This window comes from Lacerta agilis, chromosome 18 (assembly GCF_009819535.1).
Source record: "Lacerta agilis isolate rLacAgi1 chromosome 18, rLacAgi1.pri, whole genome shotgun sequence".
Taxonomy (NCBI): Eukaryota; Metazoa; Chordata; class Lepidosauria; order Squamata; family Lacertidae; genus Lacerta; species Lacerta agilis.
This window is the reverse complement of record NC_046329.1, coordinates 10,816,622-10,956,320: the sequence shown is the minus strand read 5'-3', so window position 1 is coordinate 10,956,320 and position 139,699 is coordinate 10,816,622. Positions and strand designations below refer to the sequence as shown.

At 48.7% G+C, this 139,699-nt stretch overlaps 8 protein-coding genes across 9 annotated transcripts; 4 read left to right on the top strand and 4 right to left on the bottom strand.

Annotated features, from left to right (window-relative positions):
* Positions 1-4,949: 4,949 nt before the first annotated feature.
* Positions 4,950-8,358, bottom strand: KLF2 (Kruppel like factor 2). Its single transcript, XM_033136934.1, is given in 4 exon segments — positions 4,950-5,556; positions 7,144-7,390; positions 7,393-8,053; positions 8,302-8,358. Coding segments are annotated over 4 exon segments (1,188 nt in total). The 3' UTR covers positions 4,950-5,333.
* Positions 8,359-33,412: 25,054 nt separating this feature from the next.
* On the top strand, positions 33,413-48,731 carry TPM4 (tropomyosin 4). The gene is given in 10 exon segments (XM_033136705.1): positions 33,413-33,597; positions 37,744-37,869; positions 40,803-40,936; positions 41,887-41,911; positions 41,913-42,005; positions 44,247-44,317; positions 46,705-46,780; positions 47,219-47,281; positions 47,379-47,448; positions 48,518-48,731. Coding segments are annotated over 10 exon segments (855 nt in total). The 5' UTR covers positions 33,413-33,483; the 3' UTR covers positions 48,601-48,731.
* A 4,934-nt stretch (positions 48,732-53,665) lies between these two features.
* On the bottom strand, positions 53,666-58,695 carry FAM32A (family with sequence similarity 32 member A). The gene is made up of 4 exons (XM_033136821.1): positions 58,570-58,695; positions 57,128-57,272; positions 55,839-55,892; positions 53,666-54,044 (listed from the first exon to the last, which is right to left on the bottom strand). Exons 1-4 carry the CDS (start codon positions 58,644-58,646, stop codon positions 53,976-53,978), a joined length of 345 nt encoding a protein of 114 aa, XP_032992712.1. The 5' UTR covers positions 58,647-58,695; the 3' UTR covers positions 53,666-53,975.
* A 280-nt stretch (positions 58,696-58,975) lies between these two features.
* TIMM13 (translocase of inner mitochondrial membrane 13) lies at positions 58,976-60,997 on the top strand. Its single transcript, XM_033136601.1, has 3 exons — positions 58,976-59,126; positions 60,121-60,189; positions 60,754-60,997. Exons 1-3 carry the CDS (start codon positions 59,016-59,018, stop codon positions 60,850-60,852), a joined length of 279 nt encoding a protein of 92 aa, XP_032992492.1. The 5' UTR covers positions 58,976-59,015; the 3' UTR covers positions 60,853-60,997.
* A 1,612-nt stretch (positions 60,998-62,609) lies between these two features.
* RAB8A (RAB8A, member RAS oncogene family) lies at positions 62,610-68,914 on the bottom strand. The gene is made up of 8 exons (XM_033136752.1): positions 68,750-68,914; positions 66,487-66,547; positions 66,097-66,157; positions 65,649-65,726; positions 64,490-64,579; positions 64,031-64,096; positions 63,867-63,917; positions 62,610-62,782 (listed from the first exon to the last, which is right to left on the bottom strand). Exons 1-8 carry the CDS (start codon positions 68,871-68,873, stop codon positions 62,690-62,692), a joined length of 624 nt encoding a protein of 207 aa, XP_032992643.1. The 5' UTR covers positions 68,874-68,914; the 3' UTR covers positions 62,610-62,689.
* A 459-nt stretch (positions 68,915-69,373) lies between these two features.
* On the top strand, positions 69,374-85,385 carry AP1M1 (adaptor related protein complex 1 subunit mu 1). The gene is made up of 12 exons (XM_033136685.1): positions 69,374-69,477; positions 70,596-70,752; positions 71,532-71,599; positions 72,726-72,856; positions 73,187-73,334; positions 73,980-74,106; positions 75,473-75,615; positions 76,898-76,969; positions 77,273-77,431; positions 78,250-78,375; positions 79,047-79,122; positions 83,938-85,385. Exons 1-12 carry the CDS (start codon positions 69,436-69,438, stop codon positions 83,958-83,960), a joined length of 1,272 nt encoding a protein of 423 aa, XP_032992576.1. The 5' UTR covers positions 69,374-69,435; the 3' UTR covers positions 83,961-85,385.
* A 2,102-nt stretch (positions 85,386-87,487) lies between these two features.
* ELAVL1 (ELAV like RNA binding protein 1) lies at positions 87,488-111,258 on the top strand. Of its 2 annotated transcripts, none has more exons than XM_033136492.1 (6): positions 87,488-87,551; positions 98,179-98,368; positions 99,480-99,583; positions 102,324-102,477; positions 103,337-103,562; positions 110,612-111,258. In XM_033136492.1, exons 2-6 carry the CDS (start codon positions 98,197-98,199, stop codon positions 110,934-110,936), a joined length of 981 nt encoding a protein of 326 aa, XP_032992383.1. In that variant the 5' UTR covers positions 87,488-87,551; positions 98,179-98,196; the 3' UTR covers positions 110,937-111,258. The 2 variants fall into 2 exon arrangements, with proteins under 2 accessions (XP_032992383.1, XP_032992384.1); XM_033136493.1 differs by lacking the exon at positions 87,488-87,551 and adding an exon at positions 92,974-93,037.
* A 9,497-nt stretch (positions 111,259-120,755) lies between these two features.
* Positions 120,756-129,445, bottom strand: LOC117039669 (cathepsin L1-like). The gene is given in 9 exon segments (XM_033136849.1): positions 120,756-120,950; positions 122,415-122,517; positions 123,187-123,346; positions 123,828-124,052; positions 124,817-124,972; positions 126,241-126,287; positions 126,290-126,365; positions 128,405-128,565; positions 129,379-129,445. Coding segments are annotated over 8 exon segments (990 nt in total). The 5' UTR covers positions 128,534-128,565; positions 129,379-129,445; the 3' UTR covers positions 120,756-120,856.
* Positions 129,446-139,699: the final 10,254 nt, after the last annotated feature.

Below are 139,699 nucleotides of genomic sequence, written 5' to 3'. Positions count from 1 at the left end.
TTCCTTTTAGGGGACAATGGCTCTTTATATTTGGGGGGGGGATAATTCTCTTTCATTTCCTCTCCTCCTTCACTGCTTCTTCTTTAAATATTTTTTTTGGGGGGGGGTGAGCAGCTGTGCCCCCTCCGGACCTCGGGCACCAGAAAAGTCAGTCCTGTGAATCCAATGAGCTTAGGGGGCAGAGGGATTAGGATCAGTGGGGGGAGGTTTTTTGGGGGGGTGTTTGCTGCTGCTGCTGCAAGGGGAACCAAGAAGCCTGGTGCCCCCCGTGCACATCCTTTGGACCCCGCTCATGCTGCCCCCCTTCCCCACCCCCCAGGAGATTGGCTGATGATGTATATATCCAGATATGTACATGACTGTATCTATGCTGTTGGAATTACCCTATAGCGGTGGGGGGGACGACAGTGGGGAGGAAGGAAGGTTTGCAGGGAGGGAGGGGGGGCGTTTGAATTTTAACCCATGCTCTGTGTTTTATTGTTTAATATAAGAGAAATGTTATTGTTTAATATAATAAATGAAAAGTTACTTATTTTGGAGCATCCGAGACTCTGGGATGGCTCTCTCTCTCCCCCCTTCTTTTTTTTGGGGGGGGGTAGCGGGTGAGGAGCTGCGTGGGTCAGACCCGCTCGTATTTCTGCCCTCATATGTTTGGGGTCTTATTCCCAGTGGTTCCGGGGTCCTCTGTGGCCACGGACAGTCTCCCCTCTCCTGTCTCTCCTCCTCTGTTACAGGGAAGGGGGCATGGAAGAGGCACACACACACACACACACACCCTGCGAGCTCCTCCTCTGGGGGTGACCCAGACCCCTTGACTTCTGCCCCACTGGCTTTCCTGGCTCTTTCCAGTTGCCCGCAAGTGGGGCTGGCTTTGGAGGAGCTCCCTGTTCCCCATCTCCAGCTACGCAAGATCTGGGGGGAAGAGGCGGGTGAGAACTTCGGGAAGCATTGGGGGCTCCCACCCCCACCCCACCCCACTTGACTCCACCCCCCTTGGGCATTGTACCTCAGCGGCCCACTGCGTTTTCCAGACACCTTAATGGCAAAGTTTGGACAGCCGTTGGGGAACCCCTGGGGTTGTAAACAGTCAAGTATGTGGGCCTTATAGAATCACCAAACATGCATAGTTGGAAGGGACCCCCAGGGGTCATCCATCCAACCCCCTGCAACGCAGGAATGTTGTGCGGAGGCCTGATCGTCGTCTCCCAAAGCAGCTCCACTCTTCCGAACTTAAAAATGGATATGCTGATGGACAACAAAAGAGGTTTAAAGACCGTCTCGAGGCAAATCTTTAAAGATTAGTATAAACCCCGACACCTGGGAAACACTGGCCTGCGAGCGCTCCAATTGGAGAACAGCCTCTACCAAAGGCTTTGAAGACACTCGAACTCAGGACGCAACGTGCCAAGAGGAAGCCACGCTTGGCAAACCCTCACCGGGACACCAGGGAACCTGTGTCCCCACTGTGGAAGGACGTGTGGATCCAGAATTGGCCTCCGCGGTCACTTACGGCCTCACTGTTAAGACCAAGACCATCGGTTAGAGGGATAGAAGAAGGAGGAGGAGGAGAAGGAGAAGAAGAAGAAGGGGGGAAGAGAAGGAGGAGGAGGAGGAGGAGGAGGAGGAGAAGAAGAAGAAGAGGAGGAGGAGGATGCAGGAATCACAAGCAGTTGGTTGGAGGTCTGGTGCTGAGAACCAGCCATGGTTGCAGGTTCAGTCCCCATATAGGGGGCAGCTGTATTGCAGGGGGTTCGACTAGATGCTATGGGGTGCCTTCCAACTCTACAATTCTGCCCCTGAGTGGTGACTGTCCAACCTCAGTCAAGGAAGGGAGGAGAGGACACCCTCCGAGAGAGTCCGATCCACCTTGCAGGAGGTCGAGGGCGCATCAAAACCAGTGGCATTTGAAGAAGGCGGGGAGGACAACTGATTTTGTGTGTGTGTATGTGTCCCCCAAGTCTCCCGGTCCCTGAGGCCGCCGCCCCCCCCTAAAACCTCCCCATTTTGGGGTTTGGTCTCTCCGCTTGCTGGTGAACTTGTGCGCTTGTGGTCGGGGACGAGAGCCGGAAAACGGCTGAAGCCATTGCAGCAGCAATCGGAGGAGCCCATCACCGCCGCCGAGCTTCCTGCGCCCGCTCTCGATCTGCAACGCGAGGTTGTGCAACGCGGCTTCTGCCGAATCTGGGCTTGCTTTCCTCCAACAGGCTCTCCAAACAGCCATTCTTCCTCTTCTTTTCTTCCTCCTCCTGGCCAACTTTGCAGGACTATCTCTTTGCCCTCCTGCGCCCCCCCTTTCCAGAAATGACAGCGTTTCGCTTTTCGTTGCTTATTTCGGCAACGGGCTTAAATACTTCTCCCAGTCATTTTCTGCAAAGCGGTCTCTCATTGCGGGGAGAGCTAATTCGGGCAAACTTTTTTTTTGGTGAACAACAACCGACCCCCCCCCACCACCACCACCCTCCATGCAAATAGCGAGAGCCTGTTTTCCTTTCTCTGCGCTGCCCGGTTAACCCTTGAATGGCTCGCCTTCCTGGGCTCACCAGGGAAGAATTTGTGGGGCGCTGTGCTGGCCGTGCGCAATGCGCGTCACTGCGCTTCCAGGACGGGGACCCTTTGCGGAGCTGGAAGAGGTCTAGAAATCTCGAGGGTCCGGAGGGACTCCCTGAGTGCTGGGGGGGGGGGGTGGAGGGATAGATTTGGAAGCCCTCCAGCGTTTTGGGACTACAACTCCCATCATCCCTAGAGAACAGGACCAGTGGTCAGGGATGATGGGAATTGTAGTCCCAAAACAGCTTTAGGGCTGAGTTTGGGGGTGCCGGGTTTGGAAGAGCAACGTGCGTAAAGGCGCGAGTTTAGAAGTTTTATTCCTCCTGAGAATAGGCTACTTATCGAGACGCTCCGGCCATTCAAAGGCAGGCGCAACGAAGGGGGGGGGGGTGCCCTGTAGCATTTACTGCCCCAAACTGAAAAGGAGACTCGGATAAATTCAATGGCTGCGACCCTCTTCGGAGAGCCAGTGTGGTGTGGTGGTTAAGAGCGGTAGGCTCGTAATCTGGTGAACCGGATTCGAGTCTCCGCTCCTCCACATGCAGCTGCTGGGTGACCTTGGGCTAGTCACACTTCTCTGAAGTCTCTCAGCCCCACTCACCTCACAGAGGGTTTGTTGTGGGGGGGGGGGAGGAAAGGAGATTGTGAGCCGCTTTGAGACTCCTTTGTGTAGTGATAAAGCGGATATCAAATCCAAACTCTTCCTCCTCCTCTTCTTCAACCCGCAGCCCGTGATGCTCCGTGCACTTGCAAGAGGAGCCCGTTCCAGTTTGCAGCAGGATCAATTTTATTCCACCTCCCACAACCTGCGGCGCGTCAGGTGGTTTTAAACCAGGGGTCAGCAAACTTTTTCAGCAGGGGGCTGGTCCACTGTCCCTCAGACCTTGTAGGGGGTCGGACTATATTGGGGGGGGGGGGGGTTGAACGAATTCCTATGCCCCATAAATAACCCAGAGATGCATTTTAAATAAAATCACACATTCTACTCATGTAAAAACACGCTGATTCCCGGACTGTCCGCGGGCCGGAATTAGAAGGCGATTGGGCCAGATCCGGCCCCCGGGCCTTAGTTTGGGGACCCCTGTTTTAAACTATAACTCATTTCCTAAACCAGAGCCTGCGCTTTCTGTTAATAGTCGAAACAACCCAGAGACAACCAGGTGGTGTTTGTGTGTGTTTTGGCGGCGGAGGGAGCTGAATTCTCTCTCCAAACTGCCGTAGTTTGCTGACACTCTCAATAAGCTATACTGTATTGGGTAAGCGGTTTGGTGAGCACCTCCAAGGGCACAATCCTGCGCTGGGCCGGCCTTTTGCACACACCCATTTCCCCTCTCCTCCTCCCCCCCACCCATGAGAAACAGCAACCAACTGCAACCTCGCTCTGCTTCTGCGCGGTTTGCTTTGCGGGAGGAGACGTTGGTTTCTTGCAAAGAAGAGTTTGGTGGCGGTGGCTGTTTTTGCAAAAATCTGTGCAGCCCCGCCGCGTCACCCCGTGTTTTCCCCCCCTTTTTTAAATGGCGCCGTGGAAATTTGCGAGCCCAGCAACTGCAAAGTGTTCGGGTACCCTCCCCTGGAAGGGAAATGGCGGGGGTTAATTTGCCGGAGGTGCGATGAAGAGGGTCAGAAAAAAAACGACCCTCCGGAGATGCGCCTCTCTCACGCAGTTTTGTGGCGGACCCGTTTAAGGATCTAGTTAGCGAAGAAACTAACTTGCTCTGTTCCAACGTCTCCATCATCCACCCACCCCCACCTTTTGGGGAACAGCAGCAGTCCTGCATTCCCCCCCCCTTCAAAGAAGGACCCTGCATTTACTGACATGCCGTGTTTACGTTTCACATTAAAATGCGCAAAAACCAGCCTGCCCACAGAGCCCGGCCGCGGGCACATCTGCCGCAGCATCTGGAAGAGATTTCAGAGCGCTCCCGAAATAGCTGTGGAGTAAACTAAAAACGAGACTCAAGATTATAGCCTTGGGTTGCTTTTGAACTGGAGAGCCGTTTCTGGTGCAAAGCGTTGGCCCTGCTGCGGTCCGCGCCTGGGTCTATTTCTTGCGCCCTGAGGCGGAGCGGGGGGGTGGGGAATGCCTAGGATTGTGGGGAAGCTGGGAGGGGGTAGGTTATGGGCACCTATAGGGCCAAGAAATAACAAAACAGCAACAATCATCTTTTTGCGCCGGGGGTTGCACCCGCCCTCCATCCCCTCCAGGCCAAAGGATTTCTAGATGAAAGAATCAGGCTTATTTTAGAAAAAAAAAATCTTTAATATATATATTTATAAAAAGTTTTCATTTTTATAAAAAGTGGAATATGGGCAAGAAACGTGCCCATTTCGTCTTTCGCTTGTATCCTCCCAACACTTGTGTATAAAACTATTTACACATATATTTCTTTTTTTCTTTTTTTAAAAAAGTCGTTTCTTCACAAGACCTCAAGCCTTGTTAGGAGCTCTAGTGTAGGTTAAGGCAGCTGGGAGCGTTTTGCGCGAGGCGTCCCCCCTGCCTCCGCGCGATCCTCAAGCCAAGCCTTCCGTTCCAGCTGATCTCCTGGGCTGTCGCAGATCCGCTATTTACACCCGGACGGCCCTTTCGTCTCCGCTCCAGAGCCGTATAAATTAAGTCCCCATCTTCTCCCTCCCGGGGTTGGGGGCAGAAAGCAGCCCGTCAGGTTTTCGCGCAGCCTCCTGGAGAGGCGCTGGCCGCAGCCCCCCCGTCTCCCTCTTGCTACTACAGGGGCCGGCTCACGCCTTCCCTCCCCCGTCATCCCAGGCGCAGGCGGACGTAGTACCAGCTACAAGATCCCGACTAAGTCCTGGAGAGTCCCCCCCCCCTCGCTCTCTACATGTGCCTCTTCATGTGCAGCGCCAGGTGGTCGGAGCGAGAGAAGGCGCGGTCGCAGAGGTGGCACTGGAAGGGCCGGTGCCCGGTGTGTTTGCGGTAGTGGCGCGTGAGCTCGTCGGAACGCGCAAACTTCCAGCCGCAGCCGTCCCAGTTGCAATGGTAGGGCTTTTCGCCTGTGGAGGAAAGGAAGCGGGTAAGTATCGATCGATCGATTGCATTTCTATCCCAGGTATTCCTCCAAAGAGCTCAAGAGGCTATGTGCATGCTTCCCCCCTCTTCCTGCAGCGCAGGGGGTTGGGCTGGATGACCTTTGGGGATCCCTCGCAACACTACGATTCTAGCATTTGATTCCCCACAACAACCCTTCGAGGCAGGTTAGGTAGAGAGGCAGTGGCTAAGGTCACCCAGTGAGCTTCGAAGCTGAGTTGGGAGGGGGGATTTGAACCCAGTGCTCCCCAAACTTGGGTTTTTTCTCCCGGACTACAATTTCCATCATCCCTGACCGCTGGCCTGCTAGCTATGGATGATGGGAGTTGTAGTCCGGAAAAAAATCAGCCGGCGATTCAAGTTGGGGTAACGCGGCTCTAACACAGCTGAATTTGGAGGCCCCTTTGTGTGCGGATAAAATAATAATAATAATATAATAATAATAATAATAATAATAATAATAATAATAGCAATAATAATAATGTTTATACCCGCCTAAGACACAGGTTGCCTCTGTCACTTGGCAGCACCTCTTGGGAACAGCTGCGCCCCCTCAGCCCAGATGTGCGCAATTTCACGCCTGGGTTTCCTACTGGGCAACTGGATATTGCTGCGCTCTCCCAACGCCCATCAGCCAGCATGACCAATGGTCACATACCTAGAGGACCAGCAGCAGCACTAGGGCACCGATGTCCCTCCCCACTCCGATGCACAAGGCGAGGTGGGTCGGCCAGCCAATTTGGAGAGCCCACGGCTCTCGGGTTAGAGAATTTCAGTGGTTTAGCAACACAACGCCCGCCTGCCAGATTTTCAGAGAACTGGGGCTAAACTACAGGAATCCTCTTTCTCTGTTTTGGAAGACTTAACGGACGCAGATTTATTTATTTTTGCTCCCCCCCCCATGAACCTCAGCTTCGTCTCCACCAGGGGCTCCCGAACTGCGGCGGTCCACAAACTCCACCCTGCTCCTCCCTCAATATTTGCACTGGATTTCAATTGTATTATTAATTGCTTGCTCAACTTCGCGTTTTTTTTAAAATGATTCTGCGGAGTTCGCATCGGAATGCAATAGGTTAGAAGCAAAAGCAGCGAATAACGGGATGCAATTGAAAAGTATCCAGCGCGTAGGGGCCCAGGCGTCTCCCCCCCCCCCAAAAAAACATTAGAGCCCCTTCCCCCCCCCCCAAATATAATGGGCATTGCCATTCGTGTGTGGGTATGTGGGTGTGGTGATGGATTATGTGAGGCGGGGCTTACCTGGAACCCACCCCCCTTTTAAAATTCAAATTGGCACCCCGCTCCAGCGCATGCCAGTTGTTGTCACAGCAGGCGGGGGGGGGAGAAATCGCATGTTAAATTTGTTTGAATTTGTTTCACTGATTTGTAAAAAATAATAATTGAAAACCCATAAAGAATATTTTTTTGGGGGGGGAGTTGCTAGGTGGCCTGTCCAGACCCTCAGGTGGGGGCGAGGGGGCAGTTGGTCTCTCTGGGCTACAATCAGTGGCTGCGGGGTCCCCAGCGCCACCTGGCGCGCGCAAGCCTGCGCTTACCTGTGTGGGGTGCGCAGGTGAGCCTTCAGGTGGGAGCTTTTGGTGTAAGTCTTTCCGCAGCCGGCGTAGGTGCAGGTATGAGTAGCAGTCCGTTTGCGCGGCCAGGATCGTCGGCCGCGCTTGGGTTTGGCTTCCAGCAGCTCCAGCGGCGACGAGGGAGGTGTGAGGAGCCCCCTCGGGGCAGAGACCGGGCAAGGCAGGCTGTCGTCGAAGAAGCCGAAGGCGGGCGGCGCGCTCTGCTGCTGCGAGGGTGTTGGCGGTAGTGGAGAGGGTGAGCGAAGGGCGCCGGGTAGGTGGGCTGCGCGTGGCGCCCGAGAGGGGCTTGGCACTCGACGGCGGCTGCTGCCAAGAGGTCGTCGGGGCTGAGCGGAGGGGTCTCTGCCCCCGGGAGCGGCGGAGAGGCTGTCAGCATGCAGGGCGTGGGGCTAGCGCCCTCCTGCTTGATCTGCGCGCAGGGTTGTGGCCACGACATCTCCGGCTTGGGCCCCTCCGCGAACGCCGACGTGACGAAGAAGCGGCCCTGGATGAAGCCGGCGGTGGCTCCCGGGAAAGGCACGTAGGGGGAAGCTTCCAGTTCGGGCAGGAGGGCAGCGGCCGTGGCGCCGTAGGGCGGAGGGCTGCCCCGCTCCATCGGCTCGTAGCCGCCGCCGCCGCCACCGTCGGGAGAGGGGCTTAGCTCGTAGAAGGGCTCCCGTCCGGCGCCGTAATCCCCGCGGGGCGCGCCGCTGTCAGGGCCAAAGGGCCCTCCGTCTGCGCCGCTTCCCATGGAGAGAATCAAATCCAGGACGTGATTGAGGTCGTCGTCCTCCTTCGACGGCGGGCACAGCCCGTCCAGGCGGCCGGCGGGAGGGCAGCAGAGGTCTCCGCCGCCGCAGGGGAACTTCTCCGCTGGCAGCCCAAAGCTCCACCGCTGCAAGAAGAGGAGAAACGGGCCCGTGAGCGAAGCGCACGAGGGTCCCAGAGCCCGGACGCCCCGTCGAGAAAAGCAGCCCTGGGCGCGCCCACCCCCTTCCTGGCCCCTGGAGAAGCCCCCGCAGCATCCCCAAAGTCTAGACCCCGTCCCCAATTAAGCCCCTCTTTCAGTGCCAAGTGCTCAGCGCGGTGCCCCCGAGCATGTGCAGAGGGCCGGGTGGGCGAGCGAGCGAGCGAGCTACTTACTTGGTGGGCCGGGCGGCTGTCCCTGCAGAAGGAGGCGAAGGAGGGCAGGAGCGCCATGATCTCGGACGCTTTTGGATGTGGCTGCCCGGCGCGGCCGGCGCCTTCCTTTTAAGCCGCGCCGTCGAGCGCGCAGGCCAATGGCAGAGGCGCAGGAAGCGCGTCCCGGGAAGGCAGGCGGCGGAGGGACCCGGCGATGCCGCTGCTGCTGCTGCTTGGGGGGGCTGGAACTGCCGCTTGGCCCGGCCCCGGGCCGGCCTAAATTTAGCCCCGCTATAAAAGGAAGGCCGGCAGCCCAGGAGAAGAAGCAGCGGTGGCGCGCAGAGAGAGAGGGAGGCTGAACCTTCTCCGGCTTCGGACCTTCCCTGCTCGGCAGGGCCCACAGCCCCCCCGGGCGCTCTGCACATGCTCGGGAACCCCTCGCTTAGCCAGCTGGCTCCTTGCGCGCTCCTCTGCGCGTAAAAAAACTCGCGGGTCGTCCTGCGCGCCTGAGTCCCGGCACCACTTTGAGCGGCTCCCCCCTCGCCAATAGTCTGGGTGGCAGGCAGCACCTCCCCCCCCCGGTGGGTGCTCTTGAATTGGATGGGCGCAGCTCTGGCCCTTTTGTTCTGGATCGGTGGATGCGGAGCGGCAAAGATCGCGCGGACCCACTGCTAACCCGGTTCCCCGCTGACCGCGCGGATTGCCTCTGAGCATGTACAGGGTGCCTTTCCGGGTGTACAGAACAAAGAAAACAGCGTGGTGTTTTGTTTTGTTTTGTTTTGTTTTGAGCAGAGGGCGGTTATTATGGGATGAATGCTCCTCATGCAAGGCCTCCCCCCCCCCGCCACAGCCATTGACATGAAAATCTCTACCCTCACACAACCTATTTATTTGCACATTTATTGATTTCCTTCCATTTCCTACAAAACATCGCTCAGCAGTTAAACAACAGAAAAAACAAACCCACTTCAACAGGAATGGCAAGCCTTATAGAAAACAATTTCATAAATGAAAACAATTCAAAACCATCCGGATTTACTCCTTTCCAGGGGGCGGCGGGAGGGAGCCCAATGACCCATCAGTGCTAATCTAGTTTACAGTCCTCATCTGGAAGAGCTGCTATTGGACTTTCCATGGAAAAGGTCCTCCCAGGTTCCATGGGGGAAATAATATGGGCCCCAGGGGACGTGCTGAATGAGAGGGGGGAGCCCCCATCCCCACACAAACCCTGTCTGGGAGCACCCCCAGGTTCAGAAGGGCCTGTGGCTGGGAGGCGACGGCTTGTAACAACAGCCCTGCAGTGCAGTTCACACTTTTGAGTAGTTAACAACAGCCCTGCAGTGTTGTCCAGAGGTATTAGACTCCATTTACAGCAGGCGTCCCCAAACTTGGCCCTCTAGCTTTTTTGGGACTACAATTCCCATCATCCCTGACCGCTGGTCCTGTCAGCTAGGGATGATGGGAGTTGTAGTAGTCCAAAAACAGCTGGAGGGCCGAGTTTGGGGACGCCTGATTTACAGGCTGGAGCTGAGAGCAAACCTAGCAAGGAGCTTGTATGATCAACAACAACAACAACAATTTATTTATCTGCCCCCCCCATCTGTCTCTGTTGCCCCAGCCACACTGGGCAGTTCCCAACAGAATATTAAAAACACGATAAAGGCCAAAGAGTCTTACAGGGCTTTAACGAACAGCCCTGTTAACGAACTATTCAGTTTACGAACTCCGCAAAACCGGAATTAGTGTTCCGGTTTGCAAACTTTACCTCGGTCTACGAACGGTGGAAGGGCACCGGCGGGGGAGGCCTCGTTAGGGAAAGCGCGCCTCGGTTTCAGAACGGATTTGGTTTAAGAACAGACTTCAGGAACGGATTAAGTTCGTAAGCCGAGGTACCACTGTAGTGTTATCTCCTTGACATCTGCCAGGAGGTCGTTTCACAGGGACGGCACCACCACCGAGAAGGCCCTCTGCCTGGTGCCCTGTAACCTCGCTTCTCGCAGGGAGGGAACCGCCAGAAGGCCCTCGGGAGATGGACTTCCGCATCTGGGCTGGATGATGAGGGGTGGAGACGCTCCTTCAGGGATACAAGGCCAAGGCCGTTTAGGGCTTTCAAGGTCAACACCAACACTCTCTCCTTCACTCTGTTTTTTATTAATGCTTTATACGTTTAGTATGTTTCTGAGCACAATTCAAAGGGTTGGTGCTGACCTTGAAAGCCCTAAACGGCCCAGTAGACCTGAAGGAGCATCTCCACCCGGACGCCGGGGTCCATCTCCCGAGGGCCTTCTGGTGACTCCCTCCCTGCAAGAAGCGAGGTTACAAGGAACCAGGCAGAGGGCCTTCTCGGTGGTGGCACCCGCCTTGTGAAACGCCCCCCCATCAGATGTCAAGGAAATACCGGTAAACAACTACCTGACTTTTAGAAGACAACTGAGGGCAGCCCTGTTTAGGGAAGTTTTTAATGTTTGATGTTTTATCGTGTTTTAATATTTTATCGGGAGCCCCCCAGAGTTCCAGTAGCACCTTAGAGACCAACGAAGTTAGTCTTGGTAGGAGCTTTTGTGTGCATGCACACTTCTTCAGATTAATAATAATAAAAAATAATAATAATAATAATAATAATAATAAGTACAGGTAGGTAGCTGTGTTGTTCTGCCATAGTCGAAACAAAATAAAAAAAAACCCTTCCAGTAGCACCTTAGAGACCAACTAAGTTTGTTCTTGGTATGAGCTTCGTGTGCATGCACACTTCTTCAGATAATAATAATAATATAATAATAATAATAATAAGAAGAAGAAGAAGAAGAAGAAGAAAGAAGAAGAAGAAGAAGAAGAAGAAGTTGTTACAGGTGAGGTAGCTGTGTGTTGCTATAGTCGAAACAAAATAAAAGAAATTCCTTCCAGTAGCACCTTAGAGACCAACTAAGTTTGTTCTTGGTATGAGCTTTTGTGCACATGCATGCTATCTGAAGAAGTGTGCATGGTGCACACGAAAGTTCATACCAATAACAAACTTCGTTGATGATTAATTATTCAGAGTCATGCTGGGGACACAGCGCAGCCCCACCAAGTCTGGGAGTGACGGGTCGTTCCCCTAGATTGCACACGCCGAGGAGGATGACAATATTTGCCCGGCCGCCGTAGTAGCCACACTCTCCTCTACCCAAAGAAGGGCTGGTGCGTCACGCCAAGGACATCCACAGACGCTCGCCTTCTTGCGCCCAGGAGGGGCGTCAACTCGGTTTCCTTGGTGAAGGGAAGTTTTTCACCGACAGCAGCGACTGAGGGATTGCACAAGGGCGACATCGCAAAGGCATGACTCATGTGGGGGTTGCGGGTAAGGAGGGAGCCCCCCCCCTGCTCCTCCTCCTCTCTCTGAACTCTGGAAGACAAAAACTTCTGAACGGTGCGCATCGCTGCTTTTAAGCGCTTTGCAGCAGCGGGGAAACCCGGCTCTTCAGTGGCTGGGGGAGGAATACCTCCTCCTTCTCCTCTCGGAGTACAAATGCGCCGCCGATTCTCCATGTCCCTGAGAGGTGAACATGCACTCTCGCAGGGGGTGCGCCCAGAGACAAAACTAGCACATGCGTAGCAAAACAAACAAACAAACAAAACCCACACCGGAATAATATTGCAACAGCCCAAAAACAGAAGGGGAGAACTGGTCAGATTCATCGCCAGCCCCTATCCGCCCCCTCCAATGTAGAGATAGAGATAGAGATATAGAGAGCAGGGGTCCCCAAACAAAGGCCTGTGGGCCGAATCCGGCCCAATCACCTTCTATCCGGCCCGCAGACGGTCCAGGAATCAGCATGTTTTTACATGAGTATAATGTGTCCCTCTGCCTGGTTCCCTGAAACCTCGCTTCTCGCAGGGAGGGAACCGCCAGAAGGCCCTCGGGAGATGGACCCCGGTGTCCGGGGTGGAGACGCTCCTTCAGGTATTCTGGGCCGTTGGGGCTTTCAAGGTGAGCACCAACATTTTGAATTGTGCTTGGAAACACCTTGGGAGCCAATGGTGGTCTTTCAGGACCAGAGTTATATCGTCTCGGCGGCCGCTCCCAGTCCCCAGTCTGGCTGCCGCATTCTGGATTAGTTGTAGTTTCCGGGTCACCTTCAAAGGTAGCCCCACGGAGAGCGCATTGCGGTAGTCCAAGCGGGAGAGAATAACCAGAGCATGCACCACTCTGGCCAGAGTCTGCGGGCGGTAGGGTCTCATCTGCGTACCAGATGGAGCTGCCTGAACACAGAATTGAACTTGCGCCTCCATGGACAGCTGCGAGTCCAAATGACCCCCAGGCTGCACACCTGGTCCTTCAGGGGCACAGTTGCCCCATTCAGGACCAAGGAGTCCCCACACCTGCCCGTCCCCTGTCCCCCAAGAACAGTACTTCTGTATTGTCAGGATTCAGCCTCAATTGTTAGCCGCCATCCTCCAACCCAGCCTGTGCCGTGTCCCTGGCATGACTCTGAATGATGCCACTTTCTGGCAGCCAGTCCCAAAGAACCACAGAACCGAATCATTGTAGAATTGAAAGGGATCCAGAGATGCAGTGAAGTAGAGGGAAAGAATTGATGCCTTTGAATTATGGTGCTGGAGGAGACTCTTGAGAGTCCCATGGACTGCAAGAAGATCAAACCTGTCCATTCTGAAGGAAATCAGCCCTGAGTGCTCACTAGAAGGACAGATCCTGAAGTTGAGGCTCCAGTACTTTGGCCACCTCATGAGAAGAGAAGCTCCCTGGAAAAGACCCTGATGTTGGGAAAGATGGAGGGCACAAGGAGAAGGGGGCGACAGAGGACGAGATGGGGACAGTGTTCTCGAAGCTGCTAACATGAGTTTGGCCAAACTGCGAGAGGCAGTAGGATAGGCGTGCCTGGCGTGCTCTGGTCCATGGGGTCACAAGAGTCGGACACGACTGAATGACTGAATAACAACAACAAGAGGGAACGTTCTTTCGTAGGTGGTGGACCTGTAAAAGGCTAAAAGGGTATTGGGGAATAATCCATCGCGAATTGAAAAAAACGCTGAAAAAGCATTCCCCGGCCCTCCAAAAAACAAAACAAAAACAACAACCAAACAGAGTCCTTTTTGTTGGGCAGAATTCAGACGGAAAATCCCAGGTGTTATAAAAGGCTATTTATGTATGCTGCCCTTGTTTCGTTAGCCCAAAAATGGAAAACGAGCGAGGTCCAACCAAAGAAGAATGGTGGCAATTTAGCGTATTTATCCAAGTATAACACACACCCTGTGTATAAGACACACCCAAATTACAAAAATGGGGGGAGATTGACCAGAGTTGTGGAGCTTTTTTTGGGGGGTGCAGGATTGCCGGAAACAGATTTGCATGCATTGAATTGCATAATAAGCCAGCTAACAACTGTCCCACCGCCAGAATATAAAACAAGTTTCTTTCGAATCTTAGGACTTCCCTCTTCCCTTTCATGGCTTCTTCAAATACGTACGTCAGCTGCATATTTTAGTCTGTCCAAATTATAGCCCTCCCTTTTTTCCAAAAGCTTCGTAACATTCTTTCAGTTTTAAGTATTATAATAATCTGAATCGTTGGTTATTTTAATTGATTTTAATTAATTTATTCCTTTAAAGCAATGATTGTTAATTTTAATGCACTTTGATTTCAAGACGGTCAACCCCTTTTAGATCAAATCTCAGATCAATTTTATATTGCATTTATTATTGATTCTGTATGTGTCTTTTTGTGTGTGTGTGTGCTGGTCGTCAACCATAATAAATAACTACTAACACTGCAAGAGTTATTCAAAGCCTGAAGTTCCCCCTCCCCTTTTAAATAATGCGCACAGCCCCTTTTCGTTGTTTTTCTGTTTTGTTTTCTACGTGGGGTGGGGACTGTTTACTGCTCCCCCTCCTTCTTTTTGCGTGTCTTATTCTGTGCGCTTGTAATTTTGTACTTTTTAAAAAATTTCTGTAACGGGTATAAAAAGAAGGAAACCGCAAAGTTCCAGATTCGATGTAGCGATTTATAGGAGATACTTTACACGCCACAAAAAAGGGCGAAAAGCGAAAAACTCAGAAAAACAAAGAAGGGCTACATTCAGACTGCTGGTGTAAAGCAGGAACCCCATCCAAGGAAAGGAAAGATGTGCCTAGCCCCACTCATTCAGGACATTTAGCCGAGATTTTTTTTAAAGTCAAATTTAAAACTAATTTCATTTAACCGTGGCTATTGAATCTTTTCTACGTCTGGATATGTTTAACGTTTTTTAATTATTTCTTTCCCTTTTGTGATTTCATTGTCTAAATTATGCCAATAAAGGCTGAATGAATGACAGGTAAAGGTTTGCTCTCTCGTGCTCAGATCCTAAACCCACTGCCTGCCCGAGAGCCTAGTATTATGGGATGCCCTGGAAAGCTCGGTTATCCAAAATGGCAGGCCGGCGTCGTTAATCCGAGGAACTAAATCCCCAAAGGAAGGAGTCGGTCCTATGCCAAGCCCGTGCCAAGGTGATGGGGGTGCTCCCTGCTGCCGAAACCAGCGTCGGAGCCGGTTTTTTGGAGGGCAGCGTCCGAAAAGCGGGCCCCTCTGAGCACGTGCAGAATGCTCTCTGCGTCGAGGGAGAAGGTGCCCCGAGGGCTTGCCCAATTCGCCCTTGCGGTGCTGGGATCGTTCCGTGCGGAAAAGCTTCCATGGCAGCTGAGTCAGGGACCCATTTTTCCCCCGGCGGCACCTGCTGTGGCTGTCCTGTTCCCGACTTGAATTCGTGGAAGTGTGATTCAGAGGCTGGCTGGGGGCAGTAGGAGGAAGGAGGCCGATGACCACATCGCATGGCCTCCGACATTTCTCCCATGAATATAGGGACGTCCCATTCCATAACGATAACTTTTTACTATTGATATACCATCTGATTGGGTTGCTCCGGCCCACTGTGGGTGGCTTCCAACATATAGAAAAACAGAATAAAACATTAAACATTTTTTTAAAAAACTTCCCTATAGAGGATTGCCTTCAGACGGCTCGGGGGGTCAGATAACTCCATCCCCTCCAATGTTTCTCCTGTGGAAATAGGACTTTCTATTCCATCCCCTCCAACATTTCTCCCCTGGCAATTTGTTGTTGTTTAGTCATTTAATCGTGTCCGCCTCTTCGTGACTCCATGGACCAGAGCACGGCAGGCACCCTATCCTCCACTGCCTCCCGCAGTTTGGCCAAACTCATGCCAGTCGCTTCGAGAACACTCTCCAACCATCTCGTCCTCTGTCGTCCCCTTCTCCTTGTGCCCTCCATCTTTCCCAACATCAGGGTCTTTTCCAGGGAGTCTTCTCTTCTCATAAGGTGGCCAAAGTACTGGAGCCTCAAGTTCAGGATCTGTCCTTCCAGGGAGCACTCAGGGCTGATTTCCTTCAGAATGGAGAGGTTGGATCTTCTTGCAGTCCATGGGACTCTCAAGAGTCTCCTCCAGCACCAGAATTGAAAATCATTAATGACTTACATCACAAAAAAAACACAAAACACGGTGGCTGGATGTAGGTTTTTATTCTATTAGTTTTTTATCTTATATTTTGGATACGTTCATGCAGTTGTTTTCCCCCCTTTAATTTTTTTTTGGGGGGGGGCAAGAGAGAAGGGCCCTAAGCTAGAGCTTGTTTAAAGGTAAAGGGACCCTGACCGTTGGGTCCAGCTGCGTCCGACTCTGGGGTTGCGGCGCTCATCTCGCTTTACTGGCCGAGGGATCCGGCGTCCAGCTTCCGGGTCACGTGGCCGGCAGGACTGAGCCGCTTCTGGCGAACCAGAGCAGCGCACGGAAAAGCTGTTTACCTTCCCGCCGGAGCGGTACCTATTTATCTCCTTGCACTTTGACGTGCTTTCGAACTGCTAGGTGGGCAGGAGCAGGGACCGAGCAACGGGAGCTCACCCCATCATTGCGGGGATTCGAACCGCCGACCTTCCGATCGGCAAGCCCAATAGGCTCTTTGGATTTGACCACAGCGCCACCCGCGTCCCAGATAGGTAGGTAGGTAGGTAGGTAGGTAGGTAGATAGATAGATAGATAGATAGATAGATAGATAGATAGATGATAGATATTATATTTGGGAAATATACATCCATGTTTCCTTTACATTTTGGGGGGGCCCGAAGAGAGGGTTTTTTTTTTAACCTAGAGCTTGTTGAGCTTCTACGTAAATTTGGTACTGGTCGGGGGACGCCTCTCTCCCAATGGACAGGAGGCGGCGAAATTGGGTGAAGGGTTCTGGGGTGTCTGTATGTCTTCAGGGCCGGAGGGAGTATTTTGCTGCCCTTCCCCGGAGGGGAAACTGAGGCAGGCCGGCCTGGGCTGCCCAAAAGGCCCCCGCCAGGAGTCCGCAGCAGCCGGGAAGCTGTTGCTGCTACAGCAAAGACCGGCTGGGAGAGAGAGAGAGAGAGAGATTGAGATGGGATCCTCGGCAGCCTTTATATACCCAAGTTATTTTTAACTGCCTGCCTCCCCTTTTGCTGATGATGCCTTCATTTCTCCCAGGCGTTCGTTCAGGAAGCCCTGCTTGGCTCCCCTTCCTGCGAACACGCGGCCCGAAGCACAACAACTGGGGGTGTGTGTGTGTGTGGTGGAAAGAAACCTGGCACCCTCCTCCAAACCCCAAACAGAAATCCTTTGAAAGCTTTGGAGGGCGGCCAGGGAGCCAGGCAAAGGCAGGCCCCAGCGCTCCAGCGAGAGGCTCTGGACCGCAGCAAAGGCTTGCAGGATCCCGGACCCACAGGCTGTTGCTTGCGGGGGGAAAAAAGGCCCTATTGAAGCCGAGGGGGAAGGGGGTAGCCGGCTGCTCCCCGAGCCTTTTGACCCAGATTCCTTTCGTTCTCGCGAGGGCCGGGTGCATACCTTCCAGCCTTTCTCCGATGAAAATAGGGACGTCCCATTCCATAATAATATAATAATAATAATAATAATAATAATTTATACCCCGCCCATCAGGCTGGGTTTCCCCAGCAACTCTGGGCGGCTTCCAACAAAATGTTAAAAATAAACATTTAATTAAACATTAAAAGCTTCCCTAAACAGGGCTGCATTCAGATGTCTCCTAAAAGTCAGACAGTTGTTTATCTCTTGACATCTGACAGGAGGGCGTTCCACAGGGGGTGCCACCACCGAGAAGGCCCTCTGCCTGGTTCCTGTAACCTCGCTTCTCGCAGGGAGGGAAACCCTTGGAGATGGACCCCGGTGTCCGGGGTGGAGACGCTCCTTCAGGTATACTGGACCGAGGCCGTATACTGCTGCTTCGGTTTCCAGCCCACATATCTTCCTTGGAAGAGCAGGTGCAGTCGGGCAGCCGAATCCTGCCTCTCCAGGAATTCCAAGCAATGCTGGTGAGTCAAGCCACCCCACATTGCTCCATCCATCCATCCCCTCCAACGTTTCTCCCATTAAAACAGGGGCATCCTATTCCATCTCCTCCAACGTTTCTCCCATTAAAATAGGGGCATCCTATTCCATCCCCTCCAACGTTTCTCCCATTAAAATAGGGGCGTCCTAAGGAAAAGTGGGACGTTCCAGAATCAAATCAGAAACTGAGGCACCTTGGACTAGACGACCCTTTTGGTCCCTTCCAACTTTCTAATCCTAGGATTTTAATTTCTTTTGCCGATAAGCCAAGATCTCTGTGCAGAGATCCGATTCTGAGGAGGCTGCGTTGTGGACAAACTACGGCCGAGTCCGAGACGGCGGCAACGATTCCTCCTCTCTTTCCACCCTCGAGGTTCAGCCGACATCAAAGCCTTTGGGTGGGGAAACGGGCCAAGTCAAATCGTTGCACCGTCAGCCCGGAGCTTGCAAAAACAAGAGCCGGCGGCCTGTGCTGCTCCCCACATGCCGTTTCAGCCCAACCTGTGCCCGACCACCTCTGGCCAAAACTAAGTGCTTGCAGGTGCTCTTGCGAGAAGGCCGAGAAGGGGCACATAATGACAGACTCCAGCTTACAAACCGCAAGAACCGGGCTGGGGAAAAGATGAAGATGGAGACCGCGTTCCAAGGGCCTCGCCAGAAATAGTTTCTCCTTTTATTTGGAAGGAGAATTACAGAGGGACTTGTGGGGGCAGGAGGCTCTATTTTGGAACGTGGGCACGGGCAGTGCCAGCTGGGTCAATGGCCGGTTCCCTAAAGGGTCCCTCGTTTTCCTCCAGGGGGGCTTCTGCAACCAAAACGCACAGAGGAGGAGGAGGGCCAGGGCAAGGGGAAGAGACATTTTTTTGGCTGTGCCGGGAGAGGGAGGGCCATGTTCGCCGTCCCAGACTTAATGGGCATAATATTTTGCTTTGCTGTGTGCAGTGATTATTTAACATTGCGGCGCAAAGGCTGCTTTTGCTTTCCTTGGCACGGGGTCTTTACGAGTGGAATCTGGCAGCCTGGGCTCTTGTTGTGATCCGAGTGCGAGGCAGAGGCACGCAGAGGGCTGGGATCTCGCTCCCTCCAGCCCCTACCATGCTTAGGCCAGAGCTTCTGACTCGGGCTGGCAGCAGCAGACGCTCCAACGTTTCTCCCCTGGAAATAGGGACGTCCTATTCCATCCCCTCCAATGTTTCTACCCTGAAAATAGGGGTGCCCTAAGGAGAAGCGGGACATTCTGGGATCAAATCAGAAACCGGGACAGCTTCTGCGAATCTCTGGAAAACAGGGACGCTCGGAGGGTGTGGGCTTTATGGGCCCAGCAATGCCATCGAGAGACTAAAGGTTTCCCTCCCCAAAACGGAAGCAAAGCCCCTCTCGGTTTCTCTTACTCCCCTCCCCTCAACCGCGGCGGCTGGTATGTGGGCCCACCGCCCTGCATATTTTGGAAAACGAAAGAGCGCTGAGCTGGGAGCAGATTTGGGGCGTTCCTGTTGATTTGTGCAGCAGGAGGAACCTCTTGTTTTTTGCAAGATTCCCTGGCGCAGCCGGGAAGCCGTTCTCGAAAAACCTGGTGGAAAAGAGGCAGCTCTGGGCAGCCGAAAGAACAAGCGCCTTTTAATTTGAGCGGTTTCAGGAGCCGATTGGCAAAGCCACGGCCTGATTGCAGGGCAGAAGAGGCACCGGCTCAAGTTTTTGTTCACCGGGTTTCTGCATCTGCAAAGGCAAAAAATAAGGAGAGGAATGAGTGCAAGGAATGCTTGCGATACTCTCCTTGTTGGAGAATCCAAAAAAAACCAATCTGCTGAAAGACCAGCAACAGTCGATCCTTCTCTTTCAGGATCACCAGACTTGTAGGGGGGGAAGGGGGGTACAGCCAGGATCTGTGCTAGGGTTTCTTGCGCCCTAGGCGAGACCACCTTCTGGCGCCCCCCGCCAAAACCTGCTTTAGCGGGAGCCGGTGGTGGTGTAGGGGGCAAGCAGCACCTCTCCGCTACAGCGGAGAAGCTGCTGCTAGTCCGTCCCGCACAAGCCTGGCCAGCGCCCCCTCCATTTTGGCGCCCTAGGCAATTGCCTAGTTCGCCTTAATGGACGCGCCGGCCCTGGGTACAGCAGGGCCACTCCAAAGCCTAGCAAATTTTGGCTCTTCCTTCCCCAAATCTTTCCGTTCCGGTTAAGAGACGGGGCACGAGAGGAAAAGGGTTTGGGGAGGGAGGAGGAAAAACAAGCACGCGCCTAGTTACATAGCTGTCAAGTTCTCCCTTTTTTTAAGGGAAATTCCATTATGCCGAATAGGATTCCTTACAAGAAAAGGAAAACTTGACAGCTATGCCTAGTTACATTGTAAAGTGCCCTGCATAGGGGCTGTATAGAAATTCGGTTGATTAATTGATTGATAATTTGTTCTTGAAGAGACCCTTCCCTGAATCACTGCTGCTCATCTGTGTCGACAGCCTGACTTGATATGCAGAAGTTTCTTGTGTTCCCAGCATAGTATCGGCCCAGTATAGCTGAAGGAGTGTCTCCACCCCCATCTGAGGTTTGGCTCCCAAAGGCCTTCTGGCGGCTCCCTCCCTGCGAGAAGCGAGGATACAGGGAAGCAGGCAGAGGGCCTTCTTGGTGGTGGCGCCTGCCCTGTGGAACGCCTCCCATCAGATGTCAAGCAGATAACAACTATCTGACTTTTAGAAGACATCTGAAGACAGCCCTTGTTTAGGGAAGTTTTAATGTTTGAAGTTTTTAAGGGGGCTGGGGGAACCCAGTCAGATGCTGTTGTTGTTGTTTAGTGGTTTAGTCGTGTCCGCTTCGTGACCCCATGGACCAGACACCAGGCCCTCCTGTCTTCCACTGCCTCCCGCAGTTTGGTCAGACTCATGTTGGCAGCTTCAAGAACACTGTCCCACCATCGTCCTCTGTCGCCCCCTTCTCCATGCGCCCTCCATCTTTCCCAACATCAGGTTCTTTTCCAGGGAGACTTCTTCTCATGAGGTGGCCAAAGTACTGGAGCCTCAGCTTCAGGATCTGTCCTTCCAGTGAGCACTCAGGGCTGATTTCCTTCAGAATGGAGAGGTTTGATCTCCTTGCAGTCCATGGGACTCTCAAGAGTCTCCTCCAGCACCAGAATTCGGTCAGATGAGTGGGGTATAAATGAGGAATGATGGTATCTTTCCCTGGTGTAGCATGGAAACCAAGGGGCTGGGGGAAGAGACAGGGAAGAAAGAAGAAGAAGAAGAAGAAGAAGAAGAAGAAGTGTTGGATGGATATCCCGCTTTATCACTACCCGAAGGAGTCTCAAAGCGGCTCACATTCTCCTTTCCCTTCCTCCTCCATAACAATCACTCTGTGAGGTGAGTGGGGCTGAGAGACTTCAGAGAAGGGGGGCTAGCCCAAGGTCACCCAGCAGCTGCATGTGGAGGAGTGGAGACGCGAACCCGGTTCACCACATTACAAGACTACTGCTCTTAACCACTACACCACACTGGCTCTCAAAGAAAGAAAATAAGTGATGGAAGGAGGCAAGTGATGGCAGAAGGAAGGAAGGAAGGAAGGAAGGAAGGAAGAAGCAGAAGCAGAAGGAGTTTGGATTTGACATCCCACTTTATCACTATCCGAAGGAGTCTCAAAGTGGGTAACATTCTCCTTTCCCTTCCTCTGTGATGTGAGTGGGGCTGGGAGACTTCAGAGAAGCGTGACTACAAGGTCACTCAGCAGCTGCATGCGGAAGAGCGGAGACGCAAACCCGGTTCACCAGATTACGCGCCTGGGTTTCGGTGCCTTGCAAGCGCCCCGGATCCGGGGCAGGCCTCACAGCTACGAGGCCCCCTTGCCGCGCCTTTGCAGGGAGGAAATGCCAGCCTTGTACCCCCCCCCCCGTGCGCCACGGAAAGAGAGAGGGCGCGAGAATCGGTGAGCTGGCATCGCGCGTGGGAAAGCCCTGCACGGGGCAGCTCTGTGTTGTTTGTGTGTTTGAAAGGGGACGCTGTGGCCGGCTTGAATTTGCTCGTCTGCAAGAGGCGAGGGTTTGCCCGGAGCATCTTCTGGCAAGGCCGCCTCACAGGGTGAGCGCAAATGAAGCTGCCCTTTCCATGCCCGGGTTCAGAAACCGGCGGCCTTGCATGCAAGTTTTCACAGTTGGCTGCTGCCAAACCGAGCTCTGGCAGAGCTTGGAGGTGTATCTCCTCTCCTCCTCTCTCTCTCTCTATCATTCTCGGTGGTTTATCTTTCTAAAGGCTTGTTATTAGCATAACAGTCGATCAGTAAACCTCAGATGGCTGTGGAGAGCCGCAGGTTTCGTAGCCAATCTCTTGAGTGGTTTTGAAACTGCAGCCACGTGCCAAAGAAGACGCAGAGAGCTGGGCTCTTTCCACCTTGTTTTCTTTGGTCGGGTCTTTCTGGGGGGTGTTTTTTTTTTCGTTTTTCTGCGGCCGGAGGGAGGAGGAAATCTCGTTCCAGAGCAGAATTGTTTCCTCTCGGGTTCAGCTGCACGTTTTGGATCCTTTAAAGAATAAATAAAAATAAATTATTTTTTAAAAACAACAACAACAACTTTTCTTAGCAGTGCTCAACAGCTCAACATCTCGAACTCACCCTAAAAGGTGCATTTTGTCATTGTCTCCCGAGACAGATGGATGCCATCATAATTTCATGCCCTCCAACGCTTCTCCGATGAAAACAGGGACGTCCCGTTCCATGATGCCAGTTACTGCAGATGGTGACAGCAGTCACGAAATTAGAAGACGCCTGCTTCTTGGGAGAAAAGCAATGACAAACCTAGACAGCATCTTAAAAAGCAAAGACATCACCTTGCTGACAAAAGTCTGTATAGTTAAAGCTATGGTTTTCCCAGTAGTAATGTACGGAAGTGAGAGCTGGACCATAAAGAAGGCTGATCGCCGAAGAATGGATGCTTTTGAATTATGGTGCTGGAGAAGACTCTTGAGAGTCCCATGGACTGCAAGAAGATCAAACCTATCCATTCTCAAAGAAATCAGCCCTGAGTGCTCACTAGAAGGACAGATCCTGAAGTTGAGGCTCCAGTATTTTGGCCACCTCATGAGAAGAGAAGACTCCCTGGGAAAGACCCTGTGGGGAAAGATGGAGGGCGCAAGGAGAAGGGGACGACAGAGGATGAGATGGTGGGACAGTGTTCTCGAAGCGACTGGCATGAGTTTGGCCAAACTGCGGGAGGCAGTGAAGGATAGGCGTGCCTGGCGTGCTCTGGTCCAGGGGTCACCAGAGTCGGACACGACTGAACGACTGAACAACAACAAGCCGTGTTGGTCTGCCATTGTCAAAACAAAACAAAATAAAAAATTCCTTCCAGTAGCACCTTAGAGACCAACTAAGTATTGTTCTTGGTATGAGCTTTCGTGTGCATGCACACTTCTTCAGATACACATGGTAATTTTACTATTGACACCCCACCGATCTGACTAGGGTGCCCCAGCCACTCTGGGCGGCTCCCAACAGAATATTAAAAACACGATAAAACATTAAAAACTTCCCTAAACAGGGCTGCCTTCAGATGTTAAAAGTCAGATAGTTTTTATCTCCTTGACATCTGACAGGAGGGCGCCACCACCGAGAAGGCCCTCTGCCTGGTTCCCTGTAACTTCACTTCTCGCAGGGAGGGAACCGCCAGAAGGCCTCGGGAGATGGACCCCGGCGTCCGGGGTGGAGACGCTCCTTCAGGTCTACTGGGCCTTTGAGGCCCCGAAAACAAGCCTTCCCTTCGTCTTTCCTCTTAACCCGTTGCCAATCAGTTCCGCTGGCCTGAAAAACACGAGACTTCTCCTCCACCTCCATCTCCCTGTCTGCAAAATCTGGAAGAGCTGTCCAGCCACCCCATCCCCTTTGATTTGTCTCAGAAGCAGAAGAACCAGGGCTTGATTTTATCCACCTCCCCAGCAATGGTTGTCGGGCGTTGTGTTTTGTTTTGTCCGTTTCTTAAACACGCATGTAGTTCGGTTTTTTTTTTAAAGATGCACAAAACCAGCGCAACTTTTCGGGCGGTGCAGCCGTGCTGAAAATGCAACACACTCTCTGTGTGTGAGAGTGCATGTTTGTGTGCGGAGAGGCCTTGCTTAAAATGCAAAAAAAAAAAACCCTGTGTGTGTAAATGTCTTGCTGCACGCAGCAACTGTAAAGAAATAGCTGAGCTTGGGGAGTTTGGGTGGCACCACTCGTTTACCGTAACTTGCAACGGACGAGACTCTCGGGGCCTCTTATCCATCCCATCTAGATAGCAGGGCGAGATAAAGAAGCGGTGGTTGTTGTTTTTTGGTTCTTTATAAAAAACGAGTAACAGCCCCTAGGTCTCCCAGCGAAACACACACACACAAAACCCAGCAAGGTGTTTGCAGCAAGAGGCACATGTTGGTGGCAGTCTGAGAATCGGCAGAGAGGCTGCTCACTGTAACCACAGAGAAGAATTCTCACCCCGATGGGAGAGACAACAACTGGGTGTGACCTTCTGCAGACCGAGGCTGGGGCTCGATCCCCTGGCCTGCTGCTTACCGAGGTCAAAGGGCTTTTCAGGAAATGTGCCCAGGTGGGCAGTTTGGACAGGGGTGCAGCAGTGCAGCTCAGGAAGTGCCCCCCCCCCGCGAGGGCGAGGGAAACAAACCAGGTTGTGCCAAAGAGACCCCCCCCCAGGATCTGTGCATGAATGCAGAAGCCCCTGTTGACAGCCCCCCTCCCCCAATTTCGCAGCACACCGATAGACCCTTGTGCAAAATCAGGTGCTGGGGGGAACCACACAAAGTTTTGCGCTCTGAAATTTCTCTCTTTGAAAGCCAGCCGGTTTTTGATGTGGGACTTGAATGCTTCTGCGCAAAACTCTTGGAGGACAGATTTTGCAGCGCTAGCTGAGATCCCCCAGTTTGCAAGTTTGCCTCTTTTTGCGTCCTAACCCCGTGCAAATAAAAAAAATAAAATAAAATAAAATAAAATCTTCACTTGCTGTTCAGCCTGCAGCTTTTCTGAGCGGAGGGACATGATTTCGCTCTCCACTGCAAGAATGGGTGCAGCTCTGATGGAAGGGGTTAAAGGGTAAAGGGACCCCTGACCGTTAGGTCCAGTCGCCGACGACTCTGGGGTTGCGGCGCTCATCTCGCTTTACTGGCCGAGGGAGCCGGCGTCCAGCTTCCGGGTCATGTGGCCAGCAGGACTAAGCCGCTTCTGGCGAACCAGAGCAGTGCATGGAAACGCCGTTTACCTTCCCGCCGGAGTGGTACCTATTTATCTACTTGCACTTTGACGTGCTTTCGAACTGCTAGGTTGGCAGGAGCAGGGACCGAGCAACGGGAGCTCACCCCGTCATTGCGGGGATTCGAGCCGCCGACCTTCTGATTGGCAAGCCCATAGGCTCCGTGGTTTAACCACAGCGCCACCCGCGTCCTGATGGAAGGGGAGGCAAGAAATAAAGCTACGCAGATTCAGCCTTTCGCTCCTAAAGGGAGAGCTGAGATTGTTCCTGCTTGGAGCCAGTATGAAGCCCCTCTGCATTTCCTTGTGGGACCCTGGCTAGGCGCAAGAGAGGCCTCAATGTTTCTCCTGCACAGGAGCAAAAGTTTGCAGGCTACAGGATTGCGGGACGAAGTGGCAAATCGGTGGCGCAGTTGTCCTCCCTGACTGTCCTGTTTTCGCATCTTCGGCAAGGGCGGCCGGGAGGAAGAACCGCCACCCCAGAAGAGCTTCTTACAGTGGTTGCACAATCTGGGCCTCTCTTCTTCATTTATTTTTAAGCTCAGAGGAAATTCGGCACAAAGGAAGCGCGCTCGGCGTCAGGGGCATCAACAGAGGCAGGTGATTCTTAGCAGCTGATTTGCATTGCTGTCTTCATTTCTGCATGGCTGCTTGATTTCAAACACTTCGCTTTTCCTTTTTTCAGAGCACCTGCGATTTCTTGGTGTGTGTGTTTTCTTTCAGGAGTGGGAAGGAGGGAGGGAGACACACAGAGAGACAGAAAATTCGAGCCAAATTGAGGCCCCTCCATCTATTCCGGCATCCTTGTTCTCGCAGCGGCCAGAAAGATGCCCCAAAAAGTTCACAACCATCTCCTGTGCCTTCCAGCAACTGGCAGTCAGAAGCATTTACGTTCCTGACCTGGAGACGAAAGGACAGCCCTTGTGGTTAGTAGCCACAAATTTGTCTAATAATTTAAAAGACATCGAAACCGGCGAGTGTCACTGCGAGTCCTGCAGCTTGACTATTGCGCATTGCGAAGGTGACTTTCCTTTCATCTGATCTGAATCGTCCAACATTCAGCTTGTAGAATCGTAGAGTTGGAAGGGACCCCCGAAGGCCATCCAGTCTGACCCCGCCTAGTAATCAGGAATCACACCAAAGCATCCATGGCAGGGGGCCAGCCATCCTCTGCGTAAAACCCTCCGATGAAGGACATTCCACTGTCCTACGGCTCTTGTCATCAGAAAGTTATTCCTGGTGTGTTCCCCCCTCCAGAATCTTATTTCTTGTAACTTGAAGCCATGGGTTCGAGTCCTACCCTCCAGAACAGGAGGAGATATAACATACACATAACTCCGGTCCTGAAAGACCTCCATTGGCTCCCAGGACGTTTCCGGGCACAATTCAAAGGGTTGGTGCTGACCTTGAAAGCCCTAAATGGCCTCAGCCCAGTAGACCTGAAGGAGCATCTCCCACCCCGGACACCAGGGTCCATCTCCCGAGGATCTTCTGGCGGTTCCCCCTGCGAGAAGCGAGGTTGCAGGGAACCAGGCAGAGGGCCTTCTCAGTGGTGGCGCCCACCCTCCCATCAGATGTCAAGGAAATAAACAACTATCTGACTTTTAGGAGACATCTGAAGGCAGCAATGTTGAGGGAAGTTTTAATGTTTGATGTTTTATCATGTTTTTAATATTTTATTGGGAGCCGCCAATAAATAATAATAATAATAATAATAATAATAATAATAATAATAATAATAAATTCCTGCATAACAAGGGGGTTGGGCTAGATGACTCTCAGGGTCCCTTCCAACTTGGCCAATCTACGATCAACCCATCTGTCCAGAAACTAGACAGGTTTGAGGCCTCTTCGTGTGGCAGAGGCTCTTGAAGCTGAGCCCGTTCAAGGTGAACAGAGCTGCCTTACACCACCTCCCCGGAGAAAACCAAGCAGTGCTTAGAGCCCTTTACAGGAAAGCTAAAGGTAAAGAGACCCTGACCGTTAGGTCCAGTTTGCGGACGACTCAGGGTTGTGGTGCTCATCTCGACTAAGCCACTTCTGGCGAACCAGAGCAGCGCACGGAAACGCCATTTACCTTCCCGCCAGAGCGGTACCTATTTATCTACTTGCACTTTGACGTGCTTTCGAACTGCTAGGTGGGCAGGAGCTGGGACCGAGCAACGGGAGCTCACCCCGTCATGGCGGGGATTCGAACTGCCGACCTTCCGATCGGCAAGCCCCAGGCTCGGTGGTTCAACCCACAGCTTGGAGCCCTTTACAGAGGGACCTCCAAATCCATAGCTCCTTCTGCTTGCAATTCTCTCTCTTTGCTGCTGCTGGTTTATATACGGCTCCTAAAAATATCCCCGCCTGATAGGCTGCCCGAATCCCGTCATGTCCTCGTCCGAAGCCAATGACAAAGGGCCACTTCCTGCCCCGAGAAAGATGTTTCCTGTTGATAGTGCAGAGGGCATCTGCATGGGGCATGGGGGTGCTGCCAGGCGCGCACACACACACACACACACACACACACACCGCAGCGCAAACAATTGCGTGGCCTGCGGCACTCTCTGCCACAAACAGCTCGGCTCCCCTTGTCTTTGGCAAGGGTTTGGGGAGGAAGGGAATAACTGGAATGTGCCGTCTTGGGATTGGGGGAACCCCTCTCCTGCCACCCCCCCTAGAGCAACATCACAGCTATGCTCAGGGTTTGAAAGGGGACCAGGGCAATAGGCTCCATTCTTTGGGTCCTCCTCCTCTGTTTATTATTAAAACAAAATGCAAAATCAAAAAATCAAAAATTCTTTCCAGTAGCACCTTAGAGACCAACTAAGTCTGTTCTTGGTATGAGCTTTCGTGTGCATGCACACTTCTTCAGATACACTGAAACAGAATATACGGTATAAGGGTCTGGTGACTTCTGCTTCAGATACATGCACACGAAAGCTCATACCAAGAACAAACTTAGTTGGTCTCTAAGTTGCTACTGGAAGGAATTTTTGATTTTTTGATTTTACATTTTGTTTTGACTATGCCAGACAAACACAGCTACCTACCTGTATCTGTTTATTATTATTATTATTATTATTATTATTATTATTATATTATTATTAGGTTTTCACTGAAACAGCATAATAAATGTGTGTGTGTGTGTGTGTGTGTGTGTGTGAAACTCTACAACAGGGGTGGCCAACTCCCAAGAGACTGTGATCTACTTACAGAATTAAAAACTGGCAGTGATCTACCCCCTTTTTAGGAGTTCAAGTCAAAGTTGTTGAGCTTTTTTGGGAGGAGGAAAGCCCCATTTTTGGATGTGCAGGACAAAAATTGAGCTTTTTTTTAGGAGTGCCAAAGTTGTTGAGCTTCTTTGGTGGAGCCAGTGATTGACCAGTGATCTACTAGATCATGATCTACCTGTTGGACGTGCCTGCTCTACAACATACAGCCGTACCTCGGTTCTCAAACGCCTTGGGACTCAAACAACTTGGAACCCAAATATTGCAAACCTGGAAGGTGTGTTCCGGTTTGCAAACTTTTTTCGGACGTCGAACTTGCTCCTTTTTGAGTGCCACGCTTCCGATCTGAGTGTTGCTGAGGTCTGTCTGTTTTTTCTCCCTATTTGCTTTGCATTTTTGTTTTTGCGGTAGTTTATCTCCTTGACGTCTGATATGAGGGTGCCACCACTGAGAAGGCCCTGCTTGGTTCCCTGTAACCTCACTTCTCGCAGGGAGGGAACCGCCAGAAGGCCCTCGGAGCTGGACCTCAGTGTCTGGGCTGGATGATGGGGATGGAGACGCTCCTTCAGGTACACTGGGCCGAGGTCATTTGGGGTTTCCAAGGTGAGCACCAACACTTTGAATGTGCTCAGAAAAGTACTGGGAGCCAATGCAGGTCTTTCAAGACCGGTGTTATATGGTCTCCAGTCCAGTCCCGTCTGGCTGCCGCATTTTGGATTAGTTGCAGTTTCTGGGTCACTTTCAAAGGGAGCCCCACGGAGAGCGCATGGCAGTAGTCCAAGCAGGAGACAACCAGAGCATTTAACATAGTAAAAAAAACCTCCAAGGATAATATATTCTTCCGGCTGCAGATCGGACCTGGCTTCGGTTTGTTGCGTTGTGTCTGCTGCCCCCTGGTGGCCCGTTGGGGATTTGCGCCACTTTTGCGCCCACCTTTGCGCGCGGTTCTGCTTGCGCGTTTTCCTCGCCACGTTATTTTATCCGCAGGGAACCAGCCTGGCGCCGATCGGCAATGGAAGATGTCAGGGAGAGCCTCGGCCCGAGGAGACGAAACCTCCTCGATAGCTCGAGCATGGGACGCTTAATGCCGCAGGGTCGTGGGTTCGAGTCCCGCGTAAGAGCCTTGCCTTGCAGCGGGTTGGTCTAGATGACCCATGGCGTCCCTCTACAGTTCAACGGTTGGATTTCTCAATCAAGGAAGTTGATTGCGGTGCTGTGATTGGCTGGCCAGCTTTTCTCCCGGTGGACTTTATGAATGGATGGAGGGAGATGCAAATAATTCGGCACGGATTGGATAACTGTTTTCCCGAGCCTGGACCGGTGAGTTGTGATTGGCCGGATGAAGCCAAGCTCGTGTGCATCATTTGCCTGCGAATCTGCTGGGAATGGGGCCCCTTCAAGGGGTAGGGTACCAGCTTGAATGAAATTTTGGGGAGGGCATATAAGGCTGCCTAATAGATCACAAGAACAACCCCCACACCCTTTGAATGGAATGCCCATAAACTTAGGGGGGGAGGTGGAGTCAGGATTTATCCCCTCCAACATTTCTCCCATGAAATAGGTAAAGGTAGCTGACGTGATGGAGGGGAGTCGTAGCTCGGCAGAGCACTGGTTATTGTATTTTATATTAGATGTTGAATTGGCTGTAATTTGATGTATTTTGAAAATAATAAAAATTTTATAAAAAAAAAAGAAATAAAAAGAAAATAGGTAAAGGTAAAGGGACCCCTGACCATTAGGTCCAGTCGCTCTCCACTGCAAGAATGGTCTGCAGGTCTGATGGAAGGGGTAAAGGTAAAGGGACCCCTGACCGTTAGGTCCAGTCGCGGACGACTCTGGGGTTGCGGCTCTCATCTCGCTTTACTGGCCGAGGGAGCCGGCGTCCAGCTTCCGGTCATGTGGCCGGCATGACTAAGCCGCTTCTGGCGAACCAGAGCAGCGCACGGAAACGCCATTTACCTTCCCGCCACAGCGGTACCTATTTACTTGCACTTTGACGTGCTTTCGAACTGCTAGGTGGGCAGGAGCAGGGACCGAGCAACGGGAGCTCACCCTGTCATGGCGGGGATTCGAACCGCCGACCCTCTGATCAGCAAGCCCTAGGCTCTGTGGTTTAGACCGCAGTGCCACCCACATCCCAACTGTGAAAATAGGGACGTCCTATTCCATCCCCTTCCAACGTTTCTCCCCTGAAAATAGAGACGTCCTATTCAATAATAACAAGGAGGAAAGTAACTATACAACCATTAGAAGACATCTGAAGGCTGCCCTATAACGAGAAGTTTCTTCATGTTTAATTTTGTTTTTATTCACTGTGTGTGGCTGGGTCAACCCGGTTAGATGGGTGGGGTATAAATAAAAAACAGGAACACGCTATTCCACTATTATGGAATAGCGTGTTCCTGTTTTCATGGGAGAAATGTTGGAGGGTATGCCCTGAAGTCTTGGGGTGAAGGGCAAGTGGTGAATAATAATAATAATAATAATAATAATATAATAATAATGTTGTTGTTCAGTCGTTCAGTCGTGTCCGACTCTTCGTGACCCCACGGACCAGAGCACGCCAGGCACCCTATCCTTCACTGCCTCTCGCAGTTTGGCCAAACTCATGTTAGTAGCTTCGAGAACACTGTCCAACCATCTCGCCTCTGTCGTCCCCTTCTCCTTGTGCCCTCCATCTTTCCCAACATCAGGGTCTTTTCTAGGGAGTCTTCTCTTCTCATGAGGTGGCCAAAGTCTTGGAGCCTCAGCTTCAGATCTGTCTTTCCAGTGAGCACTCAGGGCTGATTCTTCAGAATGGAGAGTTTGATCTTCTTGGTAATAATAATAATAATAATAATAATAATAATAATATTCTATCATCATAATTAAGAACATATTCTGTTGTACACAAACTAAAGGAAACATCCCTTTTTCTTCTCCTCTTCCCCTCTGCATTCAGACCTAACACCCTGGAATGGGAAACCTACGGCTGAATCTACACAGATATTTAAAAAAAAAACGCTGTGAAAATGCTTTTTTTAAAAAAACCAAAACCGTTGGAAAATATATATGGAATTTGCCATTAGCTCACCGGCGCCATCTAGTGCCCCATTTGTAGAATGCACTGGAAACGCACTTAAAATGTTATATCTGCAGCTCTGTAGCCGAGTCTTAATCGAAAGTGACCACGTGCAAAAGTATTTTGCAGCCCAGATGGGCTCGAAAACTCGTCTCTGCTTTTATTTCTACCGGTTGGCAGCCTGTTCTCCTGCTTCCCTGCTTTGCCTTTCTGCTACGAAAGCTGCCCCTTTCAATTCCCTTGATGTTTGTTCGAAGTTCTCCATAAAAGGCCTCGGACCGGCTGCCTGGCCAGTTCCTGGGAGACGGATCCCGTTTCGGCTGGGCTCCGAACCAGAGCTCCTCTCCAGCGGCCCGTGCCTGGTGGCGGAGAAACAGCTGTCCTCCAAAGAGGGGCTTCTCCCAGGACCAGCGCCTGCTCCAAGCATCTGGGAAATGTGCCATTTCCTCCGGGGCAGCCCCAGTGCCAAGCAATTCTCGGCTTGCGACCAAGAGTTCTTCCCAGAGCCTCAACTCTTCCCCCGCAGTTGGATTTGCAAGAGGCCGTTTCGAAAAGGTGAGCCCAGGTTTTTCCCTGCTTCCTCCCTGGCCACGAGGAAAGGAGGGAACTTTGCACATGCTCGGAAGGCGCCCTTTGCACGGCCCTCCGCCGGATCTCGGCTCAGCTTCCGCAAGCGATTTTGCAGATGATTTCCCCCTTTTCGAGATGTCAAAGAGAACAACCACTACCAGACTTTTAGAAGACATCTGAAGGCAGCCCTGTTTTGGGAAGCTTTTATTTTTTTTCATAATCTTTTTATTCAAGATTTACAAACATACATTATATTACAATTCTTTCTTATTAAACATTTCTATATTCTGACCTCTCAAGGTCTGGACTTCCCTCAACCCTTCGTTCTGGTTTTCACAATATCGTTTCTTTGTTTTTATATTTATTCCATATATTATTGCTTTAATTTTCATAATTAAAATAATCTCTGTTATTTCATCACACAATAATATTCATTTTTTGCTACAAAGCTTCCTGTAATCCTACTAACGTATTCAATTGTGTATATTTTTCAAATAGTTAACAATTTTTTCCAATCATCAATAAATTTCTGATCTCGCTGTTCTCTGACTCTCCCTGTCATTTTGTCTAACTCCGCATAGTCCACCATTTTCAAAGTCCATTCCTCTTTCGTTGGTAATATATCCTGTTTCCATTTTTGAGCCATTAATGTTCTGGCTGCTGTAGCCATGTATTGGAAAAGTTTTATATCCTCTTTTTTAATGTCTGGTGAATTATTGTATTTTTATTATTATTATTATTATTATTATTATTATTATTATTATTATTGCAGAGCTGGGCTCAGCCAGGCAACCGCAAGGAAGAACAAAGCGGAGATGTGTTTGTGACAAGTTATGATTTAATCGGGCCTAAAACCGCTTGCAGCCGGGAGGACCTGTTTTTACCAGGCTTTTATCTGGAATGAAAGTATGCGGAGAAACTGGAACGCAAAGGCCTGTGCTGGGTAGCAGCCTCCAAAATACTCCGTAACCCAGTATTCTGTTTCCAACCTTCTGCCACGCACCTTGCTTGCTGCTTGGGCTGCAGTCGCCACCCTCTTTCCGATTACGGATCGCAAAACCGTAGAGTTGGAAAGGGGACCCCCAGAGGTCATCCAGCCCAACCCCCCTGCAATGCGGTAATCTCGGCTAAAGCATCCCTGGCGGATGGCCCACCCGACCTCTCCGAGGAAGGAGACTCCGCCACCTTCCATCCCACGCCAGACAGAAAGTTCTTCCTGATGTTTAGCCGGGATCTCTCCTTTCTCGGAAACGGGAGCCGTGGGTTCGAGTCCTGCCCTGCTACTGCTGCTGCAACCTTGGGAACTCGCTGCATTCGAGCGGAGTTTGCTATTTCGCCCGTGTTTTGGCCGAGGCCCTCGCAAGACTCCTTGCTTCATTCCCACCTACGGGGGTTTGGCAGGCTCCTCGCGACCGGCCGGATCCTTTCCTAGGGGTCGGGCCGACTCTTGGCTGGCCTGCCCCAGACGCCAGCCGAGGGAGCTTCGTGTCCCTGGCCCAGGACTTTCTGCCAGAAAGTTAAAAATGGAAACAAGTGCTTTTTTCTTTCTTTAAAGACGCCGAGCTCCAAATAAGGTGCCGGGGCCAGCACTGGAGAGATTCCCTTCCAACTTATCAGCGCTTGGAAAGGGTGGCCTGGCACGAGACCCACGGGGGCCGGCGGATACGTCAGCACAGCCAGGAGCTTAAAACCGGGGGCCCCCGGTCGCCTGCCTGCCTGCCTGCCTGCCTGCCCTCCGTCCTGACTCCGTCCGCAGAATCTCCCCCCGGAAGACGCCGACCCCCCAGCCGCAAACATGGAGGCCATCAAGAAGAAGATGCAGATGTTGAAGCTGGACAAGGAGAACGCCATCGACCGGGCGGAACAAGCCGAGGCCGACAAGAAGGCTGCGGAGGACAAGTGCAAACAGGTGAGGTGAGGGGGCAGAAGACAGGTGCTTGAGGGGGCACGGGGGGGGGAGAGAGGTGGCAGCAAGCAGCCCCATTGGGAGGTTTAATACATACGGGTGAAACTGGAAAAATTAGAATATCGTGGGAAAGGTTCGTTTCTTTCAGTGATTCAACTTAAAAGGTGGAACTGATATATGAGATAGACTCGTGACATGCAAAGCGAGATACAGGTGGAACTCGAAAAATTAGAATATGGAAAAGTCCATTTATGTAAGCAATTGTTTTCATTAGCTACTGGAGTTTAATATATGAGATAGACTCATGACACGCAAAGCGAGATATGTCAAGCCTTTGCTTGTTATAATTGTGATGATTTTGGCACACAGCTGATGAAAACCCCAAAGCTGAGATTAATTTGGGGTTTTCATCAGCTGTACGCCATAACCATCACAATTATAACAAATAAAGGCTTGACATATCTCGCTTTGCATGTCATGAGTCTATCTCATATATCAGTTTCACCCTTTAAGCTGAATTAGTGAAAGAAATCAACCTTTCCACAATATTCTAATTTTTCGAGTTTCACCTGTGTTTTACGGTCACAGGACCAGTTCCGGTCCATATAAAATCTCGAGGAAACCATAAAACACGCTAGGGATACATTTGAATTTGCAATTAGGTATAACAAGAGCAACACAGATATAGCAACAATTGGAATATATAAATTAAAACTTGGTCACTAAAATATAACCTAAAGTTAAGGCCTTAAACATTATGATAGCACCACTTGTTTCCTGAGTTTTATGGCAACCACACAGAATTTGGCTACTCTTAACGTGATCTCAGGATCCTTGTCCTAAAAACCAGGGATTTTAGACGTTGAATTTCGGATTCGTTTGGAGGTTTTTGCATAGCAGGGGTAATGAATACCGAGCCGTATGTCCCCGTAGAAACGGCAGCGTAACAAGGCATGAGAGACAGTTTCTACCTCCATCAAGCCGCAGGGGCAGCTAGCACTGTTTATTTTGATGATGTGCCCGTAGATTTATACAGAATGAATCTTTATTGCTAAAGAGCTGTAAGCCGTCGCAATCGGTCGCAACGCGTAGGATGCAAATCATGGATTTAAAATCGGAAGAAAACAGCAACAACAGGAAACATACAAAAATGCAAAAAATTCACTCTTGCGTAAGTTAAGCACTCCACTTCTCTCTCACACACACTCTTACGATACTTGTCTCCGTGCCTAGCTCTCAACTTGTTTGCGGCCGAGTCAAATTTTGCAACCTGCGCAAAATAATAAAGCCATTATTGCCAACCGGAGAAATAGAGATTTGCTCAAGGGGAGGTTGGCTGGGAAGAGAGACAAGGACGTGATTGAGGAATTTTTTTTTGACTAGGTGATGTATATAAAGGGCATGTAGATTTATATTCTGGTTTTATCCTGAGACCTGTGGCTATAGAGAGGTATATAAGTTCAACAAATAAATATTTTTTTGGGGGGGGAAAAGAATTTTTAGGGTTGGGAGGACGCCAAGGGGTGGGCTTGGGTTCCTGCTCTTCTGAAAAAGGTTCCCACCCCCCCCCCGCACTTTCCCCAGGGCGGTCCAGCTGCAGAATTATGCCCATTCTACAGAACATGCCACCGAGGCCACAAACTGCTAGGTGTCTCCAGAAGCAGCTCCCGCTGTCTTCTAGGGGGGCTTACTCTCAGGTAAGCCCCTGCTGGGATGAAACGGGGCCTGTTCGCTCCTCCAAGACGCAGGATCCGGTCCGCAGGAACTCTCCAAAGCTTCTCCTCATTGTTTTTATCCTTTTTGAGTCCGGACAAACGGAGCAGAGTCCGCCCAGCCATCTTGCTGGTTCCCCTGAATTTCCACAAACAACAGCGCTTGGTGCGAGGCTAGCTGTTTCCCTTCCTCATATTTCCCATGAAGAACAGATGAGCTCATGGCTGGATGTGATGGGCAGGATTAAGAGACGTTTATTTGCAGCTCTCCGCACCCGAGGGAAGAGCACGGACGGCTCGCTACCTGGGTTTAAGGCTGACCTTTTGGGATCAGGTGATGGCAAACTCTGGGTCCCAAGGGGGTGGTGAGGCTGGGCTCCCTCCTCTCTCCCTCTCCCTCGTCCCCCCAGCGGCAGTTTAAAGCTGCTCCAGCTGGCACCAAGAGCCCAGGCTCAGCTGTCTCTCGCCCGTAGCCCCCCAAACCCAAAGCGGGGAGCGGCCCATTGACACACTGTGCAACCGTAACACCTGTCAAACATAGGGGAAAAATTTCTCCGGCGAAAATAGGGACGTCCTATTCCATCCCCTCCAACATTTCTCCCAATTAAAATAAGGACGTCCTATTCCATCCCCTCAAACAAAATAAAATAAAGAAATTCCTTCCAGTAGCACCTTAGAGACCAACTAAGTTAGTTCTTGGTATGAGCTTTCGTGTGCATCTGAAGAAGTGTGTATCTGAAGTGTGTATCTGAAGAAGTGTGCATGCACACGAAAGCTCATACCAAGAACAACTTAGTTGGTCTCTAAGGTGCTACTGGAAGGAATTTCTTTATTTTATTTTGTTTTGACCTGGAAAATAAGCTCACTTGGGGGGGTCTGTGAAAGGAAACCAGCCCTAAGGTGTGTTGGCTCAGGGCCAGGCGTGTGGGGAAGGGGGTAGGCTACCCTCCCCAACCCCAAAAAGAGAACATCGCCAAGGACAGAACAAGGCCTTCTTTCCCACAGCCAGATAACTTTATCGCTGGCCGGCCGCAAGATAAGGGGAGGGCTCTTCAGAACCAGGGAAACTGGCACTCAGCTCCGGCCTGGAATGATATAAATAGCTGCTTTGAGAACTACGATGGATTTATAAGGGAAGGTGGAGAGAGGAGGGAAGATAAGGCTCTGGAATATATTTTTGGGCAGCTCAGCGCAAGGAGCAAAGGGGTGGTTTTCCACAAGCAGTCGCAAGAGGGTCGCTTCACTGTGCCCCCCCAAAAACGTGCATAATAAAAGCTTTCTGATGTTGGTGACCCCATGTTCTTATATGATTTGCAAAACGTTGGCTGCTTTCCACTAAAGAAACTCAACTGTCTGGGGGAAACAGGCGAACCAGCAGTAATATATATTTTTTTGGGGGGGGGCTATAGGAAGGAAAGGCACCCCCTCCAACATTTCTCCGATGAAAATAGGGACGTCCAATTCCATCCCCTCCAACAATTCTCCCGTGAAAACAAGGACGTCCTGTTCCATCCCCTCCAATTTTTCTCCTGTGAAAATAGGGACGGTTTTTAGCAGTGAGTCCGTAAGTGACTGTGGAGGCCATTCTGGATCCGCACGTCCTTCCACAGTGGGGACATTGGTTTCCAGGCAGGAGTGGAACCCCGGTGAGGGTTTGCCAAGCGCGCCTTCCTCTTAGCACGTTTTCCCTTACGTCTTGAGTTCGAGTGTCTTCAAAACCCAAGGCACCTTTGGTATAGGCTGTTCTCCAACTGGAGCGATCGCAGGCCCGTGTTTCCCAATTGTCAGTGTTTATACTACATTTTTAAATATTTGCCTTGAGACAGTCTTTGAACCTCTTTGTTGACCGCCAGCATTACGCTTTCCATTCTTAAGTTCGGAATAGAGTAGCTGCTTCGGAAGACGATCATCGGACATCCGCACAACATGACCGGTCCAACGAAGTTGATGTCGAAGAATCATCGCTTTGACACTGGTGATCTTTGCTTCTTCCAGTCACTAATTAGAAAATTGGAGTCCTTGGAGAATACAGGAAAAAAGTAGAAAGGTTGCAAGGACTCAGGCCGGGACGGCAATAAACGATGGTTTTCTCTATTTTTGTTGCTGAAAGTATAAAACAAATTCCAGTTACGATTGCTAACTCCAGGACAAGGCCCTGTTTCGTTTATTCCTCTTCAGCTGGAATAATAAAGAATCTCTAATTTAACTTATATCTTCCGACATTATTATCTATTTAGTCATTTCTATCAAGACAATTGTGTAACAAGCATTTCAACAGCCATCGAAAGTTTGATCATATCAATATTGTTTATTGCCGTCCTGGCCTGGGTCCTTGCAACCTTTCTACTCTTCCGGTACACTGGCATTCGTCCGTCTGTCTTCCCAAGTGATGTGTATGTAATAATCTACAATATTATGTCTCCCTTCCTTTGGGCAGGTGGAGGATGAACTGGTGTCTCTGCAGAAGAAGCTCAAAGGCACCGAGGACGAGCTCGACAAATACTCCGAAGCCCTCAAGGATGCTCAGGAGAAACTGGAACAGGCGGACAAGAAAGCCACGGATGTACGTAGCCCGATCACACCAAACCCAGGGCTGGGGGGGGGGAGTCCTCTGGGATTTTCAGACTACAAATCCCATCAACCTCTGCAGTGCGCACGCCAAGGCGGCAGTGCAGGCACCTTAGGCCTGTTGTTGTTGTTGAGTCGTTCAGTCGTGTCCGACTCTTCGTGACCCCATGGACCAGAGCACGCCAGGCACGCCTATCCTCCACTACTCCCGCAGTTTGGTCAGACTCATGTTGGCAGCTTCGAGAACACTGTCCCACCATCTCGTCCTCTGCCGTCCCCTTCTCCTTGTGCCCTCCATCTTTCCCAACATCAGGGTCTTTTCCAGGGAGTCTTCTCTTCTCATGAGGTGGCCAAAGTCTTGGAGCCTCAGCTTCAGGATCTGTCCTTCCAGTGAGCACTCAGGGCTGATTTCCTTCAGAATGGATAAGTTTGATCTTCTTGCAGTCCATGGGACTCTCAAGAGTCTCCTCTAGCACCATAATTCAAAAGCATCCATTCTTCGGCGATCAGCCTTCTTGATGGTCCAGCTCTCACTTCCCATCACTACTGGGAAACCATAGCTTTAACTATATGGACCTTTGTCGGCAAGGTGGTGTCTCTGCTTTAGGACTATGTTGTTGTTGTTCAGTTGTTTAGTCGTGTCCGCTCTTGGTGACCCCATGGACCAGAGTACGCCAGGCACCCCTATCCTTCACTGCCTCCCGCAGTTTGGCCAAACTCATGTTAGTAGCTTCGAGTACACTGTCCAACCATCATCCTCTGTGGTCCCCTCCTCCTTGTGCCCTCCATCTTTCCCAACATCAGGGTCTTTTCCAGGGAGTCTTCTCTTCTCATGATTTGGCCAAAGCACTGGAGCCTCAACTTCAGGATCTGTCCTTCTAGTGAGCACTCAGGGCTGATTTCTTTAAGGATGGATAGGTTGATCTTCTTGCAGTCCATGGGACTCTCAAGAGTCTCCTCCAGCACCATAATTCAAAAGCATCTAGGGTGGGGAGGGCAGGATGGAGAAGACGTTTGGAGAGCAGGGGGGTCAGCTGGAGTAAAAGATTGGTGAAAATGCTGGCTGCAAGATTAAGAAACCAAATTGCAAGAGAGGAGTAGGAGACTTTGAGGAATTTTTAAAAGAACTGCAGAAGTTCCTATCCATCCCCTAGGACGACACGCATCTGAGCAGCAGCTAAATTAACTAGGAATGGAAGGGTATTTTGAACAATTCCGAGTAAAGAGGAACCCGGGGGGGGGGGCGCAGAACCTCAGCTAATGATTTTAATGATTTTTTTGAGGATTTAGGGGGCTACGCGCGCGCCCATGGCCCCGGCGCCTTCCCCGGTGCGCCTCGGCTGGTGGCTTCGGGTGCTTTCCATAGCCCCTTTGGAGGAGCACCGCGGATTTTTTAATTTTTTTTTGGTGGGGGGGGCCTTCTTGAAAATATTGGGGTGCCCGGCTCCCCTAGATGCCCCCCCAGGCGCGAGCTACGTTGCCTTTAGCAGAGACACCAGGTGGGCAGAGAGGGGGGCTTCCGTCCAGGGTTGCTTCCCTCTCTCAAACAGAGGGGCGGGGGGGGGGTCCCCGTCTGATCGCTTGGTGCTCCCTGTCCCAGAGCAGGAGGAGCAGCCGGGAGGAAAAGCCTCTGCCCGCCCCGTCCCGGCTAGCGGACCTCGGAGGTGCCCCCTCCTGCTTTGCGCAACGCCGCCGACACCCCGAGGGTGGCTATCCTCGGTGTTGTCCCATCGGTTGGCCACGTCATGATGCGCCAGCGTGCCGACGTCACGGCCCCTCCCCCGGTCCCTCCCTCCCTCCCCCCTCCCTCCTCCTCCCCTTCCTCCCTCCCCCCTCCCGCCCGACGCCGCTGCGCCCTCGGCCAAAACACCGCACCGGAGCAGCCGCGCCCATTGCTTCCCTTTCGCCGCCGCCGCTGCTACCGCCGTCGCCGCGTCCCACGTGTGCCGCCGGGATCCGACGGGATGGCCGCCGCCACGGGCTCCCTGGAGGCGGTGTGAAGCGCAAGATCCAGCGCTGCAGCAGGAGGCCGACTAGGCCGAGGACCGAGCCCCAGATCCTGCAGCGCCAGCGCGGACCAGGAGCGCGAGCTGCGCGAGAAAGTGAGAGCCGCCGCCGCCGTCGGAAGAGGAGCCTCCTCCGCTTTGCGCCTCTCCTCCACCTTTCTCTGCTTTTTTTTCTTCTCCGCGCTCCTGCTGCCCCGGGACGCCCCGTCGGGGGAGAAGGGCGCGCCGCCGCCTCCGCCTCCGCCCGTTCCCCTCGCTTAGGATCGCCTTGCGCGGGTAGCCGGGAAAGGCCGAAGAGCGCCCCCCGGGGGTTGCCCCAGCCGCGAGGCTCCGCCCGACGCCTCTGCAGATGCTCCTGGGGCGCGCGTGCCCCCTCTCGGCTCCTTCTGCGCCTCCTTCCCGCCGCGCCTGGATGCCTGGAGGAGGGGAGACCCCAGGGCCGGACCTCGCTTCTCCGACGGGACGGACAACCTCCTTCTTTCTCCTGCTTCTCCTCCTCCTCCTCCTTTTTCTCTCCTACCTGTCCTGGTCTGGAGTCCTCCTCTTTCTCTTTCCGGGCCTTTGGGGGGCTGCCAGGTAGGAAACAAGGGGAGCCCCCCCTCCAGGAGACCGGCTACTGCCAGAGCAAGCACTGGCCATGGGTGGAATGTGGGGCGCGGGGGGAACCCTAAAACTTAATCCATCTCCCCTAGCCTCAGGAGCACCCAGATAGCCAGAGCTGGAGAGATGGAGGGGTGTTAGCCGGGGAGTGTGTGGTTCGCCCCCCCCCCCAAGCCTCCCCATTGAGACCTCCCAGCCTGTTCCAAAACTGGTTCCTTGACCCGGGTGATGAAATTAAGCCCTGTTTCGTCCTTGCATCATCCGGTCCCAAGTGGCTCACTCACTCCCCCCCCTCGCCTGCCCCCTCTGTGCTTCCCTACAGGCAGAAGGGGAGGTGGCTGCTCTGAACCGCAGGATCCAGCTGGTGGAAGAGGAATTGGATCGGGCCCAGGAGCGCCTCGCTACCGCGTTGCAGAAGCTGGAGGAAGCGGAAAAGGCGGCTGACGAAAGCGAGAGGTATGTGGGGGGGGGGGGCGGTGACACTTGCACGAGGCGTAAGGGGCCTGCAGGGCACGATCCGTAGCCCCACAGCAGCTGAGGCTGCCCAGAGTAGTAGTAATGATGACGACGGCGATGATAATAATTTTGTTATTTGTACCCCCCCAACTCTGGGCGATTTTCCAACAACACACACAAAAGCATCAAAAACTTCCCCCAAACAGGATTGCCTTTCAGATGTCTTCTAAAAGTCAGATAGTTGTTTCTCTTCCTTGACATCTGGGGGAAGGCGCGCACCAACGAGAAGGCCCTCTGCTGGTTCCCTGCAACCTCGATCTCGAAGGGAGGGAACCGCCAGAAGGGCCCTCGGAGATGGACCCTGGTGTCCGGGGGCGGGAGACGCTCCTTCAGTTCTACTGGGCCATTGAGGGCTTTCAAAGGTCAGCACCAACACTTTGAATTGTGCTCGGAAACGTCTGGGAACCAATGTAGGTCTTTCAGGACCGGTGTGATATGGTCTCGTTGGTCACACCCAGTCCCAGTCTGGCTGCCGCATTCTGGATTAGTTGTAGTTTCCGGGTCACCTTCAAAGGTAGCCCCACGTAGAGCGCATTGCAGTAGTCTAAGCGGGAGATAACCAGAGCATGGACCACTCTTGCCAGACAGTGCGCAGGCCAGTAGGGTCTCAGATGGAGCTGGTAAACAGATGCCCTTCTTGGTTGCAGAGTAGTGGGGGGGCAAGGGAGTCTTCCCTCCCACCTTTGCACCTCCCAAATTTAGGATTTGTCCCCATCCACGACCGTTGGAATTTGTAGACCCCAAATTCGATGTCTCTCGATTCCAACACGTGGGCCCGATATGGTATCATCCGGTAAGACAAAACGCAGACCGACAAGGGCCTGAGCGTTGCAGGTGGGCAAGGACAGGTTGAGTGGGAGTTCAGAACGGCTCCTCTTGTGTGTCTCCAGAGGCATGAAGGTGATCGAAAACAGAAGCCATGAAGGACGAGGAGAAAATGGAAATCCAGGAGATGCAGCTGAAGGAAGCCAAGCACATCGCAGAGGAGGCCGACCGCAAATACGAAGAGGTGAGTTGGGGGGGCTGTCCTGGGGGGAAGGGGTTGGGGGGGTGGGCTGCCACAGGGCCAGACCCTCTAGCAGCAGCTAAAACGCCCCCCCTTTGGAGCTCCAAATGGACCTGAAGCATTAAAAAAAAACCAATCGTTACTATTTTAAAGGCATTTTCAGAACTAATTCTGAAAAATGGGTTCATTTTTTTTTCTTCATTCATTGAGTTTGTACGAAGAGGGGGGGGGAAACTTTCTGGAGTTTTAGAAGCGAGTTCCTAAATCTGTTCGCATTTAAACGAAACAGAAAGCGCGCATCACTTTTGGGTTCAGACAAAGCCCTCAAAGAGACCAAGACGTTATAATGATAACAAGGTGTCCAATGTGAAGAGCAGGAATGGAAACTTTAGTAGAGAGAAAAGAACAGATTTGATTGTATTACTTATCAATGAACGTTTCAGCAAAGTGTCTGCTGTAAATATGCTGAAGATTTGCCATTCCACCACAGATCTTCCTTCTCCACTTTTCAAACTCAAGCCCCACAAATATCAATGTGATAGTCTGACAAACAACCCCCCACCGCCCTTTAAAATTCAGTATTTGATACTCTTCAACTAGGATATATGGAAACAGGGAAGCGCTCAGCTGCATGAATGGAAAGCAGCGATACCAAATCTGAAGGTTTTGGCGAAAGATAGCTTCACCAGAAGCCAGAATCGTTGCATTTTAATTTTTAATTTTTAATTTTTTTTGCAAATGTAGGGACCGGGAGATAAATCGCTGGCTCTGCGATTTGGGGATTGCTCCTTGCAGAGAAAAGCTGCGATCCGTTTAGATCGAGAGATAAAGTTGTGAGGTCGCTTCCTGCGGGGTTGCATCCTGCCAGGGGCATGTCAAAGCCCGCCCCCCACAAAAAAAATTGGCGGCTTCCTGTCTTCCTATCTGGGTTTTGCAAATCTTTTCTTTCACGCCACGTGAAGTCTGTGACCGGTGCCGGATTTACGTATAAGCTAAATAAGCTCTAGCCTTGGGCCCCGCTCTCTTGGGGACCCCCCCCCCCCAAAAAAAAAATTTCAAAGAGGGGAAAAAACAACTGGATGTACATTTCCAAAATATAAGATGAAAATGAATAAAATAAAACCTACATCCAGCGACAGTGTTTTGTGTTGTTCAGGCTCCTAGGCGGGGCCCAAGACTTACATCCTAATAATAATTTATAAAACAATAAATAATTATTATAAATTATTATTGCCTGCTAGCCTGCTCCCTAAAATATCACTGCTTTGCTCCTTTCTATATATAGGGCACCGACATAACAAAATATGCATTTTATGATAAAGTACATATTTTGTTACGGCGAATGGCTTTAGATACCTATTAGGTCCATCAATTAGCGTTTAGCATATATTCAACTTGAAAAACAGCGGCCATTTGTCGTTGGCAAAGGACAGCTGGACATAGAAAGGGCCCCCATTACCTTCAGGAGCTGAGGGCCCGCGTCAAACCTCAATCTGGCCCTGGGTCTATCCATGCCCCAGTTGGCAAGGTCAAGGATTCTTATGGTTACAGGTAGGTAGCCGTGTTGGTCTGCCGTAGTCAAAGCAAAATTAAAAATTAAAAAATTCCTTCCAGCAGCACCTTAGAGACCAACTAAGTTTGTTCTTGGTATGAGCTTTTGTGTGCATGCACACGTCTTCAGATTAATAATAATAATAATAAATAATAATTAGTTACAGGTAGGTAGCTGTGTTGTTCTGCCATAGTCGAAACAAAAAAAATAATTCTTTCCAGTAGCACCTTAGAGACCAACTACCGGTAAGTTTGTTCTTGGTATGAGCTTTCGTGTGCATGCACACTTATTCAACTAATAATAATAATAATAATAATAATAATAATAATAATAATAATAATAATATACCACACGAAAGTGCATTTTGTGCCTGCACACGAAAGCTCATACCAAGAACAAACTTAGCTGGTCTCTAAGGTGACGCTGGAAGGATTATTATGGTGTGTGTTAAGGCTGCCCCCCCCCTACCCACAATTTCATAAACTCTTACCCCCCTGCGATTCTGGGCTCCTTCTCTCCCACTTCCTCGATGGGCTCCTTGCAGATTTTCGGATTTGTCTCCAGCTGGCTGCTTTGACATTAGGAGGAAATTCCTTTTTTTGGGGGGGGGGATGTTTCTTTTCCCCTCTATTTTCGGAGCCCTGCGAGGCTCCCGAGTTTTCGTCTCCTCTGATCCACCACGCTTCCCGCAGGTTGCCCGGAAACTGGTCATCCTCGAGGGAGAACTGGAAAGAGCGGAAGAGCGGGCCGAGGTTTCCGAATTGTGAGTATCGCTTGAGGCATCTGAACGGAGCCGGGAAGCCCCTCTGCCCCTGCTTTGGAAAGAGGGTTTTAATCTGTGATATTTTAATGCATTTTAATATTTGTTGGATGCTGGCCAGAGTGGCTGGGGAGACCCAGCCAGATGGGCGGGGTACATTATTATTGCCATTCACTTGGGCGTGATCTCAGTGGGGTGGGGTGTTGTTTTTTTTGGTGCTCGCTGATTTTAGTGGGACTTGGGGGAGGTTTCTAGGGACGGGGGAGCAGGAGGCTAATGGGAATTAAGAGTCTGGGGGGCACAGATTGTACCCCCATCTCTGCTCAGGGCTGTGACAGCTGGTCCTGAACTCCCAACTTCAACCAGAGACTCTCTTGTTTGTGTGAATATTGGGACTCTGCAATAATATTGGGGCTTGCCCAGCGAAGGCAGTGTTTAAAGTGTGTGTGTGTTTGTGTTTGTGTGTGTTTGTGTGTATACATATATACAGGTGAAACTCGAAAAATTAGAATATCGTGGAAAAGTCCATTGATGTAAGCAATTGTTTTCATTAGCTACTGGAGTTTAATATTTGAGATAGACTCACGACATGCAAAGCGAGATATGTCAAGCCTTTGCTTGTTATAATTGTGATGATTTTGGTGCACAGCTGATGAAAACCCCCAAGTTGAGATTGTGAATTTGGGGTTCTCATCAGCTGTACGCCATAACCATCACAATTATAACAAATAAAGGCTTGACACATATCTCGCTTTGCATGTCGTGAGTCTATCTCATATATTAGTTTTCACCTTTTAAGCTGAATTACTGAAAGAAATGAACCTTTCCACAATATTCTAATTTTTCGAGTTTCACCTGTGTGTGTGTGTGTGTGTGTGTATATATATATATATGCACACTTGTAAAAAATAAAAACATACAACAAAGGACAATTCAAGATACAACAACAAGAACAATTTATTATTTATACCCTGCCCACCTGGCTGGGTTTCCCCAGCCACTCTGGGCGGCTTCCAAGAGATGTTAAAATACAATAATCTATTAACCTTAAAAGCTTCCCTAAACAGGGCTGCCTTCAGATGTCTTCTAAAAGTCTGATAGTTGTTTTTCCTCTTGACAATCTGGTGGGAGGGCGTTCCACGGGCGGGCGCCACCACCGAAAAGGCCCTCCAAATATCGAGATTACTCTGAATTTCCCGACTCATCCCTTCCGTGGGTCCTAAGGGTAATATTTACAATTGCATATCCCATACTCATCCAAGTTTTATCCTTCCCAGTTATCCGTACTTTCTGTTACATTACAAGTGTGGTTAAATCCTGCCAGTGTTTTAACTTGCTTGCAACGGTCTCGTAAGCAGATTAAAAACCTTCCTCGTTCTTTAAAGAAATTATTGTCTTCTTGGTTTCTGAGATTCCCAGTTAATTTTAATAATATATAATAATAATAATAAAATTTTATTTATACCCCGCCCTTCCCAGGCAAAAAACCGGGCTCAGGGCGGCTAACACTAATTTAAATCACAGCAAAAACATAAAAAACAATTTAAAATACAGATTAAAATACAAATTTAAAATTAAAACTGCAGTCTCATTTTCAAATAGCCTACCAATAAAAGAATGAAGCATAACTATCAAACAGAAACCAACCCAAAGGCCAGGTGGAATAGCTCCGTCTTGCGGGCATAGTCCATCAACTTGGTTTGCCATTCTTCCCCTGGTTGGGTTATTTCTTCCTTCCATCTCTGGGCTAAGAGCATCCTCGCGCCTGTTGTCTCGCACATAAACACTCTTTTCTGGTCCTTTGGTATCTCTGTACCTGTAATTCCTAATAAGAAGGCTTCTGTTTTTTTTTAACAAAAGATATTTTAAACATTTCCCCTCCATTTCATTACAATGGACACGCAGGTTGCAAACGCGATCCGTGCAGGAGGCGCGTTCGCAACCCGCGCCGCTGCGTCTGCGCACGCGCGAGATCCAATTTGGCACTTCTGCGCAAAGCGCGATTTAACGTTTTTTGCACATGCGCAAGTGCGGAAACCCGGAAGATAGATATTTATTATACGGCCATTTGGCCCATCGCGCACGATTTTTTCAAACAACATATATATATATGTACTTAGCCTTTCTATTTAGAACTTCGGCAGAAATCCGGAAGTGACCCGTCCCGTTACTTCTGGGTTCGGTGTGCATCCCGAAATCGCGCAACCTGAAGCAGCTGTAACCAGAGTTGTGACTGTATATATCATCTCCCAGAGAGAGTTTTACGTTATGGGGGCTCTTGAATGCGTTGTTAAACAAAGCCGGGATGGGGACATGACCCACCTGGGAGAGTGGGGACGGACGGACGACAAACGCTGACCCCCAGACCCTATTTCCCCCCCCCCCGGCAGGAAATGCAGCGATCTTGAAGAGGAACTTAAGAACGTCACCAACAACCTCAAGTCCCTTGAAGCTCAGTCGGAGAAGGTTGGTAGTAGCCCTTGGCAGAGGTTGGGATTGAAGAGGCCGACTTGGCGGGGCTGGCTGGGAAGTGGGGGCTCCTCTCCCCGGCCCCCCCATCAAGCCCAGCCTTGTTTGTGGATAGCAGCCTTCTGCAGGGAAGCCGGGGAGCAGCCTGATCCTTGAGGCTTCCCTTTTTTTCGGCTCTTGAGGAGCCAAATAGCTGGAGGGCCAAGTTTGGCCATCACTGCGTTAGGGATTTGTTCCCTGGGGGGCTCACAGTTACGGCCGGGTGTGCGTGGAACAGAAGCCCCGCTCCCCGGGGTCACGAGGGATTTGAGCTCTGCTGCGAAAGCAGGTCGTCACAGGCTTTGGAGAGGAGGGTGGTCCAGGGAAAGGGGTGGTTTTCACTGTTGCCCAGGATTTCCTACGAATCAAGGAGACTGTTTTTGCCCTGTTTTGTAGTACTCTGAAAAAGAGGACAAGTACGAAGAGGAAATCAAGCTTCTGACCGACAAGCTGAAGGAGGTGAGGTTCCTGGGTGGCCGAGTTGGTTTTGGGGTGGTTTGGGGTCTCTGCTCGGTGGTCACGGCCCCTTTTCTTGACCCACCCCCTGTGTCTCTAGGCTGAAACGCGAGCCGAGTTTGCAGAGAGAACGGTTGCCAAACTGGAAAAGACGATCGATGACCTGGAAGGTATGAGGCTCTTGAGTTTGAAGTGTGTGTGTGATTTAAGTTGGCGAGTTATCATTAGGGTTTCTGTCACTGCATGTCTGTGGTTAGCCCCAGGAAGTACATATCTGCCCCCTGCGATGTGGCCGGACTCTCACCTCTGTGTGGTCAGGCTGAGAATGAAGACCAGGAAGTCTTGGGGTCACTTCAGTCCCTGTACAGCGGTGCCTCGGTTCTCAAACTTGATCCGTTCCAAAACCAAAGCGTTCCAAAACCAAGGCGCGCTTCTTTCCCGTAGAAAGTCATGCAAAACGGATTTGCCTGTTCCAGACTTTTAAAAACAACCCCTAAACAGCCATTTAACGTGAATTTTACTATATAACGAGACCATCGATCCATAAAATGAAAGCAAAAATCAATGCGCTGTACTATAAAATAAATAAGGCAGTATTGTAGATGATAAAAATTTAAATTAATTTTTTCTTCTTACCTGCACTGATGACGGTCGTTGTTCGGATGGGGGGCTTTCATCCATTTCCGCAGTCGCACAATCCCATCGATCAGTAGCTGAGCTGGGTTCCGCACTGTCGCAAAAACAAACGAACCGAAAAAAAGCCTCAAAAACAAAACCGCAAAATAAAGAGCGGAAACAAAAACGCCTAACTCAATCCGTTTTGGAAGTCCGTTTGACTTCGGAAATGTTCGGAAAGTCTGATTGGTGCAGGCGCCCCGGAAACAACAGCCGACAGCCTCATCGGGCGTTTGGCTTCCAAAAAAACCGTTCAAAAACCGGAACACTTACTTCCGGGTTGTCGGAGGTTTGAGAACCAAGGTGTTTGAGAACCAACGTACCACTGTATTGTCCTTTTTTTTGTGTGCAAAATTACCGGGCTTTAACGTCGGTGGAAGTGTTTCGGACAAACTAATGCCTCTCTTATTGCTGAAAAACCTTTCTGAAAATCTCCTCTGAAATGTTTCTCTAGCCTTCTGTGTGTGTGTTTTTTTAACGTCCCCTTTCCTCCCTTCTCCTTTTCCTCCCTTCTCCCTTCCCTCCCTTCTCCCTTTCCTCTCGCTCTGTTTCTCTGCCCGGCAGACGAGCTGTACGCTCAAAAGCTGAAGTACAAAGCGATCAGCGAGGAGCTAGACCACGCTTTGAACGACATGACTTCCTTGTAGGAAAATAAACCGGTCGCCGCGATCTCTCTCTGCCGGCTCTCCTTCCCTGCCTAAGAACTTGCTGCCTCCGTGTGCCTTCTCCACAAGTTTCCCGATCTTTTTTTCTGTCTTCTTCTTTTCTGTAAAACTTGCTTCCATTAAAAAAAACCTAAAGTTCTTGTTATTTCCTCTGTGCTTATTCATTTTCTCCATTTCCTATACAAAAGGCGTCTCTCCCTCTCGCTTGCTTCCGGTTTTCCGAGTTCTAAGGTGGTTTAACAGCTTAAAACAATTCATACAGAAAAAAACAACAGATTTAACAGCACTCAGATGGGCTAACTAGCCAAGCCAAAAGCTAGACGCAAGAAATGTCGGTTTGCTGTTCTGTTTTTAATCATTTCCTCGTTTTTATCCTGTGTTTTATTCTGCGAACAGCCCTGAGATCTTACGATGAAGGAAGGACTGTAGACAAATCTAATAGATAAATTAAATATTACACCACAGCGCTAGACATTTTGGGGTGGGAGGGGTGGCTGTGGTTCCATGTACCCTCAAGAAAGATGGTTGTTTCTATCTGAGACTGGTCCTTTTTTTGTAGCTTGCTGGAGACCACGGATTTCAGAGAAAAATAGCCAATTCTCCATCCAGCCATTGGCCGGGATGGTGGTGGTGGGAATTGCAGTGCAACATCGGGGAGAGGGGCATGGGATGCGGGTGGCGCTGTGGTCTAAACCACAGAGCCTAGGGCTTGCCGATTGGAAGGTCGGCGGTTCGAATCCCTGCAATGACGGGGTGAGCTCCCGTCGCTCGGTCCCTGCTCCTGCCCACCTAGCAGTTCGAAAGCACGTCAAAGTGCAAGTAGATAAATAGGTACCGCTCCAGTGGGAAGGTAAACAGCGTTTCCATGCGCTGCTCTGGTTCGCCAGAAGCGGCTTAATCCTGCCGGCCACGTGACCCGGAAGCTGGACGCTGGCTCTCTCAGCCAGTAACGCGAGATGAGTGCCGCAACCCCAGAGTCGTCCACAACCGGACCTAACGCTCAGGGGTCCCTTTACCTTTAACTAATAGATTTTAATGTGTTATAAAATTAGAATATCGTGGAAAGGTTCATTTCTTTCAGTAATTCAACTTAAAAGTTGAAACTAATATATGAGATAGACTCATGACATGCAAAACGAGATATGTCAAGCCTTTATTTGTTATAATTGTGATGGTTATGGCGTACAGCTGATGAGAACCCCAAATTAATCTCAGCTTTGGGGTTTTCATCAGCTGTATGCCGTAATCATCACAATTATAACAAGCAAAGGCTTGACGTATCTCGCTTTGCATGTCATGAGTCTATGTCATATATTATACTCCAGTAGCTAATGAAAACAATTGCTTACATAAATGGACTTTTCCACGATATTCTAATTTTTGGGGTTTCACCTGTATATTCTAAACGTTTAATTGTTTTTAATGCAACATCTGGGGGGCACAGCTGGTTTCCTTCAATTGCCTTAAAACTTACACAGAAAAGTGCTTGCCTGGGGGAAAGCTTATTCAGAGGGGAGGGACTGCTTTGATTAAAAAAACCACAACAGGAGGTTGGCTGCAACTAGGAGGCAGAATGGGGCTTTTTTATTTTCCTTGAAACGCGCGCCTTAAAAGGAACTTGTCTCCCATTTATTCTCGTCAGAAAAAGTTTCCCAGGCGAAAGAAGAGAACCTGACTTTGCACCGGACGCTCGACCAAACCCTCAGTGAGCTCGGCAGCATATAACTCCGCGTGGGGGAAAAAGCACCCGGATTTCGGGAAGCCGAAAGGATCCTGCCAAAAATAGAGGCTTCCCCTTTGAATCCACTTTTTCTCTCCTGCTCTCTCTCTCTCTCTCGTCTTCCCCAACTTTTAGATCACACAAAATGCGAACCTTCTCTTTCCTCACTCTTTCCCCATTTAAGCATTGAGGTTTTGGGCACCAACTGAATGTAGATTTTTTTTGTTTTGTTTGTCCGTTTGTAAATCCTCCGCGGCAGAACGTTGCGCAACTGGGAGAGCTGTGCGCCAAGGCACCCGTCTCTCGCGGGGACGCTCCGAAGGTGCTGAATTCCCTCGATACTGGAAACGCATGTGTTTTGTGCAAAACCGAGGGGGTGCAGGGAGCGTGGGCCCAGTCGAGGCGACCGGGAGACAGAGCTCTTGGCGGTAGTCGCAGCATTTCGTTTGCCTGCAACCGCAAAAGCGCGGAAAACACACTTGCAAAAGCGTAAAGTTTATGCAGAAAGCCTGCACGTTCCGCGGGAAGGCTGTGTTTTTTTCGCCGCCTTCCTCGTTTACAGAAAGTTCGTAAAACTAGAAGCTTACACATTCCATAGGAAGGCTAGACGTACTGGCTTCCTAGTTTACAGAACTGTGCCAAAATACTATTTCTTTGTGTGTGTGTGTTTTGTCTCCTTGAACATCTCGAGAAGTAGACCAAAAGAAAAAAAAAAGCAGGAGTCATTTCCCGTTGGCCAATCTTAGGGTGCTCTGGCGGGGAAACGGTGGCTTCTGCACTTCTGTATTTATTGATTTTTTTTTGCAAGGAGGGTGGAAGGAAGGAAAACGGGCAACATGAATTCAACCACCCAATCCCTCTCAATGTATCCTGTTAACATGGCTATAGCTTTTTTTTATTTTTAAGCTTTCAGTCTAATAATAAAATCTCCTCCCTCCCTATACACTTTTCCACTTTGTTGTGCATTTGTGAACATAATGAATCGGGGCTGGCTTTAGGTTTGATGAGGTAATGGGGCCCTTTCTATGTCCAGCTGTAATTGTTGCTTTTTTGTTGTTGAAAATATGCTATATATATGCCACTGGTCCCATCACCTCCTGGCAAATAGAAGGGGAAGAAATGGAGGCAGTGAGAGATTTCACTTTCTTGGGTTCCATGACCACTGCAGATGGTGACAGCAGTCACGAAATTAGAAGACGCCTGCTTCTTGGGAGAAAAGCAATGACAAACCTAGACAGCATCTTAAAAAGCAGAGACATCACCTTGATGACAAAGATCCGTATAGTTAAAGCTATGGTTTTCCCAGTAGTAATGTATGGAAGTGAGAGCTGGACCATCAAGAAGGCTGATCGCCGAAGAATGGATGCTTTTGAATTCTGGTGCTGGAGGAGACTCTTGAGAGTCCCATGGACTGCAAGATCAAACCTATCCATTCTGAAGGAAGTCAGCCCTGAGTGCTCACTAGAAGGACAGATCCTGAAGTTGAGGCTCCAAGACTTTGGCCACCTCATGAGAAGAGAAGAGTCCCTAGTAAAGACCCTGATGTTGGGAAAGATGGAGGGCACAAGGAGAAGGGGACGACAGAGGATGAGATGGTGGGACAGTGTTCTCGAAGCGACTGGCATGAGTTTGGCCAAACTGCGAGAGGCAGTGAAGGATAGGCGTGCCTGGCGTGCTCCGGTCCATGGGGTCACGAAGAGTCGAACATGACTGAATGACTGAACAACAACAGATGCTATATGGTCATTGATGGACCTCATAGCTATCTCAAGCCATTTGCACATGTTGCCGTGCGACCAGTCCATGTAGGCACCCTATACATAGAAAGGAGCAAACCAGAGATATTTTGGGGAGCAGGCTAGCAGGCCGGGCCCATGACTTACATCGTAGGAGCCTACACAACACAAAAACACTGTTGCTGTATGTAGGTTTTATTTTATTTGTTTTTTATCTTATATTTTGGAAATGTACATACAGGTTTCCCCCCCCCCCTTTGAATTTTTTTGGGGGCCCCCAAGAGAGTGGGTCCCCAAGCTACAGCTTGTTTAGCTTATACGTAAATCTGGCACTGTAATGAATATGGATTTAGTGCTGAAATCGTACCAAAGGGCACAGGGGTGTGGGGTTGGGAATAAGGGGCACTCCCTTCCCTGAATCGGGCAGGGAGGAGCAGCAGCAGCGTTCAGGGGAATGACAAAACTTACTGGTTTTTTGTTTTTGTTTTTAAACTCTGGAAAGTTGCGAGACTGCCGGCCAGCCGGATCGGCTGCAGAACAAGAGGGGGAACGTTTCTTTGGCATTTCAGACTCTCTCTAGGTCATCGGCAAATGCGTTTTGGTGGGGAGACGGGAGGAGAGGCTCTGCTGATCTCATCAGAAGGAGGTTCTATCCAGTGGGGTTGGCACTGCTGCTGGAAAGTGTTTTCCGTAGGAAGCACGGAAAAATTGAGAAATGATTCCCAAATGCTGGGTATCTTCGGGCAATAAGCGCTGCTGCAGTTGCAGCCTATCACAGCCTCCCCGGGGAAAAGGGGAACCCCCGATTTAATTTGTGTCCTGCTTTTCAAGGTTCCACTTACTGAATGGTGCAAACAAGGCCCTCGTTGACTTTTGGAAGACTCAAACAAGAATAAAACCACACCTGGCTTTGATCTGGAGGCAGCTGTCTGAGCCTGAGAAAACAGTAGAAAGGGAAAGAGATGGATGGGGGCCCTTGAACTAATATCAGAAGCCAGAAAGTTGGTGGATGTGCCCGTTTTATTTATTTTTTGCAGTGTTAACACTCTGTAAAATGGATTGAGGGACCCCCTGTGTCTTGTTTCCTTGAGCCTGTGTCCTTTTCAAACACGCGAACGAGTCTTGTGTGTTTCAGGACAAGGCTGGTGTTGACTTAGCCACACCTGAAGCCGGCTCTGCCCAAAGTCGGGTCACTTCCACATTTAAGAACAGCTACGAGGTCAGGTTTGCGTAAAAGAATCTGTTTGCCTTTTGCTCAAAAATACTTCGTTCGCCTCTTCGGACAGAGAGAGAGAGACACGCTGTTTTTCTGTGTTTGTAATTTTTTCCAGGAGCAGTTTTTGGGTTTCAAAATGTCGTTTTAACGAGTCCCCGTGCGCTGGGCTTTCCTAGTCGAGTGCCGAGGGGAGGAAGAGCCATGCGTTTTGGATTGTTGGTTTAATAAAAAACGATGCAAATAGGCGTTATATATGTCTTGGCGGCTGTCCCTAGTCAAGAAGGGGAACCGCCCTCACATGCAGGGCAGCAGTCAGGAGGAGGAGAACAGATGAGGTGGCGGGAAATAAAGCAAGACACGTTAACCGTTTAAGTCACAAACGTTTTGTATATGGCCTTCCTTGCCTTTATTTAAGCTAGAGTCAGATACATTGTTTAAATATGTGATAATATAATGGAAAACATCCAATGGAGATTTTCGGCAGGTAAAGAAGAGCGGCCGTTTACTTGAAGCTGTAAGATCCAGATGTTTGATCTGCTTGTAAAACGCAAGTTTAATTGAACCTGTTACAGGAAGTCGTGCTGAACAATGTCTCCGATCCAGAAACGGTCCCGTCTGCCGAGTTGTGCCCCTTTAGCAAAACGAGACAAGGATGGGGAGTGCGGGAAGCAAAACAAAAAATGTCTTATTTGGTCCAGCTGACTTTCGGGATGTCGTAATGTTCTGTCAAGGTGTCCAGGTGCCGATTAAAATCCTAGGGAGGGGAAGGGGAGAGAGATGCAAATTCAAGGCAGCAAGGAAGCGTCTTCAATCATCTCGGGAGTATATTTTAGAACCCACATTTAATGGTGTAACTATCAAAATACACCAGAATCAGAATTGTGTTTTGCCCAGTTCAGTTCAGCAGGCTCCAAACAAAGGAGGCACAGACCAAGGCAAGTCCAACACACACACACACACACACACACACATTTATGCCCATCTGTTTGGGGCTTCCGATTAGCTGTACTCCATAATCCCATTTTCTGCAGTCAAATTCTGCCTTCCAGCAGGGAACAAGACACCTCAAGGGATAATCTGAGGGGAGGGGGGAGCCCTCTTGTTCTTGCTGAGTTGCACAATATGTTGTGGTCAACTTCACTTTCCCCGTGTTACTTCAGGGAAGCCTGATCAATACTAACAGAAGGCAGATTAGCCCCCACGTTCCAGTTAGTTGGACACAGCAAGAAGGCATAGCTTGCCGGGCACATCGCTAAGGCCGGCTTGTGTGTGGCGGGTGAGCCCTTCTCTGCAAGAGAACTGGTTAGATTTGACAGCAACTCAGAGCACCGCTTGCAGCCCAAAACTGGCTATAAGAACGGGATTCATCAGGGGGGGAAAGAGGATGCCGATTTCCACAAAATGTGCAAAGTTAGAAACCGCTTCTGTACAAAATGCACCGCAGAGGGGGAGACTGTGGCCAAGGAATTACCAGTCTGCTGGCTAGCTGCTAACTTCGAGGCCCCAGCCTGCCAAACAGAAGGACTTTCCTCTGTAACGAAGGAACACAGCTACCCTGAGGTGAAGGAGACAGGGAAATTCTCTCTCCTGACATTTGTGGATGATAACCCAGGGGGAAACCCCTAACACCCCCACCTCTCTCTTCTTCAAGCCTTGGCCCAGAAGGAGCGTCTCCACCCCCATCGTCCAGCCCGGACACAGGTCCGGCTCCAAGGGCCTTCTGGTGGTTCTCTCCCTGCGAGAAGCAAGGTTAGAGGGAACCAGGCAGAGGGCCTTCTCGGTGGTGGCGCCATCCCTGTGGAACGCCCTCCCAGCAGATGTCAAGGAAATAAACAACTGCCTGACTTTTTTTAGAAGACATCTGAAGGCAGCCCTGTTTAGGAAAGTTTTTAAGGTTTTAATGTATTTTTAATATCCTGTTGGAAGCCGCCCAGAGTGGCTGGGGAGGCCCGGCCAGATGGGCGAGGTATAAGTAATAAATTATTATTATTCAAGCAGGACACGGAGGAGGCTACAGAGCTCTGAGGTCAGGGATGCCATGCTTCCCATGCAGAAGGTCCACGGTTCCACATTGCAGCCGAAGGACCCAAGGCAGTAAGTGTTAACAAAGAGACAGACCTTCTCTGCCTACACATCTGAGAGCCAGTGTGGTGTAGTGGTTAAGAGCGGTGGACTCATAATCTGGTGAACCGGCTTCGCGTCTCCGCTCTTCCACATGCAGCTGCTGGGTCACACTTCTTTGAAGTCTCTCCGCCCCACTCACCTCACAGAGTGTTTGTTGTGGGGGAGGAAGGGAAAGGAGAATGTGAGCCGCTTTGAGACTCCTTCGGGTCGTGATAAAGCGGGATATCAAATCCAAACTCCTCCTTCCTTGGAGTCCTCCCTCTTCGCTCGCTGCTGCAGGATCCCCCACCTCTTTACTTGCCCCTTCTCCTTCCTCCCGTCCTTCCCTTCGCAAAGGCAAACGATTCCCCAGAACCTCCCCCCCCCCCCCGGTTGTCGGAGCGAGCGTGTTTAAGGCAGCATCTCCCTTGGGGCAGCGACTCACCTCCACTCTCTGCTTGTGGGTTTTCGATGCTTTCTTCAGGATCCTCTCTATTTGCTGCAGGGCAGGAGGGAAAAGAGGAGAGGTCATTTCTGTTCCTCCAAGGGCTTCCTCGGCCCACCTCCCCTGTGTTATAGGAATTCTAAGGTCTTATATACAGGTGAAGCTCGAAAAATTAGAATATCGTGCAAAGGTTCATTTCTTCCAGTAATTCAACTTAAAAGGTGAAACTAATTTATGAGATAGACTCATGACATGAAAAGCGAGATATGTCAAGCCTTTCTTTGTTATAATTGTGATGGTTATGGCGTACAGCTGATGAGAACCCCAAATTCACAATCTCAACTTTGGGGTTTTCATCAGCTGTACACCATAATCATCACGATTATAACAAGCAAAGGCTTGACGTATCTCGCTTTGTATGTCATGAGTCTATCTCATATATTAAACTCCAGTAGCTAATGAAAACAATTGCTTACAGAAATTGATTTTTCCACGATATTCTAATTTTTCAAGTTTCACCTGTATATAAAATAAATGTTCATAAATGTACAAGGCAAACACATACCTAAGTATATAAACCACAGGAGTACAGGAGAGCGATCCTGAAGCCATTTGGACTCTCCCAAAATTGACCTCATATATTTCTCTGCAAGGAGGAAAGGAATGGGAAATTTTTTTCCCAGTTGTCCTTGGAATGTAGGGGCTTACACTTCCCTGTAAATACAGTCTGGCAAGTATCTGTTAAACTGAGCAAACTACCAATATGCGTAAGAGATTCAGGAACTAAGTATTGACCATCTCCAAGGAATGGCCGGGCTACCCAGAAAAGGCAATTGATAAGGCATCATCAGGTATCCTGGCAGACAGGAGAGAAGCAACACACTCCAATTTCTGCTGGGGACCACCTCTTTCTGTATGGATGTATGGATGATGTTTTGGGGGGTGGTCTTGAGCTACAGGGTGGGCAATTTCCAAAGTCTATATAAGAGCTTGCGCACCAATGTTCTGGGTTCCTCTCCTCCCTCACTGCGTGGGGTGAGCGGGGGACCCTGTTGCAACAGTTCGATAAAGATCAGGCTTACTAGCTGCTTTGCTTCTCAATATTCTCTGCTTGGCCTCTGCTATTTTCTTCCACCAACAGAGAACCTACATAAGGACTCTATACGGGCTCTTGGGTACCCCATAAGGGAAAGAGAGCAGTATTTTTCCTATAAAACCTGCCTCTGGGCTAAGCAGCCGAAGGGTGCAGAGGAACTGCTCCCCCTTGCCTGCTTCTGCCAAACACCCACCCGCTTCTCCTGCATCTTCTCGTAGGCCAGCTGCGCTGGGGTCCTCTTGTCCAGGGCGCGCTTTTCCTCCTCCTCCTCCTCCTGCATCTTGCTGCTCACGATCTGGTCCACGATCTTGCTTTTCTCCTTATCTTTCTTTTTCTTCCTGCAAAAAAAAAAAAGAGACCTGCGTTTGAAGGGCGGTATATACAAATTTACTTGGTTGGGATTCCTATGAGTAGAGACGCACTGGGCCTTCCTGGGGGGTGGGGTGGGTGGGGGTGGTGTCCCCCAGATACGCCCCCCCCCCAAATTTCATATGTAATTTTATTTGCAGGACATAAAAAAAAGATTGCAGCGGGGAACGCTTCTCCAACTTCTTACGCCGCCTCTCTCTTTTTGATATTGTATCTAATACGTAAATGCGCAAATTGAATTGCAAGCTACTGTACGTCCTTTTCTCTCTCTCACACACATTTATTTTTACCGTACTTTTCTGTGTATAAGACTGTTTTTTTTTTTTGCTAAAAAATAAAGTTATAAAAAGGGAAGTAGTCTTATACACGGGGGCAATCTCCCCCCATTTGCTTAATTTTGAGTCTTAATTTGGGGGGCGTGTTATACACGGAAAAATATGTTATTTGACGACGTAATACTAAAAAATAAAAAATAAAACATAGGCGCCCCACCCCAAGATCATTCCCTTGTAAATATCTAACCTCCCCAAAAGTTCCAACACCTCTTGCGACATTGGTCTGACTCCTCTTTCCGTTTCGACAGTACAAATTCCACAAACGCCTCAGCTATTATCTCCTTGGGTTTCTCCCCCCCCCTTCATTTACGTCCCACCACGTTTAGTGAGTGTATATTAATCATGTCCTTTTTCACCTTTACAAACACCTCCCTCCCCCGTGTCTCCTCGAAATTATGTCTCTTGCATATCCTGAGAAGGCCTTCTCTGCGGTGGCACCCTCCCATCCAGATGTCAAGGAGATAAACAACTCTCTGACTTTTAGAAGACATCTGAAGGCAGCCCTGTTTAGGGAGGTTTTTAATGCCTGATGTTTTACCATGTTTTTAATATTCTGTTGGAAGCCGCCCAGCCGGATGGGTGGGGTATAAACAAAATAATAATAATTATCATTATTAATTGTTTAAAAAAATAAAATAAAACATCTCCCGTGTCTTGCATATCCGCCTGTCTTAGCTTTAATAAAGCATGTCAATTTATCAGGAACAGCTTCTTTTAAAGCCATCTACGTTGGCAGCCACCCTCTTTCCTCCTGTGGCAGGGAGTTCCGCAGGTCCCTCGGGCGCCATCCCTCCCCGCGCGTGCGCACAAGCGCTTTATAAGTCCTAAGGTCCTTATAGCCCGCTCGTCCAAAAGCAGCAGGAAGTCCCTCCCGCGCGACCGGAAGTTCCCTCCTAGGAGTATCCCTGGAGCGTCTCGCTCTCCCCCTCACCGCTTCCCTGCGGGGGACACCCCGACGCCGCCCTTCAGGCGCAGAGCTCCCCGCTGGACGGCCTCGTACTCCGACATCTTCCTCCGACTCGGCCTCCTTCCTTCCAGCCGCTCCGGCCGCCACTTCCGGTTGCCGGCATAAACTTCCGGGGCAAATGAGTGGGGTTGGTGTACCGCGGGAATGAACTTCCGGGGCAAATGAGCAACGGCCGTTGGCGAGAGCATGGACTTCCGTTGGAGAGGGAAAGCGAGAGTGACACCCTAGAGCGGCTTCCGGCTTTCCCTCGCCGCAGAGACACTAAAATAAGCTTCGCCGCGCCGGGAGGCTCTCCAGACGCACTGCGCATGCGTGTCTGCCGCGGTGCTCGCCGGGAACTATAGTCCTCCGTGCCGCGCGGCGCATGCGCTGTTTCCCTCTTCCTTCCCGCTGTGGGTCTGGAGCGGGTCATGGCGTCGGGTAGCGGGGACTTCGGGTCCGGGGGTCGCCTGGATCCCGGGGCTCTGATGGAGCAGGTCAAAGTGCAGATCGCCGTGGCCAACGCGCAGGAGCTGCTGCAGGTGACCGGGGGTGGGGAGAGAGGGAAGGAGAGCCTCCCTGGCAGGAGCAGTCTACCTTAGCGGGCAGGCAGGAAGGAAACGGGGCCACCCATGGGAACCAACGGCCAGGGGGGTCCCTTTAGCCCACCCCCAATGCAATATTTGAGGCGTTCTGGGACCCCAATAAGAGAGCCAAGGGGTCTCAAATGCAAAAAAGGGCATTGCCATTCAAATTTGCATGCACCATGGGCATAGCTGGGATTTTTGTTAGGGTGGGGGCCCCAGCCAAGGCTTTTTTGCAGTTTTTTTTATTTAAGGAAACCAAATTTAGAAAACTTTATGGGGTGGGGGCAGGACCTCAAACAATCAAGTACTTCCAATGCTTTTTAAAATTTATTATTATTATTGTTATTGTTATTATTATTATTAATATTTATTGTTTGTACCCCGCCCATCTGGCTGGATTTCCCCATCCACTCTGGGCGGCTTCCAACAGAAATCAAATACAAAAATATCACACATTTAAAACTTCCCTAAAAATTATTATTATTAAAGGTTTTCTTGGTTTACAAAAGTGCATGGACTTTCAACGCTTTTCCGTAATGGCACACGCCACATCCTGGGATGGACTGCGCAAGGCCGGGCTTACCTGCCTCTTCTTCCCACCCCAATCATTTATTCCAGCCGGCCCCCTGCTGCCCCCAAGCTCTTGCTTGCCCCCCCTCCGGAAGAGAAGGCCACTGACCTTGCAGCCTGCCGGCCTTCTTTCCTTTCTGGAGTAAGGGAGCGGGACCCTCCTTGACCTTCAAAGGCCGATGTAGGGGAGCGTCGGACTTCTTGGCGGGGGGGCTGCAGCAGGTGGCCTGACTGTGACACCCAACGGAAGGCGAAAGTTGGGGAGGGGCAGGTTTTGGCGGCGCACAGGCACCCCCGAAATTCAAGACGCTAAAGTTTGCCACTGTTAACCCTGTCTCTGTTCTTCCATTCAAACTTTTCCTTTTTCCCTCCTTTGCAGAGGATGACGGACAAATGTTTCCGGAAGTGCATTGGGAAACCGGGGAGCTCCCTTGATAACTCTGAGCAGGTGAGGCTTTCTTTCTTTCCCTTCCTTCTTCCCTTTCTTCCTTCACTCTCTTCCCTTTCTTTCTTTTTTTCTTCCCCTTCCTTCCTTCCCTCTTCCCTCCCTTTCTTTTCCTTCCTTCCTTCCCTCCCTTCTTTTTTTCTTTCTTTTTCTTTTCCTTCCTTCCTTCTTCCCTCCCTTTTTTTCCTCCCTCCCTAGCTCCCCCCTCCTTCTCTCTCTTCCCTCCCTCCCTCCTTCCTTCCTTCTTCCCTCTTTCTTCTCTTCCCTCCCTCCCTCTTCCCTCCCCCTTCCTTCCCTCGCTTCCTTTCTTTTCCTTCCTTCCTTCACTCCCTTTTTTTTCTTTTCCTTCCTTCCTTCCTTCCTTTTTTTCCTCCCTCCCTCCCTCTTCCTTCCTTCCCTCCCTCCCTCTTACCTCCCCCTCCCTTCCTTCCCTCCCTCCCTCCCTCCCTCCCTTATACTGCCTAGGGGTCTCAGGGCGGTTCCCAGAATAAACTCAGCCCCCTGTGATGGAGCCTTGCAGCTTCTCCTCTTTCCTGACCACCCTTTCCCTTCCCTCTCCCTTCTCAGAAATGCGTCGCGATGTGTATGGACCGGTACATGGATGCCTGGAACACCGTCTCGAGGGCCTACAACTCGCGGCTGCAGAGGGAGAGAGCCAACATGTGATTGGTGGCAGCGGGGTCACTGAGGGGCCCCATCATGGACTTGGCCGAGGGACCTATCCTGGCCCCCCAGCAAGGTGGTTTAATTAGGATGGGCAGGATTTTGGTCCAGGTGGCAGCAAATAAAGTGACAAACCTGTGGCACCGCCTCCTGGCTTTCTTCGTTGTCTTGCCCTGGCAGAATTGTAGTGTCGGGAGGGACACCAGGGGTCATCCAGTCCAACCCCCTGCAATGCGGGAATCTCAGCATCCAAGACAAATGGCCCACCCAACCTCTGCTTAGAAACCTCCAAGGAAGGAGAGTCCACCAACTTGCGTTCCATGGTCTAACAGCTCTTCCTGTCAGAAAGCTTTTTAGTCGGAATCTCCTTTCTTGTAACTTGAAGCCATGGGTTCGAGTCCTAACCTTCAAGAGCAGGAGAAAACAAGCTCAGCCCATCTTCCACGTCACAGCCCTTGAGATATTGGAAGATGGCTGTCGTATCTCCACCCAGTCTCCTCTTTTCCAGGCTAGACATCCCCTGGTGCTTCAACCGTTCCTAATCAGGTTTCCAGACCCTTGATCATCTTGGTCTCCCTCCTCTGCCCACCTTCCTAAATTGTGGTGCCCAGAACAGGGAACAGTATCCCAGGTCTGGTCTGACCATGGCAGAATAGAGAGAGGGACTAGGACTTACTTTCAGGGACGAGGGTGGCGCTGTGGTCTAAACCACTGAGCCTAGGGATCACTGATCGGAAGGTCAGCGGTTCGAATCCCCGCAATGACAGGGTGAGTTCCCGTTGCTCGGTTCCCTCCCTGCGAGGAGTGAGGTTAGCGGGAACCAGATAGAGGGCCTTCTCGGTGGTGGCGCCCTCCCGTCAGATGCCAGGGAAATAAACAACTCTCTGACTTTTAGAAGACATCTGAAGGCAGCCCTTTTTAGGGATGTTTTTAAAGTAGATGTTGGGGAGGGTTGGACAGAGGAATCCCCTAGACAGCAATTGGGGCCCCACTGAAGGCAACCAGAGGTTTGCCAGATGTTCCCAAGTGCTCCCCTCATTCAGATCATTCACGGGGAACTCAAGCAGCACCTCACGCAAGCTTTGTTTTCTCTAAAAAAATAGATTTATTCATTTGTGTATCGAGGCATTGTGCAACTTCTATCACAGGAGTGTCTAGAATCATCGCCAAGACCACACCGGGAGCAGATTTCAGATGCCTTTTTTTTTCTTTTCCGTGTGTGTGAAAGGGATCGGTGAGCTTTGTGGCCCCCACAAAGCGACGCGAGGAAAGGGGGGTGGAGGGTGGGAGAAATCTGCTACCAAAAATAAAACAAAATCAGTGCTTTGAAGCCGGCTGTGTGATTCAGCCTGATAGAAATGTCTTAGGGGGCTCCAACGGCACCCCTGACCATTCGTTGATTTGGGGATTCAGCAGGAAATCATTGAGAGTTATTCTGACCGCATACTTTTTTTCTCTACAAGGCTTGATAGTTATCCAAAACACATCCCAGAGACAGAAAGAGAGAGAGAGAGAGAGAGAGAACACCCATTAGGAAATTTCCCGTGCTTGATTTCTTGATCCGCATCTTTTCTCCCCTAAGCAACCCCCTCCCCACACCGCAACCAGGCGACGCGGTTTCCGTCTGGCAGGTGCGGCAGGAGGGGAAACGGCATTTTCTCCAGCGCGGAAGTGTCCGTCGTGAACAGAAGCCCCTTCCAGTTCCGTTCCCAGCAAATGCAGCGCGGCGGGTTGCGTTGGTGGGGTCAGAGCCAGACAGGGGGGACAGAAGGAGGAGCCCCTTGCAAGCAGGCACGGCCCAGGAAGCTTGAGCAGAGGCTCGCGTTAAGGCTGCTCCCCCTCAGAGGAGGGCGCATCGGAAAAAGCTGGTTTTCTTCTGTAGCTCGGGAGTGATCTTCACTCCCTGGCTGCTGCCTTGAGGGCTGTTGCCTTCCTGTCAATGCAAGAGGACCACGGGAGGGTTAGAGTGGCTGGGGAGACCCAGCCAGATGGGTGGGGTACAAGTAATAAATTATTATAATTATTATTATTATTATTATTCAGGTGGGCTTCTGGGATGCGGGTTTATAAAGACGTAGAACAACGGGCCCAGCACAGAACCCTATGGACCCCACTTGTCACTTTTCCCAAGGATGCTGAGGAACCAGAAATGAACACACTTTGGGTTTGGTCAGTCAACATCCTTCTTAAATTGGGGTGTCCAGAACTGGACACAGTATCCCAGGTGTGGTCTGACCAAGGCAGAATAAATTGGGACTATGACTTCCCTTGATCTGGATGCCAGACTTCTAGGGATGCAGCCTGGAATAGCGCCAGCTCTGAACAAACTACAGTTCCCAGAGAGAAAGCCATGATTGTTTTAAACAGAACGGTCCTGCTCCAAATGTATAGTGCCTATGGTGCCTGAAAGCTTGCATCCGAGTAGGCATGGCGAGGATTGTACTATGAGCATAATAAGGAATTTCCTTAAAAGATTTCAAACCAGCACTGGTAGATTTAGATTTTCCAGAGAGCCTTAAGTAGGGACGCGGGTGGCGCTGTGGGTTAAACCACAGAGCCTAGGGCTTGCCGATCAAAAGGTCGGTGGTTCGAATCCCCGCAATGACGGGGTGAGCTCCCGTTGCTCGGTCCCTGCTCCTGCCCACCTAGCAGTTCGAAAGCACGTCAAAGTGCAAGTAGATAAATAGGTACCGCTCCGGTGGGAAGATAAACGGCGTTTCCATGCGCTGCTCTGGTTCGCCAGAAGCAGCTTAGTCCTGCCGGCCACATGACCCGAAAGCTGTACGCATGGTAGGGCATGTATCATGCAGCGGTTAAGAGTGCCGTACTAGGACCTGGGAGACCAGTGTTCAAAACTCCCACTTGGCCTTGAAGCATGCTTGGGCCAGTAGTCACTTCCCCTCCGCCTAACCTGCATCGAAGAGTTGTGGGGATTCAATGAGATGGGGGGGTGGGAGCTTTGAGCTCCTGGGACAAGGAGCAACAAATAAATCTCCGTTCCAGCCAAGGCAACTCACCAGTTTCTTGTCCATTTTCGCTTTGATGTCTCTGGCGAGAGTGAAAAACGCCTGAAATTTAAAACGGGGAAATAGAAAATATATATATATATATGTCCAGCCCTTTGGACTGGATGAAAAGGCTTCTGGGAAAGGGGGGTCAGGCAGGCAGGGCCGACACTCACATTCTCTATGTTGATGTTTGCCTTGGCGCTGGTTTCCATGAACTTGATGCCGAAGCTGCTGGCCAGCTGAACGAGAAAAAAGGAGGGAGAGGTCTTGGGTCAGTTACACAGGCGGGCCCTGAACTTTTAGAAGACATCTGAAGGCATCCCTGTTTAGGGAAGTTTCTTATGTTTGATCTTTTATCGTGTTTTTAATAATCCTGTTGGGAGCTGCCCAGAGTGGCTGGGGAAACCTAGTCAGATGGGCAGGGTATTTTTTGTATGAATGAATGAATGAATAATTACGATTCCTGTTCTGTTTCTTCAATGAAAGGGCTAACTGCAAGTTAGCCGGCGTTGCCTTGTCTCTCTCTGATCTGCGGACAACTGTGATAGGTCTCCGTTCCCTCGACATCCCCCCCCCCGCCTTTCCCGTGACACACGACCGGCTAATCTCTGGACCTCAGAAACGGCCCTCACCTTCTCTCCTTGCTCACGGGAGACCTGGCGCTTGTGATTCATGTCGCACTTGTTCCCGAGGATCATTTTTTCCACATCTGGAGATGCATGCTGCAGCGGGGGGTGGGGGGAGGAGAGCGGAACGGTGAGAAAGAGAGAGAAGGCCTGGTCGGCACACAGAGCTGGTGGCTGAGATGCCGACACGGCGCTTCTCCTCCCGCTCTGTCGGAGGGAAACGGCCTTTCAGAGGGGGCCTTCCGAGCAGACGAAACTTCCCCCTGCCAGTTCCTGAAATTTCACTGCACTTCAAATGCTTGCAAAAAACCAACAACAACACAATGCCATGCCGCTCATTCGGAACAAAGCAGAAGCGTTCCGTATTAGTTGCGGAACTTGGCGTCGCCGCCGCCAGATGCATTTCCCGGAGGGGTTTGCCAGCCGGGACGAGCGAGCAGAAGGGCTAACTGTTCATTACCTTCTATAGGGCAACAGTCCTGTCCCTCAGGGGATCCTGCAAGAAACCGCACCTCTGAGAAGCACGCTTTATGGAGCAACAAGAGGAGCCATCGGGGAGCAGGAGAGCTTCCTCTGAGCACCCGAGAACAGAAGCAGCCCGTTTCAAATGCTACTTCCCCCCGAAACCTGAAGCCTTCCTGCTAGGAATTACGGGTAACGAAATCCCCAAAAAGTTCAGGGGAGTCTTTATGTATGTTAACAGTCGCTGCCAGAATTCTAGTCGCAAAAGGCTGGAAGGGAGAGGATATCCCATCTAAATCCGACTGGCAAAATAAAATAAGAGAGTGTGCCAAACTGGAGAGACTATCAGGAAGGCTAAGAGACGTTACAGATGAAAAATTTATCAGAGAGTGGGATACATATATATATACAGAGTCTATGTAAAAGAACATTGTCAAATGATCAATCTGTTGGCAGGTCTTGATTGAGTTTCGGTGCGTAAATAGGATAATTTTATAAAAATAAAATTTATAGTAAGTCAAATAACACGGAGAACGTAAAGTTTAAGCGTGTGTTTAAGGAAATTAATTCCGGAATGCAAGGGGGAAGATATACACCACGACTTCCACAAAAGCAACTCTCCTCTCCGGCAGCTTCTGCAGCTGGTATTCAGAAACAGATAGCCTCCGACTACAGAGACGGACAGAGCAGCGGGAGAAAATACCTCTTCGATGTTTCTGACCCAGTTCCGAATGTTTTCAAACGACTTCTCGTTGGTGATGTCGTACACCAGCATAATGCCCTAAAGAGCAGAAACAGGGAAAGGGAACCGATTGAGAGCTGCTGTTTTTTCCCCCAATTCTGGAGGGATTAGTGGGCTGAAGGTGGGAGAAACCTGAACTCGGGTGTTCCCAACATGACACAGAAAGCAAGAGGAGATTGGCACCGAGCCGGCACTAGGGGGAAAGAGGAGCGCAGTGCGTGAGGGTATGCAGAGGGATGGAGTAAGAACGAGGGTGTGCTTAGGGTTGAAGTTTTCACTCCTCAACCCAAAGGAGGACCTCACCACCAGCATCTCGAGAGCGTGGGGTGGGGGTGGGAGGTTTGATGGTGGGGTGGCGGCAAAAGAGGTTGTCGGCAGCGACCCGAGTCAAAGGGAGACCGGCACCCACCATGGCTCCTCTGTAGTAAGCTGTCGTGATCGTCCGGAAGCGTTCCTGCCCAGCGGTGTCCCTGGAGGAAAGGCACAGGAAGAGAAATGACGACAGCAGCCAGGCAGGGCCCCCGCCATCTTGCCCTCAAGTTACGCTGGCTGAGAAGCTCTAGCGTGGGGCAGAAGGTTAGGGTGCTGCTGCGCCATTTTGGGATGTTCTGTGCTCTCCCTGACGCGGCAGCTACGCAAGTTGTGCCACCGCTCTGCCATCGCAGTGGCCTCGTCAGGGATCGTCCGTAGGCTTGCCACCCTGTCAGGGGCACTGCCCCTTCTTCCTAGGAGTCTCAGGGACACCCCCCCCTTCCGCTTCTCAACAAACTGCTAAGGATAATTTTCTGGGCTGCCTTACCAGATCTGCAGCTTAATCTTCTTGCCATCGAGCTCTATCGTCCTGATCTTGAAATCGATTCCTGCACAGAGAAGACCACCAGCCAGTTAACAGGTGGCACTTGACAGCTGACAATTATTATCTTTGTTATTACTATTATGAAGCTCTTGGGTCTCCTTTCTTGCTGCCTTCTGGAATTCCATTTATTTTCCTTCCGTCTTCTCCCCCTAGGTGCTTCCACGCGGAGGAAGGGAAGCCAAGGTGGGGTTTCAACCAGGGTCTTCCCAGTTGTGTGTCCGCCCCCCCCCCACCTGCACTTTGCATCCCAGCCGCAAAGGCGTTTCCCGCACCGCAGGGCTGTTGCTGTGCTTCACTGTTAGCTCTGTCTCACGCTTTCAGTCCTCTGCCTGGTTCCTGCCATAACACACCCTAACCCTGGCGGCAGCGGCGGCGGCGGCATCCTCGCAACCAGGGGGTGCCAGCTTGAAATAAAGATTGGGGGAGAGGAGGAGTTAAGCCCCGCCCCACCCAATCCATCACATCGGAAGCCGCAGAAGCCCCGTCGGACGTTCGGCTTCCAAAAACAGTTTGCGAACCAGAACAGTCACTTCCGCGTTTGCGATGTTCAAGAGCCAAAACGTTCGGGAACTAAGCTGTTCGAAAACCAAGGTACAGCTGTAAATCAGTAAGAATACTTAACCGAGGTTTTATCCCCTGCCCCCCCCAACACACACCACAAATCAAACAACTCTGTACACGGTGTGCAAAAAATTCATCAGCATAACGTGCGACATTTCAACGCCTTCTAATACGTGAGATCTTAAATAATATGCGTCGACACATTTTTGCAAACAATTTTGTTCGATTTGCGATTCATCCCCCTAACACAGAGCTTCCCGAACTTTTCCTGTTGGCGACACACTTTTATTTGCTTTATTCATTTCATTTATTTCTTGAATTCATATACCGCCCTATACTCGGAGCTCTCAGACATGCGCCTTTCCGTGGCGCAGCGACCTAACTTTCCTAGCAGAACTTTGCTTTTATTACTTATTTTGCGGTTTTATGTTTCGATTCTGCGAACCGCCCAGAGACCTCCGGGTATAGGGCGGTATACAAATTCGAATAATAATAATAATAATAATAATAGCAAACCGGACATTAAACTAACCCCTTCCCAGCCTCTTGGGAGGAAAAAGCTCTGCCCTAACGTAAAACCTGCACACACACCCCATACATAAATCCATGCAATCGCATCAGTCACCCCATTAGAATGGCAATGTCCATCAACGTGGGAGGGGGGTGCCCTGGACCCCTCAAATATTTTTTTTTGGGGGGGGAAGCACAGGTGTAGTCGGGATGGGGGGGGAGTCCAGCTGCCCCCCTTAAGCCAAATAAAAAAAACCCTTAACCTCTGCTACCCACCCCAGGATTTTTGGGGTGTCAAATGGACTCATGCAATGTCTGGTGGGTGGGAGTGGGGTGCGTGAAGGCTTTCTGTGAATGGCCATGCCCATCAACTTGGGAGGGGGGGCGTGCTGGACAACTCAAATATTTCATTTTTGGGGGGGGTGAGGGGCAAAGCACAGGTGTAGCTAGGGGAGGGGAGGGAAGTCCAGCTGCCCTTCCCCTTTAAACCAAATAAATAAAAACAGTCAACTTCTGTTCCCTCCCTCCTCAGATTTTTATTTATTCTATATTGATTTGGATGATGATGATGATGATTGAATAGGACATCTTCAGGGTATAAATAAATAAAAAAATTATTATTACTATTGATTAGGACATCTTCGGGGTATAAATAAAATAATAACAATTATTATTATTAAAATTATTATTACTATTGATTAGGACATCTTCGGGGTATAAATAAAATAATAACAATTATTATTATTAAAATTATTATCACTATTGAATAGGACTTCTTCGGGGTATAAATAAAATAATAACAATTATTATTATTAAAATTATTATCACTATTGAATAGGACTTCTTCGGGGTATAAATAAAATAATAACAATTATTATTATTAAAATTATTATCACTATTGAATAGGACTTCTTCGGGGTATAAATAAAATAATAATAATTTTATTATTATCATCATCATATTTGGGGGGTGTCAAATGCAGGCTCCCCCCCGAAATAAACCCTGGGGGGTCCCCTTCCGGGTCCTCACAACAACCCCGCGAGGTAGGCCTGCCATCTCGGGGGGGGGGAAGGGGGCGCTCCGCGGTTGCCATGGCGACGGAGGCGAGGGGGAGGGGGGCAGCCGACCGGCGCACCGATGGTGGAGATGAAGGTGGCGTTGAAGGCGTCCTCGCTGAAGCGGAAGAGCGCGCACGTCTTCCCCACCCCGGAGTCGCCGATCAGCAGCAGCTTGAAGAGGTAGTCGTAGGTCTTCGCCATGTTCCTCAGGCCGGGAAGCGGCGGCCGAGGCCAGCGATAGGCCCGCGGGGCTGCCCGTCCGCCGGGCGGGGAGGCTCCCATTGGAGGAAGCTGACGGAACACCCGCCTCTCGCCGAGGCCCGGGGATCCCATTGGTGCCACGTCAGCAACGTCCGTTGGCGCCGACGTCATGACGCGCGCGCTAAAAGAGAGAGGAAAGAGGGCCGCTCTAGCCGTTACGTCACGACGCGCGCGCCGTTAGAGAAGGAGAGGGCAGCTCTAGCCGTTACGTCACGACGCGCGCGACGTTAGAGAAGGAGAGGGCAGCTCTAGCCGTTACGTCACGACGCGCGCGCCGTTAGAGAAGGAGAGGGCAGCTCTAGCCGTTACGTCACGACGCGCGCGACGTTAGAGAGCGCCTCTCTAGCCCGCGCTCATCGTTGGTGCGGCCTCTCCGGCTCCGAAGCGGGGAAGCGGCGCCTGCGAGCTCGCCGAGGCTGCTGCCGGCTCTCAGTGGCCGGCTGCTGCTGCTGCTACCCGGGAGGGGTCGCCTGTGGGCCTCCCCCCCCCTCAGCGCCTCGCCATGTCCGCCAGCGCCGTCTACGTGCTGGACCTCAAAGGGAAGGTGAGCCTCCCTGGGCAGGAGCAGTCTACCCGCCTCCGCCTGACAGGCCGCCAACTTCCGGGAAGGCGGGGGGGAGGGGGGGTCCCTTGAGTGGGTGGGGGCTCCAATGGGCCTCCTCCCTCCCTCCCCCACCCCCACGTCTCCTCCCCATCTCCCTCCTCATGCCCCCCCCCAGGGAATGGAGCCTCCCTAGCCAGGAGCAGAAGCATACCTGACCAGGTCTCGGAAGGCAGCCCTGTCACGCTTGAAAGGCTTGAACGTGAAATGATTTTAGTAACTCCTGTGAGAGGGGAGTGAGGATATTTTGCTCCCCTCGGTGGGAGAGGGGGGGGGGAGTTAATGAAAAGTTTAATGATTTGTGCTGTTAATTGGAAAATCTTATAAATTCTTAATAAAAAAGAAAGAAAGGCTTGACATTTGGTTATGTGTGTGTGTGTGCGCTGTAAGCCACCCAGAGTGACTGGGGAAGAGCTGACAGATGGGCAGGTTGAAATAATAACATTAAGATGATATGGGGTCGGAAACTGCCCCAGGGTGGCTGGGGTATAAATAATAATAATAAAATAATATCGAAATAATAAAAATGAAAATAATATTAGGCAACCAGGGAGTTAGCTGGCTGGGGTACCAATACTAGTATTAATACTAATACTTATTATTATTATTATTGAAGACCAGGGAGTCATCCGGCTGCGTTATAAATACTAATACTTATTAGTGACCAGGGAGTTAGCTGGATGGGGTACTAATGCTATTGTTATTAATAGTTATTATTATTGTCAACCAGGGAGTTAGCTGGGTGGGGGGCTGATCCCCACTTCCTCTCCCAGAGGAAGGCCCTGCCTGTCACTGGGCGGGGGCTGCCTTTTTCTTGCAAAAGGAGCAACGAAGCCTGCAGATTTCTGGCCCCGGCTCCTTCAGAAATCAGGAAGCCAGCCGTTTCCTTCTGGGCCCCGGACGTAGGCACAGTACTGCTGCTGCTGCTGCTGGGGACGGTTCCTGGGTGTGACCAAACAGTGGCAACGTCATGGTTTAGACTTCTCTTCCAGCCACTGAAGATTCCTTTTTTCTCTCTCTCTCTGCCCCAAACCACCCCGTACGCTCCTGCCGATTTTCAGGTCCTCATCTGCAGGAATTACCGCGGGGATGTCGACATGTCGGAAGTGGAGCATTTTATGCCGATCCTCATGGAGAAGGAAGAGGAAGGGACTCTGTCTCCCATCCTGGCCCACGGAGGCGTCCGGTTTATGTGGATCAAACACAACAACTTATATCGTATCCTTTGCCAAAGCAAAACGTGCATTTCCAAGTTCTTATGCAGAGGAGGGCCGCTTCACAATACAAGGCAGGTGGTTGCTATGAAATCCCCTTTTTATAAGAATTCCAAGGTCCCAAATATAAAATACTGTATTTTTCCGGGTACAACACCCCTCCTGTGTATAAGACGCCCCCTATTTTGGGAGACCCAACATTAAGAAAATAGAGGGAAATTGGCCAGAGTTGTTGAGCTTTTTTTGGGGGGGATTGCCAAGAGTTGTTCTCCTGCTCAAGGCATCAACCAATCCCCAGTCCCTGCTCAGCACTATCTGTGTGTGTAAGGCGACCCGTTTTTAAACATTAATTTATCATTAAAAAAACCTTGTCTTAAACGTGGAAAAGTACAGTAAGCGTTCTTACATGTACAAGGCAAACACATATGTCAGTATATTAACTATGTGTCTGAAGTAGTACAGATGAGCAATCCTGAAGCCATTTTGACTCTCCCAAATTAACCTCAAAGAGGAAAGAAATGGGAAAGTCTCCCCATTGTCCTTTCGCTTGCAAATCCTGTCTTAAGGGCATATTTGTGTATGAATAGGGTTTACGTTTAAATCTAGTCAGCGTCAGGAAAAAGCCACCCCTGGTAGATTTCACGCTGTTAAATTTAGCAGTATTACTTGCCTAGTGGCGTTGTGTCAACAGATAACCGGCAACTTGAAAACCTGCAAATTTGTTTATTGATGCTCCCCGCCACCTTTTAAGCGACAAGCTCCTCAACACAGCCCCCCTCCCAGTGGTTGCCACCTCTAAGAAGAACGCCTGTGTCTCTCTGGTGTTTTCCTTCCTCTACAAGGTTGTTCAGGTAAGTGTGGCAATTACTACCTCCCTGCAGATGTACTGAGTCAGAGATGCTGAGGCCCTGAGGTCCCCCCCCCTACAATGTGGATTCTGTCATGCCCTTGGGCGAAGAAGCCTAATACAGTGGTCCCTTGGTTCTCAAACACCTTGGGACTCAAATAACTTGGAACCCAAACACTGCAAACCCGGAAGTAGGTGTTCCGGTTTGCAAACTTCTTTTGGAAGCCGAACGTGCTCCGATTTGAGTGCCATACGTTTTGAGTGTTACAATGAGCTCTGTCTGTTTTCGCTATTCATTTTGCGGTTTTGTTTTTGCAGCTCTTTTTGTTTTGTTTTTGGGATTGTGTGGAACCCAGTTCAACTACTGATTGATTGAGTGATTGATTGATTGTGTGACTGCAGTACATCGTTTATTGCTTTCATTTTATGGATCAGTGGCCTCGTTAGAGAGTAGAATTCACGTTAAATGGCTGTTTTAGGTTTTTCTTTTTTAAAAGTCTAGAACGGATCAATCCATTTTGCATTACTTTCGGTGTGGGAAAGCCCGCCTTGGTTTTGGAATGCTTTGGTTTTGCAACCGACTTCCGGGACGGATTAAGTTTGAGAACCAAGGTACCACTGTACAGGATTGAATCAACAGCGATGGAGGAATCCGGGGATGGTTGTCAAATGCATTTCGCACCTTTCCAGCATTAGCAGTTTCAAAGGTTGTGAACAACCTTTTTTTATTTGTGGGTTAAACCACTGAGACTAGGGCTTGCCAATCAGAAGGTCGGCGGTTCGAATCCCCGCAATGACGGGGTGAGCTCCTGTTGCTCGGTCCCTGCTCCTGCCCACCTAGCAGTTTGAAAGCACGTCAAAGTGCAAGTAGATAAATAGGTACCGCTCCGGCGGGAAGGTAAACGGCGTTTCCGTGCGATGCTCTGGTTCGCCAGAAGCGGCTTAGTCCTGCTGGCCACGTGACCCGGAAGCTGGATGCCGGCTGCCTCAGCCAGTAAAGCGAGATGAGCGCCGCAACCCCAGATTCCGATACGACTGGACCTAATGGTCAGGGGTCCCTTTACCCTTTATTATCTGCCACTTTAACATTTGGTCCTGGGTGACCTCGTGCTCTTTTCTGACCCTTTCAGGTGTTTTCCGAGTATTTCAAAGAGCTGGAGGAAGAGAGCATCCGGGACAACTTTGTGATCATTTACGAACTCTTGGACGAGCTGATGGATTTTGGATACCCTCAGACCACGGACAGCAAAATTTTGCAAGAGTAAGTATCTGGTCCGAATCTCCGAGAGAAGGAGTCGGAGACTTAAAACCGGCTGCTAAAACCTTGGCAGGAGAGGAGAGAGTTGCTACAGACGAGTGGCGGGGCCTTTTCTGTGGTGGCTCCCCGCTTGCAGACGTCTGAGCTCAGGAGTGTCAGGAGTTGCTGCTGAGTTGAGAGATCCAAGTTGGGGTTTGAGGGAGAAGAGATTGGTGGTGTGTGCTTAAATCCCTTCGTCATTTTCCGGCGAGCTAGGGGAATCGTTTTAAGTTTTTCTCTGGGGCTGAAAGGTCCAGAGCGTCACATTTTGACTTCCTGCCTGTGTTTGGAAAGGTACATAACCCAAGAAGGTCACAAGCTGGAGACTGGGGCTCCGCGCCCTCCAGCCACCGTCACCAACGCCGTGTCTTGGCGTTCGGAAGGGATCAAGTACCGGAAAAACGAGGTCTTCCTGGACGTCATCGAATCGGTGAACCTCTTGGTGAGTCCGCTTTTCTGCTTACGAGCTTTCGGAGGAAGGTCCCTAAGGCTTGTAGGGCGTAGACCCGTTGCGCTGGGGGCGGCGTTACAAGAAGGACATGCGTACCCCTTGGCCTGCGCAAAGATGGCCGGAGAAGGGAGAGCCCACTGCCCTCCCTCTCAGCCCTTGGCTCCACCACCAGATTTCCCAGTGTTCAAAATTAGGCACTTCACGACCGAGTGAAGATGCCTGCGATCTGGACTGTTTTTGCACGCTTAACGCCCCACCCTGTAGAATTCTGTCCGCTATATTTTATCTGCGCAGCCTGAGCTTGCAAGTTTCAGGAACTGAAATGCTTTTCCTGCTCAGCCTGAGCTTGCAAGTTCGATAATGCCAACCGCGAGATGGTCGAAGGACGAGGAAACCCTCCGATCCGGCGGCCTGGAAGCTGCCCACTTGACTTCCGTGTCGCGGGGTGGGGGTGGGGGCTGGAGAACTTCCTTGCGTCTGTTCTTGCCTCCGCGCACTCAGTTGATCTGTCTATACCCCTCGGCTGTTGCCTGAGCTGCCGTCATCGGCCGGCAGGCCTCAAAAAGTGGCCTCCTGCGGCTGGTCGGTGCCTTGTCGGTCCTCGTCCAGTGACCCCCCCCTCCCTCCCGCCCCCAGGTGAGCGCTAACGGGAACGTTCTGCGCAGCGAGATCGTGGGCTCCATCAAAATGAGGGTCTTCCTCTCCGGAATGCCGGAGCTCCGCCTGGGTTTAAATGACAAAGTCCTCTTCGACAACACTGGCCGTGAGTATGTCTGCAGCGGCTCCCAAAACATTTTGGGTCCTTTCCTTGCCTCTTCGAGGAACTCGCCCTTTGCGGGGAGAGAGGCGGGTCAGGATAGGGACGTCATTTCAACTACAGTGGTACCTTAGTTCTCAAACGCTGAAAACAAGTGTTCCGGTTTTCGAACGTTTTTCGGAAGCCGAACGTCCAATGCGGCTGTCGGCAATTGTTTCTGGGGCGGCTGCACCAATCAGAAGCCCGCACCTTGGTTTCCCGAGCATTTTGGACTTCTGAAACGGATTAAGTTTGGCGCTTTTGTTTTTGCTATTTATTTTGCGTTTTTGTTTTTCAGGCTTTTTCGGTTCATTCATTTTGTGACTGTTCGGAACCTAGTTTAGTTACTTTCTAGGAAGGAAAACTCCCGTGTTTCTCGCTTCTGCTCAGTGAAGGAAGCGGGTCACGGGAGAAGTCATTGTTGCCTTTCACCCTTGAGAATGTCATCCTCGGGGGGTGACTTCGGCGCAGAGAGGTTCCTCTTCCTCTGCTAGGTTTTTGCCTGCTGCCCAGACACGGGTTCCCTGCAATTCCACGGTTCCGTTTTTTGAACCGTGGTTCTGTATATATAAAAACATTCCAACTCCCTCTGCGAAGGACAGGGATAAAACTCTCCTGCCGAAAAAGCTTGTTGGAAATGGAGGGTGCTCAGTCGGGCAACGGCGCTGCGTTTTCTGTTTCTACATTGGCTCCCACGACGTTTCTGAGCACAATTCAAAGTGTTGGTGCTGACCTTGAAAGCCCTAGACAGCCCAGAATACCTGAAGGAGCATCTCCACCCCGGACACCGGGGTCCATCTCCCGAGGGCCTTCTGGCAGTTCCCTTCCTGTGTGAAGTGAGGTTACAGGGAACCAGGCAGAGGGCCTTCTCGGTGGTGGCGCCCTCCCAGCAGATGTCAAGGAGACAAACAACTATCTCAAGTGTTTTTCAACCTTTTTTGGGCAAAGGCACACTTGTTTCATGAAAAAAATCACGAGGCACACCACCATTAGAAAATGTTAAAAAAATTAACTCTGTGCCTATATTGACTACATATAAAGTAATTTTTCAATTTTTCCCACGGCACACCAGGCAACATCTCACGGCACACTAGTGTGCCGCGGAACAGTGGTTGAAAAACACTGAACTATCTGACTTTTAGAAGACATCTGAAAGCAGCCCTGTTTAGGGAAGCTTTTAATGTTTGAAGTTTCATTGTGTTTTTAATGTTCTGTTGGGAGCTGCCCAGAGTGGCTGGGGAAACCCAGCCGGATGGGTGGGGTATTATTATTACTATTATTATTATTATTATTATTATTATTATTATTATTATTATTATTATTTTCCAACCAGGAGGCAAAAGCAAATCTGTGGAACTGGAGGATGTGAAGTTCCACCAGTGCGTCCGCCTCTCTCGCTTCGAAAACGACAGGACTATTTCGTTCATCCCGCCCGATGGGGAGTTTGAGCTCATGTCTTATCGCCTGAACACTCACGTGAGTCTGTGTTGATTTGGGGGCAGGAGCAAACCCCCTCCTTACGCCTCCCCCCCTCCTTTCTGTTGCTCTCTTCTTCCCTTTCAGTCTAGCCCGGTGTTTCCCAAACTTGGGTCTCCAGCTTCTTTGGGACAACAATTTGGCCCTCTATCCCTGAAGCAGCGTCTCCACCCCCATTGCCCAGCCTGGACACTGAGGTCCAGCTCTGAGGGCCGTCTGGTGGTGGCGTCCACCCTGTGGAATGCCCTCCCATCAGATGTCAAGGAAATAAACAACTACAGTTGTACCTCGGTTACGTCCGCTTCGGCTTACGTATTTTTGGGTTACGTACTCCGGTAACCCGAAAGCGTTTTTCGGCACGCGTGCGATCCACACATGTGCAGAAGCATCATGCGCAGTTTGTGCATGCGCAAAGCACGGTTTTCGGGTTGCGTACTTTTCGGGTTACCACTGTACCTGACTTTTAGAAGACAACTGAAGGCAGCCTTGCTTGGGGAACTTTTTAACATTTGATGTTTTTAATATTCTGTTGGGAGCTGCCCAACAATTATTATTATTGTTGTTATCGTTATGCTATACCTTCCATGCAAAGTCCTCTCCCAAATTATTGGCCTGGTTGCCCGTCCAGAGAGTGACCCCTCCTCTCTGCTTCCTGCTTTTTCCTGAGAGCCAGTGTGGTGTAGTGGTTAAGAACGGTGGACTCGTAATCTGGTGAACTGGGTTCGCGTCTCCTCTCCTCCACATGCAGCTGCTGGGTGACCTTGAGCTAGTCACACTTCTCTGAAGTCTTCCTTCTCAGGGGAGGAAGGGAAAGGAGAATGTTAGCCGCTCTTTGACTCCTTCGGGTAGTGATAAAGCGGGATATCAAATCCAAACTCCTCCTCCTCTTCTTCTTCTTCCTTCCCCCCCCCTCTCCTTCCTAACTTCCTTCCTTCTCTCCCTCCCCCCCTCCTTCCTCCTACTCCTCTCTATCTCTTCTTTCTTTCTTTGAGAGCCAGTGTGGTGTAGTGGTTAAGAGCGGTAGACTCGTAATCTGGTGAACCGGGTTCGCGTCTCCGCTCTTCCACATGCAGCTGCTGGGTGACCTTGGGCTAGTCACACTTCTCTGAAGTCTCTCCGCCCCACTCACCTCACAGAGGAAGGGAAAGGAGAATGTTAGCCGCTTGGAGACACCTTCAGGTTGTGATAAAGCGGGATACCAAATCCAAACTCTTCTTTTCACTCGCGGTGCCTTTCCTGACTGAGCAGGCTCCTGATGCTCATTTTCCCTTTTCGCCTGCAGGTGAAACCCCTGATCTGGATCGAGTCGGTCATAGAAAAGCATTCCCATAGCCGCATAGAGTATATGATCAAGGTGAGTGTGACCCTCCCTCCCTCTTACAGGTAGGTAGCCGTGTTGGTCTGCCATAGTCGAAACAAAATAAAATAAAAAATTCCTTCCAGTAGCACCTTAGTGTTTCTTGTGGGGTGACTGGGAGTCACGAAGGAATCTGCGTTGTAAGAATTTAATTTACCCTTTGTAAAATTGTATGGTTGCTTTTGGCTGATTGTAATTTTCCTTTTCGAAACTAATAAAGTACCGGTAATATGCGGTGGGGGGGAGAGATGGACAAAAAACGAGACTCCAATTTCTCCTTTGCGCTGGGCTCCTTCTTAGGCCAAAAGCCAGTTCAAGCGGAGGTCCACGGCCAACAACGTGGAGATCCACATCCCTGTGCCGAACGACGCGGACTCGCCAAAGTTCAAAACCACCGTCGGGAGCGTGAAGTGGGTGCCCGAGAGCAGCGCCATCGTCTGGTCGGTCAAGTCTTTCCCGGTAAGCCCGTCTGGGTTTTGGGGGTGCAGGGCCGGATTTAGGTTTGACGAGGCCCTCAGCTCCTGAAGGTAACGGGGCCCTTTCTATGTCCAGCTGTCCTTTGCCAACAACAAATTTGTCGCTGTTCTTTTGTGTTGAATATATGGTCATTTATGGACCCAATAGGTATCAAGCCATTTGCATGTGTTCCCATGTACCCTTTATATAGAAATGAGCAAACCAGGGATATTTTAGGGAGCAGGCTAGCAGGAGCCTACACAACACAAAACACTGTTGCTGTATGTAGGTTTTATTTTATTTGTTTTCTATCTTACATTTTGGAAATGTACATTCAGGTTTTTCCCCCCTTTACTTTTTTCTTGGGGGGGGGGCAAGAGAGCGGGGCCCTAAGCTACAGCTTGTTTAGCTTATACGTAAATCTGGCACGGTTGGGGTGTCTGGAACTCCTGACCCCAACGAGAGGAGATCGAGTCGGTTTGGGGATCTGACCGTGGCTGCTTTTGGAACAGAAACTCCACCCCTCGCTTGGCCCCCGTTTAGCACCCCTGAATGTTGCGAGACTTTTGCGGGTGAGCTGAGAGTTTGTTCGCAGCCAATCAGAATCCGTGGAACCTGCGTCGGACATTCGGGACGTTTGACTCGCTCGACTGGGAACAGGGAATTCCGAGGATCTTGGGGTCAGGAAGGAAGGGAGAAGATAATCCTTCGCAGTCTAGCCTGGCTCTCCGCATCCTCTGGGGGGGGGGGGGTTTACCAACGGTTCCAGCACAATTCAGGGAGGGGAGCTGTGAACTCTGACTTCCTGCCTCTCCCTGCAGGGAGGGAAGGAGTACCTGATGCGCGCTCACTTTGGCCTGCCCAGCGTGGAAGCAGAGGATAAAGAAGGGAAGCCGCCCATCAGCGTCAAGTTCGAAATCCCGTATTTCACCACTTCCGGCATCCAGGTGATAAGCTCTTCGCTGTCGGGGGGACGGGACGGTGGGGGGCTGCTGGGCGCACGCCCCGTCGGCAAACCCTGGGGGTGTCCGCTGCAAAGATTGGGGGGGGGAAGCCAGACTAAGCAAGCCATCGCTCCAGTCCTGCGGTTTCTTCCTTTGGCCGTCATGCTTGCTAATTCTACAAAGTTCTGTTAATTTATTCCAGTGTTTTTCAACCTTTTTTGGGCAAAGGCACACTTGTTTCATGAAAAAAATCACGAGGCACACCACCATTAGAAAATGTTAAAAAATTTAACTCTGTGCCTATATTGACTATATATAAAGTAATTCTCTTGAATAGGAATCAGATAAACAAATTTTTCCCACGGCACACCAGGCAACATCTCGCGGCACGCTAGTGTGCCCCGGAACAGTGGTCGAAAAACACTGATTTATTCAACCATCGATAGGAACGTTTTTTTTACCTGGCGTAAAATGAAGGCGCCATGCGAACTTCCCTGGGGAGAGCATTCCGCAAACAGGGAGCCACTGCAGAGAAGGCCCCGCTCTCGTGTTGCCACCCTCTCGAGGAGGAGGCGGCGCACGAAGGAGGGCCTCGGAAGGTGATCTCGGGGTCCGGGTAGGCTCCTATGGAGAGAGGAAGTGACTCGCTCTGCTTTTTCTCCCTCCCTGCGCAGGTACGCTACTTGAAGATCATTGAGAAGAGCGGCTACCAGGCCCTGCCTTGGGTCCGCTACATCACACAGAACGGAGGTAGGTGGAGAGGCCCCTTGACCCCGTGCCCGTGGCCTGTGTTCTTCCCCCTCCTTGCACCTGGAAAAGGGGTAACGGGCTGGGGCGGGGCTTGCCTTGTTGGTGTTGCCAAATGCATGTGTGAACGGCAGCGGGGAATATAATAATAATAATAATAATAATAATAATAATAATAAATTATTTTTACCCCGCCCTTCCCGATTTAAAAACCGGGCTCAGGGCGGCTAACAACAAATATGAAACACTGATTAAAAACGACTTTAAAAACAGCATTAAAACAGCATAAATGTACAACATAAATGTAGCCTCGCCAGGGCTAACTGGTCAAGTTGGTCCTGCTAGGGCCAGCAAGGAGACCAGGGAAGAGTTTAAATGTGGGGTCCCAGGAGGGTTCCTTCATAGAAAAAGGGGTGAAGGGTCAGGCTAAATTGAAGGCCAGGCGGAATAGCTCTGTCTTACAGGCCCTGCGGAAGGAGATCGAGTCCTGCAGGGCCTTAGTATCGTGGGACACAGCATTGCACCAGGTCGGAGCCATCACTGAAAAGGCCCTGGCCCTGGTGGAGGATAATCTGGCTTCTTTAGGGCTCGGGACCCTTAAGTTATTATTATTCATGGACCTTAGGGTCCTCTGCGGGACATACCAGGAGAGGGGGTCCCGTAAGTAGGAGGGTCCTAGGCCGCATAGGGCTTTAAAGGTCAAAACCAGCACCTTAAACCTGACCCGGTACTCCACTGGGGAACAGGAGGGTCTGGGCTTGCGAAGCAGCAGGAGATGGGGCTCAGCTTCAGTGGGTCACATTAGAATCAGGGCCCTAGACAGGTGCCCCCCCGCCCCATGCCCTGGAGTTACCCAGCGTGGTGCTTCAGCAAATCTGCCCCTTCCTAAACGTTGCTCCTCTGCCCAAATTATCTTTCTTTTCTTGCAATGTTTATCAGTTTCCCAGTTTTTTTTTTGGAAATAATTTTTATTTGATTTTACAAGTGTAAAATTATAACAATACAACCACACACATCCACATTTACAGATCCCTCCAAATCTCTGGACTTCCCACCTTCCCTCCATGGGGGGTCCTATTATTAAACCTTTTCTACTGCATCTTTTCCAATAATCTGTATTCTGCATATTGTCTCCGTGGTACTTGCCGCATCACAACTGTTATTGCAATCTTTTTAATGTTTCCATCTGCTTACAGATAGATTATAAATCCCTCCCCCCTTCTTTATTAAAGTTTTGGTCTTCTAGGTTCCTGAGCTTCCCGGTCCGTTTTGCCATTTCGGCGTAGCCCAAGAGTTTTAATTTTCCGTTCTTCTCTGGCAGGGACCAGCTTTCCAAATTTTTAAGCAAATTAACAACAAATCAGTTCGGATTCAGCACCAGTTTCAAAACGGACTTTTCGCCTTCCCTCCCTCCCTCTTTCGCTGCTCACAGTAAAAACACTTTTTCCTAGTTTCTTTTTTTTAAATATTTTTTATTGATTTTATCCACTTACAAACAAACAAAAAAAGGATGATTACAATAACTTTACAAATATATAATAATTTACAAATTATATCACACCAAACCTATAAATCATAAATCCATGGACTTCCCTTCCTTCATAATATGTCTTCTTTATCTCTTAATTTATATTTCGCGCTTTGAATACCTTCCCATATATTTAGTTCCTCCTCTAGCTCTTATTTCTAGCTTTCCATCCTCTCTTCCAAAACTTATATAGTTCCTATCTTTAAATAATTCACCTCCTAACTTTTGTTTTATAACGCCATCTTCATTTTATTTATATGCCATGAGTTATATACCCATATTTCATATCTTGCAAACCTTTTCCAAATATTCCATAAACTTTCCCCATTCATTTTCAAACGTTTCCTCCCCCTGTTGTCTGACTCTTATTGTCATTTTAGCTATTTCCATATATTCAGTGATTTTCTGTTGCCACTGCTGCACAGTTGGTATTGTCTTTTGTTTCCAGACCTGGGCCAGCAGTAGTCTCGCTGCCGTTGTGGCGTAGAGAAAAAACTTCTGGTCTGAAATTTTAATCTCTGGTCCGACCATCCCTAGAAGGAATGCCTCTGGGAATTTTTTAAATGTGTACTTAAATATTTTTTTAAGTTCATTATAGATACTTTCCCAAAATTGCTTTACTAAATCACACGTCCACCAAAGATGAAAAAACTCCCCATCATTCACCTCACACTTCCAACAGTTTTTACTTCCTTTTTTATAGAGTTTCTTAAGTTTAATTGGAGTGAGGTGCCAACGGTACATCATCTTATATAAGTTCTCCTTCAATGATGTACACGCTGTAAATTTCATACTTATATTCCATAGTCTTGACCATTTAACAAATTCAATGTTGTGACCGATGTCCATGGCCCACCTTATCATCACAGTTTTTATCTCCTCATCTTTCAAATTCCATTCGAGCAAGTAATCATAAGCCTTGGATAAAATTTTTGTATTGTTTTGGGCAACCTCCTTCTCCAACCATGACCTTTCTGATTTAAAGCCTTTCATTTTTTTATCTTTTGCGAAGACGCTATTTAACTGATGATATTCTAGCCAACTTAATAGCCTTCCTTTGATTTTTTCATATGGCTTTATCACCTGTGTGTCACCATCCATTTCTAATAATTCTCTATACGTTATCCAGTTCCTTTCTATATTTAATTTTTTAATTGCGAAAGCTTCTTGTGGTGACACCCAGCCTGGCGTCTTCGCCTCGAACCAGTCTTTGTATCTGGCCCACACCTGGTACAATGGTCTCCTAATTATATGATTTAAAAACCCTTTGTGTACCTCTACCTTGTTGTACCATAGGTAGGCGTGCCACCCAAATCTATTTTCTACCCCCTCCAATTCAAGTATGTCAGAATTTTTTAATCTAATCCATTCTCCCAGCCAATCAATGCACGCCGCCTCATAATAGATTTTAAGGTCAGGTAACGAGAAACCACCCCTTGTCTTTTTATCCGTTAATAGTCTGTAAGCAATTCTCGGCTTCTTTCCTTGCCAAACAAATGCTGAGATGATTTTCTGCCATTCTCTGAAGTATTTCTGATTGGTTATAATAGGAATATTTTGGTAGAGAAAAAGTATCTTCGGTAGGATTGACATCTTGATCGCGGCAATCCTTCCCAGGAAGGACAAATTCAGTCTTCCCCAGATTTCCAGCTTATTTTTAATTTCCTTCCAGAGTACCTCATAGTTATCTTTAAACAAGTTAACATTCTTTGTTGATAGCCAAATACCTAAGTACTTTATCTTCTTCACAATCCCAATTTCTGTTTCTTTTTGGATTTGTTCATATTGTTGCTCACTCAAGTTCTTAACCATCATTTTTGTTTTATTTTTATTGATTTTTAAACCTGCCAATGCACCGAATTCTGAAATAACCTTCAAAGTCTCTCCAATGAATAAGTCTGGTTCTTCTATAGTAATTACAATATCATCGGCAAAGGCTTTAACTTTGTACTCTTTACTTCCATGTCTTATGCCTTTGATTTTTCCTGATGTTCTAATCTCATGTAGTAACACCTCTAAAGTTAGTATAAATAAAAGTGGAGAGAGTGGACAACCTTGTCTTGTACCTTTAGTAATATTAAAATTTTCCGTCAATTCATTATTTACAATTAATTTGGCTTTTTGTTCATTATATATTGCCGCTATACCCCTCCTAAATTTAGTACCGAATCCTAATATTTCCAAATTTGTTTTCATAAAGGTCCAAGACAGGTTGTCAAACGCTTTTTCAGCATCCAGAAAAATTAAAGCCGCAGATTTATCAATCCTCAAATCCAAATACTCAATAATGTTTAACATTGTCCGCATATTGTTTTTCACTTGTCGCCCTGGAAGGAAACCTGCCTGGTCTTGATGAATGTAGTAAGCCATAATCTTTTTCAATCTTTGGGCCAAGATGTTAGTGTATAATTTATAATCATTATTTAATAATGATATTGGCCTATAGTTTTTCACACATAAGAGATCTGAATCCTGTTTTGGAATTAGCGTAATATACGCCTCTTCCCAAGACCGAGGCAGTTGTCCCTTTTCCATTATATTGTTCATGACCTCCCTCAGTGGTGAGACCAACTGCTGACTTAATTTTTTATAATATTTTATTGAGATGCCATCGGGTCCCGGAGCCTTTTCGTTTTTCCCCTGCTTTATTGCCTCTACAATTTCTTCTTCTGTAATCTGTTTTTCTAATTGATCTACTTCTTCTTGAGTCAGTTGTCTTAGTTTATGTTGTTGCAGATATCCTTTAATCTTATCACTGTATTCTTTTGGTGCTTTATATAACTCTTTATAATATTTTAGAAAGATGTTCTTAATCTCCTTTGGCTTGTCCACCGTTACATTGTTTTCAATCAATTTATTTAACGTGCTCTGTGCCCGTCTTTTTTTTAATTTCCATGATAACCATTTTCCTGCCTTATTTGCGGTTTCAAAATTGTTCTGTTTTAATAATTTAATCCTCCATTCCACTTCCTGATTGATCAGGGCGTTAATTTGTATCTGTAACAGTTTATACGTTTGTTTTAATTTTAAGTCTGTCGGTTTAGCCGTCATTTTTTTCCCCACTTCCCTTATTTTTTGTAGTATTTCCTCCTCCTTTTTTTCTCGTTTCTTTTTAAGTATAGAATTTTGTTGTAAAAAAAAGCCTCTCATAATTGCCTTACTGGCACCCCAGACCTTATTTATATCAGTCCCTTTGTTTAGGTTAAGTTCAAAATAGGTCTTCAACTGTTCTTTAGCTTTTTCCTAGTTTCTAAACGTCTCCCGTCCGTCCCTGTCTCCCTCCCCCCTAGATTATCAACTCCGGACGCAGTAAGGGCCGCCTGAACAGCCACGACCGAGGAAACAGCGCATCTTCCAGTTCAGAAACGCGTTTGGTGCTCGGAAGGGGGTCCTCTGGGGGTGGGGAAGGTTTGGCCGGCTGGAAGCGGGACCTAGGCCGAGTCCCAAATCCGGCAGCCTTCGGCACGGACCTTGTGAATGTGTGTTTTGTTTCTCTTGTTCAGTGTTAATCGTGTTTAGGAGTTAGCTGTTGCCCTGAGAGAGAGAGCCGACCTCAGGAAAACCCTGGCCAGTCTTATTTCCGCGCTTCAGAAGCCTGAGCAGCGCTTGCGGCCCCCTTCCCGGAGCCGCTTCCCAGTATTAGCCAAGCCCTTCTTGCCAGAGAAACGCTTGCTTGACCTCTGCAGACGCCCCTCGAAGCCCCCCCCCCACTTATTAGCGCAGGCCTCTTTTGCCAACCAATTCGGAACGGAGGCTCCGAACGACGTGCCGCTTGCAGAAAACCTGCTCTCTCTCTCCTTCCCACGAGGGCAGGGGATACAAAGCGGGTGGATTGAGCAGATTTACACGGATTCTGGAGAATAAGGGCACCCGATTCCTGCAGTTTTCACGAGCAGCAGCTGAGCTGGCAAATCCTTGCCCGGACTGAGCCGCTCGTGGGGGGCGGTCTCGTGTGATGGGGTGCTGCTTGGTAGTAGAAAAGTCCTCGCATCTGGAAAATGAGCCTCATTTTCGGGTGGGGGGCGGCGGCAAAGCTTCCTCTCCATGTTTTGCCGTGGTGTCTGGCGCTGCTGATGAAAAGGCGGCAATCGGGTCTCCCAGCAGAAGAAGCGGGCGCACAGAGTTCTTGCGAGCGCCTGAATTCTAACGGGGTTTGTAGAAAATTGGATGGATGTTGATGCTTTTCTCTCCCCCCCCCCAAGCTCCATCTGCTCCTGAGCTGTTTGCCTTCGCTCAGTGACTAGTCGGACTTTGCTGTTTAGGAACCACATCTCTCTCTTCCCCCCCCCCCAAAAAAAGTTAGCGTTCCCTTTCTTTCGTTCCGCCTCCTTCCCTTCCCCGGAGCTCTGGCTCGAAACGTCTGAAGTGCCGGCAATCCAGTGTTCGAGTTTGCCTTTCCCAAGAGTAAATAAAGCCAAGTTTTGGGTCTCCTCGCCTTCCTTTAGTGTGTCGGAGCCATAGGGAAAGCTGCCTGGCATCCCGTTGTGGAAGCGGGTTGCATGTAAAGGTTTCCTTCGACAGACTGGCTCGGGGTGACGTTTGGGGCCGGGTTAGGGTTAGCTGCTGAAGCTAGGTTGAAGACACGGGACCACCGCTGCCCCCTCCTTGCCCCCAGCCGCCGGAAACGCCACCAGGCAAGCAAACCAGCGTTCCTGCCGAAAAGGCCACTGTTAACTTGTTGCCGAAAAGCCTGTTTCAAATAAATTGAGCTTCTCTTGATCAGTATTTGGGCTGGAAACACTGTCTGGTCTCTGCCTCTTTGTGGGGGTGGGTGGGTGAGGGAGGGGAGCGTCTCTCTGCAGTGGGCGTGCAGAGTTCGAAGCAGGGGGCAGCCGGCATGGACCCCCAACAGGAGGGGATTCCTTCCTCGGCTGCGACACCTATGGGGGACTCCCATTAGCAACCCAGGGGTTCAATGGCAAGCCGGACCTGAAATCCCCGTTGGCTGCAGACACTGGAAGCACAGCCCAAAGGAGCGAAGGAGAAACGACAGCTTCTGGGAAGGGGCATGGGGGCGGTGGGAGAGTAAACCACTTCGAATGTGTGTGTGTTTTCTCTCTCTTCGAGCTGTGTTTATGAAATAAATTAAGTGATGTATGGAAGTGAGAACACTGTCCAACCATCTCATCCTCTGTGGTCCCCTCCTCCTTGTGCCCTCCATCTTTCTCAACATCAGGGTCTTTTCTAGGGAGTCTTCTCTTCTCATGAGGTGGCCAAAGTACTGGAGCCTCAACTTCAGGATCTGTCCTCCTAGTGAGCACTCGGGGCTGATTTCTTTGAGAATGGATAGGTTTGATCTTCTTGCAGTCCATGGGACTCTCAAGAGTCTCCTCCAGCACCATAATTCAAAAGCATCACCATAAAGAAGGCCGGTCGCCGAAGAATTGATGCTTTTGAATTATGGTGCTGGAGGAGACTCTTGAGAGTCCCATGGACTGCAAGAAGACCAAACCTCTCCATTCTGAAGGAAATCAGGCCTGAGTGCTCCCTGGAAGGACAGATCCTGAAGTTGAGGCTCCAGTACTTTGGCCACCTCATGAGAAGAGAAGACTCCCTGGAAAAGACCCTGATGTTGGGAAAGATGGAGGGCGCAAGGAGAAGGGGACCACAGAGGATGAGATGGTTGGACAGTGTTCTCGAAGCTACCAACATGAGTCTGACCAAACTGCGGGAGGCAGTGGAAGACAGGAGGGCCTGGCGTGCTCTGGTCCATGGGGTCACGAAGAGGCAGACACGACTAAACGACTCAACAACAATCGTAACACGGGAGATGCTCAAAATTGGAACAGGAAGCTCTGGGCTCAGGACAGAACCGTGCAGCACCCCACTTGTCCCCATCTGGCTGTGGCAGCAAGAGCGCCATCACAGGTCTTCCAGAGGGCATCCCACAGAGTTGCCTTCTCTGGTCCCACCTAGCCAGGGGTCCCCATTACTTGTTTCTGTTCTCCTGTGCCTTCCTGCAGGCCCCACCTGCCTCTAGGCTGGGAGTTTGGCCTCTCGACACACATCTCGAGGGCTGACACACAAAAGGAAGAGGGAACAAGCTTATTTTCTCCTGCTCCGGGAGGGTAGGACTCGAACCCGTGGCTTCACGTAGCAAGGAAGGAGATGCCGACTCTGGTGTAGTCTCCTTCCTCGGAGGTTTTTAAGCAGAGGTTGGGCGGCCATCTGTCAGGGATGCTTTAGCTGAGATTCCTGCATTGCAAGGGGGTCGGACTGGATGACCCCCAGGGGTCCCTTCCAACTGTTATGGAAAAATCCCAGGTGTGGAACCTATTATTCTATCCCTGCCCCCCCCCGCCTGCATTTCTGGGTGCAGAGTTCAGGTGCTGCCTGGGGGGGAGGGGCTCTGCCAGAATCCTGGGAACTGTAGTTTGTTAACGGTGCTGGGAATTATTGCTGTGCGGAAGGTGCAATACGGTTTTGGGGTGCCGGCCCAAAAGCCACGTGGCAGAACATTGACGGCAGCCTTCACTGCAGGGCTACCAAATCTGCAACGTGGACGATTTGGGCGTCAGAATCTGCCTTGGCTGGGATTCATTTAATTGCTTAAAAAAAATAAAATAACTGAGTTAGGAAGAGCATGAACCCCAAACTTACTGCTGTTTTTGATGGCATCTAAGGAGATCAAAAGGAGGCCAAATCAACCTTAAAATTCATCTTTCCCCCCTTGGATTGGACCTTTAGCAACGCGAACCCGGAATGTCTGCATGCAAAGGAGGCGATGTGTTCCTCTTGTTCTTTCGTAGCTCTGTCCTCCGGAAAAGAGCGTGCCCTGGCCAGCGGCCGCTCTAGACGCGCGCATCTCTATGACGACGCTACTACCCTCCTACGTCAAAGCGGAAGCGGAAGTGCCGGTAAGGACTCTCGCTGGCGGGCCGTTCCGAGTCTTTTCCTCACTGAGGTAGAAAGGATTTTAATTATTTTGGGCTTTTTTAAAACGCGTTTTCGGTCCCCGGTAATATTTAACGGCGTCCGCCGCCTCTCCTATCGGCGTGGCTTCGGCGTAAGCTGTGTGTGTGGCGCTCTAGCCTATTTCGATGATTATCTAATGCTTTCCCCCGTTCCCTTCCCCCCTCCCGTCCTTCAAGCAGCAGGTCACGCCCCTTTGCCGTTCGTGATCTCGCGAGATCTGCCGGAGCGGGACGAAGGCTTCCCCCTTTCTGCGCAGGCGCGCGACTCGCTCTTCCCATCCCTTTACCGCGGCCGTTACTTTGAATGTGGGCTCGAATTCTAGCGCCATGGCAACAGAAGAAGGGGGCGGGGGTGGAATTCGAATAGGGAGGCGTGGTTGATTTTGTAATATTTAGGGTGGGGGTGTAGACGTGTGTCGTGACGTCACGGCGATGACGTCATTTTGCACGGCCTAGTTAGTTGCGTGTTCAGTGCAGTTGCATCAATAATAATAATAATAATAATTAGTAGTAGTATATTGCCCTATACCTGTAGATCTCATGGAGGTTCGCAACATAAAATTAAAAGTATAAAAATGACAAAATATGTAATAAAAATAAAAATGGAGGTCTGGTTGATTTTGAAGTAGACAGGAGAGGGAGAGACGTGTGTCTTGATGTCACAGCCATGACGTCATTTTGCACTGCTTAGTCATCTGTGTTTTCCGTGCAAGTTTTTTCATCATCATCATCATCATCATCATTATTAATATACCGCCCCATACCTGTAGATCTCAGGGTGGTTCGCAGCATAAATTTAAAATTTTAAAAAAGACAAAATAAGAACAAAAACAGATTTTAAAAGGGCATCAGCCCAAGGGCTGGCTGCAGAGGAACGTTTTCCGCCTGGCGCCTGAAGGTGTATAAGGAACCTCCCTGGGGAGAGCGCCCTACAAACGGGGAGCCATTAGCCCTACTCCCGGCTAAATTGGGTGCATTAATTTCCGTGGTCGTACTCTTGAGTAAAGTCTATTTTGTACACAACCTTCCCCAAGCAAACCTGATTCCTGGGCCCAAGGTATATGATAATGTGTGCTTTCAGGCCTGACAACCCTCAGGCCTCTCCCACCATCGGAGAAAATTTAAAATGCAGATGAGATGTAATCATACAAAAATGATACCAATACAGTAATACTCCAGTAAATCGTACAGTAATACTCCAACCCCAAAGGGAAGACCCCCCCCCAATTCACTGTTTTGGGGGGCAGCCAAATTATTTCTGTGGGCAGGTGATTTAATTGAAAAACCGATCTGGCTGAAAAAAGGTGTTAACCTTATTAATCTCCTTTAAAAACTGGTCGAGGTGGTATGGCTTACAACGGCAATAAAATCAATTAGGGTTTGGTTACAGGGAAATGAAGAATACTGTATAAAGAAATGACTGTTCAGAAGCAGTAGATCTGACCCCTACCTGTATATTATCACTAATACAAATAAGAAAAATATATGTTGTTGTTGTTGTTGTTGTTCAGTCGTTCAGTCGTGTCCGCCTCTTTGTGACCCCATGGACCAGAGCATGCCAGGCACGCCTATCCTTCACTGCCTCCCGCAGTTTGGCCAAACTCATGCCAGTCGCTTCGAGAACACTGTCCAACCATCTCATCCTCTGTCGTCCCCTTCTCCTTGTGCCCTCCATCTTTCCCAACATCAGGGTCTTTTCCAGGGTGTCTTCTCTTCTCATGAGGTGGCCAAAGTATTGGACCCTCAACTTCAGGATCTGTCCTTCTAGTGAGCACTCAGGGCTGATTTCTTTGAGAATGGATAGGTTTGATCTTCTTGCAGTCCATGGGACTCTCAAGAGTCTCCTCCAGCACCATAATTCAAAAGCATCCATTCTTCGGTGACCAGCCTTCTTTATGGTCCAGCTCTCACTTCCATACATCACTACTGGGAAAACCATAGCTTTAACTAGACGGACCTTTGTCGGCAAGGTGATGTCTTTGCTTTTTAAAATGCTGTCTAGGTTTGTCATTGCTTTTCTCCCAAGAAGCAGGCGTCTTCTAATTTCGTGACTGCTGTCACCATCTGCAGTGATCATGGAGCCCAAGAAAGTGAAATCTCTCACTGCCTCCATTTCTTCCCCTTCTATTTGCCAGGAGGTGATGGGACCAGTGGCCATGATCTTAGTTTTTTTTATGTTGAGCTTCAGACCATATTTTGCGCTCTCCTCTTTCACCCTCATTAAAAGGTTCTTTAATTCTTCCTCACTTTCTGCCATCAAGGTAGTATCATCAGCATATCTGAGGTTGTTGACATGGAATTGAATTTAATTTGTGTTCCCTCCTGAGTTTTGCAGCCATCCTGCATTTCCACTGCTACAATTTACCGATTCTTCCAAAAACGGGGCGACTGTATAACAGCCAAAACAAAATAAAATATAAAATTCCTTCCAGTAGCACCTTAGAGACCAACTAAGTATAACAGCTGTTACTTTTATCATGATTACGACGATGTTATCTTGCATTACAGCTACATTACGCTACGTTTTGCTTTCTGCACTTACCGTATTTTATTGCTTACATTTTGATGGTTGTTGCTTTTTAGCAATTTTGCACGCACAAAAATATACAAAATTATTTGGAAGCGACCGCTATGGTTTTCACCAGGCATGGCTTTCATCTTAGCAGATGAAGGCTGCAGTTCTGCTCAGAAGTCCCATTGAATTCAGTGGGCTTTTTCTTCCAAGTAAGTAGGAAAACAAGCTTGCTCCCTCTTCCCTGTGACAGCCCTTCAGATATGGGAAGATGGCTCTCCTATCTCCTCTCAGCCTCCTCTTTTCCAGGGTAAACATCCCCAGCTCCTTCAACCGTTCCTCATCAGGCTCGGTTTCCAGACCTTTGATCATCTTGGTCGCCCTCCTCTGCCCACCTTCCAGCTTGTCAACATCCTTCTTAAATTGTGTTGCCCAGAATTGGACACAGGATTCCAGAGAGAGGGACTATGACTTCCCTTGATCTGGACACTAAACTTCTGTGGATGCAGCCTAGAATAGCATTCACTTTTTTCGCTGCTGCATCACACGGTGGGCTCACGTTCAGCTTACGGTCCACCAAGACCCCCAGATCCTTTTTATGGGTACCACTGTCTAGCTAGGTGTCCCGCCATCCTATATTTGCGCACCTGGTTCTTCCTGCCTAAGTGCAGGACCTGATCCTTCTCCCTATGGAAACTCATTTTGTTAGCTTGCGCCCAGTTCTCCAATCTGTTAATGTCATTTTTGAATCCCGATTCTGTCTTCTGCGGCGTTGGCTACCCTTCCCAGTTTGGTGTCGTTTGCAAGTTTATAAAGACGTAGAACAACGGGCCCAGCACAGAACCCTATGGACCCCACTTGTCACTTTTCCCAAGGATGCTGAGGAACCAGAAATGAACACACTTTGGGTTTGGTCAGTCAACATCCTTGTTAAATTGGGGTGTCCAGAACTGGACACAGTATCCCAGGTGTGGTCTGACCAAGGCAGAATAAATTGGGACTATGACTTCCCTTGATCTGGATGCCAGACTTCTAGGGATGCAGCCTGGAATAGCGCCAGCTCTGAACAAACTACAGTTCCCAGAGAGAAAGCCATGATTGTTTTAAACAGAACGGTCCTGCTCCGAATGTATAGTGCCTATGGGGCCTGAAAGCTTGCATCCGAGTAGGCATGGCGAGGATTGTACTATGAGCATAATAAGGAATTTCCTTAAAAGATTTCAAACCAGCACTGGTAGATTTAGATCTTTCAAAGAGCCTTAAGTAGGGATGCGGATGGCGCTGTGGGTTAAACCACAGAGCCTAGGGCTTGCCGGTCGGAAGGTCGGTGGTTCGAATCCCCGCAATGACGGCTGAGCTCCCGTTGCTCGGTCCCTGCTCCTGCCCACCTAGCAGTTCGACAGCACATCAAAAGTGCAAGTAGATAAATAGGTACCACTCCAGCAGGAAGGTAAACGGCGTTTCCATGCGCTGCTCTGGTTCGCCGGAAGCGGCTTAGTCATGCTAGCCACATGACCCAGAAGCTGGACGCCGGATCCCTCGGCCAGTAAAGCGAGATGAGCACCGCAACCCCAGAGTCGTCCGCGACTGGACCTAATGGTCAGGGGTCCCTTTACCTTTAAAAGAGCTTTAAAACATTTGAATAATTATCTTGCAAATCCTTGTTTTCCAAGGGTTCCAAGAGATCTTTTTAAGGAAATGGAGGGGAAATGTTTTATAATCGGCCTTTTCTAACCACGAAAGACAGCTTTCTTTCCCTTCCAATATCTCATTTACGCCTCAAATCATTTGAGCAGGGTTCTAGTGCGCATGGCTCAATTAATTTTAATTTAAAAAACAAAAAACAAAAACAAGTCCCTTTTTAGGTTATTTGCCCTTACAAGGATTAAAAAAACAACCAAATACCACCAATGCAAAATTAATGACTTACAAAATGGTATCAATTTCAACTATGATGAATGTATGAAAATAATAATGCCAGCCTGTCCGTAATAAGGTGAAATGAACCATTTAATGCAAGTGAACCTTAAAAAAGGGCCTGTTTCCTATAAGGGTTTGAGCCTTCTCATGTCACCCTTAATCTCTTGGGCCTCTAAATATACAATCTTTTTATACAGTCTATAGACCTGCAGGTATATGGCGGTATGCAAATTTAAATAATAATGGATTATATTATTTTATACTGAGAATTATTATTATTTTTCTTTTAAGCAGAGGGGGAAGGGTTGCATGCGTTTGTGTGTGGGCAGAGCAGCCATTCCACATTTCCCCCCTTTTTTAAAAAACGTGGGCTCTGGATGATTACTGTTAGGCCTGTGGAAATGTAATTGTGTTTTTTTATTATTTTTAATGCATTTAAATGCTTGCGTGTCGACGCTCTTCCGAAAAAAAGGGGTGGTGGGGAGTGTTTTAAAAAACAACAACCCCCGAAAATTAAAACAACCCCCAAAACACCCGGGTTTCACGCCCGCTGCAAACGTAACGTGTGAACGCGCGTCCCGCGGAGAAGGTTCGGAGCGCGTGACTGGTTAAAAAAGAGAGAGAAAAGCACGCAGCCACGCCCAAAAAAAAGGTGGGGGGTAGAAGAAGAAGAGGACGGCAGCCCTCCGCGCATGCGCCGGCCCTAAAGCGAGCCGCCGCTCGGGCGAGCGTCCGTTTCTCTCACCCACAGCACACCTTTAACCGGCGCGGAGGCCGGCCAATGGGCTCGCCGGGCGCGCGCGCCGCGGCCAATGAGCGTCGGCGGGCGGGTTGCGGGGTGGGCGTGTCCGTTCCCGGAGCCCGCCTCCCTCCTCCTCCTGCTGCTTCTGCCGACTGAGGGAGCGGAGCGGCTCGTCGTGCGGCCGGAGGGACCCTCAGCTTCGTCGCTCGACCGCCTCGCCTCTCGCCGCCGCCCTCCTTCCCCGCTCTTCGTGTGTCCCCCCCCCTCCCCGCCAGTCCCCGGAGCGGCAGCAGCGTCGTCAGGTGAGGCCTCCGCCGCTGAGGGAGGAGGCGGTTGGTCGGAGGAGGAGGAGGCCGCGGCGGCGGCGACAGTGAGAGCGGGCCAGGCTTGCCTTGCGGCCTTGCCCGGCCGGTGACGCAGGAGGGGGCGGGGCCTGCGCGAGGCGCGGTGGGCGGGGCCCGCAGCGAACGTGGGCAATTCCTCCCCCCCTCTTTCTCCCCCACCCCCCCTTTTAAAAAAAAACCCCACACACGAGGGAGGGGGGAGCGCAGTCTTTTGTTAGGGCGGGGAAGGGAGGCAGGGAGGCCATGGAGGCTGATCGCAGCCGTGGATGATCATATATTATTATTATTATTATTATTATTATTATTATTATTATTATTATTATTTATTGCTATTGTTACCTTTAGGCTTCTGCCAGCCGCTTTTCGCAAGGCGGACCAGCGGCCTCGCTGTTTTTACATACGGGGGTGGGGTGCAGGGAGACCGGAGTCACGGTTGCGATCGGAATCCTTCAAATAAAACACCGCCACCACCGATGGCAAATCAGGTTTATTATCAGAATTCGCACTGAAGAAATCAAAGTTGCGTTTTCGCGGCTGAATTTGGGGTGTGTGTGCAGGGGGAGTCACGGTTGCAATTGAAGTCGTTCAACCCCCCCCACACCAATCAGGTTTATTATCAAAAATTGCAGCGAGCAAAATCAAATTTGGGTTTTCAGCTGAATTTTTTTTGCAGGGGGGGGGGGGCGGCGGAACCCGCTTGAAGCGTCCGTTGTGTTGGAGATGTTTCAATGGCTTTCGTTTTATTCGCTCCTTTGCAAACAGCTGGAAGTCTGTGAATTTTGATAATAAACCTGATTTGCAATTTTGCGCGGGGGGGGGCGGGGTTTGGATGGTTTTGATGGCAGCTTGCTCCCTCTCAGGGAAGGAATTTGAGCAGGGTGCAAGCCAATTGCAATAGCAGCAGTGGGGTTTCGTCTGAGGAAGTTAAGGTCCTATAGTTTTAATGAAGGGTCTACCCTGAGTAAGAATATCATTTGGCACAACCTAAAGACTTGGTCTTTTTGAGGCCTTGCTGTGTACACATGCACAGGAACATTGCAGGCGCGCACGCACACATTATTGACAGACAACAGCTTTGCAAGGTTCAGCTCAGACACTGAGGTCCAGGTCTGGGGGCCTTCTGGCGGTTCCCTCACTGCGAAAAGCGAAGTTACAGAGAACCAGGCAGAAGGCCTTCTTGGTGGTGGCACCCGCTCTGTGGAACGCCATCCCATCCAGATGTCAAGGAGATAAATACTGTAACTATAAAAGGGAAGCCTTTTAATGCATTATGTTTTATTATACTTTTATATACGTTGTAAGCTGCCCAGAGTGGCTGGGGAAAGCCAGTCAGACAGATGGTTGCGGTAAAATAATAATAATAATAATAATAATAATAATAATAATAATGTAGACCAGCCTTGCTGTTTCTCCATATGTGGTGTAGGGAGATAGTTACTTGCTTCCTTGCAGGGAAGGAATTCGAACACAGTGCAAGTCATTTGCAATAGCAATTACTGTAGTGGGGTTTCATCCAGCCAAATGATCCCTGCTTTGAGTTAAATGCATTAAAATAACACAGCTGAGGGAGTTAACGGCCTTTAATTTCAGTGGGTCTACCCTGAGCAGGAATATCACACACAGCCCTTGGGGTGATAGTTTTGAAAGGAAGGCTGGCATTGCTGCATCATGGAGGGGAAGCAGGATTGTAGATCACTCCTGGTAAATATTTTGTCATTTTGCAAGTTACATACAAGAATTATATATACATACATATATATAGATAGAGAGAGAGTGAGTGTGTGTCATTGGGAGGGTCGCAGTGCAAACCAGTTTCAGTAACAGACTTGTGTGTGTCTGTGTAGATATTCTAAAAAAAGACAAGTGTGTGTGTACACACGCAAATTTGTAGTCCTTAGGGTTTGCGGTTTTCCCTGTAGGGAAAAGGGGTCACTCTTGTCATTGGGGGTGGGGCAGTGTTAGAAATTAGCCAGGTGCTTTCTGTAACTGGATGGCACCTGACATCTCCCCCATCTGGGGAATCACTGGATCTAGACTCTTTTCACACACACTAGCAACACATCCTGTAGAATTCTATCCGTTATATTTTATCCGCACAATGGGAATGAATTTCAGGAACCAGAATGCATTGCTTCCCCTGGGCTGAGAGAATGTAACTGATGCAGGGACACCCAGGAATTTCCTGGCTAGTCTCCCTGATTTGCTGCTTCCTCTGGGATGTATGAATATAGTTGAAGCAAATACGATGAAACTGACAAATATAGTTAAAGTTGAGGAAGGGTACAACAGGATTAATATACAGTTGTACCTCGGGTTACATCCACTTCGGCTTACGTATTTTTGGGTGATGTACTCCGGTAACCCGGAAGTGTTTTTCGGCGCAAGGGCACTTTTGTGCGGTCTGCGCATACGCAAAATGGACGCCCGGGTTACGTACTTTTTGGGGTGCAAATGGCACCCCGGAACGGATCGGTCGTACCCGAGGTACCACTGTATTTATTCAAAGAACCTGTTTTGTATATACAGGAAGTTAAATGCCCTAAAATACATTGGTATTTCCATTTTGAGATGAGGGCAAGAAGCAGGAATACCAAAGCAGCAGATTCAGAATTAGCGAGCGGCAGAATGTTAAGTTTCCAACGTGGAGGAGTTTTCTTCACTGAAAGGCCTCTTCTGTTTAATCATGCATTTTGTCCATCATCGGCTCCAGTGAATTTCACTTCCTCTTTCTCACCCTTGAGCATGAAACGACCTTTTGTGCACTGGGAGATTTATGTGAATTAGCCCTGGTTCCGTAGTGCGCGTGTGTGCATTTGTACTGAATGGAGAAGGAAATAACGACTCCAAAAGCGATGCCTCAGATGGGCAGGTTCACCTGGGAAACATCATTGCCAGGAAGTTCTTGTTTTAAATCTTAATTTGTTTGCTCTTATCGGGTACCCAAGGCTTGAACCAGCTGAGATGGCCTGACCTCTTTTCTTCCTTGTTTCCTTTCAGAGGATCACAGTATACTGTTAGACAGGGACTGTCAAGACTGGTTCCTTTGGAGCTTGTGCTGGGGGGGGGGGTCTAATTTAAGCGCTTTGCCAAGAGAAACAACCAGAACGGAGAAGTTCCCTAAGAGTATGAGAAACAACAGACAAAAGCATGGGAAACAAACTAACAAAAGCTCTAGTGAGGCAAAATCACAAGAGATCTCATCGTTATAGTTGATGGGTTTGGAGAAATGTTTTTTACACAACAGCGGCTACCGCTCATTGTACTTATATGTCCTTTTTTATATCACGTTACTGGGGGTTTTCTGTGATTTTGCCAAAAGGAGCTACATAAGAGATGCGATGGTCCTGCTTCAGACTGTGAAGTTGGCTCAGGGATATTGTAGGCAGAACTGAGATTCTCTCCTCCAAACCTTCTCTGCTGTGGGAGGTGCATTCAAGTCCAACCCGACTCATCTGGGAACTTGGGGTGTAGCTGACCAGCTAAAAAGGAAAGCGGTGGTGAGCCCTACTCTGGCTGCTCTCTGCTCCCCACTTTCCTGCTTAAACAGCCTTGTCCCACCGCAAGGCAAGTGTAGGATTGGAACCTTTGCTTCAAGAGAGACTTCCAGGGCAAAAACAGCTGGGGGCGATTTAATTGGCTCTCTTGGATGCCACTCTTCTGTGGAAATTGCCCGCCTCACACATGGTGGAGCACACCCCCCCCCCCATTGCTCTCCTTGTGCTGGAAGTGAGATCGAGCTTGTAAGGAAGCATTTAGTCAGAACTGCTGCCTCAGTGCAGGGACATCTCTGTGAGAGCTTCCAGGGCTGGTAACTCAAAGAAGGGAGAAGGCAATGTGAAACTCAGCATAGAGCTGGTTCAGGTGCCATGGTTAATCGTTTTAGGCAGAAGACTGGGGAACTAAACACTCCCTCTGACCCTCCTCATGCAAATTGCTGCCCCCCCTTCTGCGACTACCCTTTCATTTGGGGCTATGACTACTACCAGCCTTGGTGAAGAAAACTTCTAAATCCTTGCACATTTGCATACAGAAACCACCATGTTGCTGCTGCTCCTGCTGCTGTAGTTTGCGCCATCCGTCTTGTCTTGAGAGACAGTGGAGTGCGTTAGCAACACTGAAGGGACCCCCCCCATGGTGTAAGCCTGGGTAGCGTGTATGGAGGTCTTGGACTGCCCAGGTGACAAGACCCCCCTCCTGGCCTCATTGATGGCGTCCAAAGGAAAGCAGAGCAGTGTGTTTGGCAGTAGCTTGGCTGCAGGAGTTGCCAGAAGGAGGCTCGCAAGAAGATACCCAACCTTCTTAGAGTCTCTACTCCAGATTTGCGTGGGGTTTACTTCGTAGCCTTTTCTTCCAATAATATCCTGCAAGGCTGCGGAGGGTTAGGATCAAAAGTTTTCTCCTCCCAGATGGGCTAGCTTTCTAGGTTGACGAGCCCAAGAAACCACCTTCTTCTTTTTTAATATTTTAATGTCTCTCATCCAGGGTCCTCCATCAACCCTCTTAACGCCCCCATGAATATACAATTTCTGGACCCTAATCAAGGCCGCTGCTGTTTTCCCCCTGCCACCGCTTCTGCCTCCTGGCAGGCCTCCTGGCAGTCCCAGATTATTTGTATTCACCGTGACTCATCGCCATACTTTGGATTGTCCAGAATACCGCCATTTGGCAGCCAAGCCCCCAACCAAAAGTCCTAGGCTCGCCTGCTGAGGAAGGCTGTGTGGTGATCGATGACATCGTCATTTATCCGTTTTAGACCCCCTTAGTGGTAGCAGCAGCCCTAGTGACTTGCGGAAAGGCTGCAGCGCCGTCAGATGTGCAGTACACAGGTCTGTGCTCGGCTCTGCACTTTCCTTGATGTGATGATTGAGGGCGGTAAGCGAGTCAGCCGGCTCGATGGAGATGTTAGGGGCCAACGCTTAGTTGCAATTGGACCCACGTCAGTAGCATAACATGCCCGACTCCTGGGGGATTTCGAACACTGGGTCAGTCGCATGCTACTCCTCCTCCTGGTTGTCTTTCTTTCTTTTCTTTCTTTTCAACCACATGAACCTGCAGAGCTGAACAATGTGTGTTTCCCCCCCCTCCCTCCCTTTTGGCAGATTTCTTTTCTAATTAAAATGTCTAATGGTTATGAAGATCACATGGCCGAAGACTGCAGGGACGATATCGGGAGGACAAACTTAATTGTGAACTACCTTCCTCAGAACATGACCCAGGATGAATTACGGAGCCTGTTCTGCAGCATTGGGGAAGTTGAATCTGCCAAGCTTATTCGAGACAAAGTTGCAGGTAAAAGTAACGTTTAGCCTGTCCTCCTAAAATACAGGCTTCCCTTGCCGCCCCCCCTGACTCGTATCGCACTTGCACTCGGCCACATTTATGCGGGTCAATAAACAGATTGGACTTCCCTTGCTCAGGGCTGCTGCATGAGTGAGGGAAGGGGCCAGGCACTTTTGAAACCGGCAAGCCTTGAAGTTTCTGGAGGGGAGGAGACTGCAGGGGTCCCCTCCCAGCACCTCGGCTTGGCTTCCAACTGCCTGCTTTCCTGCCTTGGCCTGGGTGGCTCAGCAGCAGCGGGGTGGAGCCTTCATGCACTCAGAGGGGCCCGGTATCCCGCTTGGGAATGAAGTGCCCACTCTGCCTCTCCTGGACCTGGTTTGGGCCAGGAGGGGAGGGGACGAGAAGGTCAACCTGCCCAGCCCAGCCTCGTCCCCTTGATGATCGCCTGGTCCACCTCACTCCCTGCTACTGCCCCTCTGCATGCTGGGGGAGAGTTGCCAGCTTCCGAGCCTCCCTACTCCAAAGGCTGTGCACACACACTCTCCCCTCCCTGCATGCCCTCCCTATTAAAGTGGGGGACTCCCTACTGTACACGATTTCACTTGTGTACGCTGAGGACTGGAACGTAATCCCCACGTAAGCAGGGGGACGGGGACGCCCGTATAACCCAGAACTGAGGTGGACAGACAAACATTCTGTACGCATGCTTATCTTGTCGAGCTGTTACTGCCGTCGCAGTTTGCATTTATTTGTCGCTTTGTACAAATGTGTGTGTCGGGGAAGCCGTAAGTCGGCTGCAACACTGGTGACTAAGGTCGGAGGAAGCCTGTCTAGGATCCAGGGAACCGCGCAGTTGGTTCTGCATACCTACAGAGCAGCTCTCCAAACCACATGGCGAACTTTTGGGGTCCTGGTCCTCATTTTCTGAAACTCCTATAGCACAGTTTTTTACGTGGCTTTTTTTTTGGCCATTCATATGCAAAATAAACCAGATCCCTAATTAGTACAGATAAGGAGTGCTTCGTTTTAACCGGCGCTGAAGCAAAGTGGTTCTCCTCTGCCACCTCACCACTTACTTTCAGGAACTCTATGTTTAATTAATTAACCTTCTTCCCTGTAGGTCACAGCTTGGGTTACGGCTTTGTGAACTACGTCACAGCGAAAGATGCCGAAAGAGCCATAAACACACTGAATGGCTTGCGTCTCCAGTCCAAAACTATCAAGGTAAATGTAGCAGGAGTCAGTCTGCATCTAGAATTTCTGTTTATTTTTTACTGTCCAACCCTCTCCTCTTTCTCTCCCCCCCCCCCGAATGGTCATGAATGTATATTTTTAAAATGTTTTATGTTATGATATTGTCTCATTATCCTTGAACTCATTGGACACGGAGGCAGGGTATGCATGTTCAGTAAAAATGTGCAAACCTGAATTCCAGCAGAGCAGATTTATTAGTCAGTTGCAGGAAAAACAGGCAGTACAGTGGTGCCCCGCTAGACGAAAATAATTCGTTCTGCGAAAATTTTTGTCTAGCGGGTTTTTCGTCTAGCGAAGCGGCAATGACAGATGCGCTTTCGCTAGACGAAAACAAAAGACGAATAATTTTCGTCTTGCGAGGCAGCCCCATAGACTTTTTCGTCTTGCGGGGCAGCCTTCCGCTAGACGAATGCCTTCGTCTAGTGAGTTTTTAGTCTTGCGAGGCATTCGTCTAGCGGGGCACCACTGTAATTGTGTGACATTTAAAAGTGGGCACGTTTATTAAGGCTGCTTAATCAGATACACAATGTGAACAATGAAGAGAGAGAGTGAGTGTGTGTGTATATTATATATATATTTACATATTTTAATATATTCAATAGTGTCCAAGACATTTTGGCTGATTAATTTCATGTTTTAAGTTGGTTGAGTTTGCTTATGAGAAACAGTAGTTCTAGAGGGGAAAGCTTAGTTCAGGACCGTAATACCTGAATGACTGTCTCTCTCCATATGAACCTACCCAGACCCTGAGATCATCTTCTGAGGCACTTCTTTGCATGCCTCTTCCTCAAGATAGATAGATAAAACTTTTATCGCATTAGCCACTGGCCATAGCAACAATAAAACTTTACAATGTATACGGAAAAGAGAATTTGATATAAAAACACATTTTAAAAATCCTGAATCATCAATCAGTTAGTGGCCCTTATTCTAATTGCCCCTGCTACGAACCTGGCAACCTTAGCCGTTATCTGCTCATTTTGGTCTGCCTCTTCCTCAAGAGATTTGGAGGGTGGCAACACACGAGAGCGGGGCCTTCTCTGCAGTGGCTCCCTGTCTTTGGAATGCTCTCCCCAGGGAGGTTCGCCTGGCGCCTTCATTATAAACTTTTAGACGCCAGGCAAAAGCGTTCCTCTTTCTCTCTGAAGAAGTGTGCATGCACACGAAAGCTCATACCAAGAACAAACTTAGTTGGTCTCTAAGGTGCTACTGGAAAGAATTTTTTATTTTGTCTTGGAAGAGGCATTTCCCTTCTCATGAGGAAAAGCCTCTTTTAAGATGGCACTGCCATGCGCTAATTTTATAAGCAGTGACTAAATGGCGGAGGAACATTTCATTCATTTTAAAGTGCTGGTATACGAATCTAACCAATTAGTGGCCTCAACCCTGCAGCCCTAAATGTGATATCCATGTGTGCTCCTGTCGTCTTTGTGGAGGGGGAGATGTTAAGGCAGCACAGCGGCCCGGCTTGGCTCTCTACCAGCTGCATGGCTCACAAGACAAAAGGGACAAGCCACGGGTCAGGGAAGAAGGGGGGGGAGAATAAGTGGGGGCACCCCTGCCTCCCAATCTGAGCAACACAGCTGTCATTGCTTTGAGAGTCGAATCGCGTGACTGCGTGCTGGCGGGCGCGCACCCATGAATGAGCTGCTTGTATCCTTCCAAGCGTCGCTCTCTCTCTCTCTCTCTCTCTCTCTCTCTCTCGGCTTACCAAAGCCTCGCTGGGAGGAGGTTGTCAGATGAGAAATCTAACCCTGACTTTTAATTGCTGCATTGTAGTCTTGCCTCTGAATAGGAGTGTGTTCCTAGAGCTGCATAGGAAGCACAAATTGTGTACAGGACCAAAGGGGCACACCCAGGAAGGTTCTTAAAGGCGTGCCCAGGGAACCCATGCCCATGTTTATGCTCTCTTAAAAACAACAGCCCTGCAGGCATTCAGTCTGTTGCTTCACCAAGTATTGTGAGGAGGAGTAATTCCGTGGGTATGCGATCCTTGCTTGTATCCCTTAGAGAAAACTTCCAGACAGTTGCATCCTTCCTTTCATTATATCTGGCACCTCAATTGGTTACAATAAGGGGGCATGCAAGATAGGAGCAGCCACTGCAGTACAGCTCAGATTTACTCAATTGCCGTTACCTTTGTGGTAGAGTTAGAAGCCCTGAGCGTACCACCCGTACAGAAATAGCACCTGCCGCTTTTCTTCCAGCCCCAAATTTGGACGCTCAAGTTCGAACAGCTTGGTGGGATGGTGCCGCTCACCTGATCTCTGCCATCACGGCTGCTCACTGGGAGGTAGAAGGGCGAGGTTGCTGCGGTTGCAGACCCACTGGCAGCGGCACCAGAGTGGTTCTGCCCATGTGTTTGTTGCATTGAACCACCTTCGCTGCCTCCCCCTCGGCCCTCCCAATAAGCAGCAGCAACGCGTCCAGCTGGCAGTCAAGGGAGGGAAATGGCCTCGGCATGCTGCCTGCCACTGTTGTTGGAAGTGACCTCCTTGCCCAAGTCCCCATTGCAGGACAGACGGCTACCCCAAAAAGGGCAGCTGATTTCGTTACTGAATTGCTCTTGCCTCGAAGAAGTTGGGCCAAAAACTGCAGGGACGATCTTGTTAGCAACTGCAAAAGAAGGAAGCCGAATTGATGCCAGAACTTCTGGAGGGACACTTGATGAGTTCGCATGCCCAATCAGTGGTTTTCCTTTCCCTTTTAGGTTTCATATGCCCGCCCGAGCTCTGAGGTTATCAAAGACGCAAACCTGTACATTAGTGGACTGCCGCGGACAATGACACAGAAAGATGTTGAGGACATGTTTTCACGGTTTGGACGCATTATCAACTCGCGCGTGCTGGTTGACCAAACTACAGGTGTGAAAGGCGGCGATGGTTCTGTTTTAGAAGCTCTGGAGTTTTGACTGGCTCCTTTTGCGCAAGAGTGGCTATCACATGTGTCACTTGGAAACTCTCCCCCCTTTTTTGTGTGTCCCCCCCCCCTTCACTCTTACGTTAGGTAGCAGGGTGGTATGGTTACAGTTTGTGGAGGTGGCCAGCACCCCAGCTCCCCTTAATAATTCACTCTGCTTGTGGGCATTTCCCTAGTGATGACTCTCATGAAATACCACCTGCATGATCGGAACAGATTGCTGTTTCGGAGATCCCTCCGTTGGACATATTGAACCAAGAACCTCTTTAAGGCGATTGCATAGCTTTTGAACTCTTGTCCCAATTAGGTGTTTGGCCAAATACGATTCCACCCTCGCTCAACAAGCGCTTTGATCTTGTTCGTTTTGGGAGCCTTCCAAGATCCTAAACGACAACATGCGCTCTCTCTAGGAACTTGCCTCTGCCAAAGTCAAGTTAAGCAAGTGTTTTACATCTCCCATTAAAGCCCACAGAGCGGGGCATGTTTAACATTTCTGTTTGTATAGAGATTTCTGTAGCACTCTTATAGCGCCTATACACTGCTCAGGGTGGAAAACGTTTTAAAACCACGTTATAAAATACTGTAAGAAGTGCATCAAAAGCACTGACCACTGAAATAGAACATGACATTACTTAGGCAGTTGGATTGTCTTTGAAGCTGGCAAAAGACAGCCAGATGGAGGTTGGATTCTCCCCCCCCCCCCCCCCCCGTTGCTGTGCAGCCTTGTTCCAGGCAATCTGGGCACATTTGGGGGAGTGGAGGAGACGAACTTAACTCTGCGTTTTTGTCGGTTTCTGTTTAAAGGTCTGTCCAGAGGGGTGGCGTTCATCCGGTTCGACAAGCGCTCGGAAGCCGAAGAGGCCATTTCGAACTTCAACGGCCACAAGCCCCCCGGCTCCTCCGAACCGATCACGGTGAAGTTTGCCGCCAACCCCAACCAGAACAAAAACGTAGCACTGCTGTCGCAGCTGTACCACTCCCCGGCTAGACGGTTCGGGGGCCCCGTCCACCACCAGGCTCAGAGATTCAGGTAGGTTAGGAAGAGTTGACATGATCGGAGGTCTGTGCTGTCTGCTGCTGCTGCTCTCTCTCTCTCTCTCTCTCTTCCTCTGCCTCTCTTGGTTTTTTGTTTTTTGTTTTTTTGTTTTGTTTTTTTGTTTTAAAATCATTACTGCTCATCACCAGGCGAAACACTTCCAGTAGATAGTTAAAGGGAGAGAAGTAAAACACCGACATAAATGTTAATCCGTTCCAAAATATTAGGGTTAACAGTATGTGAAGAGCTTTTGTTCCAATAATTAGTCAATAAAGACCACTTTTCTTGGAATACTTCTTGTTGCCTACCTTCATACAGCCTAATCCTATTGTGTTTTATCTAATTATATTGCCAGGGTATTCCATGCTAGCTAAGCCTTTATATCAGCCGTAGGTAGCATTATATTGGATATCCCAAAAGGAGGGGTCACAATAGGATTCAATGTAAAATTTGTATCCAGTGATTTCTGTTATTACTTTAACCAACTCTTTCCCAATATTTCTTGACAGTTCACGTGGAACCCATCAGCTTGGTCCCAATTGCACCTCCAACTTCTTCCATTAGATTTTTTTTTTTTTAAAGTTCATTCTGTATAACTTTAGAGAGTTCTGAAAAAAAAAGATCTTTCAAAATTAATGGCAGTTGAGTGCTTCTGTCCCCAAAATGAATATGTATTCCCACACTATGTCAGTAATCATTGTTGATGTCCATTTCTTTTCTTATTTCTGTTCCATCAGATTTCTCTCTTCTTATCTCACTCCCTCCCCTCCCCGCAAAAAAATAGAATTTAATTAAATAGAGGATTAAAAAGCCTTCCAGGTGCTCCCTGTCCCCACCCACCCCAGTTAATAAAGATTGAAAATTTGTCTGTCTGATCTGATGCTTCACAACAGTGTGTCAAAAGATGGCATTTTAAATTTTTTCTACAAGAATGGGGTGGTCTGGTACTTGATTGTAATGAACTTGTTTCTCATAGGGTGCAATTCCGGTACTGCTAAAACAGTATTCTGAAGCATGCAAAAACCTATTCCTTCTCATAGTCTAAAATTGCCGAAGCAAGTTTTGGGTTGTTTTTTTTTTTGCTTAAAGGGTTTCTTGTCACTTTAAAAACAACTTCTTCTTTTTAATGGCCTTGTGCCGCTGCGCTTAATGGGTTCCACACCTGTGCAGAGCCTCATTCGGGAACATTCTCAAGCTAGGCCAGAGTTGTTCTGCTACTTGGTACTGCTTTCCCAACTAAAAATAGTGCTCCAGGTAGTTTATAGAAGTCTAAAAAATACATATTGTGAGGCTAGGGGTGGAGGAGCAGGCCATTTAAATAAAACCAGATTGCAGCAACCTCAACTCTGGTTCCAAGATCTAAAATGCATGCCCGGCAGTCCTGTTTACAGCTAATAAGAGAGCGACAAATACCCGTGATCTTTTAAGAACCCTCACACGAACTTTGCACATGTCTGCCTGTGGGTTAGCACCCCAGATAAAGCTGCAGGTTTTCAGGCAGTTGTTGCAGACTAGCAATGAAAAAGCAAAAGCAATGGCTTGTTCTGCAGTTAAGGTTATAATGCGCAGACCATGCGGAACAGCGCTAAAAGGGAAGAGGATGTGCCGTTAAGCCACATTTCCAGGAAGCGTGCATACGTGTCCTTTGTAATAAAGAGCATTAATCTTAGACTTCCGAACTGAGGAAGGAATACCGAGCACTTAAGTTAGATCAGTACGTTTAATTTTGGGGGAAGCAGGTTGGAGAGAGGAATGCGACTTAATAAAGAAAAGTAGAAAGGAGACTCCCGCCCTCGTGAAAAAAGATAACATTGCTGCTTTGACAGATAGGCAGGCGTAATTATGAAACCTTTCCCCATCTCCTGCTTACAACCCAACTCCTTCGGTGCGTAGTTACTCAGAAGAAAAGTCCAAATTGGGCACGCCACATTACGGCGTTCCTTTACTAATGCCCAAGCTCTCATCTTTCCAGTATTAGTTTTGTGTTTAAGATAGAAATAAAGGAGAGATTCACGCAGCCTAAGCCTGGAGTTTGATGCACGCCTGCCAGGGAAGAAGTTGCCTTGAATTCAAAGCAAAATGCATAGTATTATTGTGCTGCATGCATTGTGTCTACTTTCTGCCCAAGACTGACCCTCTGATTTCAGACGCACTTGACTAAAGCAGAATGAGGGAGCGTGCCAGGTTAATATGGCACAGACCTCCCTGGGCAATTACTTTTGCGACTTGAGAACCTAAGGGCCAGATCTTCAATAGCTGGGTTTGCCCTGCACCCAAAAAGAATCTGCTGGAGAAACATAACTTCTTTTGCCTTGTGTTAGGAATTGGGATTCTGTTCAGATATTTCTGAAACTTAAAACTTACCAGCTAGGTCTAGGGAATAACATCCTTTTAACAGGCTACAAACTCATCCCTTGTACTGTGGTGGTTTTTAAAAAAATATATAGTTATATATTTTTTCCTTAAACCATTCTTCACACTTTTCCACTTTCATTTCCCGTTCAGTTCTTACAAAAGCCATCTATTTGATTACTATTTTTGTTTTTAAAGTGTTCTCGACAGATCAGTGTTCTTGCTTCTAAAAAAAGAGGACGCCTGAAAAGTTCCATTTCTTAAATAGCAGAAAAACTTTTTCACTCATTCTTCTCATTGCGTAATTAAAAGATTGATAAGCTCCCCCTATTGATAAATGTTTCCTATATTGATGAGATATACATATATTATTCTTTCCTGTCTAACACTAGTTTCATAAATTTAGCTGCTACTTTTTACTTGCTGACCAATTTAATATGCGCTTTATTTGCATCTGTTCCTAATCCAAAAGACCTAAGTCGATCTAAGAAACAAAATTAGTCCCTTGAATAGAACTTCCCTTGTAGCTGGTGGAAAGAGTATATAATCTCTTTATCTGAAGGCTCAATAGCCTTCACGTTGTCTTTGAAACTTCACAATAATGGAGACAGTCATCTCCGCCATACGTAATACTCCTCTGAAGGTTTTCCTATCACTTTCTTATTTGGCAAAATCTGTTGCACTAGCCGTAGTGTGTAGCAGTGCAGAATGGGGTTGCAGTTCCCTCCGTTTCTCCTTTATGATGTCATCGATCACAAGCCTCATTTGGGAGAAAAAAAACCAAATCCTCGACTTGGAGCTGGCTGTCTCCTTGCATAAGCCGGAGAGCAGATAGACAGGTGAAGCTGCCACCTAGTCCAGCACTGTCTACTCTTGACTGGCAGTGGCTGTAGCAGAGAGGAACCACATCTGGCTCTTGCTACCTGAGTTAACTGGGAAATGCCGGAGATTGACCCTGAAACCCAGTGTGTTTGAAGCATGCAGTGCTGGCCACTCCCCCCCCCCCCCAATTTAATCACATCCAATTACAAATGAGAGCAGTTCCTGTTTCTGCGTCAAACCCCCTTTGCACACCAGAGTAGTTGAGGAAAGGGACTGGTAGCAAGTACAAACAGGCTGGCTATGAGCCGATTTGTGTTTGTGGGCCTCTCGATGTGGCCGCTCTTGGACTTCCTGGGAATCTTATTCATGATTACCGATCTTCTTGAGGCGCCATGAAAACATTTAAAACTGCGCCAGGCGCCCTTCGGAGCACAGTGAGAATTTGCTTTTACCCATCGAAAAGTCCCACAGAAATACTAGCAGTTCCTTAATTGTTGATAAAGCACTGTTCACTAAAGTTCAAGCCCATAACATGGGCCAAGTCCTACAGCCTATAAGTTTCTTACAGAAAAGACAAATTGATAATAATGCAGACAGGTCACTCCTTCTGTTGAGTGGGAAATGAGCTAGCAAGATCTCTCTCGCCTCTTAGCCTGCTCAGTCCCACCCAGCACCACTAAATCAGCAACTTTTTTTTTTAAAAAAGGAAAATCATTAATACGTAGTTCATTCTTCAAAAGACTTAATAGCAGCAGTTAATAAGCAACAGTTCAGTTCATAACTTGCTCTGTTTGGGGTATAATTTTTCCCTGGAAAGCTCGTTACATCCTCTGTATCTACAGCAGTTGCCTTTCGAAAACCTCATTTACCACAATTTAGGCATACACAAGCTTTTGAAAAAACCTCTAGTCACGTTGTCAAGATGGCCCTCTCCTAATTTACTGTTCCTCTGGTTTTTGGATTTCTTATTTCACTTGCTTATGTGTCCTTTTTTTGTTGGTTGTTTTTAAAAAGTCCTTACTCATTTTTCACACGATGCTTGTTGTAAATTCCTTCTTAGTAGTTACTTCTTCAGTGAATCCCTTGCATGTTCGTTTATTTCTTTTTCTTTTTTTTATTTCTCCAAAAGTGTAGAGTCAGATGGGTATCTTTCAGAATTCTTGTCGTAGAATTCTTGTCACATGTTAAATAAATACATGTTCTTCTATCTGCCTGTACTCAGACTCTTCCATGTAAGATGATGGTCCCCATTCCCCGAAAAAAAAAAAACCAACCTGTGTTAATGTTTCTGACAGTGCTACAGCCCTAAACGTTGACTGTAACTAACTGGCTCAGGGTCGGAACCAGTGGCTCAATTCAGGTGATATGTCAAGCTATGGTGTGGCAGGCCCTGAACGAAACGCTTTAAAACACAACCTTCCCTTTCTTGTGTTTGCCACGACGTCTGAATCTGGCGGGCGGTGGTTAGAGCTTTCCTCCCAAGCCTCGTTCCAAAGTGCTGGTTTCCGATTTTGGAGGGGGAAGCGCTCACCACAGCCTGCCGGCGTCAGTGTCTCTGCACGTCGTGGCTAACCCCAGATGGGAAACGGAAGGGAATCCGGCCAGGGGAGAGGAGAAGGGATCGTGTCTGTCGGTGGCTCAGTCACAGTCCTCCGGACTAAGGGTTGGAGGACCATCTGAACTGAACCTTAGTGGCAAACGGTGGCCATAGTGTATGGGCCTGGTGCCTTGAATAATCTCTTGGCTAAGCAATTCTCTATGCTCCTCTTTAAGAACAAAGTGTGTAGCAATGTGTCCCCCCCCCAAAAAAAAACCCTGCAGTGCTACTCTTCCACAACCAAATAGTTGCTAGCCGCTGTGCCCTTTGGTTTTGCTTCATAAAGGATGCATTATTTTGTCTTGTCGGAAAAGCAGTCCTTACATAACCTGTTTTTTGTTTTTAGAAAAGCACACAGTGATCATAATGCTCTGCAGGTTCAGGGGGCCAAGCCCTGGGGGTCACTTTGCAGATAACCTAGGTCACCGGGGGGGGGGAGAATAAGTAGCGGTGAGAAGGAACTGAAAGTGGAAAGAGCCCTTTGTGCTGTGCTGTGTGCTAGAAAGATGCCAGGCCTAAATTAGCAGCAAAGAGTTTCACGTTATTGGGAACGGGGTGGCGAGTACAGCAGAGTTGTTAGGGTAGGAGGATGAGAGTCTTAATATCTCCCTGTGCATCCAGCTCCACTTCCCTCATTCCCGACGACTGAACACTCTGATCCAAGAGGTCCCTTGGCTCAAATGGCATCCTTGTACAGGCAGATCTAAGTTGTAGAATTGTATGATGTAGAAGGGGCCCAGAAAGCCCGCCCAAAGCCCCTTTGCCCATTACCGAGTGCTCCTTGTGGGCCCTTTCAGAATGCCACCGAAGGAGACGGACCACCGGGGTCCCGCAGGGGGCAAGGCACAAGCCCTTTGCCAAGGGTGTCTCCGCATCAGCCTCTGACATCGCTGACAGGATTGCAAGTCCAGCAATGCGCAGGGCACAGTCTCCCAAGAAATGTCTGTGCAAGCCCTGCTGGTGTGGGTGGTAGCAGCTTGAGTGCAACTCGTGCCTAGCCTGCTCTGGTTCATTTCGCTGGGATCTGCGCAGGAGACATTCCTGGTAGATCGATAGCTTTCAGCCTGGCAAATTCTAGAGGGGCAGCTGCCTCTGTCTGTTGCAGTAAAACACAGCAGAGGGACTCGCGGCACCATTAAGATGACAAGTAAATTTACTGCGGCTGGGCTTTGGTGGGCTAGAACCGCTGCTTCATCAGATGCACAACGAGATGCAAACGTATCATGAAACACACGGAGCAGAAGCAAACGTTACGGGTGTTTAGGTGAAGAATAAAGTGGCCCGTTTATAAAACGGCAAATCTTGGCTCCAATGCTAACTGAATGCCTGTAACGCGAAAGAGATCTACGGCCCAAATTTGAATCGTGGATTTCCATCGTGTGGTCCCAGGTTTCACAAACGGGATTGTGGGTGTCTTTCACACTTGTAGCATAATGTAGCTCTGTGTGTGAGAGAGGGAATTCCTTGGTCGACTGTGGACACCAGCTCCTAAACCCCATCATCTTAGAGAAAATGTTTTAAGAATAAGTGTAAGGTTCTATTTCAGGCCACTTCTTAATCCATTGCTTTTTTATGTACTGCTTTTATTCAATGTCTTTATATTAATTAATTGCTGCTCGATTATTTTTTTTGGGTGGGGGGGGTGTATAGTCTGGTTTTTAACTGATGCTTCTGTGTTTTGGTGTTCATGGTTATGAACGATCATACAGTGGAGCCTTGGTTGTCGAAAGTAATCTGTTCCGGAAGACCACTCGACTTCCGAAACGTTTGAAAACCTGAAGAGCAATGGGCGGGCGGCCAAATCCATTGAGAAAATTGAAAAAACACGCAGCGGAAGCCGTTCGACTTCCAAGGCGCATTCGAAAACGGAAGCAATTCCTAACTGGTTTTCAGCGTTGGGCTTCCGAGGCGCTCGAGAACCGAGGTTCCACTGTATCCTTAAAAGGGCTGTATGTAAACGGTTAGACCGAAATAAAAGCAAATTATTTTTTTTAAAAAAAACCAGTGCATCTGATGAAGCAGGGCCTAGTCCACAAAACGCTGGCGCCACACCAAATTTGACAGCCTTTAAAGCGTCCCAGGGAGACTCTTGTCTTCTTGCAAAAACGCAGCGCCCAGTGCTCTTGAGTTCCCCCCCTCCCCAGCGCTCCTAACCTTTAAATTCCCCTGATGAGCTTCTCTTCTTTTTTTTTTTTGACTTGATTGAAACTGACTTTTTTTGTTTTGTTGTTTTGTTTACATGAACTATTTTATGTCCTTTTTTATTTGGTAGGTTCTCTCCTATGGGTGTAGATCACATGAGTGGGCTTTCTGGTGTAAATGTCCCAGGAAACTCCTCTTCGGGATGGTGCATCTTCATCTACAACCTCGGCCAAGATGCCGATGAGGGAATCCTCTGGCAGATGTTTGGCCCCTTTGGCGCGGTGACTAATGTCAAAGTCATCCGCGACTTCAACACCAACAAGTGCAAAGGCTTTGGCTTTGTGACAATGACAAACTATGAAGAAGCCGCCATGGCCATAGCGAGTCTTAACGGCTACCGGCTGGGGGACAAAATCTTGCAGGTTTCCTTCAAAACCAACAAATCCCACAAATAATTTCGCTCTCTTTTTTTTTGTATGGAATAGATAACCGAGTGACGGGAAAAGTTTGAAACCTTTTTTTGTTTTGTTTCCGTTAGTGTACAACTCGATTCTTCTTATTTTTTTGTTTTGCGCCAGTTTTCACACAAAGGAAAGTTGTTTGTCTTTAGTCTAAATGAGAAGTGGGATAAAAGGGTCTTATATATTCTTGGGATGCACCAACATGTTCAAATGTTTCGGGTTGTTTTTTGTTTTGTTTTTTAAAGTCCTGCAATTGTTTTATCGGTTTTTAATTTTAGATGGTTCTGCTTCATGACTTTGTCCCCGAGCCAATATATATATATACATACATATATATATATATATCTCAACAATTACCAAGTAGAATCCAGACCAGCCCCAAAACGGCCAGGCTTGCTTTCCCTTAAAAGGTTAGCTGTTAGTTCACTGCCAGGACTGGGGCATTTCAACCAAGCTTCAGCATAACGTTGCCCCTGGTAGCCGAGGGCAAAGCTTGGAAACTGGAAGTTTTAGTTAGCGGAAAAGTTTGTTTTGCCAAGTAACTCAGTAGTTAACGATTATCCGCAGAAGGAAAGCCTCTGCAAAGAGACTCTGGTAAAAGGCGCAGTTTTGTTGCCGTCGTCAAATTGGAACAGCATTTTTAGCCTGTGCCTGCCCCCACTTTTAAAAGCCCAGTTTCCAATAAGAATGGACCAAAGAGCTTCGGAGAAACTCTGGAAAGATTTCAGGGTAAAAATGAAACTCCAAACCCAGCATTGCCACTTCCAAGCAGCACATTGTATTGTGTTAACATTCTGGTCAAATAAATGTGGCACGATCTAACATTAACTTCCTTTCAAATATATATTTTTTTTTAGTTCAAATTCTTGCATCCTTTGGGTTATATATATATATATATATATATATACATATATATATCTGTTAATGAACATTTGAGCATTGTCATTTTTTGCATCCCTTCTAATAAGTACTAGACGATTTCCCCCACTATTTTAATAGGGGTTTGTTCTGACGATAGCTTTACATATTTGAACTCTCAGCAGAAGAGTACATTAAACTCGGAAGGTAGAGATTTAAGACAGAAAATAAATGATTATTTTTTATTTGGGAGTAGACTTAATCCCCTGAGTTTTCTGCAGGCTGCCTTGAAACTTTGAGTTCTGTTTTCTGTTAATTTCTTTTGCTTTTTTGTGTTTTGTTTGTTTTTACTTTTGCATTTAAGACCAATTAAATTTGATTTGGTTTTGCTCAAATTTTGTTTTGGTTTGTTATTTTAATTTTTAACCCCACTCCATATTACACAGCGTCCGACACGAAAGATTAACAGCAGCTCTTTCCCCCCAGTAGGAACGATCTGGTGTTTCCTAAAGTACCACAATGATAAACCCGACCAGTTAGGAGGCTTGAAGGCTTACGTATACGAATCCTTTGCAACCAGTTTTGGCATAGCGAGGGTTTGTAAGGGTACAGTAGTTTTCCTGCAAACATGTAGGCGGTAGGTCCACAGAGTGTGCAAAAAGATTTTGCCCAAGGGAACCCTGATCCAATCCTAAGAATGACCTAGGTCTGCCACCATACCACATTTGAGAAGCCACCTTGTGCATGCCAGGTGAGGGGCGGCTCGGTCCTTACATCCCGGAATCCTCCACCTGCCTCCTTTTCGTGCCTGCCCCAAGGCTGCCTGCATCTACTGCCACACCACAACCATTCTTGGCCACCGCACCAAGGACTGGCCAGGAGGACTTGGAGCGTCACCCTGGCACAGCAGAAGAGGCCACGTGCCTTTGGGCAATCTCTTGGGGTTGCCTCAGACTTAGCCGCACCACCCACTCTCGTAAATCCACCATCAGAAAAAGGACTTGCTGGCAAAGCCTGCAAGCTGCAACTCCGAGGGAGATTCTGGGCCCTTTCCTGGCTTCGAGTGGGCCTCTTTCATAACAATGCTGTTTCAGCAATGCTCACAGGAGTTGGGATTTCAGTTTGTTTCCTTTGTAGGAAATGATATCCTTGCATACCTTCGTCAGGAAGCTACTTAACCCCATTCCAAGTACCTGCTTGGCTTCATGGTCTTCTGAGAGAGTATCACCCCATTAACCAATTTCTTGAGGTCTCCAATGTACATCGCACATATATGATTATGTTCTTCTCTTGCAAACTAAGCAGACCCTCTAGATAACGGCTTCCCTAATTACCCATCCTCTTGGTGGTTTTCATCTTGATTTCTGGCATCTTTTTTGGAAATGCTCTGATTAAGAAGGGGTTGTCTTTGGCCTTTGGAAATAGGCCAGCAAGGTGGATTTACAGAACAGCTTGAACTACAAGCCTTCTTGCTAGTTTGCTTGGTGTGTTTTGTCGTCGTGGACTTCTCAAAGTCCCGAGACGATCCACATCTCTGCTGTGTGCCGTTCTCGATATCGGTCGATCACAAACAGCATTCGTTCAGCTTATGCTTCCTGAACAGGCTCCTTCCTTCTGCCTCCTGCCAGTGGCCCTTTGCCATTCCCACAGGGGATGTTTGGGGTTGTAAACTGACCTGATACCCTGTTCCAGACCCAGTTCAGCTTGTTTAGAATGAAGGACCTGCACCAGCTGGTGTTTCTGAGAGCACCACTTGCGGACTCCTCTAGGTAATGCTCTCTTTATTGCAGTCCCTGGGGAGCTCGCAAGAGTAAGAGGGCCACAATTCAGTTTGGAGTTCTCTTTTTGCAAACCTCACCGAAATGAATACCCTCTTGCGGAAGCTACCCTTTAATTTCGGCGGGGTTGGCACCCAGGCACACTTTCCCAATGGATTGCGTTCTTAAGATACCTCTTCAGAGCCACTTTTACAGAGCCCTCTTAATCATCCAGAAGTCTTGAGCAGCAAATGTCCCTGTGGCATCATCGTTCTCTCTCTTTAAGAACTCCTCTAATGTTTCTTCCTTCCTTTCTCCCCTTTTAATGCCGCTTCGTATGGAAGAGCGATGTGCTTTATATGCTGGGTGGTCGTAGCTTGTCAGGAATTGCTTCTCTTCCTCCTATTTGTGACCCTCTGCCTTTCGGATAATGGGATTTTGGGCCCGATCAGGAAGCATCTGATTGGTAGCTCAGTTTTGCATCTTGTAGGTTCTCGTGGTCCTTGCATCTCTAACCTTTTCTCTGCTTGCTTTGCCCCCGCCCCCCCTGCCGTCCTTTGTGTAAGCATCTTCCCGGAGTCTTGTCCTGGTTGCCATCTGCCCAAACCTGCTTCCAGGACTCAGATTCTCCTATTCTGTGTTCAAACTGGCAGGTCTGCAGCTGCTCTTTGAACTCACTCTGAAGGAAATTTCCAGGAAATGCTGGACGGGCTCCTGGAAAGGGCAAAACTGCCTTAGAAGTCCATTTCCAAGTCTGATGTAGACCCCCAAAAGAGGGTTATCTCAAAGCCCCTAAGTAATCACAGCATTGGACTCGCCTAGTGTATGGCTACTCTCTAGCTGCAGTTTCTATATTTTCATTAGATTGCTTACCCCCCATGAAAAGCTGATTGCAATAAACAGCATTCCCCGCCCCCAAAAATGGAATCAGTTGCAAAAGGTGCCAAATATCTCTGTGTTTCTCTCATCCTGAAATAACAGCATCCTCTTGTTCTTCCTTGAGTTCCATTGAGTTTCCTCTTGGGGCGGATATGGCAGCTTCGCCTCTTAACCCTCCAGAGTGACTCATGCCGATCTCGACGAGAGCTACAGGTGCGCTCAATCGATACGAACCGACAGCAGTCCAATAAGTGGATTAGGGCCCGTTGCTGATAAGACCGCAATAATTGAATTTCATCTCTTCTACATGCCCTCCTCTCTCGGGGAAGAGCTGCTCTCAACCTTGGGCGCAGAAGTCTCTTAATCCACAAAGCCCTGCAAGGAAATAAAGATCGCTTTGGAGTCCAGGCTGAAAAGCATTGCCTTCCGTCGGCCTCCTGTCTCCCCACAGCTTCCTCCTGGTACCAGACCCTGTTCTCTAAAGCCCGCCAGCGCATGCTGGGCTGGGTAGAGGGAGCATTTCTCAGAATCGCTGGCTTAAGCCGCAGCAGTAAAAGGCTCTCCCTCCTCCCTCCCCCAAGTTGGCAAAGGCCATCACTCACTCGTGTCAGAATGCAAAGATGGCAGGGAAAGTCAATTTGTGTAACTGGAATACTTCCTGCAAGGTAGATTATTGCATAACCTCAGGTCGGCCAGCTGTCTTGGATTCCCTTTATTTTTCTAAGGATTGCAAATTTGTACAGGAACAGATTTGGTTTCCTTTTTTTAAAAAAAAGGTAATGCAGGTTTGCATATCGTTGCAATTCTTTTTTTGGTGGCTGGGGAACAACACAGCAACTATTTTGTAGAAGACTCCTAAGCTGACTGGTGCAAACTAAACGCCCAAGTTTTCCTCCCTGAGAGGAAATTGAAAATATTCAGTGCAAACATTCCCTGGCTTATTACGTTAGCTGTTAAAGAGTTTTCCCATTGTTGGGCTAACAAGATGGGGACCTCAAGTTGTCTCAAGGGCTTGTTTGGCTCTCAGGGTTTGCACAATCCTCTCATTTCCATGTCCTTGAGGGTACCCCCCCCCCCCCGAATATTTCCACCCTGACTTAAGAAAACGAACCGAGCCCTTTGACCAGTTAGCTGCAAACGGCTTTGTATATTATTATTATTTTCGAAACCATGTCGTGAAGCATGTCTTAAGAGGAATGATTGGCAGCGGTTTCCACGTTCCCCCTACAATGTTGCCAAATTACGAGTGTTTTGTGTGTTTTTGTTTCATGATAGGTTAGCCCCCCCCCCAATACACTGCATCTTCCTCTCCCAACTTTTTGTGGACGAGGAGTTCTCGAATGAGGAAAACTCGTCTGGATTTAGTTCCCCCTGCAGCCGCAAGAGTCACTGAGCCAGGACATAGCTGCACCGGTTCCTTCAGTGCTTTTTAAGTGACCCGCGGTCCTGCCCCCAGTTTCAGTGGATCGAAACTAATAGCTAAAAGTTTTGCATATATGAAATTTGCTGTGGGAGTGGCCATCCCCGCCTCCCCGGGCATAATGAAAATTTGTGGATTTTCATTATCTTTAACCCTGTTCCTGCTTTTTTAAAAGGGTACTTGGTGTAATATAGAAAGCTTAGTGTTGTTTTTTTTAAAAAAATCACAGCTCACGATCACGCTGCTTGCTATTTTTTTATTTATTTTTTTAGTTCCAAATCAGGTACATGACACTTTTGTCTGCCACGTCTCTTATCTGTAGCATTTTCGGTGGTAGTGTAAACGATCCGTTTCCGGAATGATAACATAAGCTCTTATATCTCTCTCCCATTGCATGATTTAAAATGCAGAAGCATCATTAGTGTGGCAAGCAAAGTCGTGAACCACGTCACACGCAGTGACTGGTGACATACCACCGACAACTTCCTTTATAGGTTCACCGAAAATTTCCGTTTCGTTTCTGTTTTTAATTTATTTATTTATTTTGTTTTGGTTTTCTTCCCCCCCGTTGAGTGAGTTTCCGTACTTCCGTCTAATGCTAACAAAAACCCAGCCAGATTCGATTCTTTTTTAAAAAAACACAAAAAAACCCATTGCTATATTTGTGCTAACGTTTCCGAAGGAAGGTCAAAAGAATTCTCGCTGAGAACGGTTTTGGTTTTCCCTGGGTTTTTTTTAAATGCTTCACCGTATTGAGCGACTTTCCCACCCCGCGAGGTCATTTTAAGAAGGAACAGTGGAAAAGATATCCGGAGCTTTATGTTGAGACGCAGCTCTCCTTTCGCCCGTAATTGAAATAGTCCATGTACGTTCAGGGGCGGGTGCCATCTGCAACGGTTAGCGCCATTTTTGCGATCCGAGTTCAGTGAGCTGTAAATGGCACCCTCCCTCGGTCTCACTCGGCTTCCCTTTTATCTAGTGTAACCTTATTTTTCCCTTTTTTCTAATAAAGTCGTCTGCCTGTGCAAACAGAAGGCTTTTAATCGGTTCCCTCCCACCCACCCACCCCCCCATACTGTACAGTATATATGCTTAAGACATTTTTTTGTATATTAGCGTGTTTTTAAGTTATTGATTTTGTTTTATATCAAATAATTATTTTTCAGGTACCACTTTTTTCATTTTAACTTTGTTTTTAACATGGGTTTACTTTAAATAAAGTATGACGCTGCTATCCAGATGTCTCTAAGCCGCAGTTGAATTTTCCCCTCGTTGTCTTTTGAGTGCCCCTGGCAATTTCAGAAAATCACACCCAAAGGCCTCCTGCTAGCTTGGTCGGACATTTAAAGTTGGGGGTCTCGTCGCAGGGAAACTTACAGGTAGGCTTCTCACACGCAACACGCCCCGAGAAACCAGGAGTGGAAACATTCTGCAATTCGTTGGCGACACGACACTGTGGATTTCTTTATTTGGAAGCCCTGTTGAAACCTTTGGCAGCTGGGCAAGAGTGAGGGGAGATGTGTGCAATCTGCAGAAAACAAAAACCTGTGCTAGAGAAAGATGGATTTTGCATTCCAATAGGCGGATTTGCACAATTTTTTTTTTTAAGTCAAAAGAACTTCACCCTCAACTTCTGAAAACCTTACTTGCCACCTGTCTAGATTCTGATTTATTTTAGCAGACATCGCCGGTGATGTCACAGCTCTGCAGCCATTAGGCCTACAAACCTCTTTTTTATATATATATATAAATAAAGCCGTGAGTTTCTTGCACAATGACAACCACCCCCTAACCGCTCCCCCTTGTACCCTGTTCTAATTTAGTGGAGGGTGTCAGCTGGGTTTCCGTTCCAGGTGCTGAAATGGTTTGGACTGGCCCTGTCTGACACCCCCAAAAGGAAACTTCAACCATCACATGTTGAAAAGCCCATCTCACAAAAAACACGAGAAAGTTGGACGCCTCTGGAGTAGCGCTGAAGCTATGAGCACCTGCTCTCTCTCTCTCTCAACCCAAATCCGTAGCACTTGTCATCCTGCCTGCAACTAACCAAATCGCATGCAGGATTCGCAGCTGATTCCAGAACAACTGCAGGTTTTTTGTTCCTGTTCCTTTGCACCCCCCCAAAGTATATATTTGAGCGTGAATGCAGCCCTGGTTGGGATTGTGTGTGTGTGTGTGTGCGTCCCCCGATACTTGTGTCTTTAAAAATGGTGACACTAGCTGCTGCCAGGCATAATTTGCACACATTGAACAGGCTTGTATAACGACTTTGTATAAAATAGATCCTAGACTGCTTGTCACAGGAAAGGCATGCAGGGCTGCCGAAGCCCCTTTCCATGCCACAAAACACACAACACCCTTACTTCACCTGCCTCTGGCTTTTTACCACTGAGCTTGCTGCCCTGACCCCTTTTTCTCTCAAGAGAAAAATAAATTCCGTAGCCAATTCCACATTCCCTGCTTAACATACTTGTAGGCGTGCAGTCCAACGGAGTTCAGATTTCAGCTTCGTGAGCAGTGCGGTTTCTGCAAAGGTAGAACTGCGCTTGGGGTAGCCCGCATTTGAGGGCAGGTGGCACAACTGGCATCCCGGGGCGTGTGGCAGGACACGGGCTGCCGGAGGATACCAGACCAAACGATGCAGGCGTACTCCCCAGTCATTGGGCAACCTCAGCCATGGCGGCGCCGACTTGCCAAGAGAAGCTTTTTGTACCCTCCGCTGTTCAGAAAGGGGAGGCTTGCCCAGTTCCTGGCATCCAGGGAAACACGGGCATCTTTATGGGGGCATGTTCAGGGCGGGAGAGGCTGAGCCACGGAAAGAGGAATTGAGTAGGGAGAGCAACTCGTTGCATTGTTGAGTTTTGAGGAGATGGTTCGCCGAAACCCTTTCCGGATACCATGGGAGGAACCAGGGGGGCAGAGGGTTGCGAAGCAGTTGCCACACTGAGGATCACAGTACTGTGCTTTTTGTGTTCATGTACAACCAGTCCAACCTTGGTAGATGAGGTTATCCTGAAAACAAGTGCCTTGCTCTTTAAAAAAAGTCCTTCAATACCCGTTTTTGAATCTTTCCCCCGAGACAAATTCCTCTACCGTTGCAACTGGCAATTTCAGCCGGCACTCTACAACTAACATTAGAAACTTCCCTCTTCTCCCTTCAAATAAAACACCTTTTTTCCAGCAGAGAGCGCTCTGCCCTTGAAACCTACTTCTCCAGTTTTGGCTGTTGCCCCCACCTTACAAGCTAACTTTTGTTTTTTTTGAGGAAGAGGTAGGTTTTTGTGTTCCAAATCTGCAAAGCTGCACATACCCCCCCCCCAAACGCTAAATGGCAATTCGTTATCGCAGTATACCAATTCCCAGAAAATTAACTCGAATTGCATTTTGGCCCCTTATCCAAACAAATAAAAGCAGGCCCACATCCCAAAAGATGAGAGAGGGAAGTCGTTCTCGTTTCGGACGGGGAAGCGGCAGCGCCAATATTTTCAACGAAATGCTAGCAGTGGCTCCGTGTACCCACGTGTGGAAGGCAATGAAAACCTTTCTACCCAACACGGTTGTGATGATTGCTGTGATGTAGGCAAAAACCACGACCTGATTTGCCAGGTGGGGGAAGAAAAATCATACCTGGCCCCCTGAATATGGCAGCCGACACAAGTCCATATAGCAAGGTGTAGCATGGAGGCAAAATGTATGAATAAGAGATGGTGAAATCACAGGGAGGCTGGAGGAGACCTCATTTTACACCCGACACTCTGAATGGACCAAGGCGATGAGTCAATTGGCCAGTTGGGCCCGGCCCCCTGGGGAATTCTTGCTCCTAGGTCTAGCCTACCATTGGCAGTCCACAGGTAGGCTGCAAACCCCCCCCCCGTGTTGACATCTCCAGGTCTCGGACGTCCAACACCGCCTGACCCAGAGGTAAGTGGATCTTATAAAATAAAAAAGTGGACCCCAAACTCTTGTTTCCTTTCTATTTTTTCTGGGGGTAGTGCTGCCCTTCTGTTACGGCTCCATCCCATGATCCAAATTCTGGCCGGCTTGTTCGCTGCACATCCCCTCGCTCAATATCTCCCGTCTACAGAGGGAGTAGGGGAGATGGGGGGTGAGGAATCGGGCCTGCCGCCCTCTGCCTTGCCCTTGAGCCCCACATCCAATGAAGTCTCCCTGACACACGAGGGAGATGAAGAGAAACGGGGGTGCGTGTGGACAGGTGGGGAACCTGCTGATGGGACAGAGAATGGTCAGGGGGTGGAGTATTGTGACACTTATGGACGGGGGGGGGGAGCTTTGTAAGAATGACAATGTCTTAGAGTCTGATTCAGGGCGGCAAGACCAGTTCGCCCAAATGGGCACCGAGCCAAGAAGGTGCCCTTGGGTGGGGTAGGGGGGCGCAAAAATGATGGAGGCGGATTTTTCACAGTGCACAGGGTGCCGCTGAGATTTCAAAGTCCACCACTGCCTCGGGGATGGAAACTTGAGGTACAGTCAAACCTTGGCCTGAATGGCTCCGCTTTTGAACATTTCGGATGCCAAAAACCCAAAAGTAAATACTATGTTTTTCGGAAGCCGAACGTCCGACGAGGCTTCTGCTTGAGTGCAGGAAGCTCTTGCGACCAACCGGAGGCCGCGCCTCGGTTGTCGAACGTTTTTCGGAAGACGAACTGTCTTCCGGAACGGATTACGTTCGACAACCGAGGTTTGACTGTGGTTGAAGTTCCTGAGGGTAAACTGAGGGACTCTCGTTCAAACCGAATGCAACCTTCTAGGAAATGCAGGCAGTTATGCAATTAACTCACTCCAAACGGCCAAACCACATGCACAAATCTTTATTGTTAAAAGTATCCGAGGAGGTGCTCTATATGATTTGGTTTCCGAATTTCGTTTCTGTTCTGTTTGGCAAGCACCGGATAAAGAGATTCGGGGAAAGGTCGGCGCTCCTGATGTTTTGTTGCTTTGACGGGTGGAAAATCCCCAAAGGCTTGTGGACCCGTAGCTGGTTACACTGGGTAACTAGCCACCTCTGCTACACCACATTGGTTGGACCCTCTTTTCAGCAGAATGTAGCCGCCTTCACCCCAGTCGGGACCCCAGCTGTGAAAGGAAGATAGAAGGGGAGAGAGTACGAAAATTGTTCAATGAGAGGAGAGTGGGGGTCAAGACGAAGAATGCATGGACCTGTTAGTTTTGCTTCTCTTGGTTTCACATCCTTCCAGACTAAAATTCAGTTCTCTGCATTTCTGCAGCGATTTGTGACATATATATATATTTTACTTAAAACTCTTCCTGAAAGTTCACCAGCACTTCTCCAGCGAGTGCATCTCTCTATGAAATTTGGTGCAATCTACGCATTTGTGCAAGCAATCTCCCGACATGCAGCACCTCTCGGTTACTTTCGCAGACGCAGGCATTTTAATGTACGATTTGTCCTAGAGTGGGCCTTTCTGTAGACATTACAAGACAACAGAAATCGGAGATGGTGCCCAGTTCGGAGGACAGGCTGCGCTTTGGCTCACGTATCATTTCAGAAAGTGCAAATGGGAGTCTTAATTTCTTCCAGATTGTCCATAATATTTGTGGACGTTACAAGTGGGATTAAAATCCTGCTAATGTTTTCATTAGGGACGCGGGTGGCAGTGTGGGTTAAGCCACAGAGCCTAGGGTTTGCCAATCGGAAAGTTGGCGGTTCGAATCCATGTGACGGGGTGAGCTCCCATTGCTCTGTCCCTGCTCCGGCCAACCTAGCAGTTCGAAAGCACGTCAAATGCAAGTAGATAAATAGGTACCACTCCAGCGGGAAGGTAAATGGCATTTCCGTGCGCTGCTCTGGTTCACCAGAAGCGGCTTAGTCCTGCTGGCCACATGACCCGGAAGCTGGACGCCGGCTCCCTCGGCCAGTAAAGCGAGATGAGCGCCGCAACCCCAGAGTCGTCCGCGACTGGACCTAACGGTCAGGGGTCCCTTTACCCTTTTAATGTTTTCATCTGCTTACAGTGGTCTCCTAAATAAGTTATAAACTTTCCCCGTTCTTTCTTGCAGTGCCAATGGCTCATAATGGCCCTGAATTACATTAGCTGTATCATGCCGTATTGTGTTTTTAATATTCTGTTGGGAGCCGCCCACTCCCAATAATTCCTTAAATCAAAGGAACGCCACACACCCTTTGGAAATAGGAACACGCTGCAGTTCAGGGCCCCTTGTTTCCTGCCACCCCCGACAAGATTCGGATGCTAGCCTGATGTCCACCAGCCGGGCACTGATGAATATAAGGAAGTTTGCATTGGCCTGTATAGCTCAGTATTGTCCATTCTGACGGGTTACAGTGGCAGCTCCGGGATTTTAGACCGAAGTCTCACCCAATGTGACCTGGAAATGTGAGGGGTTGGATCCGGGACATCCTAGGGGCAACGTGGACACTCCCTCCACCCACGTACCCCCATTTCCCCCGAGTTGCCAGGCAAAGCCCCCCTCTCCTTGCCCTCCACGACAATGGTCAATGAGCCCCCAAGGGCCACAGCACTGCACATCATTTTTGGGCACCTGGGCTCTCCGCCCTACCTGTTCTTTATGATCCAATAAGGAGTCCCATTCTGAGTCCCATAGCCAACGGCCAGGACAGCATGGTTCAAGGATGTTCCGCAGCTGGGGTAGTCAAAAACTCCTGGGTGGAGGGGAAACAAAGGTCATATTGTTACTTATCTCCTCTGCTCGGAGTGTGTGTGTTGCATAACCCCATCCCCTCCAACATTTCTCTCGTGAAAATAGAGATGTCCTATTCCATCCCCTCCACGGTTTTCCAATAAAAACAGGGACGTCCTATTCCATCCCCTCCAACGTTTCTTCTATGAAAATAGGGACGTCCTTTATCATCCCCTGCAATGTTTCTCCCCTGAAAAGAGGGACGTCCTATTCCACCCCCTCCAACGTTTCTCCCCTGAAAATAGGGACGTCCTAAGGAAAAGCGGGATGTTCCAGGGTTAAATCAGAAACCAAATGGCTCTGTAAATCTGGGACTGTCCTTGGAAAATAGGGACAGTTGGAGGCTCCTTTACTCTTCTACTGTCCTCAAAAACCAGTTCCTAGGAATAGCAACTGGGGAGTGTGGTTGTTGACCTCAGGTCCTGTGTTCGGGATACTGGTGTGGGCATCTGGTTGGCTGCTGTGAGAACAGGAAGCTGGACCAGAGGGGGCAATGAGCCGATCTAACAGGGATCTCGTTGTTTTCCTGTGGTGGATCATAAACCCCAACTCTCCAGATTCCCTATGTGGATGACTGTTTCAAATGCAACCCTGGGGGTTGACTCATCGCTGCATCTCTCCAGGATGTTACCTGAGCTGTAAAAGTGAAAGTCGGAGGCGTCCAGTGCCACAGTAACTGGCCCATAAGTGGCAACGGCTTCTTGCAGCGCAGCCTCGTCGTTACTCGGAATATCCACGTAGCCGTTGATCCTGACTGCAAGGTCTGCAGATTTGTACGTACAAGCCAGATCCTGCAAAGAAACAGCAAGCGATTGTTTGCATTTTCTCTTTGGGAGGGCACAACGTCGTTCTTTATTTTTTCATTTAAATGCTTTATTGATTGAAAAGCTGCATAATAGAAATAATCAACAGATGCCAGAGAAAGCAAAAATAAACTACCATTCATTCTTTAATTGATACTTGTTTTGTACATCGTTTTGCAATTAAATTTAACAGGACCTCCGAACTCCCCATTGTGTTCCCAGGTTGAATTTTTTGAGCTTTATTTTCTCCGTGTTATATGACTGGTTGAAGTTCAGGGTCCTGTATTACTTCTGAAAGTGCCGATGAGGTGGGTTAAGCCTCTTAAGTTCAATAAAAGAATTCTCCTCTGTCCCTTACTAAAGTTTGATTGGCCCCAAAGGAGTGAAGACGGAGAAAGAAAAGAGATTCTGTTGAGTGTGGCGAACAGGCCGCAGGATCGCAGAATGGTAGGTTTTGTCTGGAGGTTACCTGTCCGACGTAGGGGTAGCTTTTTTCCGAGTCGAGTCCGTGGTTATCCATCACGTACTGGAAAGCCCAGCTTGGCCACCCTCCATTGCAGCCTTGGTTGCCCTGCTGCCAGGAGCAGTCAACCAGGTTTTGTTCGCTCAGCGAGACCAGCCTGCCAGTTGTCCGGGCGAGATAACCTTCCAGGGCTCCAGTGGCACTGAACGCCCAGCAAGACCCGCAGCTACCCTGTGAAAAGGGACAAGCAATTTGTGTCAGGCTTCAGGGAATTGCCCCCCCCACCATGGCAGTAGATAAGCAGGACAAAGGAAAAGGAGTCTTCTTACCAGATAGAAACTTAGAAACTCTAATAATCACAGCGAGAGAACAAAGAACACATCTCCTAGGAATGGCGGTGCTCCCAATTAAGGATCACACTCCCTTCCATCCCTATAAGCTATGTCACTTCTGTTCATCTCCCAAATGATTCCCCAAAATTCATTTTTTTCTATCATCTTTTTCATAAAAGCCCATGAAACCTCGTCAAAGGCCTTTTCAGCATCTATAAACACTAAAGCAGCTTGTTTCTCGTTTCTTACTTCCAGATATTCAATAATATCTATTATTGTTCTTCATTTGGCGTCCTGGTAAAAACACCCGGTCTGATCCCGATGAATCTGTTAACCCTCTCTCTCCCAGGGTTTCTTCTCCTAGCTGTTCCCCACCCAGTATCTCCCAGCTTCTGCCTTCTGAACTATGTCCCTCTGCAAACCATTGTTACAAATCTATACTGTCCTCCTGCTCCTGGGATGTGAGACAAAACCCTTTTCTTTGGCACAAGTTGAGTCACAGCAGGCTAGAAGCAGGCATTGGATGGGATGCATTGGGACAGGTGGAGAAATGGCGCCTACTTCCATCCCTCCCTACAACGGAGGGATTCCCATAATTGTAGCCAACTTTGAATCCCTGGCTTTGGTCATTTAGGCTTTCCCAAGTGGCGATGCTACACTCACCTGATCTTTCACTGGGGTGACATAGCCTTTGGTGCGCCAGTCCACAGAGGAAGGAAGAGAGTTGTTAGATTTTTGGAACAAAGTTGTTCTTCGGCCACGTTCTCTGGGCAGTTCAGGGCTGAGTCCATTCAGCCTCTGCATGAACTCTTCTTTAGTCTGGGGAGGAGAGAAAAGTAATAATGATGATGATGATGATCTATATTTCATCCTTCAATGCTATATCCGATTACGGAATGTCATTATCTGTTTTCTGGTCTTTGACAATAATAATGATATTTGATTTGATGATGATGATGATGATGGCAGTGAATGTTCTGTGTGAATGTCTGGACGCAGTTGGAGGATGGATGGTGGCTAACAGATTGGGGTTGAATCCTGACAAGACAGAAGTACTGTTTTGGGGGACAGAAGGCGGGCAGATGTGGGGGACTCCCTGGTCCTGAATGGGGTCATTATGCCCCTGAAAGACCAGGTGCGCAGCCTGGGGGTCATTTTGGACTCCCAGCTGTCCATGTAGGTGCAGGTCAGTTCTGTGTCCAGGGCAGCTCCATCTGGTACGCAGGATGAGACCCTCCCTGCCTGCAGACTGTCTCGCCAGAGTGGTGCATGCTCTGGTTATCTCCCGCTTGGACTACTGCCATGCTCTCTATGTGGGGCTACCTTTGAAGGTGACCTGGAAACTACAACTAATTCAAAATGCGGCAGCTAGACTGGTGACTGGGAGGGGCTGCTGAGACCATATAACTTCGGTCCTGAAAGACCTACATTGGCTCCCAGGACATTTCCAAGCACAATTCAAAGTGTTGGTGCTGACCTTGAAAGCCCTAAACGGCCCTGTATCCCTGAAGGAGCATCTCCACCCCAGACACCGGGGTCCATCTCCCGAGGTTCTTCTGGCGGTTCCCTCCCTATGAGAAATGAGGTTGCAGGGAACCAGGCAGAGGGCCTTCTTGGTGGTGGCACGCCCTTCAGATTTCAAGGAAATAAACAACTATCTGACTTTTAGAAGACACCTGAAGGCAGCCCTGTTGAGGGAAGTTTTTAATGTTTCACGTTTTATCGTGTTTTTAATATTCTGTTGGGAGCCACCCAGAGCGGCTGGAGAAACCCAGCCAGATGAGCGGGGTATAAGTAAAAAAATTACTATATTATTAGTAATTTTAGTATTTATACCCCGCAAATCTGGCTGGGTTTCCCCATCCAATCTGGGCGACTTCCAGTACACATACAAAACACAAATAAGACGTTAAATGTTAAAAACGTCCCAGAACAGGGCTGCCCCCTGGGGCATCTCTTTTGAGCTCAATTGATCAGTGAGCTGGCAAACCCTGAGCTCAAATGTCGCCTCCTCTGCTGTGAATCCTTTGGTGATTTGAGGCACCGAGAGAGGATTAACTAGTTCGTGATACGAGCCGGACTCTTACCAAATCGCCCAAGTGGTTCATTGCCATCCGATAGGAATGTCTCCCCGCGAAGCTTCACGGTTGTGTTCTTCAATCATCCGGAGGTTCTCCTCCCATATGGTTCTCCGGTGGTTTTCTGAGTTCCTCTGCAAGGAAGACACTTGGCTTATAATAATGGACAGACAGCCACCCAATCTCAAACAGCTCCTCACCCACAATAATACAACAACAGGACTCAACATGGACACTGGTACCAGAGCCTGCAATAAACCCAGATGCCAACTTTGCTGCCACATAAACCCGGAAACACCATTACTGGTCCCAACAACATCAAACACCATCTCAGGACTATTTAATTGCTCATCTTCCAACATTGTGTATGCAATCAAATGCCAACAGTGCCCTTCAGCTCTCTATATTGGACAAACAGGCCAAACCCTACGCCAAAGGATAAATGGACATAAATCTGATATCAGGAATCACAAGACAGAGAAACCAGTAGGAGAACACTTCAATCTCCCAGGACATTCTATAAAAGATCTCAAAGTAGCTGTCTTAATACAAAGGAATTTCAGAAATAGACTGGAAAGAGAAGTGGCTGAACTGCAACTAATCACCAAACTTAGAACCACGGAGAGACCTGGTCTGAACAAAGACATTGGATTCTTATCTCATTATACATAACAAAGCTATCTTTAGCCATCTCACCCCTTGCCTTTCCCTGCAAGACTAATTGCAGCCGTTTTCCACACCTATCAGCTGATCACCCATTCCCACCACCCTTCTGAGTAATACCCCTCCCCACTCCCTCACTATATTTAAGGGTCTGGTGACTTCTGTTTCAGTGTATCTGAAAAAGTGTGCATGCACACGAAAACTCATACCAAGAACAAACTCAGTTGGTCTCTAAGGTGCTACTGGAAAGAATTTTCTATTTTATAATAATGGACGCAGCCCAGGACCACAACTTCCCCAAAAAGGACCTTAGGAGACCTTGAGGCCAGAAGAGATGACCACACTGTTAAGTGTGGACTTCATTTTCTATTACTGTCAGCCGACAAAGATTCATTGAAACGGTTCGTCATCCGGGGAAAAAGCGTTCTACGTTGGATCACCTATCACGGCACATCCGCAGGATTTCGACTGTTGAAAGGCAATTTGCCTCCATCCCAGTGTTCTTTGATACTGACTGACCACGCTTTCTAATCCTAGTTACAGGTAGGTAGCCGTGTTGGTCTGCCATAGTCAAAACAAAATAAAAAAAAAATCCTTACAGTAGCACCTTAGAGACCAACTAAGTTTGTTCTTGGGTTCCATGATCACGGCAGATGGTGACAGCAGTCACAAATTAGAAGACGCCTGCTTCTTGGGAGGAAAGCAATGACAAACCTAGACAGCATCTTAAAAAGCAAAGACATCACCTTGCCGACAAAGGTCCGTATAGTTAAAGCTATGGTTTTCCCAGTAGTGATGTACGGAAGTGAGAGCTGGACCATAAAGAAGGCCGATCGCAGAAGAATGATGCTTTTGAATTATGGTGCGGAGGAGACTCTTGAGAGTCCCATGGACTGCAAGGAGATCAAACTATCCATCTCAAAGAAATCAGCCTGAGTGCTCACTGGAAGGCAGATCCTGAAGTTGAGGCTCCATACTTTGGCCACCTCATGAGAAGAGAAGACTCCCTGGAAAAGACCCTGATGTTGGAAAGCTGGAGGGCACAAGGAGAAGGGGACGACAGAGGATGAGATGGTGGACAGTGTTCTCGAAGCGACTGGCATGAGTTTGGCCAAACTGCGGGAGGCAGTGAAGGATAGGGTGCCTGGCGTGCTCTGGTCCAGGGGGTCTCAAGAGTCGGACAGACTGAATGACTGAACAACAACAAGTTTGTTCTTGGTATGAGCTTTCGTGTGCATGCACACTTCTTCAGATACACCCAAGCTTTCTAATCCTGTTCATGGAACATTTAGACTCCTATTATTTGTGACTTATGGACGGATTGCATATTTTCTGCTTTCGAATCGTGAAACAATAGAACGTCATAAATGTTTTGTTGGAACATTATTGGCCGCGTGTCGCTTGTGGTTGTTCAGAGTTTTCTGTTTTTGCAACGCAGGGGGGATTTTCCTAATTTCACGAGCCGCTGGAGAAGGGTTGGGGGTTTGATATATATTAAGAGGGGACTCACCTCGCGGTAAACCTTATTGTGGGTGATCTTCCAGTCTCTCCAGGCTTGGTCCAGGGCTGGGTCCCGCGCTGCAGCATAGGTCCTCAGCAAGACCAGCCCAGTCAGGGCCACCAAAGAGATCAGATGCATGTCTACACAGGGGACAACCTAGTCAGTTGCCACTAGAGGGAAAAGGTCCAATTATATGCCTACAGGGCAGGAGTAAAAAGGTAAAGGACCCCTGAAAGGTTCAATCCAGTCAAAGACGGCTATGGGGTTGCGGCGCTCAGGGCAGGCAGCCCTGTTTAGGAAAGTTTTTAATGTTTTATTGTGTTTTTAATATTCTGTTGGGAGCTGCCCAGATTGGCTGGGGAAACCCAGCCAGATGGGAGGGGTATAAGTAACAAATTATTATTATTATTATTATTATTATTTATTATTATTACATGCTGTAGGGATGCGGGTGGTGCTGTGGTCTAAACCACAGAGCCAAGGGCTTGCCGATCGGAAGGTCGGCGGTTCGAATCCCCGCAATGACGGGGTGAGCTCCTGTTGCTCGGTCCCTGCTCCTGCCCACCTAGCAGTTCGAAAGCACGTCAAAGTGCAAGTAGATAAATAGGTACCGCTCTGGTGGGAAGGTAAACGGTGTTTCTGTGCGCTGTTCTGGTTCGCCAGAAGCGGCTTAGTCATGCTGGACACACGACCCGGAAGCTGGACGCCGGATCCCTCGGCCAGTAAAGCGAGATGAGCGCCGCAACCCCAGAGTCGTCCGCGACTGGACCGAACGGTCAGGGGTCCCTTTACCTTTAACTTTACATGCTGTTGTAGCCATGCTCTTCCTCCTATTTTTGGCTCTAAAATAGTCTTATTTCCCCTGTCTCCACCATGCACATTGCAGCCTCAACATGTCCTACCACCCATTCTTAAATTCAATAAATAATAATAATTATTATGTTCACAGCCACTCTCCCAAAACGTTACCCGCCAAACCTTACCTTCTCGCCTGAATCGAAAGATCTAGAGACTAGGATCTCGTCTGCCTCTCAACCCGTCTCGGTTCAGAATAAGCCAGAACTGCCTTTTTTATAGAGAGGGAGTCCAATTCACTTAAGTTCCTGGGAACGTGGCTGAGTGGAAGTGGCGTTTCATGGTCAAAGGACGGCGTGTTCCTGTTTACTTTGCCACGGCTCGGTGGGAAAAACCGCAGCCGGGAGTCTTTGGGTGCCCAAAATCTCAACTTGCTCAATTTCTTTTCCTACGGGGTGGAAAAAAAAAAAACTGCGCCCTGTGTTTATACAGTCGTTTCAAAGTTTGCAGGTGTTAGCAATGCCTTGTGAAATGGGCAGAAGATGTCTGGCAGTCGCAGGGCAGGCTACACCTTCACCGTGACCAGCGGGGCAGATGACAGCCACATCACTTGGATCAGATTTAGGAATAATTTAGGACTACAGTCATAACTCAGGTTACGGCCGCTTCATGTTGTGCGATTTCAGGTTGCGCACTGCGCTGAATCCGGAAGTAACGGAACGGGTTACTTTCGGGTTTTGGCGCTCGCCCATGCACAGAAGTGCTAAATCGCGCTTTGTGCATGCTCAGAAGCACCAAATTGCATCACACGCGTGCACAGAAACAGCGGCGCGGGTTGCGAATGCGCCTCCCGCATGGATTGCGTTCGCAACCCGAGCGTCCACTATAATGATAAATGTTCCGATCAGGGCCAGATTGAGGTTTGATGCGGCCCTCAGCTCCGGAAGGTAACGGGGCCCTTTCTATGTCCAGCTGCCCTTTGCCAACAACAAATGGCCGCTGTTTTTTGTGTTGAATATATGCTATATGGTCATTGATGGACCTCACAGGTATCTAAAGCCATTTGCACATCACAAAATATGTATTTTATCAAAGTCATCGTTGGACTGAAATGCCATTACGAAGGAGTGTATTTGCACCTGCAGAATGTCGGCACCCTATATATAGAAAGGAGCAAAGCAGTGATATTTGAGGGAGCAGGCTAGCAGGCGGGGCCCACGACTTGCATCCTAGGAGCCTACGCAACACAAAACACAGTTGCTGTATGTAGGTTTTATTTTATTTGTTTTTTATCTTATATTTTCTCGCACTCGCAGCCGGATTATATACAGCAGCAGCGGTATAATATGAATCTCATGGTTTCCTTCAATTTACAAGCCAGAGATTTCCGCTACCTTGTGCCACCTTGTGCCACTCACTTCAACAAGTCCTTCAGGAAGTAATTATTAATTGCGGAAAGTTGGAGTGGTTTTGGCTTTTTGTTCCGTTCTGTTAGCAATCGCTGTAAATGGAAACCACGAGTCGATAAAAATTATCGCCTTGCACAATTTTTTCAGGAAAGCCTAGTGGGACGGACCAGCCGTTCTGATAACATTAATTCCCACACTTTAAACAGCCTAGCCTTGGGGGTGGGGTGGGGGTGAGGTCTGCCTGGGATTTTCATGTTTCCGGCGACTTCGGAGGCCGTGGCTAAAAATACTACCGTGCGAAGGAGACAGGCGTTTAGAATCATAGAATCCTAGAGTTGGAAGAGACCCCAAGGGCCATCCAGTCCAGCCCCCTGCCAAGCAGGAAACACCATCAAAGCATTCCTGACAGATGGCTGTCAAACCTCCGCTTCAAGACCTCCAAAGAAGGAGACTCCACCACACTCCTTGGCAGCAAATCCCACTGTCCCACAGCTCTGACTGTCAGGAAGTTCTTCCTAATGTTTAGGTGGAATCTTCTTCTTGTAGTTTGAATCCATTGCCCCGTGTCCGCTTCTCTGGAGCAGCAGGAAACAACCTTTCACCCTCCTCTATATGACATCCTTTGATATATTTGAACATGGCTATCCTATCACCCCTTAACCTTCTCTTCTCCAGGCTAAACATACCCAGCTCCCTAAGCCGTTCCTCATAAGGCATCGTTTCCAGGCCTTGGACCATTTTGGTTGCCCTCCTCTGGACACCTTCCAGCTTGTCCGTATCCTTCTTGAACTGTGGTGCCCAGAACTGGACACAGTATTCCAGCTGAGGTCTGACCAGAGCGGAATACAGTGGTACTATTACTTCCCTCGATCTAGATGCTATACTCCTATTGATGCAGCCCAGAATTGCATTGGCTTTTTTAGCTGCTGCATCACACTGTTGACTCATGTCAAGTTGATGGTCTACCAAGACTCCTAGATCCTTTTCACATGCACTGCTCTCAAGCCAGGTGTCGCCCATCCTGTATTTGTGCCTTTCATTTTTTTGCCCAAGTGTAGTACTTTACGTTTCTCCCTGTTAAAATTTAAATCAGTATCAACTGAGGTAACGTCTCCTTTCCTGCAACTCGGAGCCACGGGGCCCATGACTGACATCCTAGGAGCCCACACAACACAAAACATGCTGGATGTAGGTTTTATTCTATTGTTTTTTTATCTTATATTTTGGAAATCTACATCCAGTTTTTCCCCCCTGTAATTTTTTGGGGGGGCCCCAAGAGAGTGGGGCCCTAAGCTATCGCTTGATTAGCTTATACATAAATCCGGCACTGTATCCAACCATGTCCCAATCTTTTCCAAACCATTCATCCTGGACTAAGGGACTTTGTATGAGCTGCTGTGGTTGCCATTTTGAATTTAGGCGTTCCATTTCACATCCGCCCAAAAAAAAACCATTAACTTGACAACAACGGCGGCGCAATCTCTGCATGCGTCTGCCCTAAGAGTGACAAAAACATGTTTTTTTCCCTCCTTCCCCCTCTCACCAAATTGGGGGAAGAACCTAGAATTACGCAGGTGGCGTCCATTCTTTCCCTTAAAGTTGTCACGGTTCCTCTTCGCCCCCTGGGGGTTTCTAAATAACAATAATAAAGGAAATGAAGAACGCAATAAAGAATGCCTGCGATTAAAAGCAAATAACCATCTTCCGAGCTTTTCCCGGCGTGGCTGAGATGGGGAAATGGCAGGTTGTTGGTTTTTTTGACAATGGTGTATTTATCCTATTATCTGAAACCCCTGCTGAAATCGGGCGGTTCGGAAATCGGGTTCTGAAAAAGTGCAACTGCTGTGGGAAGGGAATATTTTTCCGGCTGCCGACGATGTGGTTGCTGTTTTTGTGTTGGCTGTTGCCGCAAACCAGCTGCGGGCTGCTGGCGACTGGAAGACGATTCATCAGACCTTTGCGACTCCAGGAAGACTTCAGCAGCCCAGGTGACCTCATTGTCAGTGGCAATTTGCCTCTCTTCTTTGCGCTAGTCAGAAACTTATCTTTTACAGAGTATTTCAGAGAAGGAGACTTTCCCAATTTCAAGTAAGTTCTCAGAGAGGCAGGAATTGTAGATTGGCCCAGTGTTGTTGTTGTTGTTTTAAAAGTGGAATGATAACCTTTCTATACAAGTTACAGGTAGGTAGCCGTGTTGGTCTGCCATAGTCAAAACAAAATAAAATAAAATAAAATTCCTTCCAGTAGCACCTTAGAGACCAACTAAGTTTGTCTTGGTATGAGCTTTCGTGTGCATGCACATTTTTTTTTTTTTAGTTAGGTTTGTTCTGTTGGCTTCTGTGTGTCCCTTCTTCAGATACAAAATAAAATAAAATAAAATTCCTTCCAGTAGCACCTTAGAGACCAACTAAGTTTGTTCTTGGTCTGAGCTTTCGTGTGCATGCACACTTCTTCAGATACAAAATAAAATAAAGAAATTCCTTCCAGTAGCAGCTTAGAGACCAACTAAGTTTGTTCTTGGTCTGAGCTTTCGTGTGCATGCACACTTCTTCAGATACAAAATAAAATAAAGAAATTCCTTCCAGTAGCAGCTTAGAGACCAACTAAGTTTGTTCTTGGTCTGAGCTTTCGTGTGCATGCACACTTCTTCAGATACAAAATAAATAAAATAAATTCCTTCCAGTAGCAGCTTAGAGACCAACTAAGTTTGTTCTTGGTATGAGCTTTCGTGTGCATGCACACTTCTTCAGATACTTCTTCTAGAGATAGAGACAGAGATAGAGATAGACAGCAGGGGTCCCCAAACTAAGGCCCTGGGGGCCGAATCCAGCCCAATCGCCTACTCAATCCAGCCTGCAGACGGTCCAGGAATCAGCGTGTTTTACATGAGTAGAATGTGTCCTTTTATTTAAAGTGCACCTCTGGGTTATTTGTGGGGCATAGGAATTTGTTCATATTTCTTTTTCCCAAAATAGTCCGCCGTCCGCCCCCCACATGGTCTGAGGCCGGTGGACCGGCCCACGGCTGAAAAAGGTTGCTGACCCCTGAGATGGAGATGGAGATAGAGAGAGAAAAAGAGAAAAGAGAAGAAAAGAAGAAGAAGAGAAGAAGAAGAAGAAGAAGAAGAAAAAGAGAGAGAGAGATAACCATATAGTCAAAACAAAACAAAACAAAAAATTCCTTCCAGTAGCACCTTTTAGAGACCAACTAAGTTTGTTCTTGGTAGGAGCTTTCGTGTGCATGCACACTTCTTCAGATACACTGAAACGGAAGTCACCAGACCCTAGATATAGTGAGATGCAGGGAGGGGTATTACTCAGAAGGGTGGTGGGAACAATTTTTATTACATTTTCTGTTGTACAATTCCAAGTACTCCTTTTTACATCCTGAAGATATCAATGACAATATTCAGTATTCCATTACTGCATCCATCAAAACGTATTCACGCTGTTGAATTTATCTTAATGCTGCCAGCGTTTTCAGCTGTACACAATTATCCCAAAACGGAAAGGACTCTGGGTTTTTTTTGGGTGGGGGGGAGTACTTTGCAACTGAGAAGAATTAGTCCCCTTTTCAGAGTTTCTAAGCAGAAGTTCAGGGACGCGGGTGGCGCTGGGGTCTAAACCACTGAGCCTAGGGCTTGCCGATCAGAAGGTCGGCGGTTCGAATCCCCGCAATGACGGGGTCTCCCGTTGCTCGGTCCCAGCTCCTGCCCACCTAGCAGTTCGAAAGCACATCAAAGTGCAAGTGGATAAATAGGTACCACTCCAGCGGGAAGGTAAACGGCATTTCTGTGCGCTGCTCTGGTTCGCCAGAAGCGGCTTAGTCCTGCTGGCCACATGACCCGGAAGCTGGACGCCGGCTCCCTCGGCCAGTAAAGCGAGATGAGCGCCGCCCCCAGAATCGTCCGCGACTGGACCTAATGGCCAGGGGGTCCCTTTACCAGAGGCGTAGGAAGGTCAGGTGGTACCCGGTGCGGAAAATTTCTTGTCACCCCCCCCCATTTATTTCCTCCCTTGCAAAAATGCTTTTGCGTTATTTCATATTTTCTTACAAAGGAATAATAACAAGTAATGATAATAAAAAAACTTTTATTTATATCCCGCCCTCCCCGGCCGAAGTCGGGCTCAGGGTGGCTAACATCAGATACATAACATTGGTATAAAATCAAACAATCATTAATTGACCTCCTAAAAACATCTCAAAAGTCAAATTAAAGTCTAATTAGATGGCTTTCCACAGGGTTAGGGTTGGGAACAGTAAGTGCTCCAGTGAACTGAAATTTCACGACACAGGAAAACAGCCAAGTGAACAGCTATTTTGGTGGTGGAGGGTCAAGATATTAACCGATATGCATGAAATTTCATATATAGCTATGTAATCCCTAGTATAGTAAGATAAGACCTTTGGAGCAGGCATTTTTTTGTGTAAAAAAAGAGTTTTTTTATGAACTGCACTAGTAAGACAGTAATTGTTCCTTGATAATTATAGAACCTGGGGCGGCCTGCCCTTGCTACGCCCCTGCCCTTTACCTTTAAGCAGAAGTTCAGCCCTTTATGATACAGGAAATCATTTATTTTTTAAAGTTAAACCCCTATTGCACACATAAATACACTCAGCAATGCTACTACTCTCGTTGTAGCCCCATGCCCAAGAACTACCAGTATATTCTGGCTTTGGCTTTCGCTATCCAGGAGCTCAACAAGGACCTGTTGCTTCTACCCAACGTCACTCTGGGCTTCCGTATCTACCAGGAAAGCAGTTTTGCAAACAAGCCCACCGAGGCCAGCCTTGCCCTGATCTCCACGCGGAGGCAAATGGTCCCAAACTACAGCTGTGACAAGCGGGACAAGCTGCTGTCCGTCATCGGGAGCCTCGACTCCAAGACATCGAGACAGATGGCGTCCGTTCTCAGCGCCTTCAAGGTCCCGCAGGTAAGGAGAGGAATCGGCCAGGGTTCCAGATCCCCTTTGACGCAGGGATGCAATTGTGTGTCCAGGGCAGCTGTCTCCCAGCTCCATCTGGTATGCAGGATGAGACCCTCCCTGCCCGCAGACTGTCTCACCAGAGGGGTGCATGCTCTGGTTATCTCCCGCTTGGACTACGGCAATGCGCTCTACGTGGGGCTGCCTTGGAAGGTGACCTGGAAACTGCAACTAATCCAGAATGCGGCAGCTAGGCTGGTGACTGGGAGCGGCCGCTGAGACCACATAACACCGGTCTTGAAAGACCTACACTGGCTCCCAGGACGTTTCCGAGCACAATTCAAAGGGTTAGTGCTGACCTTTAAAGCCCTAAACAGCCCAGTATCCCTGAAGGAGCATCTCCACCCCGGACACCGGGGTCCATCTCCCGAGGGCCTTCTGGTGACTCCCTCCCTGCGGGAAGTGTTGTTGCAGGGAACCATGCAGAGGGCCTTCTCGGTGGTGGTGCCCGCCTTGTGGAACGCCCTCCCATCAGATGTCAAGGAAATAAACAACTACCTTACTTTTAGAAGACATCTGAAGGCAGCCCTGTTTAGGAAAACTTTTAATGTTTTAATTTTAATAAAATAAAATAAAAATTCTTTCCAGTAGCACCTTAGAGGCCAACTAAGTTTGTTCTTGGTATGAGCTTTTGTGTGCATGCACACTTCTTCAGATACATACATTTTGCTGGATGCTGCCCAGAGCAAATAAATAAATAAATAAATAAATGATGATGATGATGATGATGATGATATAAGGAATTTTCACTGGCAGGACCACACGGAGAATCTCTCCTGCTTACCTTAATGGCTGAAGCAGAAGATGCAGAGATCTTCATGGGACTGCACGCATGGTCCCATCGAGCTGAGTAGAAGGATTGCTGCAAATCTTAATAGTCAGGGGAATAGCAGCCTTATGGAGGAACCAAAGAGCTTCAAAAGTGCATGTTAAAAAATAAAGCCATTCCTTCTTTCAGCTCGGTTACGACTCATCCAAATTGGGACTTGCATCTCCTTTCTATCGCATCGACCCCAACGAGATCCTTCAGTTCGGGGGTTTAGTCTCGCTATTCCTGCATTTCCGCTGGAATTGGGTGGGACTCATCGCTTTGGATGACGACGGCGAAATTTTCATCCGGACCTTGGCGCCGCTCCTCGCCCGAAACGACATCTGCGTGGCGTTCGCGGAAAAGGCTGTACCAGAAACCCACATCCTTTCGCAGTATTATAACCGATGGGTGGAACAAGTTTCAAATGTTTACAAAAGTGAGGCTCAGGCGGTGGTTTTCTTTGCAGACGCCAATTCCATCAGATATTTGATGGCGCCCATCACCCAATTGAAAAAACCCAAGGGTAGCTCAGTTGGGAAAGTCTGGATCCTGACATCCCGGTGGGATTTTGCTGCTGTGAGTTCCTCCAGGAGGTTCACGTTTCTAAAACATTTCCATGGGGCCATTTCCTTCAAAATCCGCACGAGAAAAGTGCCCGGATTCGCCGAATACCTCTCCGCTTTAGATCCATACCGGTCTCAAGAAGACGTCTTTGTCCGTGGCTGGTGGAAAGTGACATTTGGCTGCGAATTTCTGAAACCGGACCAAAATGTTTCGAAGAAGCAGCGGAACTGTACAGGGCAGGAAAAGCCGGAGGACCTCCCAGCCTTCCTGTTTTCAACGGAGATGACAGGATACAGTTACAGCATCTACAACGCTGTCTATTCTGTGGCCCACGCATTGCATGATGCCCTGTATTCAACTGGATCCAAAACAGGTGACAAGAGACTTCTGAATCTCCAGCCTTGGCAGGTAATGTCTTTGCAGAACCAAGTACAGGTGTGCCCCCCCACTTCCGTACCATCGACTCATATACATTCTTCTATATTTTAGATAATTTATCAGGCGTTTACAAATACGATCACATCTCTTTAATTTCAGATTCTGGCCTCTTTGAGGAAGGTCCGGTTTAACAACACTGCTGGGGACGAGATATATTTTACGGAACATGACAAGAGACCGGCAGCCTACGACATTCGGAACGGCGTCTTCTTCCCAAACGGATCGTGGGCTGAAGCAAAAGTTGGAGGTCTGGATCCTCGCGCAAGCCCAGGACAGGACTTCAGCATTAACCCAGACGCAATCGTGTGGGTTACTCAGGTGCAGGCAATCTGAATACTCCATATTTGCGTCCAGTTCTTAGGTTGGGGCAGACAGAAGACAACCTAGACAAGAGCGTGGCAGTGCTATCTAACCCTTTTTATGATTTTTATGGTTTTATGATATGTGATGAAATGACTTCTGAACGATGTATGTTAAAATTATTAATCTGTATTGCATTCTTTATATTCGCTGTTGAGTTCTGTACAGAGCTATGTGCATAGATGACACATATAAAATAAAATAAAAAATTCCTTCCAGTAGCACCTTAGAGACCAACTAAGTTTGTTCTTGGTATGAGCTTTCGTGTGCATGCACACTTCTTCAGATACATGCACACGAAAGCTCATACCAAGAACAAACTCAGTTGGTCTCTAAGATGCTACTGGAACGGATTTTTTATTTTATTTTGTTTCGACTATGGCAGACCAACACGGCTACCTACCTGTAACTGGAACTATATAAAATATTATTATTAATATTAATAGATCTTGGTTTCTATTTTTTGTGGTGCCAAATAACCTACCAACGTGTGTCCCTTACCCCACAAGTTATCAGCAAGAAGGAAGCTCTTCGAAGTAGCAAGAGAGAAACGTTCATCTCATGCAGAGAAAAAACCAGCAATGTTATTATTATTATTTTTTCCATTTTAGAAGACCCCGTTCTCCAGGTGTGTAGAAAGCTGCTCACCGGGACAGAGCAGAAAAGTTCTAGAGGGGAAGCCGGTTTGCTGCTATGAATGTGTTTCTTGCCCAGAAGGGACCTTCTCTAACCAGACAGGTAGGTCCAACTTAGATACCCAAATTAAAGCGCAGAAGTTGTCTAGACAAGAGTGGGTCGGAGAGAGACAGAAACCTGGGGTGAGGGGAAGAGGAAGAGTTTCCGACAAATTTAAAGAGAGAAGGTTTCCAGAAAGGTTTGGCTAAATGACGCCATCTCGTTGGGTTAAAAACACAAAAAAGAAACTTCATCGCATCTGCGAAGTATCTCAGTTCTGTTTCTTTGGACCAGATGCAACTCACTGCACCAAATGCCCCAAAGATCAACAGAAGGAACAGAAAGAATTTGAGAATACAATATTGGTGCGTTGGTATTGATGTGTATTGACGCATACAGGTGAAACTCGAAAAATTAGAATATCGTGGAAAGGTTCATTTCTTTCAGTAATTCAACTTAAAAGGTGAAGCTAATATATGAGATAGACCCATGACATGCAAAGCGAGATATGTCAAGCCTTTATTTGTTATAATTGTGATGATTATGGCGTACAGCTCATGAGAACCCCAAATTCACAATCTCAACTTTGGGGTTTCCATCAGCTGGACGCCATAATCATCACAATTATAACAAGCAAAGGCTTGACGTATCTCGCTTTGCATGTCATGAGTCTATCTCATATATTAAACTCCAGTAGCTAATGAAAACAATTGCTTACATAAATGGACTTTTCCGCGATATTCAAATTTTTCGAGTTTCACCTGTATATGTCAAATTGTTGAAAATTAAATAAAGTTTTTTCTTTAAAAAGTGAACTTCACTTTTCACACACACACACACTTTAAGAACATGTTTTCAGCTTCAATGCTTCTTGTATCAGAACAGCAATTATTTCTATAGTTTTGGTTAATCAGAGGAGGTGGTTCCTGTCAGAATTTGGGCGTGATCCTGAATCCCAAATGTAGATCGTAAATTGAGTGAAGATGAGTCTCTTGCAACCCGTTCCACAGCCAACAGGTAGTTGCTGATTTTAGTGAACTTCATTAAAAAAAAGAATACTCTACTTTTCAAATACAGAGTTATATACGGTAGACAGTTGACCGATATCCTCGTTACCAGTCACAGGTCATGATTCTGGTAGATGATTAAATTATTGGTTTGAAGCCTCTGTGCGTTTAAATAAGTTATGAAAGCTGAAACAGAGAGCTTGGAATATAGTGATTTCGGTTTTCCAGTGAAGTTGGAGAGGGCACCTTACCACAATTCC

Excerpts from the sequence above, each read along its gene's own strand:
- FAM32A (XM_033136821.1), bottom strand. The coding sequence starts at position 58,646 with ATGTCGGAGTACGAGGCCGTCCAGCGGGGAGCTCTGCGCCTGAAGGGC. Across the intron at positions 55,893-57,127 it reads AGAAGATGCAGGAGAAGCGG|CAAATAGAGAGGATCCTGAA; the intron begins GTGGGTGTTTGG and ends CCTGCCCTGCAG. Across the intron at positions 54,045-55,838 it reads CCCACAAGCAGAGAGTGGAG|GATTTTAATCGGCACCTGGA; the intron begins GTGAGTCGCTGC and ends TCCCCTCCCTAG.
- RAB8A (XM_033136752.1), bottom strand. The coding sequence starts at position 68,873 with ATGGCGAAGACCTACGACTACCTCTTCAAGCTGCTGCTGATCGGCGAC. Across the intron at positions 65,727-66,096 it reads CTTACTACAGAGGAGCCATG|GGCATTATGCTGGTGTACGA; the intron begins GTGGGTGCCGGT and ends TCTGCTCTTTAG. Across the intron at positions 62,783-63,866 it reads CGAAAATGGACAAGAAACTG|GAAGGCAACAGCCCTCAAGG; the intron begins GTGAGTTGCCTT and ends TTGCATTGACAG.
- TIMM13 (XM_033136601.1), top strand. The coding sequence starts at position 59,016 with ATGGCGTCGGGTAGCGGGGACTTCGGGTCCGGGGGTCGCCTGGATCCC. Across the intron at positions 59,127-60,120 it reads ACGCGCAGGAGCTGCTGCAG|AGGATGACGGACAAATGTTT; the intron begins GTGACCGGGGGT and ends CCTCCTTTGCAG. Across the intron at positions 60,190-60,753 it reads CCCTTGATAACTCTGAGCAG|AAATGCGTCGCGATGTGTAT; the intron begins GTGAGGCTTTCT and ends CTCCCTTCTCAG.
- AP1M1 (XM_033136685.1), top strand. The coding sequence starts at position 69,436 with ATGTCCGCCAGCGCCGTCTACGTGCTGGACCTCAAAGGGAAG. Across the intron at positions 76,970-77,272 it reads GCATAGAGTATATGATCAAG|GCCAAAAGCCAGTTCAAGCG; the intron begins GTGAGTGTGACC and ends GCTCCTTCTTAG. Across the intron at positions 78,376-79,046 it reads TCACCACTTCCGGCATCCAG|GTACGCTACTTGAAGATCAT; the intron begins GTGATAAGCTCT and ends CTCCCTGCGCAG.
- ELAVL1 (XM_033136492.1), top strand. The coding sequence starts at position 98,197 with ATGTCTAATGGTTATGAAGATCACATGGCCGAAGACTGCAGGGACGAT. Across the intron at positions 102,478-103,336 it reads GCTGGTTGACCAAACTACAG|GTCTGTCCAGAGGGGTGGCG; the intron begins GTGTGAAAGGCG and ends TTCTGTTTAAAG. Across the intron at positions 103,563-110,611 it reads CACCAGGCTCAGAGATTCAG|GTTCTCTCCTATGGGTGTAG; the intron begins GTAGGTTAGGAA and ends TTTATTTGGTAG.